This window comes from Chlorocebus sabaeus, chromosome X (assembly GCF_047675955.1).
Source record: "Chlorocebus sabaeus isolate Y175 chromosome X, mChlSab1.0.hap1, whole genome shotgun sequence".
Taxonomy (NCBI): Eukaryota; Metazoa; Chordata; class Mammalia; order Primates; family Cercopithecidae; genus Chlorocebus; species Chlorocebus sabaeus.
Window position 1 is genome coordinate 125,297,959 of NC_132933.1, and position 144,179 is coordinate 125,442,137.

General features: G+C 35.9%; 1 protein-coding gene and 3 pseudogenes across 1 annotated transcript; 2 read left to right on the forward strand and 2 right to left on the reverse strand.

The window, feature by feature from the left end:
* Window positions 1-13,381: 13,381 nt before the first annotated feature.
* LOC103232901 (radixin pseudogene) lies at window positions 13,382-14,392 on the reverse strand (annotated as a pseudogene).
* A 312-nt stretch (window positions 14,393-14,704) lies between these two features.
* On the reverse strand, window positions 14,705-69,325 carry LOC103232900 (radixin pseudogene; annotated as a pseudogene).
* Window positions 69,326-69,366: 41 nt separating this feature from the next.
* Window positions 69,367-72,475, forward strand: PPP4R3C (protein phosphatase 4 regulatory subunit 3C). The gene has a single exon (XM_073013260.1). It carries the CDS (start codon window positions 69,412-69,414, stop codon window positions 71,881-71,883), a length of 2,472 nt encoding a protein of 823 aa, XP_072869361.1. The 5' UTR covers window positions 69,367-69,411; the 3' UTR covers window positions 71,884-72,475.
* A 29,322-nt stretch (window positions 72,476-101,797) lies between these two features.
* LOC119619982 (protein tyrosine phosphatase type IVA 1 pseudogene) lies at window positions 101,798-102,345 on the forward strand (annotated as a pseudogene).
* The last annotated feature ends 41,834 nt before the right edge of the window (window positions 102,346-144,179 follow it).

Here is a 144,179-nt window from a genome sequence, read left to right on the forward strand (position 1 = left end):
TGTTTTGACTTTTACAGGTTGTTGCTCTTACTGTAAATTCATTTTTTATATGTTCAGTAAAAACACAATTTTTAAAATATGCCAACTATACAAACTATCACATTGATTCCATTTACAGAACACCTCTACCTGTCAATAAAAATGTTTACAGTTAGCAAATAGCAATTAACAAAAAACCTCTTATTTTGGGAGAGGGTACAAGAAATAATTGTAATTTTGATATGTATTTGTCAAATGAGAAAGGCAATAAACTGTTTTGGTTTTTATTCCCAAGTACTTATGTGGAAAGAAAAGGCATGAGGGTTCCCTCAAAGTGATAGATGCAGGTGGCAGATAAGGTGGAGGGTCCCCAGAGAATCTCTGACCTGCCTGTGCACTAGGAGAATGGGGCGGAGCCATGGGAAGTTCATGCCTTGTGCACGGGGCTTGAGCTGGGCCTCTTCGACTCATGTGTGGTGGCCTGGAATTCAGTCTGTGAGACAGGAGCCCACTGGCAGAATCCCCTCTCACCTTGCTGAGGGTTTTTTTTCCCCCCTATTTTTCCTTTCCGCCCAATCAGTTCTGCTCTACTCACCGTTCAATGTGTCCACACACCTAGTCTTGCCTGGTTGTGTGACAAGAACCCACTTTTAGCTGAACTAAGGAGTAAAGTTCTGCAACAAAAGTTTTATTTTCATTTCAAAATATAGCAACTAAAAATAAGGTGGTCTATACTATATCCTCCTTAGAGATGATTCTGTAAGTGGTGGAAATTTTTATATTCTATTATTTCCATAAAGAACCAAGAAGTATTAAGAAACTATATTTTAACTCTTAGTTTCAAACAGTAACTAACCATTCCAAAAGAGGAACACTAGAAACCTAGTTCACCTTATAAACAATCCTGACCAAGGGCCAAGCTTGAAGTACATTGGTCAAAGTAGAGCATTTAAAAACATAGCTAATTAATTTATTAGCTCATTTATTTATTAATTAGTTGGGTTTGGTTCCTCAGTAGAAGTAAATAGAATGTTAAACAAATAAGAATTTAAAAGGTGATAAGTACATTTTTATAGAAGGTAATATTCTATCTGGGATGTCATATTTATGAAGGTAGTATTTTTATAGTATAACACCAATGACAAAGATGACTTTTAGTAAGAATGTTTAAATGATGATGATATTGGAGATCAGTAATTATATATGTCCTTCAGAACAGAATGTAAATTTTTCCCAGTAACAAATTGCATTGACAAAATTCTACAATTCAAAATACTACATCTTATTTGTTCTTTATATTAATGAGTAATACATAACTATGTTTTTATTTCATTATTTCAATATATATTTGTGGACTCCTACTACGCCTCACTCAGGTATGGTAAATATTGGAAACTTAAAGATCAATAAGTCTCTTTTACTTGCATGAACTCAGTAAAGAAAGATAAATAAATATCTGAAATTTGGTGTTATTTGCTTTATAGTAAACATACGCACCAGGTCTGATGGTGTCTCAGTAGAACATAGAACAGTATAGCACTCTGGAACCATGAAGTTATTCAGGATGACTCCAGAAGAATATGAGGAAGGGGAGGGGTGAGAGTAGGACAAAAAAGCAAAAGGTACCCCTAGGTAGGCAGAGGCCAGGCTGTAAACAGCTGTGAAGCCTTGCCAAGGTGTTAGAGGTTTTCCTATAGCCAGTAGTGGGCTACTGAAGAATCTTCCTCAGGGAAATGGTATGACATGATCAGAACTGCTTTTTAAAGCCATCACTCTGGTGACAGTGGCAGTAAATGGTAGCAGTACATGTCATAATTATGATGGCAACGTGATAAGAGATGATTTAATTTTTCTTTCTTACCCTAGAGTTCTCAGATTTTTGACACTGAATCTGTTACTTGGTAATATAAATAGATGTGTTCTTTAAGTGAAAAAGATGACTTACATCTAATTGTCTACTTTTTCCAATAGAAAGCAAGCATAATCAAGACTGAGTATAAATACATATAATTATGATTTGTCAATTAAAAATATTAACAAAAAAAGACTGAGCTACATACATCTTTTTCACTGCTCTAGTCCCAGTGCCAAATATATAGGAAATAAATATTTGTTGAAGGAATGAATGTTAGTTTAAAGACTAGAGAGATTAAAGCATTTTCTGCATAGAATTTGGTGACTACAACTTAGGATGCTACTGTGTTTTTTACTGCAGTGACTGATGCAATCAATAAGTACAGGAACACAAAAGAAGCAATTGGGTTTCAAAAGAAAAATAACATATACAGCTTTGCACATTTTCAGTATACATTCTCTATGGAAAATTGAGATGAAAGCATCCAGTAAGAAACTGGTTAAAAGAGTAGGGAACACAGGGAAAAATCTGGGCTTGAAATATAAACTTGGGAATCCTTAACTCCCAAAGTGGTAGTGTAAGCCACAGAACTAGACGTTATTAGTTAGGGAATGTATAGACCAAAAAGACCAGAAACCCTAGGGAAAATCAGTGTCTCCAAAATCGCCTGAAGAAGTGCTTCTAATATCACAGAATTCAGTATCGTCAAATTCAAGAAATATGGTTTTTCAAGAGAAGAATTGGTGAACAATGTCAAATGTGAAAGAGAAACCAAGTAAAATAAAGGCAGAAGATAAAACTTTGAACTTGGAATTATTTTGTCATATAATTCAGGCTTAGAGCAAAAAGAATGTTAAGTGTTACCCAAACCACCTTTACCTGGATTTCCCAAATGTTAAATTTGGTGAATAAAAACTACTTTGTTATTCTCTACTTATTTGTATGTAAGTATGCATGCACGTATATATGTATCTATCCACATATTTTTGAACTATCTGGGGCATTTGAAAATAAGTTGCAGTTATGATACTTCTAAATACTTACAATGTGCTTTCATAAAAACAAGAACATTCTCTTACATAAACATAACACAGTTATCAAAGTCAAGATATTGACATCAATGCAAAAACACTCTTTTTGTTGCTGTTGTTGTTGAGACAGGGTCTCTCTGTCACCCAGACTGAAGCACAGTGGTGTGATCACGGCTCACTGCAACCTCCACCTCCAGGGTTCAAGGGATTCTCCTGCCCCAGCCTCCCCAGGAGCTGGGACTACAGGCCTGTGCCACCACGCCTGGCTAATTTTTGTGGGTATTTTTGTAAAGAAGGGTTTTCGCCATGTTGCCCAGGGTGGTATTAAACTTCTGAGCTCAAGTAATCCACCTGCCTCGGTATCCCACAGTGCTCGGGTTACAGGCCTGAGCCACTACGTGCTGGGATTACAGGCCTGAGCCACCACGCCCAGCCTGTAAACACTCTATATTCAAATTTTGCCAATTATTCCTTAACATTCATTACAGAAAATAAAATTCGGTCCAGTATGCAATTCAGAATTACAATTTGAACTTAATTGTTCTGTCTCACGCATTTCCTTTAATCTGGAAGAGTTTCTCAAGCTTTAAGTATGTTGATATTTTTGAAGAGTATAAACTATTTTATACCATGTCAATCAGTTCAGGTTTTTTGTCTTGTTTAGATTGACCTTGCGCATTTTTGTCAAGAATACACCAGATATGATGTATCACTTTCAGTGTATCATAGCATAAAGTACATAATGCATATTTAACTCACTAATGACAAAGTTAACATTAATTATTTGGTGAAAGTGATATGTGCCCGGTTTCTTTATTATAAGGTGGATATTTTGTAACTAATAATTATCTTAATACTATGTAAATACATTTCCCCATTTTTACTAATCTAATTTTTTTTTAATTTTAAAAATGTTTTCACTAATTTTTTTGTAGAGATGGGGAATCTCTACAAATGGGGAATCCCATGCTGGAGTGCAGTAACACGATCATACATAGCTCACTGCAGCCTTGAACTCCTGGGCTCAAGTGATCCTCTTTCCTCAGGCTCCCGAGTAGCTGAGACTCCAAGCATACGCCACCAGGCTTGACTTACTTTCTTTCTCTTTCTTTCTTTCTCTTTTTTTCCTTCTTTCTTTCTCTTTTTTTCTTTCTTTCTTTCTTTCTTTTCTTTTTCTTTCTTTCTTTTCTTTCTTTTTCTTTCTTTCTCTTTCTTTCGTTCTTTCTTTCTTTCTTTCTCTTTCTTTGTTTCTTTCTTTCTGTCTTTCTTTCCTTCTTTCTTTCCTTCCCTCCCTCCCTCCCTCCCTCCCTTCCTTCCTTCCTTCCTTTCCTCTTTCTTTCTTTCTTTCTTTCTTTCTTTCTTTCTTTCTTTCTTTCTTTCTTTCTTTCTTTTCCTTTCTTTCACTTTCTTTGAAACAGAATTTCACTCTGTTACTGAGGCTGGAGGGCAGTAGTTCAATCTTGGCTCACAGCAACCTCTGCATCCCAGGTTCAAGTGATTCTCATGCCTCAGCCTCCCAAGTACCTGGGATTACAGGCATGCACCACAACACCTAGCTATTTTTTTTTGTACTTTTAGTAGAGATGAGGTTTTGCCATGCTGCCCAGGCTATTCTTGAACACCTGACCTCAAGTGATCCTCCTGCCTCAGCCACCCAAAGTGCTGGTGTGAGCCACCAAACCTGGGTCCTGGCTTTGCTAATTAAAAAGAAATTTATTATTCACAAATAAATAAATAAATAAATATGGGTCTCACTATGTTGCCTAGGCTGGTCTGGAACTCCCGGGCTCAAGCAATCCTCCTGCCCGAGTCTCCCAGTAGCTGGGATTACTAGTGCAAGCCACTGCACCTGGCTCCTTCATTGATTTTGGTATCTGTTGATAATTCCTAACAGAAACAAGTACTGTTGAGATAGCTGCCAAAAAGTGATTTTCTACTTCCATCATCTCTTATATTTATAACAATGAGCTTTCCTTTCTCCGTCATTTACTTGTTTACTCTTCCATTAATAGGATTCATAGATTATTTTTCTCTATGGTTTTTAATTCACTGCTATCACCATTTATTTGGATTCTCAAATTGTCTCAGATTTGGCCAGTGGAAGCCCTTTCAGATTGGTGCCTGTGTCCTTTCGAAATGTGCCTTTCAATTCTCTGAGCGTTTATTTACTTTACGGCACAGTGGGATGTTCCAGGCTCATCTTACACTTTCCCAGTTCCAGCGCTGCAAACTGCCATTTATCTAAGGAGCTCTTATTCCTTTTAGAAAATAATAGTATTTAGAAACCAAGATATGACTGTAGGTGCACTCATTGCTACTACCCTGGGTGTGCTTATTGTCTCACTAGAGCAGTCATTGCTCTGGACTCAGTGGAAATTATTAGATATATATATATCCTATATATATATATCCTATATATATATAGGATGCATATATATATATCACTCTATCTGTATTAAAATCACATATTTATAATTTAACTTTCAGTTCTTGGATCACGTTAGTAATATAACATCTCATGATAATGTTAGAGCTGAGCTATGTTCAAGGCTTTTTAGCTAGTGACTCATCCTTTGTGATTAGAATTCTTTTCCATACATGGTGCCTAGAGACGTCTAGGTACACAATGCCCGTTGTCTATCCCTAGCATATATCCCTGAATGCATGAACTATAACTTGAAAATAAGCCTCCCATTATGGCTTGTATACTTTTTATGGCCTTAAGGACCAGAGGCTTTTCTCAAACACATAGATGGAAAACAGATGTAGCCCCTCAAATACTGGATTATTTATCCTTGTCTTTTGTTTATATCCCTTTGATTAAGGCATTGTTACTGCGGGTATAATGTTCTCTATTTCTCAGACAGCTTTTGGCACCAGGAAATCAAGGAAATACATTTATTTGCAGATTATTTTGCATAAACTATTCAAATTTTCTAGTGCTTTTATATTTCCGATTTTTATTGTTGGTGCATTAAAGGAACATTTTCTGAATGGCTGTATTTTAATGGGATTAATTCAACACATGTGTTCTGATATGGTTTGGCTTTGTGTCTGCACCCAAATCTCACCTTGAATTGTAAGAATCCCCACGTGTCATAGGATCACTGGGGTGAGATTTTCCCATGCTGTTCTCATGATAGTGAATAAGTCTCACGAGATCTGATAGTTTTATAAAGGGGAGTTCCCCTGCACATGCCCGCTTGCCTGCTGCCGTGTAAGACATGACCTTGCTCCGCATTTGCCTTCCAAATGATTGTGAGGCCTCCCCAGCTATGTGGAACTGTGAGCCAATTAAACCTTTTTCCTTTATAAATTACCCAGTCTTGGGTATGTCTTTATTAGCAGTGTGAGAACAGACTAATACATGCTCATTCTTACACACTTTCACAATCAGCCACAACATGTCAGGTTATGCTACCATAACAAAAACCCCACAAATCCTTGTGATTTAGCATAAGAAATTTTAGTTCTTGCTATGATACATGGCCAATACTGGTCATCAGGGGAGAAATGGGAAGTCTGCATTCACTAAGCAAACCAGACTTCAAGACTCTCCCTCTCATCCTAAGCTTTCATGATCACCCCTGCAGGAAGGAGAAAATGTCTAGAATGATAGACTATTTCTTGTCTTCTGCCCAGGGGTAGCATATATCACTTTCACCTACTTTTCATTTGCAAAGCAAATAATATGACCATACCTCAATTCAATGAGTGAGTGTAATTCTACAATGTACCTGTAAGGCAGAAAGCAGGAAACATTTGGTGAACTGCTCAGGTGACTACCACAATCCACGTTCTGGACAAAACATCAACTTGTCTCCATCCTGTAGGCAAAGTGGATTTACTCTTTCCTTGAGGAACAACACAAGAGTTTGTTCAAGTCCAGTAAAACTTAAATACAATTACCTCTGGCTGAAGATCAGTAATCTCCACTACACCAGATGATGTGCAGTAGCCCACATCAAATCCTGATTGCTCCTCTTGATTTGAAAACTTATGACCAAAAGTAGGATTATCTGCTCTACACTCAACCAATATATACTGTGGAACTGGAACAGGGACAAGATATATACAATAAGTTCTCTTGTATAGAAAACAGAAGAATGGAGGGGGGCGAGGGGGTATACAGCAATCATTTATTCATTTTAGTTCTATGATCTTCCTGGGAAGATCTTGCAAGGAACTTCCGTACATTGGGTAGATAATGTTTTTTTGTAGAACTCCAATTCTGCTCCTTAGGATATTGTCCTTCCCAGCAATTGGTTCTTCCCCTGAAAGGCCCTTCCGTTTCTGTTATTCACTTTGTTCACACCTACATTGGCCATCTGAGAATATATTCTTTGTCCAGTTATTTTCAAACTGCTTTCTTTTCATATAAAATGGGAGAACCAAATGTGATTTTGTCTGTTAGTCTCTTTTATTCCAAGCTCTTTCTAAAAACAATCAGCAAGCTTCTATTTAATTTCACTAAGTTGTCTGTGCCAATGGTCACACCCATTTTTTTGCTTAACAAAATTCTTCCATTTGTTATTGTTCCTTGATTTTTAGACCCTGTCCCTATACCTGTGAACTTAATTCTGTGTACCATGAGACTACAATATTATTTTCTTTTTCCCAAGATATTTTGTTTAGCTGAAGGGAGTTTCTTTGTATCACAATCTTTATTGTGAGGTTCAGATACTTACTTTGAGATAATTTGAACAATTCGTATGTTTCAACAATTTGTGTGATTACCAATTCTTGATTTAATCCTTCATGCAACTCACCTCTGAGTTTTAATCAGCCCTTTGTTGCTCAAAGTATTGCTTACAAATATCTATTACTATTTGGTTTTGAGAATCACTTGACTTTTCAACCCTACATGTACTTAAATTTAAGGATTTTCTATAGACTTTTCATTCTTGCTTGCAAATCATCTGATTATTTTGTGTGCTTACCAATTTCTTGTAACAGCTTGTAAACATAAACAACAGCAACCAACACTCATTACTAACATTTTATTCTTTCTTTTCTTTCCTTGGGGCTGTAAGTTCATTATGTACCCGATCTAATTTTTATGTTATTGTGGTTGAGAGTTTTGCCAAATATTACACTGGTGCATATTATCAATCAGCTTCCTTTTGTCTCTCAGTAATAATTTCTTAGCCCTTCACTGTCTTGTATGTAGGCTATTTTAGGGATTTTGCTATAGGAGAGCTATACTCTTTGGAGAAGTTCAGTGCCGTCCAGGATGGGCAAGATTATATTGCAGTAACAACAATCCTTGCTACTGGAAGAAAATAAAGTTTAGTTCTTACATATGATATATGTCAAATGCAAATTGACAGGGGATCTTGGCTTATTGTAACTAAACAGGGACCTGAGATGACAGAGGCACCATCTACTTTTATGATCACTTTAGCAAGGGAAAGATAATGTGGCCTACAATTCCCTAGCCCTTCAAGCTTTCACACTGAAGTGTCACATGGCACTGTTATATTTCATTGACCAAAACAAGTCATGTAATCATAGGGCAGGAAAGTGAGCCTACTATAGGGCTGGAAATTAGGTAACAGGATACAATTGCACTAGCGATTACAAAAGCACTAGTTGTTACAGCACTTTCTTCTAGTAGTGAATTCACTTTTAAAAGTCAAATTCTTGCATATACATTGACGCAATCATGCATAGTACTATACCTAATCGAATGACACTCAGTTTATTTAAAGGTGATGAGAGGTTAAATGGAGTCACTAGGTTGATCAAAATAAAGCATTGCAGTTCAAAAACTGGAAAAACAAAGAGTGTTGTTAAAAGATCCAAGTGTCATTTCCTGAGAAATAAAGAATAATAGTTGTTTATTACCGGGGTGCTAACTTATTATTGCTAAGATATAAGATATTTTTCACTTCAGTTTTATATTCAATTTCATTTGCATTAAAGTTATAAACATTAAACTTGTACATATACGTAAACATATATGTATATATACACACATAACCACACACATACATGTATATATACACATACATATATATGTAAAACAGAATTTTATGAGAATCCTTGAGAGGAAGAATGTTGTTGAAATTAATGTTTTTAGAAATCAAAATACTATGATGTTTGATACTATCACAAAGAAAGTAAAAATAATTTGAGAAAAGTACATCCTGGTATACACAAGAGCATAGTAGAAAAAGAATACACTAAGGTGAATAATAAAGATGAGCAATGGTCTCAATGATTTATCAACCAACACATTGTTTCTTGTAGTAGATTACATTTCCATTCTTCATTTTTTAATCAGAAGGAACAAGTGACTCCTTTGAACCACAAACGTTTAATAATTCCAAGCACTAGACTTGGCACAGTGGCTTATGCCTGTAATCCCAGCACTTTGGGAGGCCAAGATGCGCAGATCCCCTGAGGTCAGGAGTTTGAGACCAGCCCGGCCAACATGGTGAAAACCCATCTGTACTAAAAATACAAAAATTAGCCAGGTATGGTGGCGGGCACCTGTAGTCTCAGCTACTTGGGAGACTGAGACAAAAGAATCACTTGAACCCAGGAGGCAGAGGTTGCGGTGAGCTGAGATCGTACCACTGCACTCAAGCCTGGGTGACATGAGCGAAAAATAAAAAAAACAAAACTCCAACCACTGTAACATTTAACCATCAAATGTTAAATACATGTATTATGGGAAATTATATTGCTTTAGTTATTGTAGGCTCTAGATTCTAAGGACTACGTTTGTCATAGAAAATTAATCTTTTTCAATATTCTTTAAACAAAATCATTAGCCTTTGGATAATTAACCCACTACTACACACACACACACACACACACACACACATACACACACTCAGTAGACAGAAAGCCAGCTAGATAGCTAGATGATTGACAGATAGAGATATATTACATATTTATATATTGTATGTATATTAATTTGTAAATATAATTTAGATCATCTTAAAGGCTGTCTTGCCCAGCAACATTTACTAAGATTTAAAAGCAGAGGATCTGGAAACAAGTTGCCTAAGTTGAATTCTGATGCCATTAAGTCTTAGCTGTGTTGTTATCCTTCTTGTGGTTCAATTTCCTTATCTGTATACTTTGTATCATAACATCCTTCATTTCACTTTTGTAAGGAGCAATTAGAAAAATAACAATTTCACAGGAAGCATTCAATATCTGTTAGCTAATATCATTATTATTTATGAAAAAGCTACAGGCAGTTTATGTCTACTTTTCTCTGAAATCTTCTTAAAATAAAGGATGTCTTTAGCATACTCAATGAAAATACACTGAAAATTCTTGTTCTTCTATGCTGTTCACTTGTTAAGGTCGATGAGTACATGAACGGGCTAGTAAGTGCAAACATCAGTCATGAGTATGCTGCTTATTTCATCATTGTTCATGAGTACAGGTTAAGCATATCTACTTGCTTCATGTCAATACTCAATGGATTCTACTAAAAGAGGAAATAAAATGAAAAAATGCTACAAACTACTACATTTGCTACAGACTGCTACAGACTGCTACATTTGGGCATTGAGAAGAAGTGAATTCTGTCATGTATTACAACATGGATGACATGTTTTGAGGACATTACGCTAAGTGAAATAAACCAGTCACAGAAGCACAAATGATGTATGATTTGTCAAATTCATAGAAACAGAGTAGAATAATGGTTTCCAGGGTCCAGTGATGGAGGAAATGCAGAATTGCTTTTTGATGGCTATTAAACTTCAGTTTATTTAAAATGAAGAAGTTCTAGAATTTTGCTGCACGTTTGCATATAGTTAATAGTATACTTAGAAATTGTTAAGAGAGTAAATCTAATGTTATGTGGTTTTCTTTCCACAATAAAAAAATTATAACAATAACCGAAAGAGCAATAACGTATGACAAAACGAAATGAGAGGAAAAACAAAACACACGCACATACATACACATACATGTACACACACAAAAATACACAATGGGGGCCGGGCCTGGTGGCTCACGCCTGTAATCTTAGCACTTTGGGAGGCCGAGGCAGGTGGGTCACCTGAGGTCAGGAGTTCGAGACCAGCCTGACCAACATGGAGAAAACTCGTCTCTACTAAAACTACAAAATTCACTGGGTGTGGTGGTGGCACACACCTTTTATCTCAGTTACTCAGGAGGCTGAGGCAGGAGAATCGCTTGAACCTGGGAGGCGGAGGTTGTGGTGAGCCAAGATTGTGCCACTGCACTCCAGCCTAGGCAACAAGAGTGAAACTCTGACTCAAAAAAAAAAAAAAAAAAAAAAAAATACATACTGAGTTCCAAACACTAATGCTTCTGAAATATTTATTAGGTGAAGAGAAGCATTATTTGGCAAATTTGCATAAAATATTTCCCAAACATATGTCCCCCTTTCAGCAAAACATGTCTTTACAAAGAGATTTCCTGAAATCTATTATCTTGCATGTATCAGTAGCAACATTAATCCACTTAATTTACAAAAAAGGCAAATATTATGTTTAGTATATACATATATACTTTTTTCATTCTAATAAATATAGACCCATTTTGTAATTCTAAAGTTTTACTCTTGTTAGAGGTTTTTGTGAAAAATAGGAAAAGTATGTGTAGCTATGAATGTCAAAAATAAGACATTTGTTTTTCATTTCCTACAACTGCGAGATGATGAAAAATGAATTTATATATAAATATATTCATGGTGTATACTATATTTATAAAACTCCACAAAACATCAGTCTTTAACTAAATAGTGAAACCATGTATTCCAATATTTCACAGCATTCGCCATAGTTTTCTGTGCAACTGTCGAAGTGTTCCTTCTTTTATCTTCTGTTAAAATGCTTTATGGAGATTAAAGCTTAACTTCAGAACTTCAGAGTAAGCAGCAGAGAATGAAATAGCTTGGAAGAGACAGAGATGTGCAAAATCATAAGCTGTTTCTAAAGATGTATGGCAAAGCACAGGATTGAAAATTGAAGTTGAATGTGGCAACTTAACAGACACAGAAGAGTTTTTCTTTATACAGTACATCCAAATTTCTTTTAGAAGATGTTTTTTGAAAGAATTCTGGTGACGGAAAAATTATTTGAAACTTGGAAATAAGGCAAAAATATGGGCAGCAAGTCCACTCGATGTCACATGGTGATAATGGCCATCTGAAGATTATGTAAAGAAATGTATTTAATTTGTATTAAATCTTAATGAATTTATATGTATATATAAGAACAAATGAGTTGAATAAAGTTTACAATTATTGTTTTTATAATTTCATAATTTCATAAAACACTTGAATGTACCTTTTGGAAACTTATACTTACACTGCCAACTGTTACGGGATATTGTGAAAATATTCATATGGAAATAAACTGTTTTCTCCTGACAAATCCAGTATATTCTTAGGCACATGTCTTTTAGGTACATGTCTGCCTGAAAGTTCTCATACTTTGAGAATAAAATCTGATTGGATTAAATTCACATTCTCTGGGAAGGAAATGGCCTACAATTCTTGACACCTTTATTTCTGAATTTAGATGGATAACAATAGAGACATATTATTCAGCTATTGACACAATTTCTTAACATCTAACTTTATCAGGGCAAAAGGTATTTCTTTATTATTTAACAGATAGGATACTATTATATACAGCCTATCATACACTTGCAAGGTCAGAAATGGGCCTTTGTATTTTATTAATGTTTTGGACATTTTTTTATTTGAAGATAGGAGAAATTATTCATTCCGTCAACTTAAAAGGCATAACACAGCAGTATTGATTGAAAATAGAAGACATTTGACGAAAGATAAGAGTTAAAACAATTCATACCTTAATTTAGGCATTTATTAAACTTTCAAAATGCACTAATATTATTTGACAGAAATCATTTAGTTCTGCACTTGCCATTGATTACATTAAGGTTATAAAACTTCAAAATGCACTAATATTATTTGACAGAAATCATTTAGTTCTGCACTTGGCATTGATTACATTAATGTTCTCTACAGCTTTTTAAATCTCTCAATATAATTCTAAATATAAACCTGCTAAATAATGAATATTGGGGTTTAATATTCATGACGTTAATCTCCTCCAAAAATTAAACCTTGAAATCAAGTTGTCTCCTTTCAAAAGCATTGTTAGGAAGTTAAAAATTTGACTAAATAAAATAAATTGATTTTTTAAGACAAAATAATGGTCAATTTGATTGAAGTTTTACACTGAAACATTTGTTTTGTTGTACTGATAGAATTTTCCAAGTGAATATAACACATAAAATAGAGAAATAGTAACTAAATGGGAAGAATGGTATATTTTTAAAAATCAAATTTTATATAAACATTGGAATTTTATCTTTCATCTAATTTATCAGTATTTTAATGCACCTTACATTTGGCAATTTGGTTTTACCAATTTAATATTTCAAAAAATGTATATAATTAAAACACCATAAGAAAAAATTTGTTCACACAGCCTTTTTCATTATTTTTTTGAAATTTATAGATGACATGTTCATATTTATCTTTAAAAAATCAGATTAAAAACCTCAAATTGGTTTCATCTATGACTGGAACTAATGCTGAACTTAATGCCTGAAGTTGCTTCTTAACACATGCATTTCTCTATGTTTCTGTTACACGTTCTTCCTCGCTTCTATGGTTCATTACCCCTTCATTTGATAATTCAGCACTAGCCTCAGCATTATTCTCATCATGTTCATCATGTTCGTTTTCTGTTGGAGGAATGACTGGTGGTGGAGGTGGAGAGGGGGTAGACATCACAGTTTTTAACTCTTCTTTGGTCTTTTCCAAGTCTTCCTGGGTTGCAAAAGCTTTGTGTTGCCACTCAGTAGCTTCCTCTTCCTTTTTCTTCTTGGCTTCTTCTAGAAGTGCAATCTTGGCAGTGAATTCAGCAAGTGCTGCTAGCTGCTCCTGATTCTTCATCTGGTCGGCAGCTTGTTTTGCTATGGCAGACTTCGCCTCTTCAGCAGCTCAATGCTCCTTTTCAAGCCGCTCTGCTTCTTATTTTGCTCGTTTTCATTTTTGATCCAGTTCTAGAGCTTTTTGAGTCTGTTCTTCTAGTTCTTTCTGGGCTTTAATTGTCAGTTCTTCAATTTATTTTAGACGTTCCATTAGCTCTTCCTTTTCACGTTCTATTCTTTCCTTTTCCTTTTCTGCTATTTCTCTTTTCTTCTTTTCATTCTCTAATTGTGCCCTTTCCAACTGCTTCTGATGTTTCTCCTCCCTAGCCTGAGCCTTCATCTGTTGTACTTTAATAGTATCAGGCTTCCTTCTTTGCATGTATAGTTCATAGTTTCCCATATATAAGGCCAAAATCCCCTTATTGATTCTCAGACGAGGTGCATAAAAAACAAAATCAGGTGCCTTTTTGTCTATTGGCTTTATAACAAACTTTTTGTCATTAAATGAAATATTTCTGATTTCACTCCAGGGAAAATCAATTTTAGGTGTTAACTTGTCATCATGCTCATAAACATTCAGACTCAAAGCATCAACATCTAGCCACAATTCAGTTCCCTTTTTATTTTTATTCTGATATTTTTTATTTTATTATTTTTCTTTTTTTTTTTTTTTTTTTTTTTGAGATGGAGTCTTGCTCTATCACCCAGGCTGAAATGCAGTGGTGTGATCTCGGCTCACTGCAACCTCCACCTCGCGGGTTCAAGTGATTTTCCTGCCTCAGCCTCCTGAGTAGCCGGGATTACAGGCGCAAGCCACCAAGCCTGGCTAATCTTTTGTATTTCTAGTAGAGACGGGGTATCCCTCATGTTGGTCAGGCTGGTCTCGAACTCCTGACCTCATGATCCGCCCGCCTCAGCCTCCCAAAGTGCTGGATTAAAGACATGAGCCACCACGCCCGGCCCCCTTTTTATTTTTTATTTCAAAATAGTTGACACCATATATTTCTAGATCTTGTGCAATCTTCAGCTATTCCATCAAAGAATCCTCCCTTAGCATTACTCTATGTTCTTCATGCCCGTTCTGTATTCTTTCTTCCCACTGTTCTTTTGTTAGTTTGTGTTGTTCCAATACATGCTGAGGTAGGAGTCTATCATTAGCCAGGTAGCCTGGCTTATGAATCTCTTTATTATAATCTCCACACTTGGCTTGGATTGCACAGGAAGCCAAAATAACTGCTGCTTCTGGCAGGCAATACATTTCATCCTTTAAGATGGCTTCTTAAACTTGCAGGAAGAGTCTCTGGATTATTTCTTGAATTAATTCCTCAGAAACATCTTCAGGAAAAATTTAGCTCTAAACTTGAACTGTAAAGGATTCTCTTTTTTAACGTCTTGCTGTGTCACCTTTTTATTTAGTTTAAGCCATATAGGATAACCTTTGCTGTCTACATACAGCAGCCCAAAAAACCAGACCTCACGCTAACCAACTGTTTTCACCACCTGGTCAAAAAGTTGTTTGCCAGTTGTATTGGGCACATAGTGATGTTCTTCATGCTGAGAATGTTAAAGCAGTTCGCGGTAAGTACAAGAGTCTGCAACAGATTCGACAAGGCAATACAAAGCAGCGTATCGATGAGTTTGAAGCAATATGAGAGCTGTTATTTTGCATATATGTTCTGCATAAGCTGAACCACCAACAGAGAAAAGCAGGCCTTTGCGGATATGATGGAATGCATCCCACTTTGTCAAAGCACTTATATCAGTTTGACTGTGCTAGCTAAAAGACAAATTTAAGGGGAGCTCTTCAGCATTAAGGCAGTATGATATCATGCTTGGTTTTCTTTTACTTTTGGTCCAGGGAATGGAGAATGGTATTTCATTGCCTCCTTTCACATTCTTTCTTTTTCTTTTTTTTTTCTGTTGAAGATTAACACTAATTAGCATGTCTGACAAATGCATATGTGTGGTTTCAGTTCTATGTACATTTTAAAGGATAATGGTGAACATTTTAATGGGTTTCCCTTGCCTCTTCCATATTTAACCTGTATATATTTCCACATTCTGTCTCACTCACATTTTCTCAGTGTGCCCTTCTCATATCTGCCATGCCCATAGCCATAATTCCACCATCATACAGATCAGGCAGTGTTTAAAATGATGGTAGGTAGCAGAGTGGACAGTCTTGGATCATTATGCAGAATAAGCCTATGAATGATGAAAGAGATTAGAATATTTAATATATGTGCAGCTGGTGGTTAGTTTTTTAAATTCAAATTTAATTACCTAATTGGATATTTGATATTTGGTTATCTAATCACAGTCATCTTTAACAGCTACAATGATTGGTGTATTATCTCCTGTAATCCTCTGATGGCTTTTTTTGCCTACCGTTTCACAGAGGTTTGGACAGCAGTAGTAGTTCCCTAGGACAGTTTATTGATGAAACAGTCTCTGTAAGAGTTTTAAAGTTTTGTTCTTTTTAGACTGATTTAGAAAAACAGATGATTAATAAAAGAAAATACACATTTGTTGGTAACTGATTTTAATTATTTTTTAAAACCTGGACCTTTCTAGAAGGGCAGCATATAAAAATGTCAGTCCTGAGGAGGGGACAACAATACTACCTCACTACTACACCCACGATGACTGGTTGTTCAAACACAATGGAGTGTGTAAGCTATATGTTTTATAATTCATAATGATAATCTCAATCACCGAGAAATACTTTTGAAATTTCATTTTTCCTCAGAATATCTTAAGAGTGCTAAATTTTTAGCTGCCTTTTTATTGAGCCAAACTGTGGGAATCTGATTTGCGTTAAAATTGTAAGCTCCTCACTGGTATACTGTCATCCTGGAGGGGTGCTGTATGGCTGAGGAAGAGTGAGAGAGAGAATAAGAGAGAGAGAGTGTGTGTTTATGTGTGTGTGTGTGTGTGTGTGTGACAGAGAGAGAGAGAGATGCTAATCTTGTAGCATATGAAGAATGTCTGTACCTTGATATGATAGTTACATAATCAATTTAGTATATTTGGTTTCTAGATCACTGTGCTTATTTTTTTCAATATCTAATTAAAATACTTAAATTTGGTTTGTTAATTCTATTTTAGAAATTATAATTTTAGTTTATATTAATTTCAATTATATCTTACTGAAGAAATCTTTCCAGTTAGGAGGCTCTAATATTCACATGTTCTAATACTTTGTTTATTGTAAAACAGCTAAATTTGGAGACACGTAAAGCCTTGTTTACTCTATGTGGTTCAGCTACTTTCCATTTGGTATTACACACTCAAATTTACATTTATCTATTAAAATTGCCATTTTATTAAACATTTTCATGCACAGTAGATTCAAGTTGTGTCTGAAAATAACGCTTGTGCTTTTTTGATTTTGCTGACTTTGAAACGATTAATTTGGGCAGACATTATGAAAAAGAAAGGTTGCATTTAATATATTTTTTTAATTTTGTAGAACAAAACATAGCTGGTGAACCTTAAAGTGACTGTTGTACCACGGTTGTGCACATGCTTCAGAATCCTATGGAAGAGAATGTTTCGCAGTACATCAAAGGAATGGATGGTGGACCCTACTATTCGTGTTTTGAAACATAAATGTTCACTTTAAAGAAATTGCCATAATAGATAAAAACCTGAACTTTCATTGGATTTCCTCATTTAGAATTATGTGCACTACCATGGCTACATCAGTTTGATACAGTATTGAAACATTATCAGATATATTTTGCTGTTTATGATCTATTTGTAGATTAGGATTAAAATGAATTTAATCCATTTTTTAAAGCTGTGTGAATTTTTCTAAACAAGAACCATTTGCAATATGGATTTTCTTTCGTTTGTTTGTTTGTTTGAGACGGAGTTTCGCTTTTGTTGCCCAGGCTGGAGTGCAATGGCACGATCTCAGCTCGCTGCAACCTCTGCTTCCCGTGTTCAGGCGATTCTCCTGCCTCAGCCTCCCAAGTAGCTGGGATTACAGGCATGTGCCACCACCCCCGGCTAATTGCAATATGGATTTTCAAAGAGATTAAACCAATTATAACTTATTATTAACAGTCTCGAGCACATGTTCATATAGTCAATGTAAAAATGCACTAATGAGTATTTGGTAAATCCCAGTAGGCTTTTACCATTAGCATAATTTTGTGTTGTACAATTAAGTTACAATTACATCTCTAATTTTGGATAATATTCATTGGTTAACAATAAAGTGACAAAAGCTTATGCCAAAAAAAGCCTCAAAATAATTGAACATATTTATGGTGTACAGTATGATGCTTCAATGTGTGTATATAACAATCAAATCAGGGAAATTACAATATCCATGACTTCAAACATATTTTTTTTGTGGTGACAACATTCAGTCTTCTATCTATCTTGAAATATATGCTGTATTATTATTTGCTGTAGTCACCCTACTGTGTAATAGAACACCAGAATATTCTTCCTGTCTAACTGTAACATTGTATCCATTGACCAACCTCTTCCATTCCCCCTCTCCTTTCTACCCTCCTCAGCCTCTAGTAACCACTATTTCACTCTCTAAATCTATAAAATCAGCCTTTTTATATTCCACATATGAGTGAGATCATGTGGTATTTGTCTTTTTATATCTGGCTTATTTCACTTCATATAATGTCCTCCAATGTTCATTCGTGTTGCCACAAATGACAGGCATTCATTCTGTTTTATGACTGAGTAGTATTCCATTGTGTGTGTGTGTGTGTATGTATGTATGTATGTGTATATATGCACAAATCAGGGAAATTACCATACATATGTATATGTACATATACAGATTTTCTTTATCCACTTATCTATAGATGGGCATTTGTATATTGGCTATTGTGAATAGTGCTGCAACAAGCATGGGAATGAAAATATCTCTTCGACATACTGATTTCATTCCCTTTGGATATATACCCAGTAGTGGGATTCCTGGATCATATGGTAATTCTATTTTCAGTTCTTTGAGGAACTTCCATCACCAATGGTGTTTCAGAGTTCTCGTTTCTCAATGGCCTCACCAGCATTTGTTATTTTTTTGTGTTTTACATAATAATCATTTTGACTGGGGTAAAGTAATATATCAATGTGGTTTTGATTTGCATTTTCCTTATGTTTAATGACGTTGAGAATTTTTTCATGTTATCTGTTGGAAATTTAAATGTGTTATTTTGAAAAATGTCTATGCAGGGCTTTTTTTTTTTTTTTTGACTTAGTCTCGCTCTATCGCCAGGCTGGAGTACAGTGGCATGATCTCAGCTCACTGCAACCTCCACGTCCCAGGTTCAAGAGATTCTCCTGCCTCAGCCTCCCCAGTAGCTGGAACTACAGGCGCATGCCACCACGCCCAGCTAACTTTTGTATTTTTAGTAGAGATGGAGTTTGACCATGTGTCTAGGATGGTCTTGATCTCTTGACCTCATGATCCACCCGCCTCGGCCTCCCAAAGTGCTGGGATTACAGAGGTAAGCCACTGCGCCCACCCGACTCATTTTTTAATCAGGTTATTTAGTTTTATACTATTGAGTTGTTTGTGTTCCTTATATATTCTAGATATTAACCAGATACATAGCTTACAAATACTTTCTCCCATTCTGTAGGTTGCCTCTTCACTCTATTGATAGTTTCCATTGCTCTGAAGACGCTTTTCAGTTTGATGTAATCCCATTTGTCTATTTTTGCATTAGGCATCTGTGCTTTTGAGGTCTTATACAAAATATCCTTGCCCAGCCCAATTTCATGAAGAGTTTCCTCTATGTTTTCTTTTAGTAGTTTCACAGTTTTGGTTTTACATTTAAGTAGTTAATCCAATTTGAGTTGATTTTTGTGTATGGTGAGAGATAGGGATCTAGTTTCATTCTTCTGCATGTGGGTATACAGTTGTCCCAGAACCATTTATTGAAGAGACTGTCTTTTCCTCCATGTCTATTATTGGCATTTTTGTCAAAAACAAGTTGGTTGTAAATGCATGAATTTATTTCCAGGCTGTCCTCTCTGTTTTATTGGTCTGTGTGCCTGTTTTTATGCCAGTACTGATCTGTTTTGTTTACTGTAGCTTTGTATATTTTGAAGTCAGGTAGTGTGGTGTCTCCAGCTTTGCTTTTTTTTTGCTCAAAATTGCTTTGGATGTCTGAAGTCTTTTTTTTTTTTTTTTTTTTTCTTTTTCTTTTTTTTTTTTTTTTGAGAGGGAGTCTCCCGCTGTCGCCCAGACTGGAGTGCAGTGGCCGGATCTCAGCTCACTGCAAGCTCCGCCTCCCGGGTTTGCGCCATTCTCCCGCCTCAGCCTCCCGAGTAGCTGGGACTACAGGTGCCCGCCACCTCGCCCGGCTAGTTTTTTGTATTTTTTAGTAGAGACGGGGTTTCACTGTGTTAGCCAGGATGGTCTCGATCTCCTGACCTCGTGATCCGCCCGTCTCGGCCTCCCAAAGTGCTGGGATTACAGGCTTGAGCCACCGCGCCCGGCCTCTGAGGTCTTTTATATTTGTACATGAATTTTAAGATTGTTTTTTTCTGTTGCTGTGAAGAATGACTTTTTTTTTTAAGAGCCTCACTCTGTTGCCCAGGCTGGAGTGCAGTGGCATTATCTTGGCTCACTGCAACTTCCGCCTCCCAGGTTCAAGCGATTCTCCTGCCTCAGTCTCCCTATTAGCTGGAATCACAGGTGCCCACTACCACACCCAGCTAATTTTTGTAGTTTTAGTAGAGACAGGGTTTCACCATGTTGGCCAGGCTGTCCTCGAACTCCTGACCTCAGGTGATCCACCTGCCTCGGCCCCAAAGTGCTGGGATTACAGGCATGAGCTGTCACTGGTATCCTGATAATGATTATATTGAATCTGTAGATTGCTTTGGGTAATGTGAACATGTTAATAATATTAATTCTTCCAATCCATGAACAGGGGATATCTTTTTATTTATTTGTGTTCTCATCATTTCCTTTATTTTCTGAGACAGTATCTCACTCTGTCACCTAGGGTATAGTGCAGTGGCATGATCACAGCTCATTGCAGCCTCAACTTCCAGGGCTGAATCAATCCTCTCACCTCAGCCTCTTGAGTAGTTGGAACTATGGGCATGCACCACTATGTTCAGCTAAGTTTTTTTTTATTTTTTATGTTTTTGTGGAATCAGAGTCTCACTATGTTGCCCAGGATGGTCTCAAACTCCTCGACTCAAGCAATCCTCCACCTCAGCCTCACAAAGAGTTAGGATTCGATTTCTTTCATCAATGTTTTATAGATTTCATCATAAATATCTTTCAGCTCCTTGGTTAAGCTTATTTCTAGAGGTATTTTTTTGTTTGTTTGTTTTCTTTCTCTTTTTTTTTTTTTTTTTGTAGCTACTGTAAATGGAATTTCTTTCCTGATTTATTTCTCAGATAGTTCACTACTGGCATAGAGAAAAGCTACCAATTTGTAACCACTCTTATCTTCACTTCACAGTTGGCAAATAGTTTTTACATTCATTGTCTCCATCTTTATCTACTTAAGTTGCCTATGAGATAGTTTGGACAGGTAAAATTATCGCCACTTTTACATTTTGGATAAATAATCTCAGGCACAAAATATATAAATGACTTTCCTTAAGATTGCTATGTAATCAAGTGGTGGAGTCAGAACTTACTCTCCAGTTCAGATCTTGAATAGAAGGCCCTGGAACACACAGTTTATGTTTAGAAATAGTTTGTTATCATAACACAATACCTTCTTTAAAGCACTGGTAATTTAACTTTCTTCTAATTTATTAGAGCTTGTAGTTTTTCTATTTTATTCAATTTACTAAAATATTTCATAAGTGATAACTAAGATTTTATATGGAGTCAAACTGTTCTGTTCTTCTAATGCTTGGAAAAATGAAATATGACCAGCTGTTTGAATGTACACATGAAAAATTTCAATGTGTGTATAAGGGAAAATTCTGGTGATTCCAAGGATGAGATAATTAAATCAATTTACCTTTGCAAAGGGAAACTGCTCTGGGAATTATTTAAGGTGGTTAAATTGCATAGCTTTCCCTCCACAAGCTGTCAACACTAAAGAGATTAAGACTTCATTTGCAAGCTTTATTTTTAATGTAAAATGACAGTAATTGACATTTTAAAACTGTATGGTACAGTACTCTACATGACACAAGCAGAATCTTGTACAGCTTTGGAGCTTAGCTCTTGTACATATTTGCTCCACTTGTCTAGTACAAGATCTGGGGTGTTTTTAGTAGTTGAATCTTTTAAATATTATCTTCCCTATTAGAATGCAAAAACACTGCTTGTGATGATACTAAGGAAAATCAACTTAAGGACACAGAGTACACATTACTTTTGACTCCTGATCCTCCTTTAAAACTGAAAGAGCTTGTACTCTCAAAGTATAATATTCTATGAACCACTTGCCCATTTGCATAATTTGCTTTTCAGTGCAAAGTATTAGGCCCTGACCCAGATTACTTCAAAGTGAATTGTCAGCAAGCCAATAAAATATTGAGCAGATGGATGTCATTTTTCAAAATTAGGCTTTCTTTGACAATAATCATTCTTGATGTTCTATGATAATAAGAATCAGTAGGAAGAATTCATCAAGCATTTCCTTATGTAGACAGGTATATAGCTTACATAGAAACCAAAAGATGACTGACAAAAAGCAGAAAACTCTTCCTAATTTCAAAAAAGAAATGTGGGTACATATATATATATAAAAGTAATACAACTCCTTGAAGTCCAAAAAGACAATATATTTCTCTTTGCTAAGCATATTACAGAATCCTTCCTTTTTACTCTATATGTGAGTCTCGGAAGTTTTCATGTCCATTCCCAGTTTCTATGCATTGTAGTTTTGAAGGCATAAAAAGATAATCGTATTTTATAAAGAGCAATCTGCCTCTTCAATTAATGTCCCATTCTAAATTTGAAATTTACATCCTACACACCACTCTGGTTACAAAATAATTAATTTGATTCAGATGTTTAATTAAGCATGACAAGGAGGCTTTAGTTTTAAGTTAAGAGAGAAAAAAAAATGAAAGAGTTGCCTTGGAAAAGCCTAGAGCATATTTTGCAGAGCATCTTGGAACAAACAGTTTTAACTGAAAGACTTAGCCTATTCCTTTGATGACTTCATTAACAAGTCAAAATATTCAGACCCATGAGGCCTATGACAGAGAATACTCTAGTAGCTAGATGTAGGACACATAGAATTTGGGCTTTTTGATCAAATTGTAATAAATATATTTAATTAAGCAGGCTTTGCCTGGGGAATTAAAAGAAAGAAAAGAAAAGTGCCTCTTATTTAGTTTTTGAACCAATGTTTCCTCATTCTATGTTAACTGAAAGGATCTTTTATTTATAGATATTATTATGACCTCCATAATACATCCATTATACACATATTCACTTTCTTTTTGCTCTATTTTACTGTACAAACTCTTTTTGTTGATGTTCGAAACTGTAATTAAATTAGCCAAGTCTTCATGTTTTCCCCTTTACTAACACTTACATTTTGTTGTAAGCAAAAGAACAAAAGAGTAAATCTTATCATGGTGATTTATTTGATTCTCAATTTTAGTGACATTTACATCTGTACCCACATAGAATGGGAAGAAATCAGTGAACATTCACAGAAATGGCATAAATGCAAACTTGAATTTTTAAAAATGCAATATTCATTAGACAATCTGCAATTGTTTTTTGTATTTTTTAAATTTTCATTTACAACAATACTTCCTGTAGAATTATAGTCACTATTAATAAGTCACAAAATGTCAAATTGGCTGATGAATGTTCTCATATCTCAGATTTACAGCAGTAGCTATGCTCAAAGTTGAAAGATGTTTTTAAACAGGCAGCAGTTTTATACAAATCTTTACAAATAACTCGTGGATACAAAGTCAGGTGATGAACTTCATTTAATAATATTCAACTGAGGGAAAGGAGGGAAATCCATGGTAGTCACAGATGTACATGGCATGATGTTGAAATCTCAGATCCAGGAAAGATGTTTCAAATCCCAGAGTTTCTGATTTTCTCATATGCTCTATTTCTCCTCTCCAGCCCTCCTAAAAGCCAGTGAAAACCCACCACTGTTACTAGTGGCAGAATGTATCTATCACCTAATATCTGATAGAAAAAAACCACTTGAACTATTGTTCTATTGACACGGTATTCCTGGTGTAACAGTAGGTTGTGTGACCATTCTCTATCTATCTTCAAAAATGTCTGAGGATTTGAATCTAGTCCAATCTTACTTGCAACATTAATTCAAGGAATCATGGGTGTATGTTGGATTCTATTAAGTCCTTCTGAGTACTGGGAACTATGGACTAAGCACCTATATTTCATTGTCAAAGTGGTTTATCAAGTGATGAGTAATTAGTATTGATGAGATGCAACTGCACCAGAAAATAGATACCAATTTTGTACTCTGAAGGAGCTATGTGACTAGCAAGGTATGAAAGTTGAGGAGACTTCAGAGCACTCAGTTTCTGGAACAGAAGTGGTCTGTGCCAATCCAATCTCATCTAGTAAGATCACACATGTTCTAAGGATGGAGTGACCGGGGCATGGGAATTTGTGCTTATGAATCATAAAACGATGATTATGTTGTTGCTGTGCATGCTGTGTTGCTGCCTGCCCTGTATTCCTTCTTCAAATTAATAAACTTGATGTTGGGTGAAGTCTAACATGTCTCATGAGTTTGTCAAGCCGAACTTAGAGCATTCTTTCTGGTTTATCAGAGTGGACACTGTATACATCTATTTCATTGAGCTTCTACTTCATATTAAAAGTGTATCTTTGGCTTTCCCATTTGATTTTAGTTTTTCCTGCTTCTCATGCTATTCTTTTGGTTTCAATTCAAAAGCCCCTGCTCCTTCTCCCATCCCTTAAACTTGTAAATTTGGCACTGAAGTGAATGGACCAAATTGTTAGACTTACACAGATCTGGATGTACATCCTAGCTTTGCAACTCAAGGGCAGTTTTAGGTAGTGAAAATTAGTTAACCTTTGGAGATTCAATTTCTTATTGGTGTACTAGGTCCTATATATCTCATAATTTTATTTAAATTGTATAACACCTATAAAGTTATTTTAAATGGATAAATGGCTTAATGAATGAGAACAAACCAGTAAATATACTTACATGAACTTATATGTTGCAAAAATTAAGAATAAGTGCCATCTATCTTTGTGTCTTATAATACCTGAGATGGAGGAGCCCTGTATCAATTAAGGACATATACTGTGCCATATATTTACATAGATTATATTATACAAACTGTCAGTATAAACACTATATTCATTTTATATAGGAAAATTAGAAGCTTTGAATTTTTTAATAATCTGAACTTTATTAAATATGATTGCTAGGATTTGAGGACAATTTATCAATTTTATCAAGAGCATTGTGTCAATATAATCATATTTAATTTTCAAAACAACCCTGTAATTACTGTTATTATTCCATTTCACAGATGAAAGAAGTGGATATTTAGAAGAATTATTAGCATGTAATGGAGCAAGTATTAAAATCCAAGTGTGTATGACTCTAAAGTCTATAATCTTTCAATTAATAATGCTGCTATGAATGAATTCAGTGACTAGAACATAATATGGAAATGATATATATTTGATGAATGACTACATAACACTTTTATAGTTTGCTCTTTAGGAGTAATATGATTTTATTCTCATTCTCTAGTGAGAGTGCCACTTCAATCAACCTGTGGATGATACAAAAACATCTGGCAGATATTCCAATCACTTTATATTAACATTATTTGTTGTAGAGAGTTTTCAGCACCTAGAACCCCTAAAATAAAATTCAGAATGTCCTGTGTTTGTCTAAGACCAGGTATAACAAAGGAAAAATATTCTGATTTTACACGTAAGATTTTTAAGTGCTTCTTTTAGATAGAGATGAAACTGTTATTTTAGTGAATTATATTTTAAAACACTGCTACAACATTGATTATAATACCTTGAAAGGTACAAAAATTCAAATATTTCAGGTAAAATAGGATAGCAGACAATTACATTACAGAAAAGTGTGGGAGAACAGAAAGCAGAATTTCTTTGATTGACGTAGAAAACTTTGAATGATGTAACAAAGACAAAGATAGATGTTTAAAAAAGATTGTATAAGACAAAGGGGAAAAAATGCTATTTGTCATAGGATGAATTGTGTCCCCCAAAAGATATATGAAGTCCTAACCCTAAGCACCTTGGAATGTGACATTACTTGGAAATAGAGTTTTTGCAGATGTAATCAAGTTAAGATAAGGTAATTAAGGTGAGCCTTAATCCAATATAACAAGTGTACTTACAAGAAAAGGGAGAATCGCTTGAACCTGGGAGGCGGAGGTTGCAGTGAGCCGAGATCGCGTCACTGCACTCCAGCCTGGTGATAGAGCGAGACTCCTTCTCAAGAAAAAAAAAGAAAAAGAAAAGAAAAAGGAAAGGGAAATGTGAACACACACATGCACAGAAGAATGCCAACTGAAGACAGATACATGAGAGATGACAGCCATGTGAAGATGGAGGTGGAGATTGGAGTTATGCTGCTACAGTGAAGAAACGCCTAGGGCTACCAGAAGTTGAAAGAGGAAAGGAAGAATTCTGACCCAGAGGCTTCAAATGGAGTGTGGCCTTGCTAATATCTGATTTCAAACTTCTGGCCTCCAGAATTTTAAGACAATAAATTTATCCTGCTTTAAGTCACCAAGTTTGTGAGACTTTCTTACAGCCACCCTAAAAACTAACACAATATTTTTAAAATCTTCATTGTAAAGAAAAATATCTCTACACTTATCTGTTCATGGACCAGAGTGTACAGAGTTATTTTGGAGTGGAGAGTTGTGAAACTCTCAATTTTCACTCTGTAAATATCTTAACATGGGTATGTTCTCATTCTTGACAAAAATTTGAAGTGAGAATGAAATTTTTTTCACTGATTTATAAATGTGTGATAACATGATTTTTCTTTGTCTTCAATGATAAATATTTTTTTCTTATTGCTCTGTTTATTCGAATATTGATCTACTAAGAGCAAAGAAAGGTTATGCTAATCTATATATTCCTCTGAATTACCAAGGTTATTTCAGGCCTTAGCCTCAGTTATTTGATGATTCTTTTAAACTCACATTTCATTTTGATGTGTGGTCCCGACCACAGAATATGACCAGAACACAGCGGTTTAAATAGCATGAATAACTTATTTGTATAAGTTACTTATTGTTGTGTAACAAATTACCCCAAACTTTAATGGCTTAAACCAACATGCATTGTCTCACAATTACTGTGAGTCAAGAATCCAAACATGACTTAACTGAATCCTCTGGCTTTAGGCTGCTCTCGAAGCTGTGGTCATCTACAGACTCAACTGGGGAGGATCTGCTTCTTACTATATGTGTGTGTGGTTGTGGCAGGATTCAATTCTTTGTGGGCTCTGAGATTGAAATTCCTCATGAACTGTTGGCCCAAGTTTTTCCTTGTTTCCTTCACATGTGGACCTGTCTTTACAGCATCTCACAACATGGCCACTTGCTTTATCATCAAAAGGGCAAGAGAGAATAACAGCAAAAAATAGAGTTCCAGCAAGGTGGAAGGAACAGTCTTTTGTAACCTAATCAGACCAGTGACAACTCTTCACTTTTGTCATATTCTATTCATTAGAAGAAAGTCACTAGGTCCAACCCATATTCAAGGAAAGGAGATTACACAGGGATATGCGTACCAGGAAACAAGGATCACTGGGAGCCAAACCTACCATACTCTTGTGTGATCAAATGATAAATATGCCTAATAGGATTAAATGATACCTATGTATTGAAATAAAAAATAATAAATAGCTCTTTATAAACTGAAATCAATAAGTAGGTATAATTTTCTTACGGAATACTTTTTAATAAGTAATACAGGAATTACATAAATTGCAACGAAAAAGTGAAAGAGACTGAATAAGAATTGCAGGTTGGAATTTTGGCAAATCACATATCAATGCCAAGCATTTAGCCAAGAGTTTTATATATTCTGTATTGCATGAGAGCAAAAGTTTTTAAGTCATACATCTATGAGTTCATATTCAGGGTCAACCACCACTTACTAGTTGCTTTTTCATCTATAAAGTGAGGGTCCTAATTCCTGCACATCAGATATTTAAATCTGACCTCACATATAAGGTACTTAACCTGCTTAAATAATTTCATTTTTAAGATGATTATTTGCTCTATAATAAAAGACTTGGGAGAATGGAGTTCTCCCAAAAACTTGGGAAAAAAGACTTGGGAGAATGGAGTTATTTAAACAGAAGAGGTGTTTTCATATCAGTGAAAATAACTATTAATGTCAAGAGTAACACTGAGCAGAGGTAGAAGCCTCATTTATGTCAAACAAAGACGCTAAAAATCATTATACAGGTAAAAGTTCTGCCAGAAACTGAAACAAATGGAGCTCAAGGTAAGGACAGGAAACAAGTTTGGGGAGGTGACAGTTCATTCAGGTGTAAAGAGATAGAATCGTGAAATGTTGTAGTGATCCTGACAATGATGTCCTTCTACCTAGGGATTGGTTTTACTGATATTCAAATACAAGACAGTTTTTGGCTCATTTCATCCTAAATATTCACCTTGAAATCAGGTAGATTGTTTGCCTCCACGAGTCAGTCCAATTTTTCATTCCTTCCGTATCCACTCCATGAGTGGTTTCTTTCAGTGGTAAGAAGTGGAACATTGGGGATGCGACACAAATTTGGAGTGATGAGATAGTGCCAGAAAAGGACTTCTATCCATTTCCCTTCAAATGTTTCCCTTATTTGGTTTTTCATGGACTCACTGGCCCATGGACATAAGACTCTTTGAAAGAACAATAAGTACACATGTCCTACTATTTGCCAGGCATACTCATGAATAACAGGTGTACCATATTACTTATGACTTTATGAGTCAGTGAGTATATCATTTGTATAGAAGCGAAATCTGAATATGAGAGGAGTTAGGAGACATACCTAAAATCACATAACTTGTCATTAACAAATATTAGGACTAAAAATAGGTTTTCTTGCTCCAAGGAATATGAGTTTCCACTACAATCCTTGTACTTATAAAATGCTAGAATTAGGGTCAGATTTGATTGATTTAAGAGATAACCAAATCATTTAGGTTAAAACAATTTTATTCAGTTAGCGTTAATTTGCATTTGATTTATATGTGTTTCCATGTTGCAATTTTTTTCCACCCAACACAATATAATTAATATTGCACACTAATTTTTGCAACTTGCATGGTGAAGCCAGAAAATTCAAACTTATAAGCACCATCAATCACTAGGTTGTTGTTTCCTTATGCACAACACAATAAGGAAGAGAATGCCATCATATTTTTTTTGTTTCTGAATACGTTAAAACTCTAAAAAAAATAAATTATATTTTCTCTTTTTTGTATGTCTAGTGTGTTCTTTTAGTAAAACCACAAATGAGGAGTCTATACATGTATTTAATCTTATAAAATGGCAAGGTAGATAACCCACAAGCACATAGCTACTGGAGCTAAATAGATAAACTAAAGAGAACTAGAATAGCTAAAACAAGTTTGAGAAACGAAGTAGCTTAGAGGACTCATACTACCTGATTTTAAGACTTGCTATATAAATATAGTATGATACTGAGAGAGATAGACACATAGATCAATGGAACAAAACAGAGAACAAAAAAGTAGACCCACACCAATATGTCCGATTGATTTTTTTTTTTTTTTGCAAAAGTGAAAATACAATTCAATGGAGGAAGGATAATCTTTTCAATAAATCGTGTATGACAGCCCTAGGCAGAAAAAGAACCTCAACCTAAACCTCAGACCTTATACAAAAATTAATTCAAAATGCACCACAGATGTAAATGCACCCAATGTAAAACTAAAAAACATTTAGAAGAGAATATCAGAAAAAAGTTTTATGACCTAGGGTTAGGCAAAGAGTACTTAGACATGACACTAAAAGCACAATCAATAAAAGGAAAAAAAATGGATAAATTGAACATCACCAAATTAAATTTGTTGGCCCTGCAAATATCCTGTCAGTAAGTTTAAAAGAGAAGCCTCAGACAGGGAAAAAAATTGGAAAATCATATTTCTGACTAGGACTATTTAAAAAATATATAAGGAACTCTCTGAACTCAACAGTAAGAAAATGAAAAATCTAACAAGAAAATAAGCAAAGGCTTGAACAGACACTCCACCAAAGAAAATGTTAGACATGGACTTGACTGACTAATGAAACAGAAGATGAGGATTTCTAGAAAATATCTGTTTTCCTGAAATGGGCACCACCCTCTTCTTTCTCCTCTTTCTTCATATTCCTAATCAGAAAATGTATGCAGTGTTTAGAAGTACAGTATCCACCCTGAAATCAGAAAGACAAAACTCACTTGATTAGGATGGTGGACCAAGAAGACAAAAGAAAACTGATACTTTGATGATACCGAGTTATTGTTTCCCCTATACTTCCGTGTTATTTATCCTATATTTAGCGTTAAATTTCCTCTATTTCCCCTGAATATCTTTCCCAAAATTGTAGAAAATAAATACATCGGCAATGTGAGTTTTCTGTATTGTTTGAGAACATTCAATTCTGCTCTAGGGGACAAGAAAACAAATGGAATAGATGAAACTTATATGAATTTTTAAGCATAGATTTTAAGTTAAGCAAGTAGCTTATGAAATTAGGTGAAGATCATAGGATTTGTTAAGAATCAATAAATAAGTGTCTTACAAGCCATAGGCAAATTGCATAAGATGTGTTCATTTTACATATTAACTTAGTAACTGGTTGAAGAGTTTAACCCCTGGTTAAGAACACATCTGTAATTTTTCAGGTCTAACCATAGGTAATTATAAAGGCTTTACCTTAAAGGCCTTGCTGGGGAAAGCCCCTCTCCCAACACGAGACTTGCTGCACAGTCAATATCTCTTTTTTTTGGGACAGAGTTTCACTCTGTCACCTAGACTGGAGTGCAGTGGCACGATCTCGGCTCACTGCAAACTCTGCCTCCCAAGTTCAAGCAATTCTCCTGCCCCAGCGTCCCAAGTAACTGGGATTACAGGTGCCTGCCACCATGTCAGGCTAATTTTTGTATTTTTAGTAGAGAAGAGGTTTCACCTTGTTGGCCAGGCTGGTCTCAAACTCTCGACCTCAAGTGATTCACCCATCTTAGCCTCCCAAAGTGCTGGGATTACAGGTGTGAGCCACCATGCCCAGCCATATTGCCATTTTTGAAGGTAGTTGCAGTCAAGATGTAGGCCCTTCTGCAGGTCATGCTCTTTCACATATTTATATTCCTTGCCCCAGTGCCTTCATTCAGAGGTCTCCTTATCTAAGGCCTTGGGCAAAGACCTTCTTTAGACACCTCTGCCAAGGCCTCCTTATGGGAGTATGGAAGGGAAATCCTGAAGACACAATTCTCCACTATGATTCAGTACTCAGAACTTCCCACTCAGCCCTTCCCCGCTTGCTTCCTCTCAACCCCACATCAGGGTCCACAAAACTGGAGCCTTTTGTCCCAGGTTTCCTCAACAGTGAGATGATGCCCACATTTACTCCTGTTCACCTGACCTTTGATTGGTGTGCCAATCACAGAGAGTTGGTAATTTCTCCAGGTTTAGTCTCTTGCTTATACCATCACAGGAAGCGATTAAAGAGCTTAACTCTCATTTTGGGCTTATTTCTCTAATCAGCTACTTGGACACCTAATCAGACACCTCAATGGTCAGCACTCTCTTTCTCCTAACACTGGTAAAACATATACACATGGAATATATAACGGAAACAAGAAAGTTACTTATAGATAGAAAGGGATGGAAAGGCAAAGTCATAATAATGTCAAATTTGAGCTTATGTATGTGTCATCCCTAATCAGTCACCCAATATGCCCCCATTCTGACTCCACATGACATCTCCTTAAGCAACACACACACACACACACACACACACACACACACACACACAGCAGAGGAGGGGAAGAGAAGAGGTGGAGGAGGAGGGGGAGGTAGGACAAGGAGGAGTGGAGGGCAGGAAGAGAGAGAGAAAGAGAGAGAGAGAGAATGCCTCTTTATAAGGCTAATTGGTGAGCTCTAGCTGATGGCCAGGTATATGTATCTGTCCTTACACAGCTTCTATAGAGCAAGCATGTATCTGTCACAGGAAATTTCTTTTGACTTATTTACTCAAAACTCAATGATTGTCCTCATAGCCAACTTTCAGAGGAAGGGAGATGCAGTAGAGATAGAGAAAGGCATATGAACATTGCACAAACCATGATTCAGGCAGCTTCTGAAGGTGGAAAGAAGTCCTTCCTCTCCCATTTCCTATCAAAAGTATGTTAAACAAACTCCCTTCTCTCAATGTTAACTCTATGATGTAAGTGGATTTACTAAAATGTGATTCAGGTACCATAATTTGGTCTGTTAATCTTTTGCTTCTATGGGACATCTGGTAAAGTTAGCCTGGTATGTATGTGGATGCAACTATTGCACCAGGGCTATTTCCCAGGTAATAACAGTTAATACAAGAAAGTTTCCTTTGAGACTGACCTTGTTTTTATATGTAGAATATTAGCTGCCATTCATTAAATTTTTTTCTGCAGTTACGGTTTTAATAAACTTTTTAGCCCAAAAGTAAATTAGAAGACTGTGTTTCTCTCCTAATTCCCAGGCCACTACATTGAATTTTGCTCTTTTCTTGAAATGTTCAGGTTTAAGATAATCATGGTCACAAAAATTGATATATCTACTACTTGGAATTTATGTCAAAGCCCTGTGTGACATGCTACATGGCCGATCTGTGAAAATTCCAACACTGTATAAAAAGTTACTTCTTTTTCTAAATACTATTTCCCCCCCCTTTCCTTTATTTCTCTCATTAAATGAAACAATAATTTCAATGCTCTCTATCTTTCCTATTTTTACCAGTTGGTATATTGATTTGTAAATATTGATGTTTCCCTTGATTGTTTAATTTTAAATTTCTTGCTGTATTTGTAATAGATTATAGAGGCACAAGTCTTTTATTTTTTGGTGGATTACACTATTTTAATTAAAATTTATATTATGAGACAATTGTAGATTCACAAGTAGCTGTAAGAGAGAGACATCCTATGTTACCTTTATCTATTTTCCTCCAATATTAACATCTTGCAAAGCTACACATTAGAAGAACACATAGAGGAAAAGCCCATGAAACTGGATTTGGCAAAGATTTCCTGTATATGATATCAAAAGCACAGGCAACAAAAGTAAAAATACATAAATTGGACAACACTAAACTAAAAAATTTATCCACACCAAAGGAAACAATCAACAAAATGAAAAGGCCATCCACAGAATGTGAGAAAACATTTGCAAAGCATATATCCAATAAGGGATTGATATGGTTTGGGCCAGGGCCCTGCCCCCCTGCCCACCACCAAATCTCATGTTGAATTGTAATCCTCAGTGTTGGGGGCGGGACCTGATTGGACATGATTGGATCATGGGGGAGGATGTGGTGTCTCCCCTGCTAACTCATGATAGAGTTGTCTGGAGAGGTGGTTGCTTAAAAGTGTGCAGCACGTCCTCCTTCGCTCTCTCTCTTCCTCCTGCTCTGCCATGTGAAGAAGGTGCTTGCTTCCCCTATGCCCCACTGCCATGATTGTAAGTTTCCTGAGGCCTCCCCAACCATGCTTTCTGTACAGCCTGCGGAAATGTGAGTCAATGAAACCTCTTTTCTTCATAAATTACCCAGTCTCTAGTTATTTATAGCAGTATGAGAACAGACTAATTCAGGGGTTAATATCCAAAATATACAAGGAACTTATACAACTTGATAGCCAAAAATAAATGACCTGACTTTAGAAGGGCAAAAGACCTGAGTAGGCATCTTTCCAAAGAAGACATACAAATGGCCAACAGGTATATGAAAAGGTGTTCAACTTCACTAATCACCAAGGAAATGCAAATCATAACCACAATGAGATATTATCTCATGAGGATGGCTGTTATCAAAAGTCAAAAGATAACACGTGTTAGTGAAGATGTGAAGAAAAGGGAACCCTCATACACTGTTGGTGGGAATGTAAATTAATGCAGCCGCTATGGAGAACAGTATAAACATTCCTCAAAAAATCAGAAATAGAACTACCATACGATCCAGCAATCCCACTCCGGAATATATCTCTAAAAGAAATAAAGTCATTATTTTGAAGAGATTTCTGCACTCCTATGTTCACTGCAGCATTATTCACAATAACCAAGATATGGAATTAACCTAAAAGCCTGTTGATGGATGAATGGAAAAAGAAAAGATACACACACACACACACATACATAGTGTACACACATACACTGGAATATTATTCAGCCTAAAGAGAATGAAATCCTGCTAGTTATGACAGCATAGATCAACCTAGGACATTATACTAAGTGAAATAAGTCAGACGCAGAAAGACAAATACTACATGATCTCATTTATATATGGAATCTAATAAAGTCATACTCAGATGCAGAGTAGCAGGGTGGTTACCAGGAGTAGAGGATAAGGGAAATGAGTAGATGTTGGTCAAAAGGTACAGACTTGAAGATATGAAATGAACAAGTTCTGGAGACCCAATGTATAGCATGCTGGCTATAGTTAATAATAATGTGCTGTATATTTGAAATATGCTAGGAGAGTAGATCTCAACAAAAGAGTAGCTACATGTGTTGTTGATGGCTATGTTAATTAGCCTGATAGTTGCAGTAATTTTACAATATATATGTACAGCAAAATATCATGTTGTACACTTTGAATATGTATTATTTCTTTGTCAATTTTACCTCAGCAAAGCTGAAAAAAGCACAATGAGATATCACGTCATACCTGCCAGAATAGCCATTATCCAAACGAACAAACGAATAGAAAATAGTAATTGTTGGTGAGGATGTGGAGAAATTGGAAGCCTCATGCACTGTTGATAGAATTTTAAAATGGCACAGACACTATGGAAAACGTTCTGGTGGTTCCTCAAAAAAATTAAAAATAGACCTACTACACGATCAAGTAATTCTTCTTGTAGGTATACACCCCAAATAATTGAGCAAGGCCTTGAAAAGATATTTGCACACTTAATATTTATAGCAGCACTATTTAAAATAGCCAAAAGGTGGAAGCAACCAGTGTTCACTGAGAAATGAATAAACAAAATGTGATATGTATATATATATGCACACGCACAATGGAATATTATTTAGCTTTAAGAAGGAAATAAATTCTGACATATGCTGCAATGTGGATGAACCTTGAGGACATTGTACTGACTGAAATAAGCCGGTCACAAAAAGCCAAATTCTGTATGATTTCACTTACGTGGTATACCTAATCAAATCCATAGAAACAGAAAGTAGAGGCTGAGCTCGGGGGCTCACGCCTGTAATCCCAGCACTTTGGGAGGCCAAGGCGGGCGGATCACAAGGTCAGGAGTTTGAGGCCAGCCTGGCCAGTACGGTGAAACTCCGTCTCTAATAAAAATACAAAAATTATCTGGGCGCTGTGGTGCGCGCCTGTAGTCCCAGGTACTTGGGAGGCTGAGGCAGAAGAATCGCTTGAACCCAGGAGGCGGAGGTTGCAGTGAGCCGAGATCGCCCCACTGCACTCCAGCCTGGGCGACAGAGTGAGACTTCATCTCAAAAAAAAAAAAAAGAAAGAAAGAAAGAAAGAAAGAAAGAAAGAAAGAAAGAAAGAAAGAAAGAAAGAATAATGGTGTTATGGTGTTTGCCAAGGGCAAGAAGAATGGGGAAATGTGGAAATGGGGAGTTTTCTAATGGTACAGAGTGTTAAATTTGCAAGATGAAAAAGTTCTGGAGATTGTTTGCTCAATGATGTGAATATATTTAACACTACTCAACTAACACACTTAGGAATGATTAAGAAGGTACAGTTTATTTTATGTGTTTTTCATCATTAAAAAAACCCTATAGTACAATACCACAACCAGGATCTTAGGAAACCAACATTGTTATAATCCACAGTTTTACTTACACTTCGGTAGGGGCGAGTGTATTTAATTCTATATAATTCTTTCACGCGAAAGTTCATGCATCTACTAAGAATCAAGATACAGAACAAAATAATCATCATAGATATCCCCTATTTTGCCTTTTCATAAGCACACCCACCTCCCTCCCAAAGAAGCTTCTTTCAGTTCCACCACCTTATCACACTCCCATGGAAATCACTAATTTATACTTTACTCCTGAAACTTTGTCTTTTCAAAAGGTTAAAAATGGAAACTTACAGAAAATAACGTTTTGACATTGGCTTTTTTCAGGCAACAAAATTCTTTAGATACGTATCCAAGTTGTATGCATCAATAGATTGTTCCTTTTCATAAATGGTAACTTTCAAGCCTTTCCAGTGAGAACGAAAAAAGTTGCAGTGACTTTAACAGGAAGTTTTTCAGTTTCTTAAGATGTTAGTCATTGACTTAGCATAGCATTCAGCAATTACAAAACTAGATTTCTACAGAAGAAATGTGAAAAATACATCCATCTAAGACTTGTAAGTTAAGGAGTGTAGGATCATTATACATAATAAGTAAAAAGTGGCATGATGGGGGTGTCTTTCAAATTCTGAATGGTTAATCAAAAGGTGGTTTGTAGACAGAAAGGGATATTGAGAAGAAACAACGTTTTGATACATGCTGCATGGCTGATGATCCTCAAACACATACAAGTGAAAGAAGCCAGACAAAAAGGACCACACATGACATGAATTCCTTGTATAAGAATTTTCAAGAGAAGGCACATCAACAGAGATAGAAAGCAGATTAGTGATTGCCCAGAGTTAGAGGTAAGAAGAAAATGTGGCAGTGAACAGGAACAAAATTTCTCACGCAACGACATAATTTCTAAAAGTTAGATTCTGCTGAGGATTTCACAGCTTGGTGTATTTACCAAAAAATCATGAAATTGTACATTCAACATGAGTAAACATAATGCAAATCATCTCAATAAAGTTTTTTTAAGACATCAATTGCATTTCTATATAATAACAATGTATAATCTGAAACTGAAATTGAAAAAAAATTACCATTGTCAATAGCATGTGAAAGAATAATTGATTTAAAATTAATATGAAATGAGGAAGACTTGTACACTGAAAACTACAAAATATTACTGAGGGTAACAAAAGATGATATAAGCAAATGGAGTATCATTCCAGATTCATGTATTCATGACATGGCATACATATCAATGCTCTCAACTAGATGTACAAATTCAAGGTCATCATTTTCAGAAAAGCAATCATACAAATGACCAAGACACAGGAAAATATGCACAGGAAATACAAATTTAAAAGACAATGTTAACCACTTTCACACAGAAAAAATGAAATAATAAAAACCACAGGAAATAAGTGTGGTCAAAGACATGGAGTGAATATCATCCTCACAAAGTTGTGATAGGGAAGAAAATTATAGAAGCAATTTGACAATTTCTAATAATGCTTAAAAAGTAGTCTTATAGGAAGCAGCAAGAGCACAACTAATAATACATACAAAAGAAATGAAAACAATTCACATGATAACATGTACACAAAGATCACAGCAGCATTATTCATAATGTCTAAAAAGAGAAACCACTGCAGGTCCTTCAACTGGGTATCAGACAAAAAAATAAAATGTGTATTTATAAAGTGCAATACAATACCATGGAATACAAATTCATGTTAATGGATTAGAAAATTCAATATCGTGAAGATGCCAACAGATTTAGTATATCTACAGACTCAAAAAAATTGCTATTAAAATCTCAGCCTCACTTTTTCAGAGAAATGGAAAAGCTAATATTAAAATTCATATGTAAATGCAAAGGTCCTAGGAGAGCCAAAACAATCTTGATTTAAAAAATAACTAAGTGAGAGGATGAAAAATTCACAATTTCAAAACTTAGTACAAAGGGACAGTAATCTATAGGGCATAGTATTGACATTAGGATGGAAATGTCAACCAATGCAACAGAATACAGAGTTCATAAATACATCTATTTATTATTGATCAGTTGAATTTTGACAAAGACTCCAAGACAATTTAATATAGAATGTTAATCTCTTCCACAAATTATACTGGGACACTTGGATATCCACACGCAAAGAATGAATATAGAACTTTAGTTTAACCATGATACAACGATACATAAAAAACAAAAAATACACATAAAGGTATATGCCAAAACTCTAAAACCATAAGAATAAAATAGAGTAGTAAATTTCTGAGCCCCTGAAACATGCAATGATTTCTTACAAAACACTAAAACAACTCATGCAAAAAAAGGATCAGAATTCCAAAATTAAAATATTTTGACCTTCTAATGGCCACATGGATAAAGAGCAATAAAAATTAATGTAAATAAAACTATGTTTGCAAATTATATGTGAGGTAAACAATTTATGAATATAAAGAACCATTTCAATGCAAAGAGAACAGAACTAAAACTGTATGCAAAGGATTTGAATAGACATTTCACTTAAGAATATACTAGTTGTGAGCAAGCCCAAGAAAAAATGACCAATAGCATATACTTTTAAGAAAATGCAATGACAAATGCCAAGTCATAACCACAAAAGCACAATTATTTTAAAAGCACACATGCACATACTCTTAGAGCACAGAAAATAACAAGTGTTTTCAAAGATGTGGAGAAACTAGAACTCTCATATCTTTCCGGTGGAAGTGAAAAACGTGTAGCCACTTTGGAAAACAGTCTGCCAGTTTCTTAAGATATTAAACTATTAAACATCAACTGTCCATAGGATTGAACAATTGAAAAAGTCTTTTTTTTTTTTTTTTTTTTTTGAGATAGAGTCTTGCTCTGTCGCTCAGGCTAGAGTGCAGTGGCATAATCTCGGTTCACTGCAACCTCCGCCTCCCGGGTTCAAGCAATTCTCTTGCCTCAGCCACCTGAGTAGCTGGGATTATAGGTGTACGCCACCATGCCTGGTTAATTTTTGTGTTTGTAGTAGAGATGGGGTTTCACCATGTTGGTCAGGCTGGTCTCGAACTCCTGACCTCATGATCCGGTCACCTCGACCTCCCAAAGTGCTAAGATTACAGGCATGAGTCACTGCGCTCAGCCACAAAAGTCATTTTCTATATAAGAGAAGTAAAGCAAAATTCCACCCAAAGACTTGTAAGTGAAGGTTTATAGAAGCATTATATATAATAACCAAAAAGTGGAAAAATTTGGGATGTCCTTCAACTGGTGAATGGATAATCAAAGGTGGTACATAAAAAGAAATAGGATTCTACATTAGAAAGGAACAAAATTATGAGACATCTTACGTGCTAATCATCCTAAAAAAATCCTACAAATGAAAGAAGCCAGAAACAAAAGCCCACGAACTGCAGAAAAATCAAACTAATATAAACAGAAAATAGATTAGAGGTCACGTTGCCAGGGGCTAAGGGTGGGAAGCATGAGGATGACTACTACCAGATTGTAGGGTTTTCTTTCCTTTTCTTTTCTTTCTTTCTTTCTTTTTTTCCTTTTTTTTTTTTTTTTTTTTTGTTGTTGTTGTTGTTGTTATGATTTTGAGACGGAGTCTCAGTCTCCCAGGCTGGAATGCAGTGGTGCGATCTCAGCTCACTGCAACATCTGCCTCCCAGGTTCAAGCGATTCTCCTGCCTCAGCCTCCTGAGTAGCTGGGACTGCAGGCGAGCACCACCACACCTGGCTAATTTTTGAATTTTGGTAGAGACAGGTTTTGCCATATTGGCCAGGCTGGTCTTGAACTCCTAACCTCAGGGGATCCACCTGCATCAGCCTCCCAAAGTGCTGGGATTACAGGCATGAGTCATTGCACCTGGCCTAGAGTGTAGGGTTTTCTATGCAGTAACAATTCTAGAAATTACCTGTTGGTGAGGTTTCACAACTAAGCATATTCATTTAAAACTGTTGAATTGTACATTTAAAATGGGCAAACTTTATGTTATGTAAATTATCCCATAAAGATCGTGTGAAAACATCAATCTCGTTTTTACATAATGGCAAAATATAATGTGAAACTGAAATCGAGACAGCATTGCCATGTAAAATAGCATACATTGGAAGAGAATAATTTGTTATAAAATTCAGAGGAAAAGAGTAAGATTTGCATACTGAAAACTACAAAGTATTACTGACATAATAAAAGATGATTTAAGTAAATAGAGTTGCAATCCGTGTTCATGGATATGAAAGGTCAATATGGTTTCAATATCAATAGATTCCAAATAGATCTATGGATTCAATTTCATTGTTCTCAAAATGTCACAGACAGTGTGGCAATTCCTAAAGGATCTAGAAACAGAAATATCATTTGACCCAGCAATCCAATTACTGAGTATATACCTAAAGGATTATAAATCATTCTACTATAAAGTCACATGCACACGTATGTTTATTGCAGCACTATTTACAGTAGCAAAGACTTGGAACCAACCCAAATGCCCGTCAATGATAGACTGGATAAAGAAAATGTGGCACATATACACTATGGAATACTAGGCAGCCATAAAAATGGATGAGTTCATGTCCTTTGCAGGGACATGGACGAAGCTGGAAACCATAATTCTCAGCAAACTAACACAGGAACAGAAAACCAAACACCGCATGTTCTCACTCAGAAGCGGGAGTTGAACAATCAGAACACATGGACACAGGGAGGGGAACATCACACAGTGGGGTGGGGTGCAAGGGGAAGGAGAGCATTAGGACAAATACTTAATACATGCGGGGCTCAAAACCTAGACGATGGGTTGATAGGTGCAGCAAACCACCATGGCACGTGTATACCTATGTAACAAACCTGCATGTTCTGCACATGTATCCCAGAACTTAAAGTTAAAAAAAGAGTTTTTGCAGAAATGGATAAACTAAATTTCATATGGAAATGCAGAGGAGGCAAAATAAATAGAACAACTTGAAAAAGAAGAATGCTGATAAAGCTAACACTTCCAGATTTCAAAATATACTACAAAGCTACAGTCAATTTAAGAACATGTACTGGCATTAAACACTGGCCAATATTAGGAATGAGCAGTAGTAAGTTACAGACCAGGAATACTATTTGTAAATCATATATCAGATAGTAGGACGTGTATCCTGAATATATAAAGAACCCTTTCAATATAAGATGTACACGAATAACTGAAATTCAGTGTGAGCAAAATAGATGAATAGGCATTTTACCCAAAGAAATTTAACAAATTTCCAGGCGGGCCATGAAAAGATGTTGAAAATCATTACTTCTTAAGTCAATGCAATGTTAAATGTTATTTTACTTTTTAACTTAGTTTAATTATTTTTAGACAGGGTCTTGCTGTGTCACCCAGGCTGGAGTACAGTGGTATGATCACAGCTCACTGCAGCCTTGACCTCCCATGCTCAAGAGATCCTCCCACCTAAGTCTTTCTGAGTACATGGGACTACAGGCATATGCTACCACACTTGGATAATTTTTTTATGTTTTTTTTTTTTTGTGTGTAGACAGGGTTTCACTGTTTCCCAGGCTGGTCTCTAACTCCTGGGCTTAAGAGATTCTCCCACCTCAGCTTTCCAAAGTGCTGAGATTACAGGCGTGAGACACTGCACCTGGCCTAAATGTTATTTTAGACTAACAAAAAAGTTAATAATAAAAAATACAGAAAACAACAAATGTTTTCCCAGGATGTGGAGAAACTGGAACTCTCATACTCACCTGGTGGAAATGAAAAGTTATAGCCATTGTGGTAAATAGATGGTCATTTTCTTAACAAATAAAACATGGAGCCGGGCACGGTGGCTCACGCCTGTAATCCCAGCACTTTGGGAGGCTGAGGCGGGTGGATCACCTGGGGTCGGGAGTTTGAGACCAGCCTGACCAACATGGAGAAACCCTGTCTCTACTAAAAATAGAAAAAATTAGCTGGGCTTGGTGGCGCATGCCTGTAATCCCAGCTACTTGGGAGACTGAGGCAGAAGAATTGCTTGAACCTGGGAGGTGGAGGTTGCAGTGAGCCGAGATCACACCATTGCACTCCAGCCTGGGCGACAAGAGCGAAATTCCATCTCAAAAAAAAAGAAAACAAAACAAAACAAAAAACATGGATCTAGCAAAGGATTCAGCAATTGCAAAATTAGGTTTCTACAGAAGAAAAGTGAAACTTAGGTCCACCCAAACATAGTAGTAGGTGATGGTTTATAGAAGAATTACATGTAATAGTCAAAAGTTGTAAACAACTGGAATGCCCTAAACCAGTGAATAGACACACAAAAGTTGGTGTGCCTATACAATGAAGTGTGCATCCACATTAAGGAGAAACAACGTTGTGATAAAGGCTACAGGGATGATGATCTTCAAAACCATCATGATAAGTGAAGGAAGCATGAAACAAATGATCATACATTGTATGGTTCTGTTTAGAAGAACTGTCCAAAAAGACAAAGCAATTGAGAGAGAAAATGGATTTGTGGTTTGCTGGGCTGTAGGTGAGAACAGAGTGCCTGGAAACAGGCCCAAGGTTTCCCTTTGTTATAGCGGTATTTTTGAAAATCAGATTTCGGCAGTGGTTGCACAACTCCGAATACTACGGAAATATGTTGAATTTTTCACTTAATATGGATGCTTTTTTGCTATGTAAATTGTATTTCAATAAGTTGAAATTTTAATTCCATTTCTCTATAACATTATCATTGTTAATGACATGAAAAAGAAGAGAAGTATTTGGTAGAAAGTTGGTATCAGTAAAGCAAGATTTGCACAATGAAAGGTAAAAAAAAAAAAACACTGAAAGTAACTAGAGATAATCTAAGTGCATGGAATAACATTCCATGTTCATGGATTTGAAGAGTGTTTTGTTAGAAGTCAATACTCCTCAAAGAGATTTGCAGTTTCAAAATCATCATTCTCAAAATGCCTGCCACAGTTTTTTACAGAAATAGACAAGCTAAACATTGGACGGAAATGCAGAGTAGGTAAAATGGCTATGATAATTTTAAAAGGAAAAACAATGTTAGAAGAACATTCCAGATTTCAAAACATACTACAAGACTATACTCATTTACAGAGCATGGTACTGGCACTAATTTAGACACATAGATCAAGAGAACAGAATTAAGACTGCTGAACTAAAAGCCATGTTACCAAAGAAATTCAATGAGGAATTGGTAGTCTTTTACAAACCAAAAGAATGCCCCACTTGAATATCCACATGCAGAAAGATAAATATGGACAATTCACACTGACAAAATATTAACTCAAAATAGATCATAAACATAAATGGAAGAAAAGATCTGTACAATATTCAAGAAAATCACCGAGTAAATGATTTAGAATAAAACAAAAATGTACAAATCAAAAGTTAAAAGCAAAATATTTTTAATAACACAAAGTACAAACCAAAAGTTAAAACATACTTCAGCAAAATTAAAAACTTTTGAACTACAACAGTTTACATGAAGGAAGTTCAAAGATAAGAAATTCAGGGGAAAAAATATCTGCAAAGCACATAACAGGTAATGAAAGTGAGTCCAGGCTATATGAAGATTATTTTCATAGCTCATGAAGGTAACTTTTATATAGTCTGGATGTATTTACTGCCTGTGTTCACTTCTAAGTGAGATAAACAATGAATACACATGACCATACAGAGAGGAACAGTAGACATTGGAGACTTCAAATGGTGGGAGGGTGGAAGTTGCTTGAGGGATGAAACACCAACTATTGTATGAAATGTCTAGTATTTGTGTGATGGATACACTAAAAACTAAAAGCCTGGCCAGGCACAGTTGTTCAAGCCTGTAATCCCAGCACTTTGGGAAGTCAAGGTGGGCAGATCACAAGGTCAGGAGTTCAAGACCAGCCTGGCCAATATGGTGAAACCATCTCTCTACTAAAAATACAAAAGTTAGCCAGCCGTGGTGGTGGACGCCTGTAGTCCCAGCTACTCGGGAGGCTGAGGCAGGAGAATCACTTGAACCCAAGAGGCGGAGGTTGCAGTGAGCCGAGATCATGCCACTGCACTCTTGCCTGGGCGACAGAGCAAGACTCCATCTCAAAAACAAAAACAAAACAAAACAAAAAACAAACCTAAAACCCCAGGTTTCACCACTATGCAATATATCCATGTAATACAACTACACTTGTACCCCTACATCATTGAAGTATTTTTTTTAAAAAAGCCAAATTATGGTCAGAAACACCCCACCTCAACAAAACTCAATACTTTCAACTGAATAAGTGCAACACAACCACATTTTATAAATTGGCAAAATTTGAAGAGACATTTCATAAAAGCACAAAGATAAATGACAAAGAAGCACATGAAATGTCCAGTCATTAATTAATATCAAATGCAAAACAAGGCCAGGAGCAGTGGCCTCCCATCAGTTTGGTAGGCCAAGGTGGGAGGACTGCTTGAGCCCAGGAGTTTGAGACCAGCCTGGGCAACATAGTGTGACCCCTCTCTCTATAAAAAATTTAAAAATTAGCTGGGTGTGGTGGTGCACACCTATAGTCCTAGCTACTCAGGAGGCTGAGGTGGGTGGATGGCTTGAGATCAGGGATTGAGGGACAGTGAGCTATGATTGTGCCGCTGCAATCCAGCCTGAGGAACAGAGGGAGACCCTGTCTCAAAAAAATAATAATAGCAATGCAAAATAAAATGAAAGGAATATAACATTTTTGCTCTGAAGAGCTGCTATAATGAAAAACACAAGTTTTTTATTGTCCATATAAGTGTGGACAAAATGTAGAGTCACAGTAGCCCTTCCACACTGGTGAGGGGAAAGTAAAACTTTACAGCTACTTCAGAAAATAGTTTGGCAATTTCAAATGATTTCAGACAAGACACAGGAAAAGCAGGATTAGTAAACTACACAAAAGACATGCAAACTTCACACAAATAACATGGACATAAAGGTCATGGGAGCATTATTCATAGCATCAAATAAATGAAAAGAAACAAATGCCATTCAATTGGAAATTATATATATATTTTTAAAAGTACATCAATACAGTGGAATATAATTCTGTGGAATGCAAATTCATGTTCATGAATTAAAAATTTTAATATTGTTAAAATGTCAATAGAATTGAGTAGCTCTACAGATTCAAAACCATCACTATTAAAACCCTACTTGAGGTCAGGCGCTGTGGCCCACTCCTGTAATCCCAGCACCTTGGGAGGCTGAGCGGGGGTGGATCACGAGGTCAGGAGATTGAGACCATCCTGGGTAACATGGTAAAACCCCGTCTCTACTAAAAATACAAAAAGAAATTAGCTGGGCGTGGTGGTGGGCGCCTGTAGTCCCAGCTACTCAGGTGGCTGAAGCAGGAGAATGGCGTGAACCCGGGAGACAGAGGTTGCAGTGAGCCAAGATCGTGCCACTGCACTCTAGCCTGGGCGACAGAGCGAGACTCCATCTCAAAAAAAAAAAAAAAGTACAAAAAATTAGCCGATGTGGTGGCGTGTGCCTGTGATCCCAGCCACGTGGGAGGCTAAGGTGGGAGGATCACTTGAGGCTGGGAGGTGGAGGTTGCAGTGAGCTGAGATTGCATCTCAGAACAAACAAACAAACAAAAACCTATTTGAATTTTTTTGCAGAAATTGACAATATAATGTTAAAATTAATATGGCAATGTAATGGTCCCAGAAGTGCCTCAAGAATCTTCAAAAAGGGTGGGACACAGTGGCTCATGCCACTAAAACTAAAAACCTGGGCTTTACATTTTTAGTGTATCCATCACACAAATCTCAACACTTTGGGAGGCCAAGGTGGGAGGATTTCTTGGAGACCAGCCTGGGCAACATAGCCAGACCTTGTCTCTACTTAAAAAAAAATAATAATAATAATTAGTGGCGCATGGTGGCACATGCCTGTAGTCTCAGCTCCTGAGGAGGTAGGCAAGAGGATAGCTTGAGCCTGGGAGATGGCGGCTGCAGTGAGCTGTGATCATGCCACTGCACTCCTCCAGCCTGGGCGAAAGACTGAGACCCTGTATTCCAAAAAAAAAAAAAAAAAAAACTTGAAAAACACCAAGTAGGAGGACAAATATGTGTGTACATCTTTATTCCCCTGACATTGCAAAGATTGCTTAAACACAATATGAAAGCACACTAAAAAAAAAAAAAAAAAGAGGAAGAGGTAATTTTGGCTTCACCAAACTTTTTTAAAAAGCCTTTGTGTTTTAAAACCATACATCAAGAAAGTGCAACGGTAATTTACAATACAGATACAACATTTACAAATCATATGTCAAATAAATGGCTTGTCTCCAGAACATGAAAATAACTCTTTTGCCTCAGGAAGAGCACAGATAACTCAGTTAAATATTGGCAAAATAATTTAGTAGACATTTTGCTCAAGAAGATATACAAATGGGAAATAAGAATATGAAGGAATTTTCAACACCATTTTTTAGGAGGGGTAATGCAAGGTAAAATGCCATGGAGATACCAGATAATACACACTAGAATGGCAATAAAGCATTAAAAATAGCCAGTATTGTTGATGATATAGAGAAACTGGAACCCTCAAACATTACTAATGTAAATATGTTACAACTACTTTGGAAAATTGTTTCCCTGATTCATAAAATATTAAACAAATATTTAGGACAGGATTTCAAGATTGAAAAACTTAAATTTCTATCCAAGTTAAAGACTTCTACCTGAAGTTTTATAGCAGCTTTATTCATAATAACCAAGTCCAGAAAAGGCAAATCACTAGAGTTGGAAAGTAGCATGAAACTACCAGAAAAACATTGAGAGAAGTGACTGAAGTCACTCAAAAATAAAAATTACATGAAATGCCTGGAGAAGGAAAATATACTGGTTGACTAAGGCTGTGAGTGTGAAGAAGTGACTGGAAACAGGTTCAAGTTTCTCTTTGCTGTGATAGTATTGTTAAAAATTAGATTTTTTGAGATGATTTAAAACTTCGTGTATTTATTAAAATTTTACACTTAAAAACATATCAATAAAGTTGCTAAAAATCAATTCCATCTCTCTACATCAAAAATGTAAAATCATGGCCGGGTGCAGTGGCTCACGCCTGTAATCCTAGCATTTTGGGAGGCCAAGGTGGGCGGATCACTTTAGGTCAGGAGTTCAAGACCAGCCTGGCCAACACGGCACCTACCTGTAATCCCGGCTACTCGGGAGGCTGAGGCAGGAGAATCGCTTGAACCCGGGAGGCAGAGGTTGCAGTGAGCTGAGATCACGCCACTGCACTCCAGCCTGGGTGACAGATTTTTGCTAAAGAATTTCTACCACTAAAAAAAAAAATTCTACTCAATTGAATGAAGATAATGGAGTGTTTATCCTACTGTCAACACATTCATTTTAATAGAATGAATTATTTTTAAAAACCTTGTAATGTTTCCTAATTGGCCACATATCCCATAGTGACTTCAAATATTAAAATATGAGATAATGCTTAATACATGTAGTTCTGATTAGCAATAACAATTAATTTAGGATTTTTTTTGTCATATAATTACGATTTAACATTGCCTAAAATTATTCATGTAGAAAGATTAAACTAAATTAAGGATGACCAGAAGATTAATCTTTAAAATGGTTTATTGATTCAATCTATTTTATCAACTTGTTCATTTGTATTTTTAATCATACTATAGAATAATGAAACATTTTGAAGTATTTCTACTTTATTATTTGGATGCCAGATGATGATAGAACCACTAAAGGTATATGTAATACAGAAGGATACTTAACTTCAACCCTAATTAATTTTTAAATCAACTATCTAAGAATGAAAGGACTTAGCTGAAGGAACCTCTCCCATAGCTTCCTTTTTCAGTGGTTGTGTTTTCTTCACCATCCCTTCTTCATTGCAGCTCACCAGTACCCAAGGGCCATAATATAACTTTTACTGAAATATGTAGAACTTTTGTTTACAACAACATGCATGTAAACAATTGAATGCATTCAAATATTAGCAGGAGAGTTTTATTCAGCAAAGCTTTTTTATGTAGTTTTACTTTTCCAGTTCTAATCCCAAGACTGAGAATACCTAACTCTATGTCATCTCATGAAAATCAAACACACAATATACTATATAATCAAAGCCTTGGTAATTAAGGAAATTATATGTGATCATTTCCATTGCAGGTTCTACACAATAATTTCAATTATTTTCCCATTATGAAAATCCTAAGTGTTCATGACTTAAAACCCTTCAAATATAAACTGCCTTTTTAGTCAAATTAGGTTATATCTCCATTTCAGTTCTCTTTGTAAAGACATGACTCAAACTCCTACTGATGTCCTTATTACAGTTGGATTCTTTTTCAATGGTTTTACATTGATACCTTTCTAATCATTTTGCCTTTGTTTATACTTTCTCTCCTGCCGCCTTGTATGAGTTTCCTCTCTTCTTTCTCCTTCAATACATAGTTCACTACAGGTTAAGATTTTTTAGAATTGCTTTTATATATAACGCACACACTGTATGTCTGTGTGTCTAATATAAAAATATTTCTTGCACAAAAGGGAATTATCTAAAACATACCCATAATTTGAAAATAATGTTTTATGAAAATAAAGTATAACTTACACAGTATTCTCAGCATATAGGTACTCATTGTTTCCAAATAAGACTGATTTGATTCTAGTTATTAATATCTATAAAGAATACAGGAGATATTTTATTTAGCAATTTGGAAATATTAGTCATTGACCATCAACTTAGGGATGGGGAATTCCTAATGTCAGGGGTCAAATTTTCTAATCTTTTCAAGTTAATACTATAAAGATTTTACAACTTTTATTTTATTATTATTATATAATCAGCTTTCTCAGGTTGAAAGATTTTACAACTTTTAAATATAAAAGGATTTGTGAATCACTGGAGAAGGATTTGAATTTAATCTGAAAGCCACTATGAGAACAAAAATAATTTTTAAATGTTTGAATTTTACTGAATACTATTTCAGGCATTGTCAAGAGATGTGTATACACTATACAAATGCCTTCTTATATCTATCAGCATTTTTGCTTTTTTTGCTGTAACTGATAGACAAATAATGTTTAATAATCCTCCAACTCTATTTGAAATCGCTAATGCTTGCTGATCTGCAATGCTAAGATACTCAAATCCTTTAATACCATTATCAAAAAACAATCTTTAAAAGAATGCACCTAGATGCCAACAATATGCCTATGCCCTTGAAATAACATCTAGAAATGCCAAACATCAGAAAGGTCTGCTTGAATTTTCCTATACATTCATTTAAAGTCTAACACATTCTCAGTAATTTTTCCTATTCTGAAGTATTCAACAACAGAGCTTCTAAATCCATGAAGGCCACAGATCCTTTCCTTCACAACCGCTATGCATTTTCCTACTTGACTTAGGTCTATCCATTTGAAGCAGAAATACACTGTTTCGTGGAGGTTGTCTAAAGAGATGACATCTCAAAACTTAAAAGTGGTGTATAAGGGGGAAGGAAGTAAGGAAACTTTTATTGTTTGTAGCTAGCCACAACTTCCACTTAAACACCCAAACCATCACTGTGCACAATAACATTCCCTGTCAAGCTTTAAACCTAAGTAAACAAAGCCCAACTGGACAAAAGTAAAGTGGAAAGAAAACTATTCAAATATTGATAAAGATTAATTTTTCAACTAAATTTCATAATTTGATGTATTATAATTTAACACCAAAGTACCTCTTAAACAGTTTTGTTAAAATTTTTGCTATCTAAGCCATTCAGGTAATCTTTTGTTCCCCATCACGAATTACAGAGCCTTTTCCAAAAATGTAAACAACTTTTATTAATTTACTACTTGAAAAATTACCTTTTCATTAAATTGTGAACATTCCAGGCCCATGTACATGTTTTTCTTTGTAAGAGGACATATTATCTTGTCTTATGCATAGAGATGGTTGGGCAGTTTACTCTCTTCTGTTTGAGGTTGAAGTTGAACACTACCACCTTTTATTGATATGATTTTGCATTTGCCATCCGTAAATGTTTACTAAATTTGATATGTTAAAGTGTTATAAAATGTTTAGGGTAAAACAAGTAAAGATGTTCAGGTCAATGCAATGTTGTTTTAAATGCGCCCTACAAAAGCAATTGCTAGCTTATAGATGACAACTACTTGTGGTTTTATGTTACCACTGAATTAATGAAAACACATATATAATGAAAATACACAAAAAAAACACACAAGCAAACACAAAACAATACAATTTTGAATTACTCCTTCAAGAATAGGGGACTTGCTTGTAACATAAATGAGAAGCTATTGTAAATATGGAGTAGTAATCTCAAAATAACAGATTATCTTATCTTGACAGATACTGTTTTTGACATAAAGAAAAGAGAAAAGAGTTTAGAATGTTAATGAGGTGAAAATGACATGCGAATTTATCTAATAACTTGCAGTCAAGGGAGGTTATCCTCTACATTTTCGAGTTCTTTCTAACGTTCCAAAAAAAACCAAAATAAGATTATTCTAAAATAACTTTTAGTATTTTTTGTAAAGGAGCCTTCTCAAAGTACCAAATATAACATATTCAAAAGTCAGATTTTCCTTTTTGGTATTGTGGAAGTTGCTGAATATCTCTAGTGACTCAATTCAGATGGATGTCCACATTTTCATTCCCTATACTTTGACAATATTACAATGTCATGATTTAAAGGTGAGTTTTGAAGGAAGAATAAGGATAAGAGGAAATTATGTCAAGAACTTTAAATGAGCTCTGTCTTAAATGAGCTTTAATTAGCTCATTTCCATGGAATCTAATGGAGGTTATATTTTCTGAGCACTTAAGTTTGGAATTAGCATTTGACTCATTGAATTACCTCTAAAATGTAAAAAACATTTGATGTTCTTTTCTCTGTCTTACCAAAATTTTAATATAGGATCACATTTACCACCACAACCTAAAAGATTTGTTAGATTTGTTACATTTCTAAATTCAATTTGCAATATGATTAAAACTTTTAGTCTAGGAGGGGAAAAATTTGGTATCATTTAGAAAGGCATAACTCGATTTAAATTTCCTAAACATTATTAAGCATCTAGTAAATGTGAAGGAATGTGGGAAATAAAATCACTAAGGTGAATAATAGAAACTCATAGAAAATTAAGTTTTCAAAACTAAGTTATTTTAAAGATTTTAGAATGGAAATGCTTACCTTACATTCATCTAAACAAGATCACAAATGACACATCTATAATATGTCCAAATCAACTCTTTGCTAGTTGATCACCCAACTGAGCAAAAGTAAAATAAATCCATTTCAGGTTATTATGAATTATAAATCAAATCCAGTTATCCTAACACACAGACTTTCCCATTATTTTTCTGAAGACATTCAAATTCAATAGATCCAAAATGAACTTTTTATCCTTTTCCCAAATTCATTCTTTCTCTAGTTTTTCTAACTCAGTGAATGAATAATAATTCACCTTTTGACAAAAACCAATCATTTATGTCACCTTCCTTTACCTGACCTATCCCTTATCCAAAGCATCACTAAGTCATTTGAATAGCTTTACAGTTTTACCCAGCATTGCCTAAACTAGCATCACTTTTTTATTACAATAGCCTTTTGGCTATTATACCAGCGTCTACTTATACTTCTTCCTAGCTCATTCTCCACATGTTATAAATGTTTAAATACAAATTTTAAAGTACATATTTAAAAATACACACAGTTGAACATTGCTCAAAATCCATGAAAGGCTTCCCGTTGCTCGTATGATAAAGATGAAAATTCTTTTATTTAATTAATTAATTTATTTATTTATTTTGAGGCAGAATCTTGCCCTGTTGCCCAGGCTGGAGTGCAGTGGTGTGATCTCAGCTCACTGCAACCTCCGTCCCCTAGGTTCAAGCGACCCTCCTGCCTCAGCCTCCTGAGTAGCTGGGATTACAGGTGTCTGCCACCACACCTAGCTAATTTTTGTATTTTTAGTAGAGACGGGGTTTTGCCATGTTAGCCAGGCTGGTCTCGAACTCCTGACCTCAGGTGATCCACCCGCCTTGGCCTCCTAAAGTGCTGGGATTAGAGGTGTGAGCCACAGAACCTGACCAATACCAAAATTCTTAAAATGGACTAAAGCCCTGTAAAATGTGGCATGTTTTATACTTCTTCTCAAGCCATTCTCTAAATTGCTCTCCAAACTTTAACAACACCGACCTTGAAGTTTTGGAAAATCACAATCACATAGTCTTCCTGAAAGGTTCTCTTGTTTATCCAACCACATTTTGGCTTAGTTAATACATATTCATATTTCAGACTTCAGCTCAAATCTAACATCTTCAAGAAAAGCCTTCCTGACACATCCCTTCCCTAACCAGTTTGAGTGGCCTGGTGTATCAGTTAGGGTCCAGTAGGTCAATAGAAGGAATGTAATACAGAAGGCAAGTTATGAAGTTGTTAGATGAGCTGAAAGAATAAATAGAAGATGAAACACTCATGAATTTGCACCTGCAGGAATTTGCCACCATGACTAGACCTAGAATAAAGTCTAGGGAAGTAACAGTGTTACCAGATGTCAGGAATTGAGGCCACCAAAGGGATATCTGAACCAAAAAGGTAGTAGCTATCCAGTCGACGCTAAAGCCAAGGAGGAGACAGAGCTACCACCAACAGACCCACCTGAAGCAGAGAGAAAATTATCCTGACCTGTCTCTGCCTCAGACTCTCCAATTTTCTGTCCATGCATTCCATTAGGCAAGCTCATAAAGTAGCCAGATAGCAAAGGAGCACACCTGATGCTGTTTGCAGCATCCACCTTTGTCATGTAAACCAGAACAAGGAAGGAGAGAATGGATTTGAGAGCAAACAAGCAAATAACTGGACACACCCACTTACATGCTTCCAAGCATTCTCCAATTTTCTCAGAACTCTTCATGATTAATATCCATTTTCTTACTAAAGTATAAGCTTCTTAGGTGAAGAATCATAAATGTCTTTTTAGTGTTGTACCTCTAATATCTTGCATGGTCCTCTGTAAATGTGTTGAAAAAATATATTTAAAAATCATTTAACCAATCAACTAACTGTTGTTTCAGTCAAAACAATGGTTTAGCCACTAAAACACAGTTAATGTGGTGGTGTGTTCCAGGAACTCTTAACATATTTGGAGACCATGAGCTTTGTTTAGTGTCACATGAAAAGTCATGAACTCTTTCACCAGAAAAATGCACATAAACACAAAACATTTTACATTGATTTTTTTTGGCTCATAGGCCATCCAGAGATTCCTTGTACTTCTAATCTAGAAACAATGTGACCCTCTCTAGGTGGGTGTGGAATTGTTTGGGTGTATTTTTGTTTTCACAAGGTCTGAGACCCACTGCTGTCATTTAGTGAAAGGGGACTGGATAATATAAACTTCTTGCAGAGAAATGTTATCCCATCCAAAATGCTAACCGTGAATCCAGAAACCTCAGATTAAAATTATGCTGCAGAGAAAAATTATTTGTCCATCAAATTCAAAATTATGTTTCCTCTTTGGCGACAAAGAAATTCACCATGAATACCACTTCCTTTTAAATTGGCTACTGGAATTACATACAAATTCCATATTTATAAATGTTTAATTTATGTAACAAATTTCACTGAGCTTTGATAAATTTACACATAATGGAAATGTAAACACAGAAAATGCATATAGTAGTGAAGATTTGTTTAGGACTTTATTAGTTACCTATTTCTCCATAGCAAATTACCCCAAATCTAAGTGCCTTAAAACAATACACAATTAATTGCTCAAAGTACCTGTGGATCAGGAATCCTGGTGCAGCTTACTTCTATCCGCTGGCTCATGGACCACTAGGCTAAAACAAAGGTGTCAGTGAGAAATGTGACTTCATGTGAAAACCCTACTAGAGGAAGATCTGCCACCATGCTTACTTATTGGACTCAGGATGCAGTTCCTCAGGAGAACTGTTTGACTGAGGGCCTGTTTCTTGTTGGCTGTTGGCCAGAGGCTACCTTCAATTTCTGGCTACACAGACCTCTATATAGCATCTTGATTCATCAGAACAAGCAGGAGAGAAAAGCCAGAGAGTGCCAGAAAGAGAGAGTGAAGCAGAGAAACAGAGAGAGACAGAGAGAGAGAAAGACAAAAGTCACAATCTTTTACAGCTTCACCTTGAAAGTGACATCCCCTCACTTTTGTCATATTCTATTCTTTAATCACTAGGTTAAGCCCATATGCAAATAAAGAGGATTATACAAAGACATAAATACCAGGAGAAAGGATCACTGGGAGTCATCATAGAAGGCTCTTATCACAGTGATGAGACCACAATAGCAAAAGGAAATAACTTATTGAAAAAAATGTAAAAGTTGCCTAATTTTAGTTATCTTTTAGATGCTAAACAATCAATGCTTTTATTCCTAATTTTTTAAAAATTGAATTTCCTCTTCATCAGAAAACAAAAAATGTAAAGTATCACATAGGATTTCTTCCCATTTTGGCTCTAGTAATTCCTAAGTTCTCTGTATCTTGGCATTCTTATACATATGTAACAAACCTGCATGTTATGCACATGTACCCTAGAACTTAAAGTATAATAATAATAATTTTAAAAAAGAGGGAATTATGTTTAACATTTTATGATAAAATAAACTTGAATGAGTTATTACAGAATAGTTTGTCTATTTTACCCTTGGGAGTGATAATACAATTTTACTTTTGAGAAGACCTTTACAACTCATTAGCTTATGAATTATGTATCTTTCACACAAAGAAAGCAAATGTAATCCAAACTCTTTATGGGTGAGACATTCTTTATTTCTCTTAAATCTAACTAGAGATGCCTTCAGATATTTCATTATCCTTAAAGAATTAAATAGCTCTAGTGAAAGCCAACTTTCTCTTCTTAGCAGGAAAATTAAAAAGCACCTTTTATGCATAAAACTACTCTGCAGCTTGTATATGCTTTAAAAACAAGAGGGTTACATTTACATTTTTTAAATTATCTTTAATCATTTGCATCCTACATAATTAGAACTGCTACTGTTCAAAGTAGAGGTGAGTGTTAATACTTTACTTTAGTATGCAATTTCTGCCTTACCTGGAGGTATAGAGTTAACAACATTTTAAGCTCTGCATAAAACTGGGAGAGAAACTGCTTTCTTGGATATCAAGCCTAAAAATATCCATCCCCAAAATAAGAGAATGACATAGCAGAATTGGACACATGAGACTAACGATTCATTGAGAATCATAGTTGGGAGTGAACTCAATTAAATCAATGGGGTCATGGCAACCAGACCACATATCCCTACTTGATGAGCTAACAATCCATATTCTAGGCATTTTCATTCTAAAAAGAACTGAAAGATATAGTATAGAAGGCTTACTTGAAGTTTAAGATGTAGAACAATTTTGAGGCTTGTTAGTTGTCTTTGAATGACTGTCCCCTCTCATTTCGCATTACTCACAAAAAGCCCATAGAGTTTCCTCCTCCTTCCCTATACACTGTATCACCCCCTAAAATACAGTAGATGCAGAATTTGATGGAAAAATGGGTTTGGAGAAGTTCTAGAGTAAGGGTTTAAAAGAACATTGGGTGAGCAGTAGAGGACTGGGCAAATGCCTGCACAGAAAGAAGTCAAAATAAAGTCTAAGTAAGGCAGCTAAAGAGAAACACAGAAACACTGAAAATAAGTCTTTTTTTTTTTAATCAATTTTGCCTAGAATCATTCTTGTTCAGAACAAAGAAATCAAATTCCAGACCTGTCCAAGTCAGTCACCATGCTATTTTAATTCTACTTAATGAAAGCAGGAAGTGGTGTAGTATACACCTATTCCTTTTGGGAAAAGAAAGGCAGGAGATCTGGGGAAACAAGTCCAGCTTTTGTTCATCATTATTTCTAAGAATTGAAAGGTAATGAGAGAACACAAAATCTATCATCCTTCTTTCAATGAGTTACCTACTTTCAACTTGTCCTAGGAAGTAATACTGTATGCAGTAGAAAAAAGAGGAGTGCAACACTTCTCAATTTGGCCATCCACAACTTATAAAACACAGTTTTCATCTGTTTATATATTGGTAAAGATTTTCCAGAATTAAACAGAGACAAATCTAAAAAGAAAGAAAAACAATGCTGCAAGAGAAAAAGTAGCAGAGAAGGTAAAATTAATGTAACTTGCCAATTTTGCAGTGATTCTTTCTTATTGGGCATTGATAACTCTCTTCTTAGCCTTGAGAGTTACCTTAAGCTTTTCCGGTGAAACAGCTCCATGGCATGAAAATATTCAGTCCATCATTTCTAAAGTCCTTCCAAATGCTCTCAGCAGATCATCATTAGGTCACATTCACATAAATGGAGTGAAAAGATTAAATAACCATTGTAACTTACCACACCTCTATTATTATGATATTCTGTATATGTACCTCAATCTCAATTCATCCAAACTAAATTAGTCTTTCCCCCTAAATATGCCCTTCTTTCTAATTGAAAGACATCAGCATGTACCAAGTTGGTAATTTTCTTGTATTGTGTGTCTACTTGCCCTGCTCACCTTCTTTCTAATCAATCAGGAAGTTCTGTTAGTTAAAACCTTTAAATATTTCTTGAATTTATCAACTTCTCCTTATCATCACTGCTAACATTGCAGCTCAGATCACAACCATTTCTCACTAAGATTTCTATAACTTTTTTATTAAGACCGCAACTTGTTTTCCTTCTCCATTCACTACAGAGTGCCCATAGGATACTGCCACATTCATTTTCTCAAGTAGTCTCGGTTACATAATTTTCATGATCTAATACCTGTTTTTCTTTCCTCTCTAGTTGCAATCCCTTCTCCTCTTGTCCCTTTTATACCCGCCTCCCCATCCCATACACATCTGTAATACTAATTATTGTACTTCAAGTCACAACTTAATCATTATCTTCTCTGGGAAGACTTCCCTGATACGTTTAGGTTGTCCCATGTGCCCCTATAATGCACTTAATTGTCTCCCTTCCCAGGCATAAGATTTGAGAGGGACAGAGGGTGGGCATTCATCTTTGCGTTCACCACTGAGTCACCAGCAAATTTACTGCCTCATAGGAAGCAGTCAACAAATACTCACTGGATCTTTGAAATAACTTCATTTAACTTTCATAAATATCAGTTCCAGTTTTAAATGTCTAATCATCAACAATGTGTTGGTTTGCATATAAACACTACTGCAATTAATTTCATTAGTTGGGCATGAAATCCATTTTCTGATATTTTCAGCACTTGTATTGCAAAATTTAGATGCAAAAATATTTTAAATTTTATTTTCCAAGTATAGTATTAAAAAAGAAGTCTTATTATTATTCCAGCCACAGCACAAAGGAAACTGAGGTAAAAGAGGATTTAGATGACCTGTTCAAGTGACACACTAATAATCCAAAACAAATCCAGGACTAAACCTCTGAGTATTACAAGCCCAATATGATTGATTAGCTGCTGATCTGTGCTCTTCAACCTTCATGGGGGAAGAATGTACTTTGCAAAATTGTTAGACCCTTGAAAATGAATGTGACATTTGTTTATAAGAGACATGTAAATATATTCAAATATAAATTGGTTCTAGTCTGGAAACAACTAGCAAAATCGTAAACTTTTGAAAAGTGAATTAGTAACTAAAAAAATTATATGTGATTTGGGAAACTTAACTTTAGTGATCAAAATGTCCTTGCAGGAAATTTCCCAACTCAAAGTAGAGTACTTACCTCTAAGGGAAGTGAGTGACATAATCCTAGTGTCCTCAGCAATTTAAAGTCATTTTGTTTAAGTAGTAACTCATGAAAAAAATCGACTCTGGCCCCAAGCTGTAAGTGAAATCAAGTGACTTGACCTATTTTCAAAATAAAACCAATTAAAATCAGAGACACTGAAAAGTGGCAAGATCACCTGGAGTGCCATGGTTTCTTGAGGAGGACTCCTATTACATAGCACTCACTGTCTTGCTCTAAAAGGAACCTTAGAGCAGCCCCTCTTCCAAAGCCTCCAAGGCCCAGAGCGATTCATAGAGTCCCTTTTTGAGGTTCTCCTTTACTGCCTTCACTTCATATAGTGCCTGGGCCAGACAAGTAGGTAGGAGTCATTGGTGTCTTTTGTGTCACTCCCTCAGAACTCTAAATAGTGCATAAACACATCCCAGACTTGATAAATGTGCATTTAATATCTAACCATTGAACCAATAAGAACAAAAAGCCTATAATTTCTTGGACCCATTTTCCTTTAAAAGGAGTATAATACATTAAAGAACATTTTTGTTGCTATTCAGGTGTAAGATTTTAACATGAACCAACATGTTTAAATAATAACTTCACCAGTAACCATTGTGTTTTATACCTATTACCTCTTCTAATCCCATAACAACCAAATGAAGTAGGTAACAGTTCCACTTTAAAGATGTAGAAATTGAGGCAAAGACATAGTAAGAATATTGTTCATGTCACATTACTAGTGCCTGATACAGTCTGAGTTTCAACTCAAGGTATCTATTTTTGTGTTTGGGCTCCTAACCATCAAGCTTGCATCCTCTCACAGACACAGATAAGGACAGAAATGTGGATCTGGTTATGTATGCATATGTGGGTGGGATAAAAATATGGATGCAAGTGTAGATATAGATGAATATAGCTATATGCCACTATATCTATATTTATCTTTTGAATATAAAATAAATAGTAAATATATATCATTGCACTTTTTTCAATGTGCTTTTTAATTTTCATTTCCTTGTAAGCTTTCTTCTTTTGGTCCCTTGTTTCACTAACTAGGTTTCTTCCTTTCTTTCTTTGAACTATTTTCTGCCTGGGGATAATTGCTTCTTGTACAATGAGCAACTGACACTTCCCTGAAATAACTGAAAATACCCGAGGGACACATTTATAGTCAGAGGACTTAGGTGTTAAAATACCCTCGGGACTCCAATTGAGCCTGAACATTAGAGCCCTTAGGGAATGGATATGCCTTATCATTTTTCTTTGCTTCCTTTTGCTACTTATTCTAAATAAATGACAAAGATTCCCATAAGTATATGCCCAGAGCAACCTCAAGAATATTGCAAAAAACGGATATTCTTCCTCTCCTATTTCCATTGTTGAATTAAAGTGAAAAGCAGGCTAATATTGCTGAAGGCAACAGAAGTACACATGGCATTGAGATTGGATAATTAGATATGTATAATTTTAGAATAATGGGGATTTCTGTAAAGATATTTAGAATTACTGTATATTAGAATGATATTTCTCTTTTAGATGTGCAACTATAGTTAGTTGTTGTGAAGATAAAAAAATGCAACCCCAAAAAGGTAGATTAATAGTCAGTTACCAAATAAATTATAAATGCCATGGTAAGGTCAGATATGCTTGGCCTGGAAAGACGAGCACTTAACTTCAGATGAAAGAAAGCAATTTAGCATGTACGTGAGCTCTCATTTTCTGACCCTGCCATTGAAAAGAGAATAGGAAGAAAGTAAAACAGGAAAGTTTATTTAAGAGAAAAGGCAAAAAAAAAAAAAAAAAAAAAAAAAAGGAATCTCACTGATGTAAGTTGAAGGATATAAGAAAATGCCGTCTGTGGAAGTTGTTACATCTTCATACCGGAGGTCTTTAAAATTAAAGCAAAAAGAATAACTGTTCAGGATAATAAAACCAGTTTAGGCAATCCAGTTATAGCTGTGGACGGCATTTGCTTATATGTGTGAGAGCAAGAACAAAGTTATCAATTAGATAATATCAAATGAAAAATTTTAGAAATGGTTTTCCATATACAAAATTTTTAGAAATGGTTCTTCCTATGCATTAGAAGTGATATCGTGTAAGTAAATAGACTGACATGCTCCATAACGTAATTATCACAAAGAATAACCCTATTAATAAATACAAGAAACAAATTGCTATGAAAACTATGTCTACAAAGACTTCTTATGAGTTCAGAGTGGGAAAAAAATATAGAAAGAAAAAAAATACGTTTGGAAAGAAAAAGTGTTGCAAAAAGCGAAAGGGTCAAGATAGTACTTAAGGTAAATTAAAGTAGCACACAGCTGTGAAACTAATGCTTCAAATAAAGCTTATCACAGTCAGAGGCATGAGAAAAAACGGAGAATAAAATTTAAAGTCAGTTCGCCTCTATTTAAAGCAAACATAATAACTAAAATGCCCATTAATGATAGACTGGATAAAGAAAATGTGGTATATATACATCATGGAATACTATACAGTCATAAAAAGGAACTAGATCATGTCATTTTCAGGGACATAGATGAAGCTAGAAGCCATTATCCTCAGCAAACTAACGCAGAAACAGAAAACCAAACACCGCATGTTCTCACTCATAAATGGGAGCTGAACAATGAGAAAATATGGACACAGGGAGGGGAACATCACACACTGGGGCCTGTCAGCTGGGGAAAGAGGAGTGAGAGCATCAGGACAAATAGCTAATGCATATGCGGTTTAATACCTAGGTGACGGGTTGATAGGTGCAGCAAACCACCATGGCACACATTTACCTATGTAACAAACCTGCAAGTTCTGCACATGTATCCCGGAACTTCAAGTAAAATTTTTTAAAAAAGAATAGTTATACTTTGAGGGTAAATATTTTAAGGAAGAGAGATCATGAAGTAGAAGCACTTTATATTTAATTGTCCTCTATGTGTACTATTAAGAAGAAAAAGATGGGTATGGGGGATAGGAAGAGATATATGGAGACATATATTGCCTGTCCAAATGCTTAAGATTCTAACTTGATGATTTTATAATGTAGACATATAATGTGGCTTCAGTACCTATTTAAAGAGAAGGGAAAGAGAATGATGATATGTCTTGTAGCAAGGAGCTTACATACACAGGTTCTTGAGTCTGACTGCCAGGGTTCAAATCTAAGCTCAGAATATTTACTCGCTGTGGAAATTCAGATAAGTTTGTTAACCTCCTCATCCTCATCCAGAAATAAGTTTAAGAAAGAACCTGAAAAAAAACAGGTTAATGAAATCAGATACCAAACTGATAGATTTTAATAATATGAGGAGGAATCGAATTCTTTTTATCATGAAATATTTCCACTATAACAGAAAGAGTGATTTTTACACATTCTTTGATGCATTCATTCATAATAGTCACTGAACGCCTATTGTCTTCTAGATAATGCAATACAGAAAAAAGTAAGATGGGCCAAGACCTATCTTTGGCTTTTTTGGGCTGGGGGAGTGAGATGAGAGCAGAATAAGACAATAAAAGTAACTAAATGATGTGACAATTCTAGATTGAGAAAGTTCTGTTGAGAAACTGAAATAGGGTAATGCTAGAGTATGAAGAGAAGGGTTTGCTGCCTCAGATTTTGTGGGCAAATACTTTTTTGAGGGACTGATTTTTTAAATGCAATGTGAACGATGAGGAAGGAGATATGAAAATATAAGGGCGTGGAGTTCTGGTCAGCAACCCTTAGAAGAGAAAAAGATATGCAAGAAGGACAGTGAGCTGGAACAAGGTGCAGGGAGAAAGGTAGGAGATGGGGTGAGACGGTGGGGCCTGGTAGAATGCTAAATAATGTAGATTTATAGAAAGGAGTATGCAAGATCTGGGTGCTGTGAGAACGGACTGCAGGAAAACAAAAGGGAATTGCTAAAACACAAATTCACTTCTTAATTATTTTTCTGGAGAGGGCCTGATGATAAATGTCAAGTATTGTATTACTGTAAATATGAAGAAATCCTGATTAACAGAAATCTTGAGCCACAAAAATTCAAATAAGCTGGTTTTACTATATCAGACATGAAAAGAAGACCATACAATTTGTCTTTTGAGAACTAGTTTTTGCATTTTAAAAACTTAGTAGATGATAAGAACTGAAAATTATTACTAGTAGTCATTCTCAACCAACTGTGATTTTGCCTCCTTTACCCAGGGCATATTTGGCCCTGACTGAAGATATTTTTGATTGCCACAAGCAGGGAATGTGGTGTTAATGACATCGAATGGGTAAACCACAACTAACCTGCTCTACCTACTCTCAGTAATCAACCAACCAATCAAACAACAAGCCCACAAATACAGGCATTTTTAAGGCATAAAATCTTCATCAAAATTCACTTTATAAGGTCACATTTTATGATAAATATAGTGCTTAAGAGCCATCTAAAACATAGGGAACCAATGCAATTATTGTACTTAAAAGGTCATGCAATATATATGAGTACTAAGAATTTTTATCTTGGTTTTACATGATACTGTATGTATTACCTATATGGCCCTGAAAGAGCCAATCAATCAAGAGGAATCCTGAGTGACTAACTAGTCCTAAATCTAAAATAGAGCCAAGTGGCCATTTGCTCACTATAGACCCCACACATACTCTGAATTCCCAGAAAACCCACATGTCTGTTTAACTTTGGGACTTTCATAGCTGACTGTTTATGTTCACATGGCCTGAACCTACCAATAGTATATGGCCTGCATCAATGGATCAAACTCAGCAAGTATTGACCAATTAGAGTTCAGCAGGGATCAATTAATCAGAATTAAGCAAGTTGGAATCCTTCATTTGCATAAAGGTCCTGAATAGGAACCTGGGTGCGAACTTTCTCTATGAAAGCCAAATTCTCCCTTTATTTTCTACAATGCAATTTCATTTTACATTGAAGGCTGTATCTCCCTGGTTTGCAAGTTGTTCTTTGGATAAACTCTCTTTCCTCTAAATTCTCTTCTAGAGAACATTTGTTCTCACCTACATATTTGATAAACCCCTTATATTAGAAGTTTTTAAAATTATAATTTTAATTAACTGTAAACAAATGTTTGATTTTTTTCTGAATGATTTTAATGTGTAATTCAAAAATACATTCTTACACTATGTCAGCCCTCCTGCTTAAAAAAGTGATAGCAGATCAGGCCAGGCACGGTGGCTCACGCCTGTAATCCCAACACTTTGGGAGGCCAAGGCGGGCGGATTACCTAAGGTGAGGAGTTCGAGACCAGCCTGGCCAACATGGAGAAACCCAGTCTCTACTAAAAATAAAAAATTAGCCAAGCAGGGAGGCACATGTCTATAATCCCAACTACTTGGGAGGCTGAGGCAGGAGAATCACTTGAACTTGGGAGGCAGAGGTTGCAGTAAGCCGAGCCATTGCACTCCAGCCTGGGCAACAAGAGTGAAAACTCCATCTCAGAAAAAAAAAAAAAAAGGGAAAGTGATAGCAGACCAGCAAGCGGTAACAAAACACAAAAGGTTGTTTTTCAGGAAGAATGAACAAGATCTTCACACAAGTAGTAACATGTCCAATATCAAGACTAGCCAAAGTGTTTAGATTTCCCCTATTTATCATGAAATTTGTTTCTGTTTCTGACTCAATTCAATTTTCTCATCATATATCAAATATATTCAAGACACCCCTTTAAATTTTAATTGAATTAAGGCAAAAATGTTAAGATGAAATAGACTGCTCCTTATAAAATGAAAATATATATTGTATGACATAAATAGACCTTATACTATACTGAAGAAATGAAGATGATTCTATCTCTAGGCAAAAATTGAGAACTTTTAACTCCAAATTATGCTCATTACTAGTACTTATACAACATGGCTATAGGGTAATTAGTAAGCAGAGAGCTAATGTCATTCTTGATGATCAAGACAGGAAGAGGAAGTAGCATAGTCTATTCAAATAGAGAAGAAAAGATCTATGAATTACAGAATTTAAAACAAAACTGGAAATGAGTCTGGAAGTAACTATTTGAACAGAAGAAAAAAGAGAGAACATGGCACTGAAAGTCAGCGCCTAAAATTTACATGAGGTTAAAAGAATATGTTACCCTTTTTCTTTCCTCTCCTTAGTTCATGAGGTGTGAGCAGATTTTGGAGCTTCCAAGGAAGCCATGCGCACAACTAGCACTGAGAATGTACTAGTGCTAACAGAAACTGCCTATGGATCCAAGAAAATACTTGCATGTTTCTTACCTCTGAGACACTGGGAAGACAATAGCCAGTACTGCTGCAGTGCACACATAACAGGATGATGTTTTCACCTGAGAATGAAAGAAGATTTTAAGGGTCCACACATTCTAATACTCTCTATATAGAGTAATCATACATCTCTCTTTGCCCAGGGAAGTTCTTGGTTGTACTTGTCCAAGCTTATGAAAAAATACAACATTGTTCCCAATTCTTCATTCTTCCCTCTACCCACACCCTTTCTTATATAAGTTTCCTATAATCTCCCTGTCTAGGTGGAGTGTACTTTTCCATCTCTTGATTCTGGTCTTGTCCATGAACTTGATTTGGTCAAACAGAAGTTTGAAATGGGTTGAACATTTTAATACTAGAAAATAACGGTTCTTTCAACACTTGAGAGTGGATGGAAATGCTGCAGTTTCTACCTGAGATTTCTCTCAGGGTTGGGGAAGGAATATTTGACAGAACATAGAGGAAAACATCCAGCTTATTTAATACACTAGCTTTCACGCAACTGAAAGTCTAAAAATGTAAAGTATTGTTTCCTTGGTTACCATCAACAGAAAGAAAATTATCGAAAAAGATGAAATTTAGGTATCAGAAGAAATGATATATGTATTTTGTAAATTAAAAATATCTCCCGATAAGACTATCTAGCTATTCCATAAGAGGACTGAACATAAAGTTCAAATTCACTGTTTCATCCCCAGTACCTGGTATAGGGCCTAATCATAGGGGTTTCTCAATGACTGTTCGTGGAATAAATAAACGGATTATTGGAAATCATCCTATAAAGAATGTTTATTTATTCATGCATTTATACTGCAAATAATTACTGAGAAACTATGTGTACCATGCCTATGGTAGATGCTAGGGACAGAGCAGTGTGCAAAATAAGGAAATCACAGCCTTCATGCAGTTGATAGTCTGGTTTCAGAAAACAAAATAAATGAAATTCAAAATGATCACATGATGCTAAGTACCATGGAGAAAATATACATCGAAGAAAAGTGATGGGTGAGTTGGAATGGGAAGCCCCTGCAATTTTAAAGAGGTGGTTAGGGAAGGTGTCACTAGAAAAACAAGAACATTTGAATAATTATTTAAGAAAATGAGGATGTTAGTCACATAGACATTGAGAAATAGAGTGTTCCAGGTAGAAAGAAGGACAGACACAAAGGTCCTGAGGCAAGTGTGCCCAATGTACTTCAGACACAGCAAGGTAGATAGTGTTGCTGGGGCAGAATAAAGAAGAAAGAGACTACTAGGTGAAGAGCTCAAGTAGATCAAAGGGGCCAGATCTTATTGGGATGGATAGACTATACTTAGAATGTTGGCTTTTGTTCTAAGGTAAAAACATTAATTTTTAGCAAAGAAGTGGGAGAATGTGACTTATGTTTTAAAATAATCATTTCTGGCTATTGTGTTGAAAATATACTAGTGTAGGGAAAAGGTGGAAGCTAAGAGAAGAGACTACTAAAAATTTGCAAACTAGAGATGATGATGGCTTTGTCACTGGTAGTAATAATCATAACAAATGTGATGAGAAGTGGCAGCATTCTGAACACTTCTTGAAAGTCAGACAGACAGTATATATTAGAAGACTGAATGTGGGGAGTAAGAAAAAGGGAAAAGTCAAGAATGACTCCATATTTTTCACCTGAGCCACAGAAAAGATGGAGTTGACACTGCTTGCCTTGTGTTTCAGATATTCCCATAAGATATTCCATAAAAGGCAACATCCCACAGAATAAGTTAGCTAGAAAACTTGCAGCAAACAGATAGGTGTGTTTCACACTAATTATTTTGAAGTTGAAAATTTTAGATGGGATGCATTTGAATAACCATATTTTAATGCCATTCCATAAAACCAAAAATCACTTTGTTTTTCCCACTATGAAATGCTCTGTCCTCTTACAGATAGAATATTTAGACATCAAAATGTTTCATATATAATCATGTGTCGCTTAATGACAGGGATATGTTCTTAGAAATGCATCTTTAGGCAATTTTGTCATTGTGTGAATGCCATAGAGTATACTTACACAAACCCAAATGGTATAGCCTACTACACACCTAGGCTATACGGTATAGCTTTTTCTCCTAGACTACACATCTGCACACCGTGTCACTGTACTGAATACTATAGGCGGTTACAACATAATGGTAAAATTTATGTATCTAAACATATCTAAACATAGATAAGGTAATGCATTGGGCTGCAATGTTATGACAGCTAGGTGACAGGAATTTTTAAGTTTCACTATAATCTTATGGGACCAATGTCATATATGCGGTCCATTGTTGACCTAAATGTCTTTATGTGGCAAGTGACTGTATAAACATTTTGTGTGAGTTTACTGTACCTAAAATTCAGAAATGTGTGACTCATTCCTTTTTTGTTTTCTAAAGAACTCTGGAAATATAAAAATTAAACCCATTGCTTCTCAGCCTTTTGGCTAAGATCAAGTTTAAAAATTAAAACTCAGTGGTCTTAAGATGTGGATGAATTACAAGATCCTCGGGTAAAAGTATTTATTTTTAGAACAGAGTCATGAAGAACTAAATCTTACTACCCTATGGTCATAGGGAGGAAATGTGAGAGGGGCAAGCATGCAAAACAAAAGAGGAATTCTTAATCTTAAGACTCAGTCTACACATTTTTATTTTGAACAGGCCTCAAATATTTTTCTTCACATAATAAATGAAGAAACACCAAATAACAGTCATAGTTGGAATAAAAACTACATTGTTGTAAACATCTGCTATAAAAATTTATATACTGTCTGAGAGAGAACACTGCATATTGGGAAGGGCAAAGTGCAGAATTGGAACCATAAAAGGACTGGTTTCAAGTTCTGGCATCATCACTTACGACAGGGGTTTAAACCAAATGTTTGACTCAGTTTTGGAGTTTCAAGTTTTTTCCTCTCTAATAAGGTAGTAATAATATTTTTCTTAGGTCAATTTTTATGAGGACTAAATGAAAAATAAATAATGTATATTTAAAGGATTTACACAGCTCCTAGAATATTTTATTCTTATTACTTTGCTCCCTGTAAAACAACTATAAAAATAAAAAAAAAAGTTAACTGATGAAGAAAACAGGACATTGCTCTACTTATCAAACCAAATAAAGACAGGAACTGAAAGAAACTACTGCAGAAATAGCACTAAGAAATGTGAATATAAGACTTTCAGATCGTAGAGACTTTAGTTAACCTGATTAAGATAAAGGAACCTTAGTTGGCCTAAGGGAAACTCCCAGTGATGAAATTGTGAGGACACAGAGATTTGTGCTGAATGTCTCTCAGAGAATGGAACTTGAAGGCATATTCAAGGGATTGACAGTATTACAATTGATTCTGACAGAGACTTCAATATAAACACAGCAGAGAAAAAAAAATTAGACCATTAGCATACATGTCGTATTATTGTTGTGTATTTGCACATTCTGTCGTGTTGAAAGAAGATTGTTTAGTACATATATCATTCTCACATGTCATTTATTAATTTTATGTTTAAATATTATTTATAATTTGTAAATGCTTCTAAACCAGCAGTCTCCTGGCATTCATTTAAATTTTCCTATGAAATAATTGTCATTTTGCATTCAATTACCCAAGAGCCTCAGCTGTACTGTCATAAGTAATATTCTTGAATTATAATCTACTATAGGCCGTATTACAAAAGAGGTGTGTGGAAATTTTTCTTTTCTACTTGAGAATTGTCACACATCTCCAGTGCTATGTAAAATGAAGTGATTGCTACAAATAGGACTCTTCAAGTCCAAATGTGCTTGATGTGCCCCAATTCTTAGCTTTCCCTTGCAATAACAGGGTTAATGTTTTGGAAAAATATGTTTTAAAAGAAAACTGCAAAACTTGCTGCTACATCAAAAATCAACTTGGCTACTATTAAAATTATATTTAACAGAGTTGCCATATCCAAGCTTCTATTTTTCAGTTGGCTATATACACAGATGTGGATCTAAAGGAGGAAGTGCGTGACTTCCATCTTGTCTTGATAATTTTATGTTGATTACAAATTATATAGATGGAAGAAATGTGAAATAAAGTGTAATGAAGGCCAAGAAAAGAAGGGGATAGCATAGTTCAATGACTGAGAAAACCAATTTTGGAAGCAGAAAGACATGTTGAACACAGAGTTCCTCAACTTATTAGTGTGTGACCTTTGGCAATTTATTTAACTTCTCTAAGTTTATTTCCTGATCCTAAAAAGATTACTAATACTCCTATACCATTGGATCATTACGTAAACTAAATAAGAAAGTAGCTCTAACGTTTTTGTCAGTGTCTTGAACATAATAAGCATTCAAGTATTATTAGTTGCTGTGGTTATTATTATCATTATTAAGAAAAGAAATAAAATAATTGATCTGTGATGGCCAATACTCACTGTTGGCTAATTTCAACTCACAGTTTTCCTCTGGCCCAGTCCTTACCTACGGATGAGGAGTGTCCTTATGGAGTGGGAAAAGTTGGGGAAATGTTTTCCCCATTGTGCTAGAAGATAGAGCTTTAGGATGAGCTAAACAGACCAGAGGAGTTAACCAACTCCTTCTTAAAACAATCCTCCCCAAAGGATGTATAAGTGAATAATACAGATTCATGCCAAGCCTTATTGGGAAGACTGAATACCATTTCTCTGATTTTTGCTAATGGTCTATAGGTCACTTGCTCCTGCTTCTTTTTTGGACCAGCCTTTTCTTGACACAGAATGTGAAATGTGAAATTTGTCAGGACACAGGTGATTAAAGTTTCTTTTATCAAAATTCCTAAGGCTCCATTCCCAAATACCTGATGAGTGAAAATGTTTCAGAGAAACAAAACCCTTTATAGAAAAATCATATTCTAATTTCTAAGCTTCCATTTGTGAACTTGGTGGCAGCTCCTTTAAACAAGTATAATAATGATTACATAGGCACATTCTTTTGGGGAAGAATTCTGGGGAAATCACAAGATTCCTGCCAGAATGACGCTTTTCTTGACAATGGAGAACAGTCCAAGAGATTCGCTTTTTTTTTTTTTTTTTTTTTTTTTTTTAAGACTAAATCTTACTCTTGTCGCCCAGGCTGGAGTGTAATGGTGTGATCTCGGCTCATTGCATCCTCTGCCTCCCGGGTTCAAACCATTCTCCTGCCTCAGCCTCTCGAGCGGCTGGGATTACGGGCACCCGCCACCACGCCCAGCTAATTTTTTTATTTTTGGTAGAGACAGGGTATTACCATTTTATCCAGGCTGGTCTCGAACTCCTGACCTCATGGGATCCGCCCGTCTCGGCCTCCCAAAGTGCTGTGCTGGGATTACAGGTGTGAGCGAACCGCGCCCGGCCAGAGACTCGCTTTTTAAGAGACGGTAGGGGATGCGGGATTGGGGGGCAATGGAGAGAAGATTCAGGGTGCTTGAGGTGGGGGAAAGTGGAAAGTGAGAGGTAACAGGGCCTCCAGAGGGAACAGGAAGGAACCCTGCCGCCCTCCGACCTCTCCAAAGCCTTGGCTCCGCCCCTCTAGCCGCTACTGATTCGCAGTCTTCTATCAGTGGTGCCATCTCGGCCACCATCGTTGTCAAAACAACAGCCGCTTCTATGCTGTACCGGAAGCAGTGCCTGGGAAACCAGACCTCACGGGGCGAGGCCAGAGGACGCCATGGCAGACCTGAAGTACAGTGTAAAAGTCTATGTCCTGAACGAAGACGAGGAATGGAACAATCTAGGCACCGGTCAGGTCTCATCCACCTACGACGAGCAGTTCCAGGGCATGTCTCTGCTTGTTCGGTCAGATTCAGATGGGTCAGTCATCCTGCGGTCACAAATACCTCCAGACAGGCCCTATCGGAAACATGAAGAGACACTAATTGTTTGGTATGAAGCTGAGAACCATGGTTTGGTGCTGAATTTCCAGGACCCAGCCGGCTGCCAGGATATTTGGAAAGAAATTTGTCAAGTTCAAGGTAAGGATCCGTCTGTCCAAATCACACAGAACATTTCAGATGAACCAGAAGACGACTTTGATGAAATGTCAGTAATTGGTAATACGGTTGTGCTGCCTGACTGTGAACTCAATACACTTGATCAAATTGCTAACATAGTTAACTCAGTTCTCGCCTCACCTATCCGTAGGGAAAGACTGGCTCTGATCTTGAAAAATGAGGCTTACATTCAAAAACTACTGCAACTGTTCCACACTTGTGAAAACCTAGAGAACACTGAAGGTTTATACCGTTTGCATGAAATTATTAAGGGAATTTTATCCCTCAACAAGTCATGTCTGTTTGAGATAATGTTTTCTGACGAGTGTATCATGGATGTGGTGGGATGCCTTGAGTATGATCCTGCTTTGGATCAGCCAAAAAGGCATAGGGACTTCTTGACCAACGATGCAAAGTTCAAGGAAGTTATACCAATAACTAACTCTAAACTTAGGCAAAAAATACATCAGACATACAGAGTACAGTACATTCATGACATTCTTTTGCCTGTGCCTTCTATATTTGAAGACAATTTTCTTTCTACACTTACAACGTTTATTTTATCCAACAAGGCTGAGATAGTAAGCATGCTGCAGAAAGATCACAAATTTTTGTATGAAGTTTTTGCACAGTTAAAGGATGAAACTACACATGATGATAGACGGTGTGAATTGCTATTTTTTTTCAAGGAATTATGTTCATTTTCTCAGGCATTACAGCCTCAAAGCAAAGATGCACTATTAGAAACATTGACACAGTTGGGAATTCTTCCTGTTCTTAAAATCATAATGATCAGGGATGATTTGCAAGTGAGGTCAGCTGCTGCAGTTGTATGTGCTTATCTAGTGGAGTGCAGTCCATCCAGGATCCGAGAATTTATAATTTCAGAATCCCAGGTGTGCAAAGATAGTGACCTTTTCATTAATGTAATAATTAAACAAATGATCTGTGATACTGATCCTGAGTTAGGAGGTGCCGTTCATTTGATCGTAGTTCTCCATACTCTACTTGATCCACGCAACATGCTGACAACACCTGAGAAAAGTGAAAGAAGTGAATTTCTACATTTCTTCTACAAACATTGCATGCATAAATTTACAGCACCACTTTTGGCTGCCACCTCAGAACACAACTGTGAGGAGGATGATATAGTTGGGTATGACAAAAACAAAAATTGCCCCAATAATAATCAAACAGCACAACTGCTTGCTTTGATTTTAGAGCTACTTACATTTTGTATACAACATCATACATACTACATAAGAAACTATATCTTGAACAAAGACTTGCTAAGAAAGGCCTTGATATTGACGAATTCAAAGCATACTCACCTGATTTTGTGTGCTCTTCGCTTTATGAGAAGGATGATCAGCCTTAATGATGAAATTTATAATAATTACATCATCAAGGGAAATCATTTTGAGCCAGTTGTAAATGCTCTTCTAGATAATGGAACTCGGTACAATATGTTGAATTCAGCTATTCTTGAGCTATTTGAATACATAAGAGTGGAAAATATCAAGTCTCTTGTTTCACATATAGTTGAAAAGTTTTATAACACACTTGAATCGATTGAATATGTTCAGACATTCAAAGGATTGAAGATTAAATATGAAAAAGAGAGAGACAGACAAAGTCAAATACAGAAGAATTTACATTCTGTACCGCAAAATATAGTAGTTTGCAGAGGTACCATAGAAGAAATGGAGCTGAAAGAAGAAATATGTTTTATGGAAGATGCAGAAGAAGCAATTATGCCACCACTGGAAGATGATGATGAATTTATGGAGACTAAAAGAACCCAAGAAGGAGAAGCAGTTATGCCACCACTGGAAGATGACGATGAATTTATGGAGACTAAAAGAACCCAAGAAGGAGAAGCAGTTATGCTACCACTGGAAGATGACGATGAATTTATGGAGACTAAAAGAACCCAAGAACATGAAGACAAGGTAGACTCTCCCAAAAGAACATCTTCTGGTGATTTCAAATTCTCTTCATCTTATTCTGCTTGTGCTGCTATTGGAACAGGTAGCCCAAGTGGTAGCAGTGTGGTTCGTTTAGTGGATCATCCAGATGATGAAGAAGAAAAACAAGAAGATAAAGAAGATGAAACATCCCCCAAGAAGAAACCTCGTCTTAGCTCCTAAAATCTGTATGGAGCATCCTCAACATGTGGCTCAACAAAAATTCTATAAACATCAATGAGCTAAAAAGACTGATTCCACAAGCTTTTTCATGTGAACTTATAATGATAAATCACAGATATGCTGAGTTAAGAGGGTTTAATTCTGTAAAAGCAAAATTTCTCATAATCTTAAAAAAAAAAGTAATCAGAACCTGGGTGATAAGCTTTTTAGCAAGAAAGTCTTAATTTGTGGCATGATTTGGGGGAGGAAACCATCTTTGGGGAGGAAAGTCTTAGTTTGGAATGGGGAAGAACCAGGTTGATAATAATAATGTAGTTTTGTTCTAGAGGTATATATTAGAAACAATAACAGTTCAGTTGAAAAGCCTACAACATTACTTGTATAATGCTTCTAGTCATGGTATTCTTTCCTTCAGTCACCTTGTTAACACAAAAGTTTAGTTTATATGAAAGACAAAGTTAACTATAAAATAAAGTTAGTCTCTTCAGACATTTCTGTAAAGATATAACAGAATTTCAGCATATAAGTAATTGGAAGGAAGTAGCTTTCAGAGTGTACTTTCATTCATTAAAAAAGCAAGCTGGATTTACAATGTGCAGTTATTTGTTTTTATTAAAACGATAGAAATGTATTCTCTCACTGTTCTGGAGGCTGCAAGTCCAAAATCAAGGTGTCAGCAAGGCTATGACCCCTCTGAGACACTGGATAGCATCCTTCCTTACCTTTTCCTAGCTTCCTTCCACGGGTGGCCATGGATTCTTGGAGTTCATTGGCTTGTAGCTGTATTAGTCCAAACTTTGCCTCTGTGATCACATGGCATTCTTCTTGTGTCTATGCGGTTGTTTATATAACTTTTTTTTTTTTTTTTTGAGTTGGAGTCTCACTGTGTCATCGAGGCTAGAGTGCAGTGGTGCAATCTCAGCTCACTGCAACCTCTACCTTCCGGATTCAAGTGATCCTCCTGCCTCAGACTCCCACATAGCTGGAACCACAGGCATGCACCACCATGCCAAGCTAATTTTTGTATTTTTTTGTGGAGACGGGGTTTCGCCATGTTGGCCAGGCTGGTTTCAAACTCCTGACCTCAAGTGATCCGCCCGCCTCAGCCTCCCAAAGTGCTGGGAATTCAGGCATGAACCACCGTGCCCAGCCTAATATAACTATTTTAGATAAGAGATGGCAAGCATCAGTCCAGTAGTATTTGCAAAATTTTCTCTAGGATCTTGGGAGTGAGTAGAACAGAGTGCTTTCTACTTCCTAGAATGTGACTGGTAACTTTGAAGTCATTTCCTGATTCCTTAATGAAGTTTATCCTTCCCAAAGCAGCAAGTAAGTTTTAAATAGTAATTTATAGAGACTAACATACACAAACAATCGTGCTGAATGAAGCAGTATTTAATATCTAGAAACCATTTTGGACCATGAAAAAGTTATCTAAGTGTTAAAATCACCACACAGTACATAAAGTTTTTTCTATAAACAGGGGTGTAACACGAAAGGTGCTTTACTAAAGAGTGTATGCAAATATATTTTTAAAAATAAGTTGTAGTAAAGAATTAATAGATTTTATTTTTAGAGGAGCAATTTAACTGCGTCTCTTTTTCCTAGAATCACTTAAACTGAAAAACAGTTTCTCCCATTTTGAAGATTTAGAATTAATATTAATTTGGGCTATTGTTTGAATGAGATGAGCTGTCTGTTTAGATAGAAAATGTAGTTTTCTTTAAAACAGACATTTATTTTGTATTTTAAAATACCACTGTACTTGTTTTTTTACCATTTGGTGATATTTATACTGAAATATAAAATTCAGGAATTAAGTATGACCCTGTAATTTCAAGAATAAAAGAGACCATATTAAGTTTACTGTTGTTCCAAGAGGAGACACAGCTTATGCAAAACTAAAAGATTCTTCTGTTAAAGCTACAAAGGGAGTATATTCCTAAAATGACAAACAATGATTGCATCAGATATAAAGTCTACTGAAGTCCATGACCTCTGGAGATATACATTGCAGAGGTCATGATACAGTGGGGAAACTGCATTTTCACACTTCTCAAGCCATTTTAGTTAATTTAAATATTGTAATAGGATTATTCATGTTGCAATTATATGTCAGAAAATGTAGTGTGTTAGAAGAGCATTTCATGTTTTCTATCTGGCTAGACTTTCAAGGGGATGGTTATCCACAGTACACACATGGACAGAGTTTTGTTTTGAGAAAATATATACTTAACTCTTTATTATGGTGGAAGTAGCACTGGTTCCTTAATAAAGCAGCTAAGTACAACTAGACAGAGAAGAAAATTTCTGTGTTTTTTGTTTGTTTGTCTTTGAGACAGAGTCTTGCTCTGTTGCCCAGGCTAGAGTGCAGTGGTGTGATCATAGCTCACTGCAACCTCAAACTCCTGGGCTCAAGTGATTCTCTCGCCTCAGCCTCCTGAGTACCTGGGACTATAGGCATGTGCCACTGTGCCTAGGTAATTAAAAATTTTTTTTTGTAGAGATAGGGTCTTAATATGTTGCCCAGCTGGTCCTGAAATTCCTGGCCTTGAGTGATCCTCCCACTTCAGAAAAATTTCTGTTTTGATATTATTTCTGTATATTTCTCTCTTATCAGCTAGTTTTAATCTGCCATTTAAAAAATCGACACTGTAGGGGAAAAAAAGAGAATATTTGCATTTTTTGCTGTCTTTTTCCCAGTGAGTTTATAAGGAAAGATGAAGGAGGATATAAATATAATGGGATGTAAAAATAAATAAAATATTTTTGAAAAAAGAAGAAGAAAAGAAAGAAAAGGACAGGCATTCCATGGAGCTGTGTAACCTCTATGAGCCCTTGTCTAGTCTTAGCTACTTAATGTTAGGGAAACCAGCGTAACAAGCAAAATGGTGCATAAGCAAATTGGCCATTAGATGGCATAACCTACTATTAAGAGAACATTTAAGAGGGCAACAAAATGCAGAAGAGCAATCCTTACTGTCTATACAGTGAATGAAAAATTAACCAAAATGTTCAGTCTCTCTAGCCATGGTGAGTGAGAAGATACCATGTCAAGAAAGTTTAATTTCATCTTTAAGTTTTCTAGAAGTAACTTCAAAAGTAACTTTAAGTATGTTATTGATGATACAAAAAGAAGAAACATTTTGAAATGGTCCTGTATTTACCATAAAATCCAGGTGAGCATTTTTGAAGAGGTGCCCCGGACTCATCAAGGTTTTAGCTTTGAACACATGACTTCCGGTAACTTTAATGGCTTAGTGACTTTCTAAACAACAAAAAGGGAGAGGGCAATATAAAAGATAAAGCAAAAGCCTCATATTCAGACAGCCCTTGATGATAATGCAGGCCCTGATGCTTACCAGTTCTGTGACCTTAGACAATTTACTTATTTTGTCCTCTAGCTACAATTTCTCCATCGTGTTTTAAAGATTAGAAACTATATGTAAATTACCTGGAACATGTTTAGCACTCAAGAAATAGCTTTTAAATATCATTAGCAGCCGCAGCAGTAGTATAATTATTTCTAAGAAGATGAGAGATAAAGCCAGCTATAACCACTTATATCACAAGTTGTGCTCACAAATTAATAATCTTATATTCTGGATCAAATTGACAGAAACATAACAAATTAAAAATTAAAGACTCAGTCCTGATTGGAGGATAAGTCTATGTGTATGTATTGTGCCCTGCTGAGACACAACTAAAATAAAAACATAAATGTAGAAAGAAAAATAAACTCTCATATAGCAATGAAGACACTTGGGTAGAGTGATGTCTGGCATGTTAACCAAGGAATGGGTGCTAGATGACAGGAGTGAAGAGTGAAATTGAAATTAGAGGAGTAGGAGCAGAAGTAGGGAGGGAATTGAAGATTTGTAAAAGTGACAAGAGTCACCTAGCCTTGTTCCCTCCATGCTTCACCCCAGCAAGCAGAGTAGTCAACTAAAATGTATACCTGGATAACAGACCAAATGTCCTTTCCCTAAAGCAAATGTAATTACAAAGCTGAGGGCCCTGATATGGATGTTGTTGCCTCAGAGTTAAGCCCTTTTCTTTAAGGTGTTGGAAGGTCAAAAGCGCTGAACGTTTACCACCTTTAAAGAACAAGTCACAGTGTTTTGAGGAAAGAGCCACAATGCCTGGCTCTTACCCAAGAAGTACAGTCTGAGAGTATAAATGATGCCCTTGAAAAGAAAGTTTTTACAATTGGTAGGGTGGCCCCGTCCAAATGGTACCTACATCAGTTAGGAAAGCAAGGTGAGAATGCTAGCAGCTAAACCTTAAGGTTCCCAGTTCAGTTCAAATAATTGAGACTAGTCCTTGTTTGGGAGATTTGTTAAAGTGCAGTCAACTCAATATGCTTGTTTGTCCATGCTCAGCTTGGGGGCATGACATTAGTGTGTTCCAAGGAATGACTGAGACTGAAGGTGAGGTTGACATCAAGAGGTACACGTGCATATGTGTGTGTGCAGGAGCTGGCATCATCTCCTGTTGTTTCTGATAGACCTCTCTATAAGGTAAAGGGGAAAGGTAGTTAGATTGACCTGGTTGCAAGTGGCCAGCCCAGCAGTCAGTTAAATTGAAGGTCCTTGCAACTGTTTGGGAAAGCTGCACCAGAATGTTTTCCTTGGGGAGGAAGGCTCCTGAGGCCGTCCTGATAAACAAAGATCATTAATGCCCTCCCTTCTCCTGTACAACCCCAAGCATTAGGTTATTGCTCTTCCTTTATCTCCACAATACCTGATTCTCCCATTCTGCTAACTGTAACTTTGATCTTTTTTTCAGTCATATCCTTCACTCACCCAAACCTTTCATCTAGAAGGATCAGTTGTAAGAGGGACAAGCATGTTTTTATAAAAGGTAACTAGAATTAAGTTTGAATCACATAGGTCCCATTTTTGCTAGGTTGCTCCCCACAGGTATACAAATAAGGTTGGCCTGGGAAAAGAAATGTGCTCATGTCCAGGAATGGTCAGGACAGAATTCCAAATTTTCAAAATAAGTCTATATAATTTCTCACCCCTTCAATACTAAACTGTAGCCAGTAGATGGCTAAAAGAAGGTGATCTCTTTCTGGGGACAGCCACATTCAATGAGCAAGTTGTCTTACTCTGACCTAAGGTTTCTTAAATTTACCAGTATTGATATTTTGTCCCAGATAATTAGTTGTGGGGACTGTCCTATGCATCGTAGGATATTTAGCAGCATCTATGACCTCTACTCACTAGATGCTTGTAGCACAGGCTCAGTAGTGACAACCAAAAATGTATCTAGAAGATGTTAAATATTTATTGAGAGGGCAAAAATCACCCTCGATTGTGAACCACTGATTAAAAACGTGTGGAACTCTATTTAAGGACTTCTCTTACTATGTGGGTGTTGGGTCCAATTCCACTAGCCTGAGTCAACTTATCTCTTTTCCCTCTACTTGCAAGGGCCAAGTATGCACAAAGGCCAGGTTCATACTGCACTTTTATTAAAAGAAAATGGACCTTGCTTAGGAGTATAGAGATACTGATCCTGCCTTTCATTAAAAGAGTGACTGAGACATATTTGACACCTGTGATGATCAGCTTTCTTATTTGTAAAGTATGGCAAATAACACTGTTATGGCTAAATTGGGTTCTGATAAAATTCATTTGTTGAAGACTTAATTACCCTTATACCTCAGAATGTGACTGTTTATGGAGATAGAGCATTTAAAGAGGTAATTGAGGTAAGATGAGGTCGTATGTGTGGGCCCTAGTCCAATACAACTAATACACTTAGGAGAACAGGAAATTACACGTGGAAGAGAAGACACGTGGAAGGGAAGGGACGTATGAAGACACAGGGAGGAGGTGGCCGTCAACAAGCCAAGGAGAGAGGCCTCAGAAGAAAGCAACTCTGATGACACCTTGATCTTGGACTTCTATCCTTTAGAATGGTGAGAAAATAAATTTCTGCTGTTTAAGCTACCAGTGTGTGAAAATTTGTTATGGCAGCCCTAGCGAACTAATAAAAACACCTGGTAGGAAGAAGTTAAGAGTATATATCCTATGAATACCATAGAATAATTATGATAAAGTGTTCACAAGTGAGATATGACAATAGCCATGATTTATTGAGCATGCATTGTGTGCCAAGCACATTGTCCTAGGTGATTTTCCTACATTATTACTAATTTCACAATAAACTTGCAAGGTAGATATTGTGGCCATGATAATGTGCCTTTTAGAGAGGAAGTATAATTGACTAAGGACCCCAAGCACTGTGCTCTGAAATTGCCCTATTTCCTCCCAAATCATGCTTCCTAGAGGCTACTCCCATCCAGTGATTAGCTTGGCAGGAGTACTACCGCAGGCACATTCCTGGGAGTTGAAGGGTTTCTCTGACTGGAGATTTTAGATTGAGTTCTTTCTGAAGTCCTTCCTGAACTCCTTTTAGATTACACAGTGATCTAAGGTGTTTCCATCACAGCTTCATTCCTTCCTCTTCACTTGGAGTCAGAATGCATCCTGACCTGATGACTCTTTCAGCCTCCTCTACCTCACTCCCGGTTGCCTCTCACTGATATCTTCCCTGACAAAGTCCTTGTATGCTAAATCCTCACGTGATGATTGTTTCCCAGAAAACCTTGACTGACACAGTATATAATATGACAAACAGAGGCACGAAGAAGTGTGTGCCGAGAAATACAGAACTATTACTAGTGGGACTATTCAGATATAAGTTTGTCTGACTCCATAGACTGAGTTCTTTCCCCAGCATATATTGTGTCTCAGAATCTATAGTGAAAGTACATTAAATGTTTAAAGCATTATATGCACCTACCATATGTATTCATTAATAAGGTAGCAATATGAAATCAATATAAGATCTACGAACAGTCTAAGCCCATAAATGGTAAGTGTCCCTCTTTCTGCTTTACCTATGCTTCCAAAGGTCATGTTAAGCTAACACTGCTTGAATTCCCCTTCACAAAAACAGTACTCTGCAAACTATTTTCAGTACACTACTAAGAGGTAGCTGATGAAATTTTAAGCCTCTGAAGCCAAATAGGTAAAATGGCTAACTTTCATTACATCCCAAACATTGTGCTAAGTACCTTATATGTATGGTGGGATACTTCAGTACTAACAATGGAAGTACATATCACCATTTCTCCTTATATATCCCTCATGCTAGAGTTTAGTTGCTAATTTGAAAAAAATGCTGGAAATAGGGGTTTACTTAATTTACTGAGACTAAGTTTCAGCCCCATTGAAGAATGGTGGTATGAAATAGAAATTATGTCAAATTTTATAAACTTAAAATTAAATATCTTGCATGACTGAGTATCCTAGCCCCTAGGCATGCATCAATGCACGTTTCTAACTTTCTATTGAATTGACTGTTTGCTTTCCTTTTCTCTTTATTGCTTTGGAAGTTATTCTTCCTATTCTAATCTAGTAGTTAGTTACCTTTAAATTGTAACATGTACACTTCATCTTACACAGACTAAATTTAATTAATAAGCCTATCCTCTTGGATAATAAAAACATCTTTTATATTCATCATTCCTCTACAGTATTGCATATGATTGCTGTTTTAATATATCTGACATGTTTAGTTGTTGTATTAGTCCATTCTCATGCTGCTATAAAGAACTGCCCAAGACTGGGTAAATTATAAAGGAAAGAGGTTTAATTGATTCACAGTTCTGCAGGGCAGAAGAAGCCTCAGGAAACTTACAATCATGGTAGAAGGGGAAGCAAACACATCCTTCTTCACATGGTGGCAGGAAGGAGAAGTGCTGAGCAAAGGGGGAAAAGCCCCTTATAAAACCATTAGATCTTGTGAGAACTTACTATCATGAAAACAGCGTGGGAGTAATTGCCCCCAAGATTTAATTACCTCCCGCTGGGTTTCTCCCATGACATATGGGAATTATGGGAACTACAATTCAAGATTAGATTTGGGTGGGGAAAGAGCCAAACCATATCTGCTTTTAAAACAAAAACAAAAACAAAACAAAACAAAGAAACAAAAACAGAGTCTCACTCTGTCGCCCAGGCTGGAGTGCAGTGGTGTGATCTCGGCTCACTGCAACCTCCACCTCCTGGGTTCAAGCAATTCTCCTGCCTCAGCCTCCAGAGTAGCTGGGATTACAGGTGTGTGCCACCACGCCTGGCTAATTTTTGTACTTTTAGTAGAGACGGGGTTTCACCATGTTGGCCAGGCTGGTCTCAAGCTCCTGACCTCGAGTGATCCACCCTCCTTGGCCTCCCAAAGTGCTGGGATTATGGGCGTGAGCCACTGTGCCTGGCCCATATCAGCTGTTTTCAATGGAAGGGTTTTAGTCTCCAAACTGTTGGAATCAGAAACAAACCAAATTTGAGATACATTATTTCCTGCCCTACTGCAATGACTAAATTGAGCAATTATGTGGGTACTATTTAGAGAAAACTGCAGAAAACTACTTCTGTTGGACAGTTACTAAGGCAACTGTCTAGAAAAGAAAGACATATGAATGGGCTGAGGAGCCTGTTAAGCTATTCAATAATATTGAAATGTTTCTGCCATACACATTTTCAAAGATACTCTACAAAATCCAAAGACTGTTTTGATCTATCACATTTGACAGTGGAGAACATACAGTATTTTGATGTATTTCCAAAGATTGTGAAATATAAAGAATCGCAGATTTATTTCATTCCTAAAATAAAATATCCTGTGAAAAGCGATTCATATTTTTTTCTCAGTTTTGAGGATTACTCTTTAAAAGTAATTAAATTTTGTATAATTTCTATGAATACTAAATATTATGATGTTTAAATCTATAATAGATTACATATTATGTGAGAAATCACACTATGATAGAGTTTAGAAAATACATCAGCTTCCTTTTGATAAATACATTTTTAATTGGCTTTATATAGCTTCACTAATATTTTATACATGGGGAAAAGTGTATGAGACATGGATTTAGAATGGCTTTGTGTCATTATTGAAGGATTTTCTACCTATTAGATTTTTAGATCATTCATATAACCTGTTTGAGTCTCAGTGTACTTATCTATAAGACAATGCTAATGCTTCAAATAAGAATATAGGCAAAATTACAGAATGTCAAAATAACAGTGGGAGGTTGATTAATATTATCGACTTAGTTAATCTGACATTGTAACAGTTTCTTTTTTATACTTAATGACTAGTGCAGTTTCATTTTTATTTCTCACATAAAATATTATATTAGGCTATACAGAGATATAACCCCATATTGGTACTCTGAAATTAGATTGTAAACAATGATTTATAGTGACTTCTATTTTTATTATTGCAAAGTATTCAACTCAGTTGTAAAAGAATTGGCACATTTATCTTTGCTTTTTTTCTTCCAGTCTCTCTTTGGAAATTATGTGATGATATTTAAGATATAAGTATAACCTTCTTGTAAAATACCTGCTGGTCAGGCGCGGCGGCTCACGCCTGTAATCCCAGCACTTTGGGAGGCCAAGGTGGGTGGATTGCGTGAGGTCAGGAGTTCGAGACCAGCCTGGCCAACATAGTGAAACCCCTTCTCTACTAAAACTAAGAAAAATTATCTGGGCATGGTGGCAGGCACCTAAAATCCCAGCTACTAGGGAGGCTGAGGCAGGAGAATCGCTTGAACCCGGGAGATGGAGGTTGCAGTGAGTGGAGATTGTGCCATTGCAGTCCAGCCTGGGCGACAAGAGTGAAACTCCATCTCAAAAATAAATAAATAATAATAAATGAAAAATAAAATACCTACTAATAAGATTAAAGTCTCCATTTAGCATTCCTGAAATCTAAGAACTATCATCCCTACATTTTGCTCAGCATCTATCCTTATCAGTTTGATGTACTTGACTTTGGTGTTCCATGGATTTATATAAATGTACCCATAGCAAATTCATAATATGGCCATATTAGTAGATATTCACTTTTTGTCTTATCCATTCTCCCTCATCTTCCTTGAGAAGTATTCTAAATTTCTAATAGGAAATTCAATTCCCAATTCTTAGCAAAGCAGTTTGCCTCTGTGACAGGCTGAAAAATATATTCCCTAAAAAAAATATATATATATACATATATATGTATATATATGTCCTAATCCCTGGAGCCTGTGAATGTTTCTTGAAATGTCAAAGTCTTCGAAGGCGTGATTAAATTAAGAATCTTGAGAAGAGATTATTATCCTGGATTAAGTGAATGGGGCCTTTATGAAATCACATGTATCCTTATAAGATGAAGTCAGAGGTAGATTTGATACACACTCAAGCGAGAAGATAATGTGAAGATGGAGCAAACAGAGATTTGAAATTCTAACCTTGAAGATTGAAATGTTGCGGCCACAGCCAAGGACTGCCAGCAGCCACAAAAAGCTGAAAGAGGCAAGAAACAGATTGTTCCCTGGGACCTCTGGAGGGAGTGTGGGCCTGTCTACATCTTGATTTCCACCCAGTGATACTGACTATTGGACTTTTGGTCTCCAGAAATGCAAAAAGAATTTTTTGCTATTGTTTTATACCACCCAGTTTGTGGTGATTTGTAACAGCATCCACAGAAAACTAATACATGATGTAACAATTAAAAATACAAATTAAGCTGGGCATGGTGGCTCATGCCTATAATCCCAGCACTTTGGGAGTCTGAGGCAGGCGGGTCATAAGGTCAGGAGTTCGAGACCAGCCTGACCAACATGGTGAAATCCCGTCTCTAATAAAAATATAAAAATTAGCTGGGCATGGTGGTGTGCACTTATAATCCCAGCTACTCAGGAGGCTGAGGCAGGAGGACTGCTTGAACCCAGGAAGCGAAGCTTTCAGTGAGCCGAGATCACGCCACTGCACTCCAGCCTGGGTGACAGAGTGAGACTGTTTCAAAAAAAAAAAAAAATTAAAGTAATGAGATGTTATTCTGCACTTATGGGTAAAGATTTAAAATCTTGATGAAATATGGTGGTGGAATAAAAGTTGGGTACATTTATACTATTCTACTGCAATTTCTAAGTATGCATAGAAATAAACAGTTAACCTTTGATTCATACATTATCTTCTTGGAATTTTTCCTACTAACATATTAAAAAATTTTGAAGAGACAAATGTACCTTGATATTTATTGCAGTGTTGTTTAGAGTAGCAAAATCTGGAAGCAACTCAAGTGTCCATTGGCTAGTAACTAGAATTACACATTACAGCATAGTACATAAATATGTAACATCATTTTCCCTCAGTTTCAGCTAAGGTTCCACTGTTGGAAAACAAAATATAGCCATATTTGCTAAAGTGAGGCACCAGTTCATTTATGCATATCATATAAACAAGTTATATGGCAGTGTGTGGTGGCTCACACCTGTAGTCACAGAACTTTGGGAGGTTGAGGCAGGAGGATCACTTGCAACCAGGAGTTCAAGATCAGCCTGAGCAACATCGGGTGACCCTGCCTCTACAGAAAGGTAAAAAGGGGAAAACAAAACATAATAACGTCAGAGGCATTTGACCCAGAATGACTCCATCTTGAATAGGGGCTGGGTAAAATAAGACTGAGGCTCACTGGGCTGCATTCCCAGGAGGTTAGGCATTCTTAGTCCCAGGATGAGATACAAGGTCAGCACAAGATACAAGTCAAAAAGACCTTGCTGATAGATAAAGTGGGATGTGGAAAAGAAGCCGGCCAAAACCCAAAAAAAAAACAAGATGGCAACAAAAATGACCTCTGGTGGTCCTCAGTGCTCATTGCATGCAAATTATAATGCATGCTAAAAGACACTCCCACCAGACCACCAGAGCCATGAAATTTTACAAATGCCATGGCAACGTCAGGAAGTTACGCTACATGGTCTAAAAAGGGGAGGAACTCTCAGTTCTGGTAATTGCCCAACCTTTTCCTGGAAAACTCATGAATAGTCCACCCCTTATTTAGCATATAATCAAGAAATACTATAAGTATACTCAGTGAAGCAGCGCATGCTGCTTCTCTGCCTATGGAGTAACCATTCTTTATTCCTTTACCTTCCTAATAAACTTGCTTTCACTTTACTGTATGGACTCACCCCAAATTCTTTCTTGCATGAGGTTCAACAACCCTCTCTTGAGGTGTGAATCGGGACCTCCTTCTAGTAACAGTAATATTTGCTAAAGCAACAGTCCATTTCTGCACATCATATGAGCGAGTTATATGGCCAGGCACAGTGGCTCACTTCTATAATCCCAACCCTATGGAAGGCTGAAGTAGAAGGATCAGTTGAGGCCAAGAGTTCAAGACCACCCTGGGAAATATACCAAGACCCTGTCTGTACAAAAAAATATATTAAATTAGCTGGACACAGTGGCAAGCACCTGTAGTCCTAGCTACTCCAGAGGCTGAGGTGAGCCATGATTGTGCCACTGCACTCCAGTCTGGGTGACACAGCAAGACACTGTATCTGAAAAAAAAAAAGTTATGAAGAAAATTTATGTGAACCTGAGCCTACACCTGAGACTATCAATGAGATTTAAATTGAAGTTAGGTGGCCAGGTGCTGTGGCTCACACCTGTAATCCCCGCATTTTTGGAGGCTGAGGCCAGTGGATCACTTGAGGTCAGGAGTTTGACATCAGGCTGGCCAATATGGTGAAATCTCGTCACTACTAAAAATACAAAAATTAGCCGGGCATGGTGACATGCTCCTGTAATCCCAGCTACTCAGGAGGCTGAGGCAGGAGAATCATTAACCTGGAAGATAGAGGTTGCAGTGAGCTGAAATTGCGCCACTGCACTTTAGCCTGGGAGGCAGAGCATGACTTTGTCTCAAAAAAAAAAAAAATTAGGCAAAGGAAGAATTTATTTGCAGATGTTTTCAGTAGTACTCTGGTACCTTCCTCTTATCTCATGGTTACACATACCTCTTGAAAGGGGGTAGGGACAATGGTGCTTTTCATTGCTAGTCTAGTGAGAGGTGCTTTGAGAAAACTAGTTGGAGATTTTGAAATGTGTTCCTTGGAGTTTGGGGGACAGAGTGTTCTAGTGTTTGACTCTGTAGGTGACAAGGGAAAACTTGCCCTTCACCGTCTGAGGTTTCCTCAGACAAAAGGCAGGTTGATAAGAAACATGGCAAACAAACTTATTAATGTGCACAGGGGAGAATCACAGAGTAATTATCTCAACCCTCAATGAGATACAGAAGCTTATATAGTCTTTTTTTCAGAGGGAAGGGGGAAGACGGGGAATATAGGTGTTTTTGAGGGCTAATAAATGATTCCGAGGGAGAATGAATAGAGCAGGAAACAGAGATTAACTTGAAAATGAATCTCTTTGGAAATTGAATGAACATGAGAGACAGACATTATCTTGTGAAAGGGTCCATTCAGGTGTGGTTACAGTCTTTCTTCAGTTTTCTTTTCTGCAATAGATAATTAACAGGCAGGGAAATTAAAAACAAATGTGCTTCTTGGTGCATCCATAAGATCTTTATACAGATAGGAGAAAAATCTCTTCTAGTGTTTGTTGATCACTAAGGGTCTTTAATTAAAAAAATACTCATTGTATCAAGAAACTGTATTTTGGGGTGAAATATTTTGGTTTCTTTCAACTCTTACCTGAGACTTTTTAAAAGGCTATGGAATTATCCAGAGAGAAGCAGGATCATATTACAAACAAACTGCACTTCCACCTACAGAATGGTATGTTGATATTGATGGAGGCAGGAGATAGCCAAATGCCTAGGCAGAGAGGGAAAGATCCCTGGAGAACCTCTAGCCTGCCCAGGTGATTGTGTACAGGCTGCTTGTCAAAACATGCCCATAGTGAAAAATTCTGTCCTTTAACACTTGTGCGGTAAGGAAAATAAATCAATGTGGAGAGGCTCAGAGTAAGGGCCCACATGTGCACTGGGAGAATGGGGTGGAACCACCAGAAATTTGCACCTTATGTAGGGGAGGAGCCTGGCCTCTTCATCTCGTGTGTGGTGGCCTGGTATTCAATCTGTGAGATGGCAGCTGGTTGGCAGGACCCCTCTCTTTGCTGAGAGCTCCCCTTTTGCTTAATAAATTCCATCCTCCTCACCCTTCAATGTGTCCATGTGCCTAATTTTTCCTGGTTGTGAGATAAGAACCCAGATTTAGCTGAACTAAGGAGCAAAAAATCTTGCATCATTTTTGTGACCTATATGGGGACATGAGGAAGGGTAAGATGCAAACCAAAATCTCTTTCACTTTCATTTCTGGGCCTTCTCATCCTTAGACTTTTTCTGAAGGCAGTGGAAACTGCCCCTTACACCCTGTCACTCTCGGGGGTCAGGAATGTTCTTCTCAGTCCAATCCAGTGTTTTCTATGGCATTTTATTTCTTTTTTCGGGGCTGTAATGGCACCCATCTTTTCTTTTACAACATTGGGGACATTCCATCACCACCCCAACAGCTGTAGGCATGTGCTACGTGGGATGGGTGGGCGAGTAGTGGCTCCCCTCTCCTCTTCCCTCCCCGCTGGGGCACATGACTGTGTCAGCTGCATGTACGTGCAGCCTACAATGGCCACGCATGGCGGGACTGAGCCACAGCTGCTGCCCGGGCCCCAGGGCAGTCTTGGGGACCAGAGGCCTCATGCGGCTGGCTAGCCAACGTTTCCTGCTCACCATCCCCTCAGGCGCCCATGGAATATTTCCTCCCCTGGTTGAGACAGGAAGGAGGAAGCAGGAATTAAAAGTTTCTCTCCCTTTTGGAAAAATCCATTGGCATAAGAATAAGGCTCTTCCCCCAGGCATCTTCTCTGCCTCTGCCCTAAACCTAGCTGTTTTTTGTTTGTTTGTTTGTTTGTTTGTTTGTTTTTTGAGACGGAGTTTTCGCTTTTGTTGCCCAGGTTGGAGTGCAATGGCGCGATCTCGACTCACTGCAACCTCCACCTCCTGGGTTCAAGTGATTCTCCTGCCTCGGCCTCCTGAGTAGCTGGGATTACAGGCTCATGTCACCACACCCGGCTTCTTTTTTGTATTTTTAGTAGAGATGAGGTTTCACCATGTTGGTCAAGTTGGTCTCGAACTCCCGACCAGGTGATCCGCCCATCTTGGCCTCCCAAAGTGCTGGGATTACAGGCGTGAGCCACCGCGCCTGGCCAGGAGTTAACTTTTATGCAAGAGGTTTTGGGTGTGTGTGTGTGTGTGTGTGTGTGTGTGTGTGTGTGTGTTTCCTTTTTGAAGGTGTCTTGTTAGGCCAGTACCCCAGTTCAGAGGACACCCTTTTTCCCTCCCTTGTTTGAGAAGGACGCAATTCCGCAACTTCACCTTAGCATTTGGCTTATGATAAGGAGGCTACAGCCAGTCTGGTGAGGAGCATCTGGGACTCCATGCACCTCCCTGAGGTAGTTCTTTTATCCCAAACTCAATTCCAAGGCTTCAGGTTGAAGCCTTAGGATAGAAAACTGGATCTGAGGAATCCAGAGGCAGATGACAACGGAAATTAAAAGACAAGGCGAGGGTGAGCATGACTAATTCCTGCCAATTAAGCAAATACTTCTGTTTTATGCATAGAGGTGATGCTAGTATCCATGGCATAAATGAGGTCTAGGGAACTCAAAGGCTACTGGGAGCAGGAGGAAAGGCAGCTTGTGGGTAAGAGTGGAGAATCTCACCCCCTATTCCCCCTGTTAACATGGATGAATGCCACACTGGCACTCATGGGCAGCACCCTGTCAAGGTTCCCGGGACTTGGGGATAAAAGGATGGAAGAAGGAAAGAGCACGTTTTTTCTTTCTGTCGCTCACGTACCCCAGGCATTCACTAGGAAGAGGAAGGAACCAGGGACCTTGCTCCCCTCTTTCCAGAAGTAGTCATTCATCTTCAGTCTGTATCCCCTTCTAATGCATCCTGAACCCCTGTGACTCCTTTGAAAAACATACTTTCTTTTTTTCCTTTTTTCTCCTCTGTCCTCTCTTCACAGATGGGGAATTGTGTCTCTGTGCTACAGGACATTCCCCTTGGATGTCTCCTCCAAACCAGGAAAAGTTAATTTCCCAAACCTTAAACTGATTGACTTAGAATTGAACTCAGGGGAAGGGAACCCAGAAGCCTGACATGCTGGCAAAACGGTAAAAGTTTTTTTTACCCGTCGGATTTTGGCCTCTCTCTCTCTGTACAAACTGGTTAAATGAATGATGAGGATTACTGTTTATATTCTCTGTAAAGTTTTGACTAATGAGATAGAATTTATAAAGTTGACCTTAGGCTGTAGCCAATTCGATGTGCTATGCATGTCTGTCTTACGGTTCTGTCAGAAAGATGGGTACCTTGGAATGCGATACGGGCCAGGGACCTCATAAGCCCACTGATGAAGTCAGCCCTGCGAGTTGGCAAGTAATAAACTTTGCTGCCGGCCACCATCTTGTTTTATGTCCTTGGAAGTGTGTCCTGCAACCACGTGGCAGAACTTGATTTTAGTTTCTGCCATTTGACAATGGTGGCCGGGGTTCAATCCCGGCATGGAAATGAGTACTTTTGAGTTGATATCTGTGTGACTTTTGCTATTTGCTGATTCTCTTCCCCTCCATGAACAACTTCTAACTTCTTTTCTTAAACTTTCCTTTCTCTGAGTTACCTTTAAAGGTTCTAGATTTTGCAAAAACTGCTTACCACCTCTTTGAAAATACCTTGTACATTTGTGGTTAAGTCATAACCATAACTGAGGCCTATTGGTTTCACCTGTGAGGTTACTTTTGGTATAAAGTTCCAACTCCAGAAAAATTGGCTCCTTGGCATGGCTAAAGTCATGTAATAAGAGATTTAAAAGGATTTTCTTAAAGAGCCCTCAGATTGGCCAGGCATGGTGGCTCACGCCTGTAACCCTAGCACCTTGGGAGGCCGAGGCGGGTGAATCACCTGAAGTCAGGTGAAAAATTCCGTCCCTTAACACATGCACAGTAAGGGAAATAAATCAATGTAGAGTGACTCAGATTAAGGGCCCGCATGCGCACTGGGGGAATGGGGGTGAAGTCACTAGGAATTTGCGCCTTATGCAGGGGAGGAACCTGGCGTTTTCAGTTCATGTGCGGTGGCCTGTATTCAACTTGTGAGATGGGAGCTGGTGGGCGGGACCCCTCTCTTTGGTGAGAGCTCCACTTTCACTTAATAAATTCCGTCCTCCTCACCCTTCAATGTGTCCATGTGCCTCATTTTTCCTGGTTGTGACAAGAATCCAGATTTAGCTGAACTAAAGAGCAAAAAATCCTGCATCATTATGGTTAAAGAGCAAAAAATCCTGCATCATTATGGTATCAGAGAGATAGAAAATAGCTTGAAGCCATCTTAACAGGGACTTGGCCCAAAATAGCTACCTGAAAGAGAGATGGAGCTCCAGTCCGGAAAGTCTGTTGGGTAACTTAATGAAAGGAATGAGGCACATCCCCCATATATCTCCCAACTTCCTGAGCCCAGCACAAACACATTCCTCTATATTTCTTTCAAACTTCAGAAAAACATCACCTGGGAGATCTCCGATAAGGAATGCTAAATGTATAATGTTAACCAATTGTAATGCTGTAACCGAGAGAATTACCTTGTTCCCTGTAACTTTACATATCCTGTTTACATCGGGCTATAAAAAGCAAGCACTCGCATTGTTCGAGGCCCTCTTGTATGCTGTGGAATGGAGGGACCAAGTTCGAACTTGTAGTAAAGATCCTTGCCGCTTGGCTTTGACTCTGGACTCTGGTGGTCTTCTTTGAGGAACAAACGGTCTGGGTATAACATTAACACCAAGGAACATAGGAGCCATTACACACATCATGTGAATGAATTTCTCAGAAATCCTTAAAATCAACCACTGAGAAAACAAGCTATCTTTGAACAACTGCCAAACCCAGAGATTGCTGGTTAAGTAAGTCTGTACTCTCAACCTCTCCTCCTGAAATTGTCAGAAACTATTATTAGTTAAAAGAAGTGTGTGTGGGAGACAGACAGAGAGAGAAGAGGGAGACATGGAGTGGGCTGCGGGGGTGGGGAGGCTCTGGTTCTCTCTTCAGGTTTCCCACCTTAAAAAGAATCAAGCTGGATTACAAGAGCACTTTGGAGATTCATCTCTGGGAGTTCATTGCTCTGAACAATTTATTATTCAAATTAGATAGGTATATTGTCTAAGAAAATTATTACTATTACCATCTGAAAATAACTAGAAAAAGTTATAAATATTATCCAAGTGAAAAAGAGCAAGGAACCCTCAACAATAGCCAAAGAAGTTAGAGTCACAAGATGTTTGGTTCCCTGTGTAAACTTTAGATAACATCTTAACATATGTCCCTGAGTTGTTTTTCAGAAACTCAGACCTCAACCAAAGGGATTCACCAGCATGCAGACCTCAAATAAGGAGGAACTGAGGACTGAACTCTGACCTCCATTCTTTCTTCTGAATTTCTTCCTGAGGAACCTGGAGGAAGTTACACCCATGAGCCAGCATGCATTCTTTTCTGTTGTCCCCAAATATTGACCTGAAAGCCTCCATGTCAAGATATCCAGACTTTTCAGGCCAAACCAATGTATAACCTCCATGTATTGATTTACGATTTTGCCTGTAACTCCTGCTTTTCTGAAGCTTTCCCCTGCCTTTAAAAAACCTTGCTCGCAAGTCATCGAGGAGGTCAGATTTTAATTGTGGGCTTCCCTATTCTCCTTGCTTGTTGCCTTGTAAATAATTGCCCTCCTTTCTCCCACTGAAAACTTCAGTGTAGATGCTTGACCTTGCTGCCCCAGGCAAGCAAACCCCAGTTTGTCTTGGTAACACAAGACAGAGAAGAGAATTCATGAAGTAGGTATGAAGGCACCTTGGTAATGCTTGTACCATATTAACTTGTACCCTGAGCCTATTCAACAAGACTGTTAAACAAATTACAGAATAAAGTTGATATAAACACGTAGACCCAGGAAAATATCTCAAAGATATATTTTTAAGTAACAAAAATATAAAATAGATGCAGAAGAATGTGAATAGTAATATCTCATATATGTATTTTTATAGAAAGTCCTTATTTTTTCTCTAAAAGAAGATAGAAAGGGTTGCAATGAGGATAATGACAAAGAAGAAGATAGAAAGGGGAAAACTTTTCTACCCTTGGCGCCTACAAAGTTGGACTTTGCACTGTGTTTACACAACACAGGGTTTACTGCTTCTGCTTTAAGGACCAGGCCAATAAAAATAAAATTCGATCAAGCCCTCCATAGATTGAATATTAGGCACCATTCCCTCTAATCTTATTCAGTGATTCTTTCCCAGCCTTGGGTAATGTGTTCTTACATGAATCTGCTGATCAGTAATTAGCAGAATACTTGAGGGAGACCCTCTGCAGATCTCCAAGGTTCCTTCTCTGTGCAGCTCTCTTGTCTCTGATATGCTTTTAGAAGAACAATAACCATGTTGGTCTTTCTGGATTGTCATCTCCATTCCAGAGAGCCTCCAGAGCCATGCCATGCCTGGTTTCTCCCTCCGCAGGGTATGCTGTGGCCAGGAAAGTCTCTCCAGGGGATAAACTCTGGAAATCCTAGATTTCCCATTGTTTGTTTCCAGTCTCTCAGGAATCACTGTTCTTTGTTTCCTGATGTCTGTGTCTTCCAACTATTGTCTGTTTTTGGTTGTTTCACATGAGAGGATGAATCCAGTCCCTGTTATTCCACTTAAGTGACTCTGAAGTTTTAAAAATAAAACTACCAGGCACATATATTCAATAAAAGTCCAAACAAAATGCAAAAAAAAAAGTCGAATCAAACACATGTGTCTTCCTTCTCATCCAGGAGGCTTTTGAAATGACAAAAACAAACAAAAAAACAAAACAAAACAAAACCCTACATATCCAAAAGACTGACTCTCTTGTCTTCACCTAGTAGATGCTTTCTTAGATCTCAGCTAACTCTTTCAAGATTTATTTCCCTTATTTCTCACTTTCAAGACACTGTATACCCACACTTCATACCATATGCCTAGGGCACAACTTTATTTTTATTTAAGTGACTGTTTGATTTATATCAATTTTACTTCGTAAACTGTAAGTGCTATGAGGATAGATGCCTAGGCTTTTAAAAAATTATTATTATTTGCTTCCCACTCCCTTACCAGTACCTTTCGTTACAGTGTTAGAGAATAAGGAACTGTGACTCCTAGGTATTTGAATTTCAGTAAGATGGAAAATAGATACGGCAACATTGATGGAGAAATTTGAACAGAGGAAAGATTGTCTCAGGAAAAACCATCAAACCTATTTGCTAACCTCTTCCCTATAAGAATTTTTTCAGCATAATGCAAAATCATTGTGAGGAATATAATTTCTGATATGCTGTAAAACTTATTATTTAAGATTAAACCATAGCATCACTTTTTCAGTAATGGCAAATAAAACTTGAATATCACAATGAGTTTATACTCATCATCATTCATTGAAACAGTATAAAAACAAGATCTTTACATTAAGATATTCTACATTTTTCTGTTTACTTCTTGAATATTGTCCTAATCTATTTTATATTTGAACATATTTTGTTGATTTCTGCTAACATTAAATTACCAAAACCTTAGAAATAAGACAAATTGATCATTGCATGTTTTCCTTTTTCTTTTCTTTTTTTTTTTTTTTTTTTTGAAACAGAGTCTCGCTCTGTCACCCAGGCTGGAGTACAGTGGCCGGATCTCAGCTCACTGCAAGCTCTGTCTCCCAGGTTTATGCCATTCTCCTGCCTCAGCCTCCCGAGTAGCTGGGACTACAGGCGCCCGCCACCTCGCCCGGCTAGTTTTTTTGTATTTTTAGTAGAGACGGGGTTTCACCGTGTTAGCCAGGATGGTCTCGATCTCCTGACCTCGTGATCCGCCCGTCTCGGCCTCCCAAAGTGCTGGGATTACAGGCTTGAGCCACCGCGCCCGTCCTATGTTTTCCTTTTCCATACTGAAATAATGTCTAAAAGATTCACCTTGGATTATTTCTTTCTTTAGGAAATTGGACTTTGTTTGTTTTACTACTTATTATTTATTAGGGCCTTGGCTCTGTGAAGTGGCATGTTAACTTTTAAATAGTATTCGTGGAGACACGTGATTTCTTTCAGGAAGAAAAAATAACCCTAAAAGATATTTTTGTTTTGTTTTGTTTTTTTCCAGCAAGACATTAAACAGCTTTCCCTCAAACTAGAAAATGTATTTCATCATGACTTCCTTAAACTGACAACGTAGCAACAATTTGAATTTTCCTTTGAACCAGCTTTACCACCTGTGGTTTTCCTCATTATTTCCCACATTATTGTGTTAAATAAATATTTGACATGCGTTCACTTTATAACTTTAATTTTTGAAAGTTATTCTTGCATAACACCCTATCCTATGTATGAAAAACAAAATGCTGGATGTATATGGACTAAAATTTGAACATACATTTTTTGCCTGTGGCCACAAAGATTTAAGGGGTAAAAATTTGTTCTGTGGATTTATTTTTGTTACAATGATGGTTAATACAGAACTGATCAAAACAATATTGTACATTATAAGTTTTTATAATTGTTAAAAAGTAAAGTTTTCTGAAAATTTTACTTTCTAAGGAAATAAAATGTGATAAAATTGCCCTTGTTATTATCCGACAGCTAACACATTACTTTTTGTTAATGGGTGTTAGAAAATATTAAACATTTTACAACATGAAATAAGAATTGATTGTAAAGGAGATAAATATTTCATAATATGAGTCAATGAAATAGGTTTTAACTACATTATTGAAAGCTTATACTAAATCTGAAAGAAATCACATAAAACTTTTATTCTTAAATTTTATCCAGTATGTCCTCGAAGTTTTCCACTTGAAGCCTTCCAGTTCCATATGAAAGTGTAGCTATTAGGATCATTAACCAATATTGCTGTGGAAGGTGATTTTTCTTGTGGTTAATGACTCACTCTTAGGGATGAATATTGAGAAAAGCTGAAAAGAGTTGTTCATGTTTACATATGTGGAAAAATGGCATTTTAGACATTCATGATTTCTTACTCAATCTTTCTTCTCTCATAGGACTCTCACTCAAAAGAGATGTGTTAATTAACAACAGTCAGATGAAGAAGAGAAAGTCATTAAATAAAAATTATCATTACTTGTAGCATCTTATTTTTCCACATATCTGAAATCAGAATGTTACCAAAACACCAGGGGTTGGGTCTAGGTCCTGTTGCTCAGAGTCTGAGGTAACCTCAGATCTCTGTAATGAAAATGGATACTTGTTTATGATATACATACTAGGTATTGCAATTTTACTAATGACAAACTATTACATAAATAGATTTCCAGTGTCTAAAGGACAGGAAGTTGGTCAAATACTAAGATTTAGACTTAATCTATAGCCAACTTTCAAATGGTAATGTAAATTTTATAGAAAATATGCAGAGTCTTTGTGAATAGACTAGTATGAGTCTATTCAGAGTCTTTATGAATAGACTAGTTTATTCATATGATATTATAGTTTATTCATAAACTATAATCTCTTCTGAAGCATATATAGGAGACTTGCATAAATGGAAACTATTTTCTTATATGGGAAGATTCAATATTGATTATCAATTTCTCCTATATTAATCTATTAATTCATTATAATTTATAACAGGTTTACTTTTATTAATTAAAAATAATTGAAAAATGTTATGGAAAAATTAAGATAGAAGAATTTCCAGAGGAAAAATTACAAAATAGAAATGAAGAGATAATTTCTCCCCAGATATTAAACTACTAGTAACAGTTACAAAGGAATATGCTATTGTCTCAAGAATAGACAGGAATAGATTGGAATATATTAATATATGACAATTTAGTTTTTATAGCAATTTTTATAGCAATATAGAAAACGTGGATTTCTGTCATTGTCTCTCAAATATGATAAAGTATGAATCAGTATTCACTTGCTTACAGAAGTGTGAGAAACATTGTATTAAGAACTAAATGCTACAATTTTAGATTTCCTGGGTGATGTGTGACCTCATAGAGAAAGGTAAACAAGAGCCCGGAAATCAATAGATAGCATTTGACTCTAACATGGTCAATCTCAGACTGTTTAATAAATGGTGATAGGAAAATCTGTTTGGTATATAGAGAAAAATAAAACCAGATCCCTGCTTTATCAAAAGTGAAATGTTGATTTCCAGATGGTTTAGAATGCTACCTATGAAAGACAAGAATAAGATAAGTAGAAAACAATTTAAAAGAATATATGTGTTACCTAAGGTTGGGAGAAAACTTCTTAAATAACGCTCAAAAGCATCAGTCAAGAGGACCAGAAAGGGACTGCTTTGATTGCATCATAATAAGGTGTTTTTTTTTTCCTGATAACGCACACCCAAAATAAATCTGACAGATAAAAGATGAGGAAAAGATATTTGCAACACCTAAAACTAATAAAAATATAAACAGAGAATATAAATAGTTTAGCAAAGAGGATACCCAAGAGGTAGATAAATATATGAAGAGATCATCAAATTCATTGGTAATTTTAAAATGCAGTGAAAATAACAAGTATATAGTACTTTACATTGGGAAGTATGAAGAAGTAGCAAATTGCAAGAATTGGTGCAGATGTGAGAAATAGGAGCCCTTGTGTCCTACTACTGGGTATATTGACTATTGCAAATCTGGATATAAATCTGTCAATACTCAATCAATTTAAGGTTGAATGTATTCTATGATGTAGCAATACTACCGGGCACATACCTGGAAAAAATCCAAATGCCCACCAACAGGTGAATGGATAAATAAATTGTGATATATCCACAAAATGTAAAGATATTATGTTACATGCTGTATTCGGTTCTTAGGGCTGCTGTAACAACAAACTCCCACAAACTGGATGACTTAAAGAACAGAAACTTACTGTCTCAGAGTTCTGGAGTCTAGAAGTCTGAAATCAAGGTGTTAATAGGGTCATGCTCCCCCAGAAACCTGCAGGGGAGAATCCTTTCTCAGCTCAGCTTTTTCCTGTGTGTGTTTTCACATAGTCTTCTCTCTGTGCATGTCTGTGTCTGTGTCTAAATTGTCCCTTTTTATAAGGACACCAGTCATATGGGATTAAGTCCCACTTTGCAGCTGCAGCACTTCAATCTCAGCCTCTGTCATCACATGGTATCTTTCTCTCCTGTGTGTCTTTGTGTCACTTTCCCTTTTTTTATAAGGATTCTAGTCATCATGTATTAAGGTTCAAGTCCCCTCTAGTATGACTTCATCTTAAATAATTACATCTGTGTATTAGTTTGTTCTCACATTGCTATAAAGAAATAGCCGAGACTGGGACATTTATAAAGAAAAGAGGTTTGATTGGCTTACAGTTCCACTGGCTGTACAGGAAGCATGCTGCTGGCATCTGCTCAGCTTCTGGGGAGACCTCAGGAAAACTTACAATCATGGCAGAAGGCAAAGGGGGAGCAGCACTTCATATGGCTGGAGGAGGAGCAAGAGAGAAGAGGGAGGTGCTGTACACTTTTAAACAATCGAATTTCATGAGAACTCACTGACTTTACAGTACCCATGGGGGGATGATGCTAAACCATTCATGAGAACTACCACCCTATGATTGAATCACCTCCCACCAGGCCCCACCTCCAACACTGGGAATTACAATTCAGCATGAGATTTGATGGGGACACAAATCCAATCCATATGAATCTGCAGCAACCCTATTACAAATAAGGTCACATTCTGAGGTATGGGGATGAGGATTTCAATGTATCTTTCTGGAGGATAAAATTCAGCTCATAGTACATACTAAAACCTAAATGAATCTCAAAAGAATCAGTCTAAGTGAAATCCGACAACAAAGGGTATATACTATATAATTCTACTTATATAAAATTACAGAAAATTCAAATTAATATTTAATGGTGTAAAGCAATTTAATGGTTGCTTAGAAATGGGGTGGCTTTAAGAATTCAAAGGAGGGATTATAAAGGGCCATGATAAAACTTTTGGGGATGGTTATATGTAATTACCTTGATGGTTTCACGAGTGGGTATATATTTTAAAATTTATTAAATTGTACCAATTAAATCTATGCAAATTATTTAATGACAATTATACCTCATTATTGTTGTTAAAAATAAGTGCAAGTTTTTAATGATCCTAAAAAGTATGAAGTATTATGCATTTCAAGATTCTAAGTTTTATGTAAGCTTTGAAACTGTCATATAAAGGGAAAAGGCACGATGATGTATTAACTCACTATTTACATATGCGTGTGTGTTTTTTTTTTCACCCAGATAGACAAACTTGCTGGAGGGATAATATGTATTATTTTATCAATAATTCTAAGTATCATGTAATTTTTAAATTAATATTGTAATGGTTTAAAATATAAATGCTTGGACCAAAGATATCCCTAACATATGTTCCCAGAAAAGTTTTAAACCAACTCTACCCTCATTAAATTCAAATGAATGCCAGGCACTTTAATTGATTTTGCCTTTCAAAGAAGAAAGAAGATTTTACTGTGTGAATATTAATGGTGGTCCTGGTTTAGAAATTAATTATTTTTGCACTTCTCGTTTTGTGTATGCATATTCCATCACAGTATTAGTGCAACATCAGGTAACAGGCTATCTATTGTGCAAACCTTTTAACCATAATGGCGGCAAAGGGATCCATTTATATTACAAAGCAAGAGAATGTTAACTTCTGTTGTTTTAACACAGGGCATTATTTGGCAGTAAGTTTGCTCTTGACATTTCTTTTTATCCACCCACAAGGACTCAAGAGAAACGGAGAAAAGGAGGTTCTCCAAATCCATCCCCATCCTCTTCTGTTTTCTCCCTATTCTCTTCTGATTATTTTGCTCTTTCCTTAATTTTTTTTTCTTCTCCCGTTATATTGAGACTCCATTCTCATTTAAAAGCAATATTTCTCCTGATATGGTAAAATTACAAGAAAATGATGCATCACAAAACTTTACGTTTTTAATTTTTTTGTTTGTTCTTTTTAAAAAAATTATTAGTTTCTCTTTTTGTAGAGAATTTTTATTATTTTTTAAAGTTTTTTTGTTCTTTCAAAGACTATACGGCAAAGTAGAATCAAATCATTAAACTGACAGCTTTAAAAAAACACCTATCATTGACTCCTTTTCCATGATCCAGATAAAACTGTTTACTCTTATTTCAGCTTTCAGAGTTCATGTTCATACATGACATTTCTTACAGATGAACTCTATAAATGGTAAGTTTGTGTTTATAATAATATTGCATTTATAATAATGGGAATAAAATGTGTAATTTTAGAACACATTTAATAACATGTTTTACAAAAAAAAAATCCTTAATCACAAGCTAAGTTAGAGCTTAATATTTCATGTGAAAAATTATGCTTTTTGATGTCAAAAACATCTAGCAATTTATAAAATATTCTAGTTATGTAGAAAAAGAAGAAAGCTGTTCATTTAAGTTGATATTTTTCTGAACAACTTTTTATTTGGTAAGATGATACAGCCTTTGTTCCTCATGAATCAAGACTAAAATATCAAAATAACTCAACATTTCAACAATAAAATATCTACTGAGCTTAAAGTTATCTTTGCCAAGTACAATATATCTTACAACATCTCTCATATTTAAAATGTCTTATATAAAGAATCCAATTTTCATTCTTTAGGAATCCCTTGAATAGTTGTTAGGTTTTTTAAAGAGTAATTGATTTTTTTTAAAAAGTTAACATTAAGTAGTTTAGTTGATGAATCTTTACAGATAGCATGTTATATTTTATTTTAGAAGCTTTTAGCTTTCTTTTATTTTCCTGGAGCATCAAGGAGTAGTTATTGAGCTAGTTATTTTTCCACTTGCTCCATAGCTATATTTCAATCCAACTTGCATGATGCTTCATTCTTTACCAATTTTTGCTTCCTTTTAAATTGATGCTTTATGGCCAGCTTCATTAGTGGGCACTTCCCCTGATGAAAACATACATAGTAAATTGTTATCGCAGAGACTTATATCGTGATTAAAATGGTGAAAGATCAATGTATGCATATTTAAATGTCACCTCTGAAAAACCTTATTCTAGTATCCCTCTTCATAGGCTAGTCAGAATTATTTATTCCCTCCACTGAGCCCAAGTTTGTTCTTACTATGCGTATAATGTCTTTGATTTTTTAAAAATTACTTTTATATATGCATGCTTCTCCTGTAGATAAGAAGCTTCTTACAGACTAGGTCTAGATTTTACTAATATTTATATGCCTGAAAGATAGGAGATCATTAATAAATATGCGTTGAGTTGATACAAAAATACCCCCTTGGTCTCCATACATACCTATCCATTAATGACACTGTTTGACTATTATAAATATAATATTTTAATGCATATATTTTTTCTCCTTTCGTGGAGTTTCAGTCAGGAGTTGGGAAGGTACATGTCCTGTGTCTGACAGTGAACATGTTTTCACAAAATATATTAATAAAACAGAATTTTGCAAGGTAAATAGTTTTTCTAGATTTATATTCAAAACACATGAAGTCCAGACATCATGGCTCACATCTGTAATCCCTGCACTTGGAATCCCAGCACTTTGTGACGCCAAGGTGGGAGGATCACTTGAGCCCAGGAGTTTGAGATCAACCTGGGCAAGACCCTGGGTCTACAAAAATTAAAAGCAAAATTAGCTGTGTTTGGTGGCATATACCAGCTACACAGAAGGCTGAGGCAGGAGGATTGCTTGAGCCCAGGAGGTTGAGGCTGCAGTGAGCTGTGATCATGTCACTGCACTCCAGCCTGGGTGACAGTATGAGACCCTGTCTCAAAAAATAAAATATAATACATGGAATAGGAAATTTATTTACAGAGAAAATATAAGTAAATATGACAAATAGCTTCATAAGTAGTCTACTTTTAATTATTACTAACTTGGATATATCATTTCAGAGAAGAAAACATATAGTATATGTCTTTGCAGATGCAAAGCTCATTCGTGATACGTGTAATCTTTTTCTTTTTTGTTTTTTTGAGACAGGATCTCACTCTGTTGCCTAGGCTGGAGTGCAGTGGAGAAATCATGGCACACTGCAGCCTAGACCTCCCAGGCCCAAGCGATCCTCCTGCCTAAGCCTTCTGAGTAGTTGTGACTACAGGTGCATGTTACCATGCCCAGCTATTTTTTTTTTTTTTTTTTTGAGACAGGTTTTCACCATATTGCCCAAGCTGGTCTCAAACTCCTGCTCCTGAACTCAAACAATCCGCCCACCTCAACCTCCCAAAGTGCTGTTTTGGGATTATCCGGATGAGCCACCTTACCCAGTCTTCATGATACATGTAATCTAATGAAAGTAGTGTTTGTGTTTTCATGTGTGTGTGCATATAGTTTTATTTACGAATACAAATCATGGAATTTGCAATTTTCCAGTAACAATGAATTACAGAAATTGATAATGCTATGTTATGGCAGTTATAGTGTAATTTTGAATTACACTCCCTGTTGCTTCATCATGTGCTTGAATAAAGAATATGACTATAGTCATATAGATATACATTATTTTCTTATCCACTCCCAGAAGATAAGTATAATGTTATCATTTTACACATATATAACATTATATACTCCTTTTCTATAATCTCTTTTACCACACAAACTTCCTTATCCCATGTTGTTTAAAATGGTGAAGAGTCATTTGAACTTTTGGATTTTTAGGAAAATACAGTGGTCATTTCATTCTCTTGTCCTAACCTCACTGCAGGATACAGGGAGTCAAAGCTCTTCTTATGTCCTCTCCACAGTTCCTTTCCCAGACACACCCTGACTTCCTTCTCACCCGGAATAGAAATAAAGACTTTCAGAATTTATTGGGATTGCTGTTTAGAGCTCCTGTAGACTGGTGGACTTGTTTTCATTCTTCTCTTTTTTTCTTTCATTTTAGTACTTTTTATTTTTAAATCTTAAAAACCACATTACGCTTGTATGTAGGGAAAGCGATTTGAAATGCCTGGGGAGGCTGGATATAAAACACATCAGAGGGGTGTTGGTGGTGGTGTTAAAGAGCGGTCTTTCTATGTCCCCAGGCTGATCTTGAACGCCCGGGCTCAAGCGATCCTCCAGCCTCACAAGTTGCTGGGACTACAGACACACCACCGCACCCACCTAAAACAATTCAATTTTGTAGCAAATGAAGGAAATGACTAAATGATTTCTAAGTCAGCCTGGAGCAGAGTACCCACCTAAGAGGTGTGCCAAAGGAAAAATCCATATCACAACCAATTATTCTGTTGTCAAATGATGATTAAATTATAATGTTAATTCAGGGGAACCTGTAATATCACTTTTTGTTTGTTGTTTGTAGGAAGGGAACTGCCATTTAATGATCGATAAAACATGATCTGTGCATTAGAAGTATTGTGTGGCACTAATGTGTGGACTAATTTATGAAACATTTCCAGAAAATGAATAGCTTTGGCACGTGGGTGGCCACTGGCCCTTTGTGACATACCTGGCCACTGCATTACCCCCACCCCATCCCTTTTAGTCCACTTGGCCAGGATCCCCATGATTGGTGGCCAAGTTTATCCTTTGCCCTTTGCTCTAAGAACTAAAGGGTAGGCTTGTGACATATGCTGCTTAAGGTGACTTTGGGGCTCAGGTAGTAATGGACCTGCTTGGTGACACGCTTTGCCCTATGCAGACCACTGAACTCTAGAAATTCCTTAATATTTGAGAACTTCCTGTAAGAATGAATAGCCTGGACACTGAGTAGCTGAATTGAATGTCAAAACATTTTATAAGCATTCTGACTGGGATAAGGGTAAAACTGAGTTCATTTATTGTCCATTGATTCAGTGTCACTGTATCGTAATATTGATGTTTTTGATTGGAGGCTCCTTTTATTTCCTACTACTACTAGCTTCATATTCAACTCACTGAAAATTTTAACTGGAGTATTTTGAAGTAGATTTATGTTCCTTTATATCCTTTCTGTCTTATTTTTTAAAATTACATCACCATGGCTGGAATGAACCTCCCTGCTTCTGTGGACATTGGATATAAAAATGTGAGATTTCTTATTATACATAACCCAACAAATACCTACTTTAATAGATTCTTACAGGAACTTAAGCAGAATGGAGTTACCACCATAGTAAGAGTATAAGAAGTGACTTACAACATTGCTCTTTTGGAGAAGGAAGGCATCCAGATTCCGGACTGGTCTTTTGATGATGGTACAGCACCATCCGGTCAGATAATTGATAACTGGTTAAAACTTATGAAAAATAAATTTCGTGAAGATCCTGGTTGTTGTATTGCAATTCACTGTGTTGTAGGTTTTGGGCGAGCTCCAGTTGCTAGTTGCCCTAGCTTTAATTGAAGGTGGAATGAAATATGAACATGTAGTACAGTTCATCAGATAAAAGTGACATGGAGCTTTTAACATTAAACAACTTTTGTATTTGGAGAAATATTGTCTTAAAATATGCTTACACCTTAGAAATCCCAGAAATAACTGTTTCCTTCAGTAAAGTGTCATTGGGCTTCCTAATGCTATGGCCTTGAGAGTGAAACTTGAGATTGAACCTTATTCATTTTATACATTAGCTAATATGGAGGCTTGGTGAATACTAAGTCTAATGAAGCTTATATAAGAACCTTGAAAAGCAGTTTTAGCAGCTCCCAAGCCTGTCAGATTTGGAACCTCTGTATTTGATGTTATTTTGACAATAAAAGTTTCTAGCTCTTCAATATTTAAAAGGTGTTTTTCATTTGTATCAATTGTATCTTATCAAGATATAAAACATTTAGAGAAGTGAGGTGCCAAAATACCCAGAAGAATACTCATGTACTTTTACTCTCATAGAGACCTTAGGTGATTTACTCCTTCAGTCATTTAAACATTGAAGGGAGGACCTATATGGCCTCCTGCTCACTTTGTGTTTATATTTTGCACGTTCAAATTGATATATAGAAGGGTTTGTACAACCATTGATTTTTTTTTTTTTTTTTTTTTTTTTTGAGACGGAGTCTTGCTCTGTCGCCCGCGCTGGAGTGCAGTGGCCGCATCTCAGCTCACTGCAAGCTCCGCCTCCCGGGTTTACGCCATTCTCCTGCCTCAGCCTCCCGAGTAGCTGGGACTACAGGCGCCGCCACCTCGCCCGGCTAGTTTTTTGTATTTTTTTAGTAGAGACGGAGTTTCACCGTGTTAGCCAGGATGGTCTCGATCTCCTGACCTTGTGATCCGCCCGTCTCGGCCTCCCAAAGTGCTAGGATTACAGGCTTGAGCCACCGCGCCCGGCCACAACCATTGATTTTGATGCATTTCTAGAATGTCTTAGGTGATTAATTTGTTCCTATAAATTTCATTTTTGTTCTGTTATAAAAATTTCCATTCTGAAAAAAATCACATTATCTCTGGTTGATAGTTCAATCTGCATTGCACAGATGCACCTGTCTTTAAAGTCTCTAGACAAAACAGACTTACATTTAATTTGAAGTTTGCATTTGGGGTGCAACTTACAGAGAGGGGCTGAGAAAATAATAGGAGGGTACTACTAAATATTTCTAGTAAAATATTTTCTTTGTCATATATAGCAACTATTTTAGTACATGTTTTAAATTTAGTAACTATTTTTAAAATGTGAAATACTTCGTTATTGTAGCTACAAATCTTATAGTTAAGTATTCTGGAAATCCTGTAATGTTTTATTCTATACCTATTAGAAGTTATTTACCAAGTATTACTTGTATTGGAACTGAATTAACTTGTATTCATTTATTTAATATAATAAGGAGAAGAGTAATAAATTAATATCACATAGTATTTGTTTCAAATAAATATCAATATTCATAATAATTCTCTTTAAAGTGATATCTCATCATGTTGCTACCAATATTAGTAGGACAGTCAATGAGATATTCTACAATGAATATTTTTGTAAAAAAAAGGAAGTCTCACTTTACTAGTTGAAATATTATTTGTATATTGAATATTTTCTAAACCCTAAGCCAAGAGAAAAACCCCAGAACCTCAAGGGAGGGTACAATCATGTACTGACCTTCACACAGTAACAGTCTTATAAAGCATTAATACAACTTAGTGAAACTGCAACTACAGCAATAAGTGTAAACAACCTCAGGAGCACAAAAGTGGAACTTAGCCATCACTCCTTATGGTAAAAAGAGTAATCAGACAGTATTTACAGAAAAGGACAATACCAAGAAAGGATAGCATAGTATGTAAAAATATCGATCCTATTGTTCATTTTCCTTTGATAGAAATATTATTCTACCCTCTTAGCAGGGTATCGCAGTCATTGAAGTATATTTTCCTGCTTTATGAATTTGTCCTTGGCCATGTATTTTGCTTTAGCCAATGGAATATTAGTTGACATGATGTAAGCAAATCTTTGAAATGTTCTAACAAAGTTTGGCTTGTCTTTCTTGACACTTCTGCCATCTGCATGAGAAAAAATACCCTAGGTATCTGCTGTCCCTCTAGCTGGAGTTGCAGAATCAGACATGGGAAGCCTAATTAAACTTGGCCTATTACCTAGAACCAACTCCAACTGAGCTACAAGCTACTAGCTAAGCCAATCCTAGATGAGTCAAAGCCTACATCACTGAGAAATTGAAACTTTTTGCTAGGAAGCACAATTGCAGCAATAGCTAAGTAGTACAGTTAGCCTTTCAACAACTTGAATAAGATTGTGAAATGCAGAAATAATAATTTATGAACATTTTGAAAATCCCAGATTAGATTAATTTATTGTACTTTTTTATTCCTAAAATTTAAAGTATGAAAGGACTTAGTGTACTTTAATACAAAGTTGGCATATATTTGAACATATTTGAAATTGCTTCCTAAAGGTAGAAGGTCATGTCTCGGTTTTCATTGTATGTCAACACTTCACACAGTGCCTGATATAAAGTAATGACTCGAACTTCATTGAAATAAACTAATCTGGACACTCTAAAACAATAATCTATAATTGAGCTTTAATTTAAATTGATAATTGAACTTAATCCAGTATAAAATCTCTGAACCGAGATTTAATTTTTTTTGGTCCATGCTATGGTAAGCAGGATTTTGTTTAGTTTTGTTTTAATGTCAGGACCAAAATGCTTGCCAAACTATAGTGTCTGAACTGAAGTTTTGTTAATATTACTCAAAATCAGAACACACTATGATAAATTAATCTACCCACATATAGTTTAAAAGAACTAAACATAGGATTTCCTGGTGCGTTTTTCTTCAATCTTTTTTCTTCCTTTTCAACCAGAATGTAAAGTGACATGGTTTCCACCTAATATAGGTTCCATATTTAATGACAAACTAAAAGCTGCTCATATGTTTTTCTTCTTGAAGGCAAGTAAGCAATGTATAGCAACGTAAAAGTAAAAATTACTCCCAATTGATTCTAATGGTGGCAAAGTATGAAAATATACATAAATGCTATATTTTTCACCCAAATTAATATCAAGACTACAAATTGATACCAATGCAATAAACAACTGGACAAAATGCAAATTGTAAGAGTTTATTGTATATACCTTCTTGCTGTGATAGACTTAGCTGTCTTATTGCAAATTTTTCATAATCTATTTTAACAATAAAAATTATGAATAATTCATTGAAAATAATGCCTAGATTTCAAATTTACTTCTGCTTGAAACATCCATATACTATAATTGGACATTTGATACACCTTAAGACTTTAAAAATTCAATTATTTTCTCCTTTCCTTATCTATCTTGGATTCCTGTAGACACTAAATTTGTTTGGTCTTTTTCTGATATGCTAAACTGATGTTTCCTTCTGAATACAAATATTCAAGTTTCCAGAATTAAATACCAACTTGTATCAGCTGTGCTATTCTTCCAAAATGTTTAATTGAAAGATTATGTTGAAATTCAAATTTCAAGGGCAGGTATGAACTCTTTCTGAATTTAATGAAAAGGTATACAAGTAAACCAAAATCACTGATGCGTTACATCATCCAGAAATATATATGGAAGTATCTAAAAAAACATATTTTTAATATATTTGGCTTGGTGTTCATGTTTGTGTGTATTTGTGAGTTTGAGTTGGAGCTTGTGTTACATAGGAAGTTAAAAACAGTAATTTCAACTACATTTTATCAAAGTATCTTCTCTTTTTGTAGATCTATCAAAGTTGCAGTAAATTTGCTCCAATCAGAGGCTATTTTATAAGATACGATGATGTAACGATGGTTCAATTGTTGAAGCTATGATGATCAATCTGCTATTTGGAGAAATACAAGTATGTATTAAGCTTTGAAAAACTTTATGGTTCTCCACTTTTATCCATGATTTCTAACTTTCCAAATACAATATCAAAGGTACAGAATATACACTTATTTAGATTTGTAACAAAAACCTTTTAATAACTGTTTTTTTCTAACAACACTTGTACCCATGTAACTACAGAAGTATATCACATAAGCATTACTATTAAAAATACAAAAAAATAGCTGGGCATGGTGGTGCGTGCCTACGGTCCCAGGTACTGGGGAGGCTGAGGTGGGAGAATAACCTGAGCCCAGGCAGTGGAGATTGCAGTGAGTCAGTGAGTCGAGATTGTACCACTACACTTTAGCCTGGGTGACCGGGCAAAACCATCTCAAAAAAAAAAAAAGAAGAAGAAGGAAAAAGAGGAAAAAGAGGAAGAAGGAGGAGAAGGAAAGGAGGAGGAGGAGGAGGAGTGGGGGGGGAGGAAGAAGAAGAAGAAGAAGAAGAAGAAGAAGAAGAAGAAGAAGAAGAAGAAGAAGAAGAAGAAGAAGAAGAAGAAGAAGAGTAGTGAGGAATTCTGGAGTTATATATTCTTTTTCTGATATTTTATTATTTCAGAACAATAATTGTGTTGAATTAAACTTAAGTTTAATATCTTCAAAGTTGGTTTTGAAAATTTGTAAACCCTTCTGATTGAGTCATTAGCTGTTATTTTATCCTGATATAACTCCATTATGTTCAAGATTATTTACAAGTATAAGTAACTTTGGGACAGATAACTTTCCCTTCCTCTCTCTCTCTCTCTCTCTCTCTCACACACACACACTTTCACACACAAACACACACACACACGCACACACACAAATGACTTCCTTAAAATATTTTTGTCAATTCATAACACGTCATAATGATCAATTGTTAGATGGCTTTATTGCAGTACTTTACATGTATATAATATGCTGTAGCACAAAGGCGGTTTCAATGTTATGTCTTTTCTGTTTTTCAACTATACAATTCCCTATTTATAATACATGAGTTGCAGAGCTAGCATCACTTTGAGGAACATAAACTTTCCTACTACTTCTTTGGCAAGTTTAAATGCTATGATCAAAGCCAGCAACTATTCTTCTTTATTAAAATGTATAAAGGCCCTATCTGTTTCCATGTAGGTGCTTGCTAAATTAATCTTGGTTTTATTGAGTGCCAAAATATGAATATGTTAGTGTCTCTCCATATTGGCATGTTATACAGGGACTAGGTATAGTTCTTCCGGAGGAAAAGTGAAATGTAGTTTTGGTAGAACTATCAATTTAGGAAATTAAGTCAGATATAAAACTAAAGTAAGTTTGTGTTTGGTGCAGTTTGCTTTATTGGAAACATGGATGCAATGATCAATTGAGCGAAAGTAATGGTTGTACCCTGCAATATCACTTGCCTATTACCGCAACTACCAAATACCTTAACAGAAGGACAAAATATAAGCAACATCACTGTGAAGCTCTTTAATGCTTTGTGGTGTGAGTTTTGCATAAATTAGGACGAATCTATTTATAAAGGATAGGTCAGTCTGCCTCCATATCTACACTGAATTCTATATTTGTCTTGTGGATTAAGTATCAAAAAGCACTTGCTAATCAAAGTGTAAATTAACATAAGTCCCTGAGAAGCCATCATATTACATACGAATAGTTGAATTGATGTGCACTCCCCTCTTCAGGGCTTCAACTTTTTTCAATTTTTAATTTTTAATTTTTTGAGGTACATAGTGGATATATGTATTTACAGGGCATATGAGATGTTTTGATATGGGTATGCAATGTGTAACAATTACATCATGTAAAATAAGTGTCCATCCCCTCAAGTATTTATCCTTTATGTTACAGACAATCCAAATATATTATTTTAGTTATTTTAAAATATATGATTAAATTATTATTGACTGTAGTCACCCTGTTGTGCTACCAAATACTAGACCTTATTTATTCTTTCTACATTTTTGTATCCATTAACCATCCCCATCTCCCCTCAACCCCCTTCAATACCTTTCCCAGCCTCTAATAACCATCCTTCTACTCTCTACATCCCTGAGTTCAATTGTTTTGATTTACAGATCCCACAAATAAGTGTGAACATGTAAAGTTTGTCTTTCCATGGCTGGTTTATTTCACTTAATATAATGACCTCCAGTTCCATCCATGTTGTTGCAAATGACAAGATCTCATTCTCTTTTTTTGGCTGAATAATGCTTCATTGTGTGTGTGTGTGTGTGTGTGTATACACACACATATACATATACACACATTTTCTTTATCCATTCATTTGTTGATGGACATTTAGGTTACCTCCAAAACTTGGCTATTGTGAATAGTGCTGCAGCAAACATGGGGGTGCAGATATCTCTTCAATTTACTGATGTCGTTTCTTTGAGTATACCCCCAGCAGTAGGATTGCTGGATCTTATGGTAGCTCTATTTTTAGTTTGTTGAGGAACCTCCGATCTGTTCTCCATAGTGATTGTATTAATTTGCATTCCCACCAACAATGTACCACTGTTCCCTTTTCTCCACATCCTCGCCAGCATTTGTTATTGCTTGTCTTTTGGTGATAAGCTGTTTTAATTGGGGCAAAATGGTATCTCATTGTAGTTTTCGGTGTGCATTTCTCTGATGATCAGTGATGTTGAGCACCTTTTCATATGCCTGTTTGCCATTTGTGTGTCTTCTTTTGAGAAATGTCTGTTCAAATCTTTTGCCCATTTTTTTGATTGGGTTATTAGATTTTTTCCTAAAGAGTTGTTTGGGCTACTTATATATGCTAGCTATTAATCCGTTTTCAGATGGGTAGTTCCCAAATATGATCTTCCATTCCCATGTTTTTTGGTTTGAAGTTGCCATGAAGCTTGCAAATACTACTTTATAATCCATTATTTCAAGCTGATGACAACACTGTCTGCATAAACAACAACAAACTTTAAAAAAAAAAAAACACCCAAACCTCTGCACCTTAATTTTGTTCCACTACTTTTTAAATTTTTGCTACTTCTATTTGTATCTTTTTTTGTTTTTTGTTTTGTTTTGTTTTGTTTTTGAGACAGGGTCTCACTGTCACCCAGGCTAGAATGCAGTGGTGCAGTCTCGGCTGACTGCAACCTCCAACTCCAGGGTTCAAGCGATTCTCCTACCTCAGCCTCTGGAGTAGCTAGGACTATAGGCACATGCCACCAAGCCCAGCTAATTTTTGTATTTTTTGGTAGAGACGTGGTTTCACCATGTTGGCCAGGCTAGTCTCAAACTCCTGACATCAGGTGACCAGCCCGCCTTAGCCTCCCAAAGTCCTGCGATTACAGATGTGAGCTGCTGCGCCCGGCCACTTCTATTGATATCTTACTGTACTATCTTGGTCTTGAAAAGTCAGAGTTATTATTTTTTAATGGTTCATTTAGCCTTTCTACTTAGGATAAGCATAGTTTACACAGAACAGTTACAATGTTAAAACATTCTGTGTTTTCCCGTGTACTTCCTATTACCAGTGAGTTTTGTACCTTCACAGATAATTTTTTATTGCTTTTTAATGTCCTTTTCTTTCTGATTGAAAAACCCCCATTATCATTTCTTGTAGGACAGGTCTGATGCTCATGAAATCCCTCAGCTTTTGTTTGCCTGGGAAAGCACTTACTTCTCCTTCATGTTTGAAGGATATTTTTTGCCAGATACACTATTTTGGAATAAAAGTTGTTTTCCTTCGGCCTTTTAAATATATCATGCCACTCTCTCCTGGCCTGTAAGGTTTCCACTGAAAACTCTGCTACCAGACGTATTGGAGCTCCACTACCACTGTATATTATTTGTTTATTTTGTCTTACTACTTTTGAGATCCTTTCCTTGTCCTTGACCTTTAGGAGTTTGATTATTAAATGCTTTAAGGTAGTCTTTTTTGGTTAAATTTGCTTGGTGTTCTATAAGCTTCTTGTACTTGCATACTGATATCTTTCTCTAAGTTTGGGAAGTTCTCTGTTATTATCCCTTTGAATCATTTTTCTACCCCCTATCTCTTTATCTACCTCTTCTTTAAGGCCAATAACCCTTAGATTTGCCTGTTTGAGACTATTTTCTAGATCTTGTAGGCATGTTTCATTCTTTCTTAGTCTTATTTCGTCTTCTCTGTGTGTTTTCAAATAACCTCTTTTCAAGCGCACCAATTCTTTCTTCTGCTTGATCAATTTTGTTATTAAAGGACTCCGATGCATTCTTCAGTATGCCAATTTTCAGCCCCAGAATTTCTGCTTGATTTTTAAAAATTATTTCAGTTAGTTTATTAAATTCATCTGATAGAATTCTGAATTCCTTCTCTGTGTTATCTTGAACTTAATTGAATTTCCTTAACACAGCTACTTTGAATTCTCTTTATGAAAGGTCACATATCTCTGTTTCTCCAGGATTTGTCTCTGGTGTTTTATTTCATTCATTTGGTGAGGTCACTTTATCCTGGATGATCTTGATGCTTATAGACGTTTGTCTGCATCTGGACATTTAAGAGTTAGGTATTTATTGTAGTTTTTGCAGTCTGAGCTTGTCTGTACCCATTCTCCTTGGGAAGGCTTTCCAGATATTCAAAAGGTCTTGGGTGTTGTGATCTAAGCTCTATCTGCATTAGAGAGCACCTCAGCTCAGTAACGCTGTGGTTCTTGCAGATTCACAGGTACTGCCACAATGGTTTTGGGCAAAATCTGGGAGAATTCTCTGGATTACCAGGAAGACAGTCTTGTTCTCTTCCCTTACTTTCTCCCAAACACACAGAGTCTCTCTTTCTGTTCCGAGCCACCTGGAGCCAGGGGCGAAGTGACACAAGCAGCTTTGCAGCCACTTGACTTTGCTGGGTCAGACCTGAAGCCAGCATAGCACTGAGTGTAGCTCAAGTCCTGCTGTAACCACTCCCCGGTGTCACCTATGTTCACTCAAGGCCCTGGGTCTCTACAATCAGCAGGTGGAAAAGCCAGCCAGGCCTGTGTTTTTCCCTTCGGGCAGCAAGCTCTCCAGGCCCTGGGTAGGTTCAGAGGTACTGTCTGGGAACCAGGGACTAGAGTCAAAAATCCTAGAAAGTCTACTTGGTGTTTTTGTTGTACTGAGACTGAGCTGGCACTTAAACCATGAGATACAGACCTTTCCACTCTTCCCTCCCCTTTCCAAAAGCAGAGGAGTTTCACCCCTTGGCCACCGCTATCCCAGGCCCACAGGGAGTTTTGCCACACTACTACTGGCTGATGTTCCTTTAAGGCCCAAGGGCTCTTCAGTCAGCTTATGGTGAATGTTTCCTGACCTGGGACTCACCCTTCAGGGCAGTGGGTTCCTCTCTGGCCCAGGACAGGTCCAGAAATATCAAAAGAGTCAAGTCTTGGAATCAGGGACCCTAAGAGCCCACATGGTGCTCTACTTCCCTGTGTCTGTGTTGGTACCTGAAGCCATCAAGTCTCAGAGGCTCACTCAAGGCCTTTGATGTAGTACCTGGGTATCACTGCTAGTTATACAGGGCCCAAGAGCTCTTAAATTAGCAGGTGATGAATGCTGCCAGGACTGGGTCCTTTCCTTCATGGCAGTAGGCTCCCTTCTAGCCCAAGGTGTGTCTAGAAATGTCATCCAGGAGATAGGGCCTGGAAAGGTGACCTTGTAACTCTGACCAGTGCCCTACCCTACTGTAGCTGAGCTGGTATCCAAGGTGCAAAACAATGTCATTCCCAGTCTTCCCTCTCCTCTTCTCAAGTGGAAGGAAGGAATCTCTTTTGGAGCCATGAGCTGTGCAGCCTGAAGTTAGGGAAGAGGTGATGCCAGCACTCCCTTAGCCACTGCAGCTGGTGTCTCAGTAGGTTGCATTTCCCCCCCGTTCCTAGCAATCAACTACCTCTGGGCCCAGTTCAGCACTAGGATTTACCTAGGAGTTGCAGTCGTTGTGCCTAGACTGCCTTTCAAGTTTATTTAGAGTCACAGAGCACTTAACCTGTGGTGGGATGCTTATAGGAGCTCATGTTCTGGCTGCTGGGACTGGCAATTCCCCTCTGGTTAGGGCTGGTTTAAATACTTCCTCCCTGGGTGAGTATCAGCCGAGTTTGGTCCGGTTTTGCTTTCTGCTATAACAGAACAGCACTGAGTTCAATGCCTCACAACCGCTGTGCTGTCCCTCTCTCCAGTGCACAGAAACACTCTCCATGCCACGTTGCTGCTACTGGGGAATGGGGGAGGGGTGGTGTTGGTGATTCCAGACTGTTTTTCCTATCTCTTCAGTGCCTCTTTCAGTGATATGAAGTTAAAACCAGGTACCGTAAGTGCTCACCTGATTTTTGCTTCTCATGAAGTTACTTTTTTATATAGATAATTGTTAAATTGGTGTCCTTGCAGGGAGGGATGAACAATGGACCTTTCTATTCTGCCATCTTGATCTGCCGTCTCTTGGGGGGCGTGTCTCAGTTTCTTTAAGAATTGTTTTTTCTTATAGATTTATTGAGATGTAATTCACATGTTATACAACTCACCCATTCAATTAGTACAATTTAATGGTTTGCTGTACATTCATAGACTTGTACAACCATCACCACAATAAACTTTATAACATTTTAGGACATTTTTATCACCTCAAAAAGAAAGGTTTTTCTTTAGTGATCACCTCCTCCCCCGTTCTTATCGCTCCCAGTCCTAAACAACCAGTTTCTATCTATATATTTTTGCCTATCCTGGATTTTTAATATAAATGGAATGATATAATATGTGGATTTTTTTGTGACTGGCTTTTATCACTTAGCCTAATGTTTTCAAGGTTTATCTGTGTTGTAGCATGTGTCACTTTTATGGCCAAATATTATTCCACTATAGGAGCACTCCACATTTTGCCTATTCACAGTTGATGTACATTGGATTGTTTTAATCTTTTTGCTATTATGAACAAAAATTCTTGCACACATTTTTGTGAGAGCATACATTTCATTTCTTTTGGGTATAAACCTAGAAGTGAAATTGCTGGGTCAAATGTTTAACTTTTTCAGGAACTGCCAGACCATTTTCCAAAGCGGGTACACCATTTTGAATTACAAGCTGCAGTGAATGAAGATTTCAGTTTATCTACATCCTTCTAACCCTTGCTATTATGCGACATTTTTTGTTATAGCCATCCTACTAGATGTGAAGTGCTATCTCACTGGTGTTTTGGTATACATTCCCTAATGACTATTGATGCTAAGCGTCTTTTCATGCTATTATTGTTCATTTGTACATCTTTTGTGAAGAAATATCTATTCAAATCCTTTGCCCTTTTTGATTTGGGTAATTTGTCTTTTTTTACTATTGAGTCTTAAGAATTATTTTTATATATCTTAGGTACAAGTTAGTTATTAGATATATAATTTCCAAATATTTCCTCCTATTCTGTAGGTTGTCTTTTCAAAGCTCATAATATCCTTTGATGCACAAATATTTTGCTTTTGATGAAGTTTAATTTATCTCTTATTTTTGATGCTTCTGTTTTGGTATATCTAAGAATCAATTGCCTAATCCAAGGTTGCAAAGACTACTTGTGTTTTTTTCTTATGGGTTTTATAGTTTTAGCTTTTACATTTAGGTTCTTGAGTAATTTTAAATTAATTGTATCTGATATGAGGTGAGGGTCTAACGTCATTGTTTCGTATGTTGCTAGGTAGTTGTCCCAGAACCGTTTGTCAAAAAGTCTATTATTTCTCCATGTTGACATACCTGTTGGAAAATATTTGTCATTAACATTTTAATTTTGTTAACATGTAGCAGATTGACTATTGTTATTCTAAAACACATTAACAAATGAATATTACACAATTACTTGGTTTTAATTTTAAAATCAATAATAAAATATAGATATAATCTACATAAATAAAATACCTTGTAGGTACCCAGTAATTTTCGACTGTAAAAAAGTACTGAGAATAAAGTGGTTAAAAACTTCTAGTTTTGAAAAATGAGGTAGATTAAGAAAAAAAGAAAAAAAATTTAAAAATTTAAAAATTTGCTGGTTCAGGTTATGGCAAAGGCAACCGAGTTGGGGAACCAGTAGCTGTAACAGTGACTTTCAAATTATGGCAGAGGAAGTATGATTTGAGAACTGACCAATGTTAGGAGCTGAAGCTTCCCCATTGGAGAGAAAGCTTCTTAATTCTGCATGTCTGGACTTGTCAGGGTCTAAAGCCTCCTTGGTGGCCCATTTCTGCTTTGTGGCTTTGAATTTCAGCCCGTTTTGTATTTTTAGGCTTTGCCAATTATTCAATAATACATTGAATGCTGTGTGATTAATCTGTTTCCTCTTAAAATAGTTAGAGTAGATTCTATCATCTGGCAGAGAACTAGAAACAACATAAAAGCAACACCAAATTTCAAAAAGAACCATAGAGATTCTAAAATCAAACAAAACTGGAAGAACATTACAGAAACCAAAAAATAAAAATAAAGTACAGGAGAAGGCAAAATAAATAGGATACAGTAAGAAATTGTAACATTATTTTAATTGGAGTCCCAAAGGAGAAAAAAATAAATATTAGACCAAAAGAATTATTTGATTAGTCAACAGCAGACAACTTCAAAAAATCAATTTTTTATTTTTGAAAACAGATTGTTTTAAATATATAGAGTAAGGGTCTTGCTATGTTGACCAGGCTGGTCTTGAACTACTGGGCTCAAGCAATCCTGCTGCCTCAGCGTACCAAAGTGCTAGGATTACAGGTGTGAACCACTGAGATGGGTGTAAAAATCAATTTTAAAAATTGGTAAGGAATCCCTACAAAGTCCAAATAATATAGATACATAGAAAGGAACATCAATTAAACAGAAACTTACTTCAAAAATCAATTTTTTATTTTTAAAAATAGATTAATTTTTAAAAATATATAGAGTAGGGATCTTGCTATGTTGCCTTGGCTGGTCTTGAACTGCTGGGCTCAAGCAATCCTCCTGCCTTGGCCTACCAAAGTGCCAGGATTATAGGTGGGAGCCACTGAGCTGGACCTAAAAATCAGTCCTAAAAATTGACAAGGAATCCCTACAAAGTACAAAAAGTATAGATACATAGAAAGGAACATCAATTACACAGAAACTTATTTGAACGGAAACAATGGAAATTTGAACACAGTGGAACGATACAGTCAATGTCCCCCATGTTTTTTGACAACAATGTTAGTTAGATTTTATTTTTAAATTTTAGCCGTTAAAATAGGTGTTTAAAAGTATTCTCCATTATGATTTTAATTAGTATTTTCCCAAATAATAATGATGTTTAGAATCCTTATACATTCATTGGCTTTTTAGACTCTTGTGTGAGGTGCTTTTTTCACTCCTTGTCCGTCTTAAATATTAGGTTTTCTTTTATTTGTTTATTGAGGAAAAATTACAGAGTACACAGTCTTCCCAAGTACACAATGAAAATTTATAAAAGATGGCCTGCCATATGATCATGAAGCAAATCTCAGCAAATCTCAAGGAAATGAAAACACATACAGCTTCTTCTCTTTATCAGTACACAACTGCCTTTGAAGCCAATCTAAAAAGATAACTAAGCTCCTCATCGTGTTTGAAATAATAACAATTTAACATTGTTAAATGTTATGGAGAGAGGCATGGCACAGTGGCTCATGCCTGTAATCCCAGCACTTTCAGAGGCCAAGGCAGGCGGATCACCTGAGGTCAAGGGCTTGAGACAAGCCTGGCCAACATGACGAAACCTCATCTCTACTAAAAATACAAAAATTAGCTGGGCATGGTAGTGCATGCCTATAGTCCAAGCTACTCAGGAGACTGAGGCAGGAGAATCGCTTGAACCTGGGAGGCAGAGGGTGAGGTGAGCTGAGACTGCACCATTGCACTCCAGCTTGGGCGACAGAGCAAGACTCCATCCTAAAGTAAATAAATAAATAAATAAATAAATAAATAAATAAATAAAATTATCTGGAAGTCAAAAACAACATTATAAAGCACATTAGTAGTTCAATGATAATACATTATACTTATAATAAAGATGATTATAAAATTGTAATGAAAATAGAACATTACAAAACATACTAAACCCAAAACCCCAGAAGAAAGGAAATAATATGCAATAGGAGATACTCAATAAAACCAAAATTGGGTGATCATCTTAGAGAGCTACTCAGAAAAGTAAAGAAATAAGACAGAATACCTACAAGCCATACAGATAGGAATATCCTTTCAAATCCAGGAGACCTCAGGAAAGATAATGAGATGATACTATGAATAACTCTGTAATAATGAATTGGGAAATTTAGATGAACTTGGCGTATTCCAAAAAGATACCCAAACTGACTGAATAGTTCTCAATTAAATAAATTGAAACAATATATTTCCCCAAGAAAACCTCAAGTAGAATTGACTTCATAGGAGAATTATAACGAACATTTGAGAAAAATGTAAAACTAAGAGTTTACACAAACTCTACCAGGAAACAGAAATAGTTGGAACGAACTCCACTACTAGGAAAAATAATGCTTTTCTGTAAGCAAAGGACATTCTTTCTTATCACTGTCCCATCTCATATAATCAGGGCTGGGTTTACCTCCATTTTTCTTGAAGGATTGCTTTACTATCAGTCTATTCTACAAGCGTGGCTTTGAAAATATTCTTCATTACCTTGTAGCAGCCCAAGGAGAGATAAATAAGGAACATATCAGAGAAATAAGGGAATGTTACACTCTGTTTATGCTCTTCCTTAGCTCTTTTTCATTCCAGTCTGATTTTTTTTGTTAGCTGGATTTGCTATTGAGGGCATTTGTACCATAGCTTTAAAGACTGTACATACATTCTGGTAATGGCAAGACAATACATATACATTGAAATATAAACTGATTTATTTTACACTCCCTAGTAAAAGTCAGCCAACAAAATGTTGAGACCACCTATAATTTACATAACTCCTTAAGTCTGTTTTGCTTTGAATATTCTTACAGAAGAGCTAGAAAAAATAAAATAACTTAATAATTAAGAGGTTTATCACCAGGACTCCTATTGTAAGATCTAGTGGAAGTGTTTTGTCCTGTTTTTAAGCCATTGCAATTTAAGAAGTAAAATTTAATAATCAACGTAAAAATGATTTTCACAGTTATTTAAGGAAATAGTTGGAGCTAATAAGGGACTAACTTGAAAAAATAGCTTGCTGTTTGTCACAATAACCACTGATAAAGACAGTGAGCTCTTCAAATACCTGCTGTTATTAATTCCACAAGTTCTGACAATAAAATCTTTATACTGATGAATAGTCATTGTTAATGAAAATGAAGATTACATAGGAACTTCAACAAGGGAGCTATTCATATAATAGAAAAAAATGACTTCAGTGTAATCAATAAACATCGGGGTTTAGGTAGGAGTTGGGGAATAGAGGCTTGTTTATAACAGTTAGTTATTTCACTTCTCAGGTCCCAGATGATGTTCCAGAATTTTGTGTACTGTTACCCTCAAGATTAAAACAAAAACAAGATAATAAGGATTAGGAAACTCACTCTATATATGTCTATGAAAATAGTGTATAGAAATATATATTTTTAAAAATATACAGGATAAATTAATTTTGGAATATGGTTTGAGTTTGGATTCATTTCACAATTGGATGAATGGAATCTTTTTAAGAAGCCTGTATAGAGTTATTCTATGATGTGATGTATAAAATTAGGAAATATGATATTTCAGTTAATGTTGACAATAAAGAGTATAAAAGCAATTCTTTCTCTAAGGACTTGCATAAGTGATATTGAATCAGTCACAGATTCGATCATTTTGTGATTCAATAAACCAGCTTTTTTTTGGTTAGTGTATTAATATAGACATCTGTTCTTCATGATTAAGATTCCACTGTCATCTATTTTGAAATAATAGTTTATGCATATTGTATATCAGGAGGTCACAGGTTTTTGCTTTATTCTCAGTTTTATATTATTGTATTGATTCATATAAGCAAATTTTATAGACGGGGAAATCATATATGAAATAAAGCTATGCAGTGCCACTATTAATTGTGTGTTCCAAATTGCTCTGTATTTCACTTGTTTTTATTTGACTGTGTCATTGTATGGCTGACAACTTTATACTTTTTTTAATTGACACATAATTTTACATATAGGGCACAATGTGATGTTTTGATACATGTATACATCATGTGATGATCAAATCAGGGCAATTAGCATATGTATCATGCTGAATATTTATTATTTAATTGTGGTGGAAATATTTGATATCCTTTCTTGTAACTATTTGAGATATGTGCTTCCTTGTTTTTGAACGTTAGTTCAAACTGTAGTGAATATGCCTAAAGTGACAATGACTTGTTAAGAATCATAATATGCTTAATTTATAGTAAAGAATGCATTTTATTGCTAGAGTCCTTGATCACACAGAATTAATTGAAATTTCATATTTAGCAAGTGAATTTTAAGTTGAAATCCATGAATACTGCTACTAGGAAATTTCTGTAACGTAGTAGTTACTTAATAAATATTAAATGTGTGAATCAATTACACAAAGTAAAACATTATCAGTAATTATGTCAGTTGCAATTGATAAAAAATATATTTCATATGGTATAATAGTTAATTCATAGCTGTCAAATAGCCATCCATGAATATGTATAACTTAATATTTAAAATTGAAATTTTATAAATAATTAAGAGTTGGTGTCCTATTTTCGCATTAAAATATACTTCTTGGAAAAAATTACTAATCATTTAATACTTTCCCAAAGTAATTGGCTATCCAAGAGTTTTAAAATGTAAACTTCAACCACTTGACATTCAAGACCATACAGAAACCATGTCATAACTTCAGATTGAAAGGCTCATAAGGATTTTGAAGAAAGAAATATTAATATATCACTTAATGTATAATTTGCAGGAGGTATGATGTTGTAAAGGTAGAAGGTTGCTTGATTAAGCACTCATTCCATGTTAAAAAGGGAGTTATTCTATTCCATGCGGAATAGAGCTGGCAATGGGTCAGCTGCTGGCAACTCAAGTGAGACTTCAATCCTATTACAAGTTCACTTTTGGATGTCAGCTCTGAGATATATCCCAGAACACCATTCATAAACTGGAATAACTCCAAGTAAAAATAACCCATTATGTCACAGAGCCTGATCATGCAACTTGCTTAGGAATAAACCCTAAAATCTTTTTATGAGCTCAAATAAGGGTATCTTATACCATCCTACAGTATGAAAATTTCAATACTATTTTTTCCAGGAGGCATCTATACATTTCCCATTGCAAGAAACAGGCCTTGGTTAGTATCATGCTTAGATCTGTAATGATTCTTCCTTATAAAATGCAATTTTATACTGGCTCTTCCATTTTGATCCATACTGATCACTTATGAATGAAAATTTCTGGGGATTGAAATAAAATAATGGCTTTATCACTTCGCAAGTGAAATTATGGTCATAGCAGGAGGTGGGAGTTCTAAAGATAATAATTCATACACAAATATTTCTTGCATAACTACTGTGTTCAGGCATTCTTTAAATATTGATTTTAGTATTCTTTTAATTAAAAAAAATATGTCCTGGCACAGCGGCTCATCCCTGTAATCCCAACATTTTGGGAGGCTGAGGCAGGAGAATTGCTTGAGGCCAGGATTTTGAGATCAGCCTAGGCAACATAGGGAGACTTGATCAAAAAAATATTAAAAAATTAGCTTGTAGTTCCAATTCAGAGCCCAGGAGTTTGAGGTTGCAGTGAGCTATGATAGTGCCACTGCATTCTAGCCTGGGTGACAGAGTGAGACCCTGTCTTGTTGTCTCTGTCTGTATCTCTCGCTCTCTCTTTACATATATGTATATAGATAGATACAGATAGATGCACACACACACACATACACACACACATACACACACACACACATATCTATATACGTATTTGAAATTCATTATGTGCCAGGGATTATTGTAGGGGCAATGAGTAAGATAAACTCAAATGCTGCCTTAACAGAGAAAAAGTTAAGTGGCAGAAGGGAAACTATTTAAAAAAGCAACATTTGATAACTGTTGTGACAGAGAAATAGGGATATTCCAGGAGCACTTAACAAGAATACTCAGCTTGATCTGGAGGGGAAAGTGAAGGCTTTTCATAATAAAATGATACAGACACTAAACTTGAAAGATGTATAGGATAGTGTTCAAGGCAAATAAAACCACAATTTGAAGAATAAGAAGAAATACTGGGCATGGTAAATTCAAGTATTTATAAAATTTCTGACCATATATAAAGATGTGAGAACAAACTTTATGAAAAGTACATGAATATTACATTCTATGGATTTACTTTATTTATACACCATATGTATGAGGAACACTGCTTATCTGCTAGTTTGGGATTGGCATAGCTTAGTACGTGCTATTTGCTAATACAGGAAAAAATATGTTATTTCATTTGTACTACTAGATGAAGTAATGGTCAATTAAATAATTATATATATATGCATACACATATGTATATGTATATGTATTTATTTATCAAGTTAAAATATCAGTATTAAACAATTAGAATTTTTTGCCCCTTTGGCCATATTCTTCTTTAGTAAAATACATGATTTATTATTTTATAGTCAGATTATATAAAGTCTTGTAATAAAGGTTATAAATAATATTTGCAGTTATTTCCAGTCTCTTTTGCTCCTCAGAGATTATTAAGGAAACTTGGAAGATAGCTTAAAAGAAATCTAGAAGCATAGTTGTTCCCTACATTTATAAAATATGTGTGCATTTATTCATACTTATAATAAATACCCTAGCTAAGTCTCAAGTAATGTGGGATCAAATGGATTTAACTCCTACTTCCCTTCTTTTTTTCTTTTTCCAAGAGTATTTTCACTCCTTCATTAGATATGGTAACATTAAATTTAAAATAACAAAATGTAACCAATTATTTTTCAGATTATTGTAAATTAGGTAGATGCATCAAGGTAATAGTATAACATAGTATAGCTGAGCAAGATAGATGACATAGTGCATTTTATTAGCCAGTATACAAACAGGGTTTGCTGAATATTCTTTCCTATTGAAAGCTTAAAACTTTCTCAAAGAGAATAGATTTCCAATGCAACAGTGGCTTGTACACTGATAATTTATGCAAGATCTAAATTATGTAATGCTTTTATCTAGGCAATAATATATGCACCTTTTCTAAAGAAACCATTATATCATATGGTATTCACACTTTATATGACTTACAAATATAAGAAGAGAAGAGTATATACATCAGTCAAAATCTCTTCATCAGGGCACAATGATTTTAATAAAAGTTTGTTCTTTCAGTCTGTTGCTTACTTGTTTGTTTTTTGTAGCTAGAGTTGGTTCTCCTGACCACAGCTACACTTTACACATCATCTTCTTCCAACTTGAGGCTATGGCAAATTTTCTCGCATGGTAGAATCAAGGGTGGTCCTACTGTCTCAGCATGTAAAAATTAATGTGACATTTTTTTTTTTTACTGGGGTGGCATATATTTATTCAATAAATTTTCAATTCAAATATTTTCATTGTATTTTAACTTCAAATTGTTATTCTTGCTACAAATAGGATGAGACAAAGATTATTGTCTCTTAATTACTTGATCTATGCATAATACATCTTAATACTTGTAGAAGTGGTTTTAATCAGCTATTTGTAATTCCAAAGATTAAAGGAAAATTTGACCCATAATCAAAGAGTGTCTCTTTTTTCATTTAGATCTCTAAAGTCTTAAGTCTTTAAGTCTTAAGTACTGTCTATAAGTCAGTGAACTAAAGGGTCAAAATCTCGCTCTGCTGTCACCCGAGCTGGAGTGTAGTAGCATGATCTCAGCTCGCTGCAACCTCCGCCTTCCAGGTCCAAGCCTGCCTCAGCCTCCCTAGTAGCTGGGATTACAGCCACCCACCACCACACCTGGCTAATTTTTGCATTTTTAGTAGAGATGAGGTTTCACCATATTAGCCAGGCTGGTCTTGAACTCCTGACCTTGTGATCCGCTTGCCTCAGCCTCCCAAAGTGCTGGGATTACAAGCATCAGCCACCGCACCTGGCCAATGGTCAAAATCTTAAGACATGAAAGGGTTGCTTTATTTTCACCGACTGTGGAAAAGAAAGGCCCAGTTCCATTTCCACAGTCTCAGGCTTATGTCAAAGAATACATTTTTTAACATCTTATTTAATAATTTGGTCAAGAACAGTAGACAACAGACAATGAGATTTCATTAATTTGTTTTTATTTATTAATTTACTCAATGCATACTTATTATTTGGTTAGTATACCAAAAGTCTTTTTTTTTTTTTTTTTTTTTTTTTTTAGAACAGGAATAAAGTCTCTGTCCTCTATGAGCTCTGGGTATAGTATCATTGCAAACTGATTCTTAACAGAATCATTATTTTATCCACAGTGAAGCCTGCATTTATTTAGAGATCAACAAATTTTAGTCTAGTGTCTAGTTTGTTTTCTGTGGCCAATATTTGGATCACAGTTTGGACTTTATTATTCATTCCTTAAATTACTAAAATTTATCAGAGTCCTGTTGTGTGCTCTGTATTATTGGAATACAGAGAAGAAAAACTTGTCACTACCTTTCACAAATGTTTAGAAAGTACAAAAAATATTCAGAAATATCTATCTCCACACACATATGTACACATATTCATATGCACACATATATGTATATAGTAAATTCTCCTATGATAAACGTGTAATGGTAGGTTAGGAACCCACTGATTTGGCTGTTAAATCAGAAGTTTCAGGAAAAGTGCCAAGAAGAGAGAAAATTTTGGTTTTAAATCATAAAGTGTGTAGCAATTATCCAGCTGGAAATGTGGTTGAGGACATTCCGATTAAGGATAATTTTATGTAGAGACCTAAAAAATCAGAGAACTTTAACATCTTGTAGTATTGCTAGAAAGAAGAGTGCTTTGGCCACGTGGTGGAAGATAAGAGTGCAGATGTAAGGAAAGGCAGATCATGAGAAACTTTGTGTGACATACCACCAGATTTCCTTTGAAGAGTTTTAAGAGCGAAGGAGGGCCAGGCGCGGTGACTGTAATCTCAGCACCTTGCAAGGCCGAGGTAGGTGGATCACTTGAGACCAGGAGTTCGAGACCAGCCTGGACAACATAGCAAAAACCCGTCTCTACTAAAAATACAAAAAAAAAAAAAAAAAAAAAAAAAAAAAAAAGATTAACTGGGCGTGGTGGGTGCCTGTAGTCCCAGCTACTCGGGAGGCTGAGGCAGGTTAATCACATGAACTCAGGAGGCGGAGGTTGCAGTGAGCTGAGATTGTGCCACTGCACTGCAGCCTGGGGGATAGAGTGAGACTCTGTCTCAAAAAAAAAAAAAAAAAAGAGGAGGTGGGGAAATGCTTTTTATTGTTAAGTAGATGATGATTGGTAAGTGGTAATATTGATGACAGGGGACTGTTAGAAAAAGCATTATCATAATTTTGGAAAGTTATGAGGGCTTCAATAACTCAAAGGGGATACCAAGATGTGGATAGTTCTGAAAAGTGTCAAAGAGTATGATGTGATGGAATTTTGTAACTGTTGTCCTCAATTCCCCTGCCTGTATCTGCAACATCCCACTTTATACCTGCACCCAATAGCTAAACATGTCTGGTAGAAAGACCCAGGGATGACTAAACTCAAATTAAATATTTCAGAAAACCCTTATATGTACTCTAGGCTACTAAGCAATCCTACTTTATTTCTTAAATCAAGTCACTGATCTATTGTCCACGACTATGAGACAACAATTTCTTATTTAATGTAGCAGAGTGTACTGATGCCCTGCCACATATCCCATAGGCCCACCTGAGTTCACCAGTGGCAGTGGAAGACAGATTCTAGCATGCTGAAAGCATTCCCCTTCTAGTGCTAGTATATCACTTCTCTGTCTCAAGGCTTTCTCCAACACCATGGGGGCTTGCTCTGTCATAAGGAGGTACAAACTGGACACATGGGGAAGTTAATAAACTTCACTAGGAGCAAGGGATCCTGAATCAATGTGAGATGACAATTGGTAGATGAGCGCCTCAACATTTGGATCCTCTGGTGGGATGATTCTGAGGTGGGTTCCATATGGTCTCTCAGAGGTTCTGCAGTGTGGGTACTGGGCTCATTCCAGTAGCCCAAAGTTGTCACTTTCCATTAATGTACCCTTTATAGGTAGTAGTACGCTAATTTGAAGAGACTTGGAAGAAAAATACGTGCCGTAGGCCTACATGTGCAAAAGCCCAATCAAAATAGCCCTACTAATAGAATTCATACAAAAGAAATAAAGCAAAGTATATGTTTATTTTAAAAATATTTGAATTTACTGGTGAAATTACTGTAACCACTGACTGAATTCTATGAGATGGAAGGCATAGCAACATATTTGTCACTCTTTTCCCACTTCCTCCCTTGTACTTCTTGGGATCAACTCCCAAATACGCCATCTGCAACCAAGTCCTTTTTTTCAGAATCTTCTTTTAAGGAAATTAACAGAGCTGTATTGTCATTCTTCATGCCTCAAACATCCTCTTTCACCAAGAACTAACTGGTTATCTCATTCCAACTTCACAAAAAAAGTTATCAAAATAATACCTTCAGTACTATACATATACACCAACCTATATGCTTTTGAAGCCAAGTGCTCTGTTTTTTTTTTTTTTTTTTTTTTTTTCTATTATGCGGGATGAATTCTTCCCTCTAACACCAGCTCCTCCATTTAACCAGTCAAACTCATTCTCCATCATCTGCTTAAGGACTTTGCTTTTGCAATTATCTCCTACTTTTTCCATAAACTGATGATGGTATGATTTATTTGTAATTCTCCATATTACCATTCCAATTAAAACATTAGAGATACTTTTCATTTAGGGGGAGACAAACAAACCCTTCCTTGAGTTTGCATTGTTTTTAGTTAAGTGCTTCTATCTTCTCCTCCACTTAATAGAAAACTTCTCCAGAATGTTATCTGTGCTTTCTCTCTACGCTTCCTCACTTCCATGCACTCTAGAATACACTCCTATTAGACTTAGCTTCTCACTATGCAACTGAAATCACCTTTATTAAAGGTACCTAATGACTTATACATTACCAAAGTCAACAGAGAATTGTAAGTCTTCATCGCATTCAAACCTTCAGTAACATCTGACTTACTTAATCACTCTTTTTTCTTCTTCTTCATAGCACTAACTAGTGTTTAATATTTTATTGGTAAATATTGGTAAATATTTATTTGTTTTCTCTTCTTGCACTAGAAGGTAAGCTCCATGAGGTCAAAACTATGTGGTTTATAATTTTCCATTTCATCCCTAGTGCTTAGGACAGAGTCTGGAATCATTATTGAATAAATTGCTGAACAAATGAGTAAATCTATACAATGTGAATGGTGTAGAAAGCTGTAAGATTTCCAAATTTAGTTACTTCATGATATTGAAAAACCCACCTTGTCATCTTAGATTGTCATTAAAATCAGATGTAGGAAAATGATGCTTCCCTAATCCTTAACCAAACTAAAGTTCTTTAAATATTCAACAAAATATCAGATATTTTACAGAATCTAAAACTCAAAAAGGAAAAGTCATTTTTTAAAACTTTTAAATAATGTTTGATTTTCCTGATGCAGGAGACATTAATTTGAAAGCTAATGTGCATTCATAGCTAATTGAAAACTGATAAAGGGGAGCATAACATTAAGGACAATTTATCATCATCATCATTATCATCATCCTTTTTAGTTCAAGCTGGAAAGAGTAACTTGTATCACAGGCCAACATATGTAAAAGCCCAATTACAAAAAGCTGATTAATAGCATTTCTACAAGAGAAATAAAGCAAAACATATTTATTTTAGAAATGTATTTAAATTTACTTTCTGAACTACTTTAGCGACTGATTGATTTCTATAAGATTCAAGGAATAGTGGCATAGATGTATTTGCTAAGCTCCTAAAATAGCTACTCAACAAGTATGAATTTTTTTAAAGTTAGCGAAAAGGATAAACTGTTAACTTATATGGAATGTTCATAATTTGAAGTAAACAGGCATTTGGAAGTCCGCCAAAGTCCTTAGCTATAATTTGAAGAAAACCAAGAGGCAAGAAAGCAAATGCATCTCTTATCAAGTCTTGACAAAATTTGTCTCCTAATTTTCATTTTTCTCAATCAGCTGCTAACGGCATTCATTTTCATCTACTTGATTAGATGCTGTAGTGACTGATTACTGGATTTAATAGTTCTTTTTAATGAAACATTGTTATTTGCTTTACTATGATTACCTTAAAATACCATATTTCACCCATTATTTTTTCTTTCTTGGCCCAAATTGCTGGTTTCTTTATTTATTTCCAACTTCTCCATATATTCCAGCTCCAACCTCCAAACCCTTGATTTCTGCCGAACCATTCTGGTTGCCAGAACGATCTCATTCAGCATTCCCTTGCCACTCACTTAAGCTTACGTCAAGTCCAGCTTGGGCCATAAAACCTTCCATTAATTTCTAGGAAGTAATAACAAATACCTACCTTTCTTAAAGCAGTTCATAAGCCTCGCTACTCCTTATTATCTTTTGAATTTAAAAATGGTGAAAAGTTATGTTATTTCTTCTTCATACCAAGATTTTTCTATTAAAACAGTAATACTGACTCACAGCTTTTACAGTATTAGTGGGTTCTGTAGAGTTCTGTAATGTGAATAGGATTGGTATCATTTCCTTTTTCAGGAGAAGAAAATACAGGTCTTGAGAGTATAGAACAAAAGCCATTTATTTACTACTAATAAGTCCTTCCAGATAACTGTTTCTAAGTGGTGATTTTCTGTGAATCATTGAAATGATTATTTTGACACAAGAGGGCTTTCTATTATATGATATTACTGTTTTTAATTGTTATACATTGTTTCTTTTTTAAAAAAATCTCATCTAAATAGTGTTAAACATTTACATATTGATGGCATTTTCTTTCTAATTATAAAAATTATATCCTGAATAAATTTGAGTCTTATTGTGAGTTTGTTTTTTATTTTTTGTTTGTTTGTTTGTTTTTTGTTTTTTTAAGATGGAGCTTCGCTCTTGTTGCCCTGGCTGAAGTGCAATGGCACGATCTCGTCTCACCACAACCTCAACCTCCTAGGTTCAAGCAATTCTCCTACCTCAGCCTCTGGAGTAGCTGGGATTACAGGCATGCACTACCACGCCCGGCTAATTTTGTAATTTTAGTAGAGACGGACTAAAAACTGGTCTCAAACTCCTGAGCTCAGGTGATCTGCCCACCTCGGACTCCCAAAGTGCTGGGATTACAGGCGTGAGCCACCGCGCCCGGCCCTTATTGTGAATTTTATATTCCACGGCTTTGTGGTCTCCAGTGAAACTTCAAATATAATACCTACGCCTTCTTTCTGAATTGAACTCTGTGACTGATATTTGTACAGCAAATATCATTTTATACAACATGCGAAGGACAGTTAGCTGTAGAATGAAAAATTCTACATTGTCTTTAATATAATAGAAATACTTTTAAGTAATGACTTACAGGGATTAAGACTCATTTATAGATTGTTTTTCTTCCCACTGTCAAATTTGATTCTCATAGCAATGCTGCTTGGTGGGTATGAAGCTATCAACGTTTTAAACATGAAGGACTGAGGTTCTGAAAGGTTAGATAACTTGCCGAAGGTCACAGAGTAGGCATGGAAATATGAAAAATGAAAACCAAATTTCTCACCCATAGACCCAGTGTTCTTTCTGTCACATAAATAACCTTGACTTTTTGGAAGGGATTTTTATGTTAGCTAATTCCACATCTTTAGCTTTTTCAATGAGTAATGTAGACCCAGATGAGACAGATGTCTTGCCTTTTCTCTCTCCCAATCTCTCCATATATTAACATAAATCGTTTGAAAGCTTGTTTTTTTTTTGAATTCTGCGTGTTATTTCTTAATGTTTATCAGGTTTTTGTGTGAAATTTTATATATTGTATATTTTTCTTGTCTCAATAATCTTAAATCTTATTTCAATCCTTTCTCTTCCAGTTTCCCTTCTTCATCATCATTCTCCTCCTCCTTTTCTCTTCCTTCTCCTTCTTCCTCTTCCTCTATACATCATAATACTCTCTGTTATTGGAATCTGAGTTAATTTTTGGTTGCTACCTGAATCATAAACTGTGAATCTGTTACTCTTAGTAAATCTATTAATCTTGAATTGTTTTTAAAACTAGTTTTGATTTAGGAGAAAATATTGCTATGCCTAAAAAAGACACCTGTAATATTTTGCTTTAATAAATAAAAGTTTTCATCAAAGCATAGCAAGTAGACAAAAAAGTACATAAAATGGTTACAGTTGATTAATTTTCACAAAATAAAAACACACATGCGTCTAGCATGCAGAAGAAATTTAACATTATTAGAAATGATGGGATTTGAATTCCATCAGCTTGAATCAGTGACTGTAAAATATGTTGAATCTATAATCCATAAAAGTCTCATACCATTCCAGTTGTTTATGTATTCATTAATACCTCTCAACAATTTTCTATAGATTGCTGTGTACAGATCTTGCACATCTTTTATTAAACATATACTTTGAAATTTGATGTTCTTTGACGCCACTTTGAAGGGTATATTTTTTAGTGATGTAATTTTAAAAATTGCTTGTGATATCTAGAATTACACTTGATGTTTTTCTTGAGCTTATATCCAGTAGTCATCTTGCTAAATTTAGTAATTAATTCTAATATACTAGCTATAGATTTCTTTTGGATAGTATGAATAAAGAATCTTGCAATCTGTAAATAATAGCAGTGTCTTTGTTGTGTTCTTTTTCTTGCATTATTGCGCTGCCTAGGGCCTCCATAAAATGTTGAGCAAAACTGGTGATAGTAGAAATCTTTGTCTTGTTCCTGATCTCAAGGGGAGAAGTTTTCAATATTTCACCACTAGTTGTGATATTTACTTCAGTTTTCTGAGTTTTTAAAAAAATTATAAATGTGCAGTAAATTTTTTCCAGTGGCATTTCTGCATATTTTGGAATAATCATATGATATAATTCCTTTGTTCTGTTAACTTTATTTGATTTACAAATGATATAAAACATGAATTTATTCTTGGATGAAGCATAATTTGTTCATGTGTATTACAGTAAATGTATCTTGGATTCAGTTTGTTAGGCACACTTTTTTCTTCTTATTTTTCATTTGGTGATGAAAGACAAACCTTTGATTTTCTTTTCCTATACCATCTTGTCAGTTTAGTATAAAATTCGCATGGATCTCATTAAACATTTTTGGGGGAATATTTTTACCGTTTCTATTTTCTAGAGAATTTTGTGCAAGATTGGTGTTGTTTCTTTCTCAATTATATGAAAATGTTCACAACTTCGTGTACTAGGGTATAAAATTCATTTACAGGAAGGTTTCTCATTACAGACACAATTATTTAATAAATACATTGCTATCCAGATTTCCTAAGTTTTCCTGTTTTGTTGTATTTTCCTTTAAATTTTGTCGTTTTCTCTCATTTCAAATTTATTGGATACAATTGCTTGTAATTTTATGTCTATGTTTCTAGAATGTGTATTGAAGACCGTTTTACTCCTTGTATGAATACTGTGTGCCTCCTCTTTTTGTCTATATCAGTCTTGCTAAGTGTTTATCAATTTTACTAACAATTTTAAAAGAGGCAACTTTTGGTTTTGTTGATATTCTCTTTGTACTTTTTAAAGTATCATTAGATTTTGATTTTAATGATTTGTTAAATTTCTTCATTTTACATTACCATTTTTCCACATTCTTGTGATGAACAATCAGGGCCTACATTTTCCAGAATTTTCTCCTTTGCATTTAATGGGGTAACTTTTCTTTAGATGTGTGTTGAGGTGCATCTCGCACATTTGAAAACAGATTTAACAATGTATAATTGACATACAATAAACTGCTCAACTTTAAAATGTGCAATGTGATACAATTTGTCATATGCATATATTCATGAAATTATCAACACAATCCAATACAATGAAAGTAACTGTTACCTTCCAAATCTTTACTATGAAATTGTGTAATCACCCCTCCTGACTTTTTAAATTCAGTATTATTATTAATATACTTTGCTTTAAAGTTGATCATCCTGTCATTTTTTCGTGTTTTTCTTATCTCTTTTGTTTTTCCCTTTCTTCTTTTGCACCTACTTTTGTGTTTATTGAATGTTTCTTGTTTTTCCATTTAAATTCCTCTTTTGGATTTTTATCTGTGGCACTTTGAAAACACATCCACATATTCTTTGACACATCTTCCTTTAAAGGATTGCGTTTATGGCCCCTACCTGGATTTTGGACCAAGCTTAGTGATGCTTTTGTAACCAATACACTGCAACCGTTGCGATTCTACATAAATTCCCAGGCTGCAATTCCAACCAACTGACATTACTGTTCCCCACCAGCAGAGGGCGCCCACCTTGGCCCTGCATCACAGTGCTCTTCTGGCATTTCAGACGTTCTCGGTTTCCATCGCAAGCCACTTCCTTCTGCCTGTAGAACTTCCGGCAGCAACTGAAATTAACGGGTAGTCCAGTGCCAAATTGTCGCAGGTGGGCTTATGTGGACACGTCTTATTTTATTCCCAGTTTGGAAAGGAAAATGTTGCTACATTTAGAATTCTATTGACTTTGGTTTTTTTTATCTTTCAGCCTTGAAAATATTCCGCTTCGGTTTTTCGGGCACTCCACAGATTCTGTTGCGAAGGCAGCCATCTTTAGTTCACCTTTCCTAGAGAGGTAATGTATCTTTAATTCTTACGGAATTATGGAATTTTGAATTCATCTTACCTAGAGAGGTAATATATCTTTAATTCTTATGGAATTATGGAATTTTGATTTTGTACTCTACACTAATGTACTGTATATTTTATATAGATGCCTAATATATAGCTTACTAATAAAATACATTAAGGTTTCAATACCCATTTTCAATAGCAATTCGATCCAAATTTTTCTATATGGGTAAATAAAAAGGATAATTTATTTGATTGACAACAATAAAGCAAAGCAAAAGACAAAAAAGTACATATGAAAAATAACAAAAACCAAACTTTTTAATTTCTCATTAAAACATATTAAAATATCTGTATAGATTAACTATATACATATTAAAACAATTTAGCACAGTCACAAGCAAAGTATCTAAATTAATTGTTGTAATTGTTGATGTGATACTACTGTTGAACAGGATGAGAAATTGTATAATAACAAACTCTTGATAAAAAATCAAGAAATGACAGTTGTGTTACCTACTGCAAATATTTTATGTCTACTATAATTACAAAATAGACAATAACATTCTTGGGAAAACATGTTCTATTGGTGAAATGATTTACGTAGGATGCATATCAGAACTAATTCAGGAACAAAGAATATATAGGATGTAGGTGAAAGTAACAAGAGTTTATGCATATATATTTATATATACATGGTATGTAATAATTTTGGTATAAGTATGAAGTGGTATGCTTTTTAACAAATAGTGTTATTAAAATGCATATATGATAAACAATAATAACTATTTTTTGGCAATTATAATAATCTTTAATACTAAGCAGAAATTAAATAATAAAATGTCATTTTTATATCCAAGGATACCAGATTTTGAAGGGAGTATAAAATAGTGCTATTTTGGAAATTAATTTCTTTTTTAACAGTATTTTAATCTGTCTACTCTTTTCCACAGCAATTGCCCTTTTATGATTATATCTGACAGGACTTCTCAATGTGCATATAAGTATGGATACAAAAAGGCAGAACAGCTGTTTTTAATAGAGTAAACTGTGTTCATACAATAAATGCTATGCAGATTTTATACTCAGGTAGATATTTGATAATTACAGAAGATATCTCCAAGACATATTGCTGATAAAACAGCAAGCAAATTATAATTTGTTCATGTTTTCACAGGTACATAAATGTATTATTCATGTAAATATATATTGTTATGCATATTTGTTAAGTTACACACTTCACTGTTAATCTTGATTACCTCTGTGAAAAGATACATATCTGCTTTTTTTCAAAATTTTACACTGAGAGGACATCTTATTTGTAACTAATAAAGGAAAAAAAACCAGTCACATGACAGCGTATTATTACTAATGATTATTTTGGAGGACCTGTTTTTGTTTTTAATATATTATAGTACATGTAAGTAGTTATGCTTAAAGCCATAATTAAAACAAAGTTATAAAGGAGAGACGTAATGAAAAAAGTAAATAAAATTTTTGTGGAGAAATAATTTAATTTAGTTGTGAACCATTTAGAAGAAGCTGACCTCTAATTAGTGAAATCATTAAACTAAAGGCCATAATAAAAGTTGTAAAAAAAAGATCTTTTATTGTCCCACTAGGAGTAAATGTCCAGTGTAAGCTAGAGTTTGTTTAATATTCATGGGGCCCTGTTGCTATGATATCAGAAAAAATGACAACAATAAGGTTAAAATCTTCTCAATTTTGATCTGAACACTATATGGAAAAATACTTTAAAACTATAACCTTGTTATGTAGGGTTTTCATGGCATTTCTCATAAAGCGTTTAGTGAGAATTGCTATTCTCAGAAAAATGTGTTGAGCTTTAACTATATGGAATCCAGCAATCTTGCTAAATGCTGTTATTAATTCTAATGTATTACCTATAGACTGCTTTTAGATACTCTGGTACATAAACATAAAATCTATAAATAAGGATGGGTTTATTTCTTCCTTTCCAATCGTCATGCATTTTTTAACATTTCCCTGCGTTATTGACCTGGTTATGAACTCCATGAAAAGCTGGATAGAAATGGTAACAGTAGGCAGTCATGTCTCAACCCCGATCTCAGGATGAGGTTTTGATTATTACATCACTTAATGATGATATTTCCCATAGTTTTCTGAGTCATTTTTTAATAATCATAACTGGATGGTAAATTTGCCAAATGGTTTCTCTATATTTGTTGTTACAGTGACATGATTTTGGTCCTTTGTTTTGTTAAGGAGATTATATATCAGTACGTTAAAGCAATAGTAATTCAATATTGTGTCAAGCTCAGTTTGTTCATGGGGTATTATAATTGAAAGTGTTTTTGGATTCCATTTGTCAAACATAATGATTTTTTGTCTTATTTTGTCAGGATCCATATCAACCATTGACTGTCCTTTATTATAATATCTTCATCAGTTTAGTGTAACATTTATAGGGATTTCACTCAACATTTTGTGGAAAGTATTTATTATGTGAAAGAGGTTGTGCATAATTAGTATTATTTTTTTCTGAAATTTATGGAAAGGTTTACAAAACCGGGTGTTAAACTGTGGATTTTCATTATGAACTGACTTTAATACATATAGGATAAATGAGATTTTCCTTAATTTATTGCTTTTTAAACCTGTATTTTTCTGGAATTTTGTCTTTTTTATAACTTCAAATACTGTATAAGCATCTTGAATATCTGTAATGATGATTCACACTGTACATTCCTGGAGCTGATAATATGTGTCTTCCTTTTTATAACTTGATCAGTCTTCTCAAGATTTATAATTTTTTTAACCTTTACAAAAGAGAAAACTAAAAACAAAGCGACTTTTGAATTTGTTGATTTTTTTTCTTGAATTTTGTTAACTGATTCTAATTTTATTCTTTTATCTCAAGTATTCTTTTGGATTAAATCAAATATTTTGTTCCCAAATTTTGAAGTAGTCTACCAGATTTTAAATTACCAGGATTTCCCTTTTTGCTTTTAATACTAAAATGTTTAGACACATGTTGGTGCATTCCACACATTCTTAACAGTTTTAGCTATAGGTATGGTTTATTTTAGGCATAAGATAAACTACACAACTTTAAAATAATGTGTTTCAAGATACCCGTATATTTGTGAAACCATCGCCACAATTAAGATAGGGGACATATTCATCCACCATCCAGCTTTTATGTGCACCCTTAAGATTTCCCCGTTTCTGGTTCTTCCCAAGGCTCCCTCATTTTCCATGCTCTGAATATTTTTATACACATTTTTGTGCACATATCCATCTTCATTTTTATTGTATATGCATCAATGAATGGAATGGTTGAGTCACATGATATGAGTATCTTTCAGATATTTTAGAAAATATCAAAGTGTTTTGTAATGTTAATTGTACGATTTTACACCCTACCAGTAGTGTATGAGCTGCAAAGTTGCTTTACATCTTTGCCAGCAGTTGATAGGGTCAGTATTTTTTATTGTAACCTTCTCTTTAGTGTGTAATGGTATCTCAGTGCCACGTTAAATTGCATGGGTCAAGTCATTGTTCTTTCTGTCCCAGGCATTCCCAGTAAATGGAGAAAATGGTTCACTAGCCGGATGCTAATCCTTTTCTTCTCATTAATATATTGCATATATATTTTGAATTGCAAGTAGCTATATATATATGTTTGAGACAGGGTCTCCCTCTGTCACCCAGGCTGGAGTGCAGTGGTGCAATCATGGCTTACTGCAACCTCTGCCTCCTGGGCTCAAGAGAGCCTCCCACAGTCTGCAGAGTAGCTGGGATTACAGGCGCCTGCCACCATGTCCAGCTCATTTTTTTCTTTATATTTTTTGTAGAGACGAGGTTTTCTCATGTTGTCCAGGCTGGTCTTGAACTCCTGGGTTCAAGCCATCCACCAGCCTCAGCCTCTCAAAGTGTTGGGATTATAGGCTTCAGCCACCACTCCTGGCCACATGTAGCAATTTATATGTGAAATATGGGAGGTTGAGGCAGGTGGATCACTCGTGGCTAGTAATTGGGGACCCCGCCTGGCCAACATGGTGAAACCAAGTCTCCAGTAAAAATACAAATATATATATATATACATATATATATATATATCCGGGCGTGGTGGCATTCATCTGTACTCCCAGCTACTCAGGAGGTTGAGGCAGGACAGTCACTTGAACCTGGGAGGCAGAGGTTGCAGTGAGCTGAGATCGCGCCTCTGTACTCCAGCCTGGGCAACAGAGTGAGACCCTGTCTCAAATAAAAAGAAAAAAGGAAAGAAAGAAAAAGAGAGAGAGAAAGAGAGAAAGAAAGAAAGAAAGAGAAAGAAAGAAAGAAAAAGAAAGAAAGAGAAAAGAAAGAAAGGAAGGAAAGAGGGAAGGAAGGAAAGAAGGAAGGAAGGAAAGAAAGAGAAAGAAAGGGAAGGAAGGAAAGAGGGAAGGAAAGAAAGAGAAAGAAAGAAAGGAAAGAGAGAAAGAAAGAAGATTATAGTATTACAGTGATAATTGGAGGTTCTGGGTGGGGTTTTTTTTTTTTTTTTTTTTTTTTTTAGGCAAAGTACTCTGTCGCCCAGGCTGGAATGTAGCAACACAATTATAGCTCATTGCAGCCTCAAACTCCTGGGCTCATGTGATTTTGCCATTTCAGCCTCCCGTGCTGCTAGAATTACAGGCATGTGCCACCACGCCCAACTAATTTGTTAAAATTTTGTTGAGATGGGGTCTCCCTATATTGCCCAGGCTGGTCTTGAACTTCTGGTCTCAAGCAGTCCTCCCACCTCAGCCTCCCAAAGTGCTGGGGTTACAGGTGTGAACCACTGCACCTGGTTCTGGGTGATTTTATCTTCCTGCATGGAGCATTTTATTTTGCTTTTGGGAGGCAGTTAAGTATTTATTTAGTCTTTTGAAGCTGGGTCTCAGATTTGTGAGTAGTTTTCTATTACAGGGTCATATTGACAGTTTGAGTATAGCCTCTTAAGGATGTCAAATTCACTGCTGTTGTTTGCCACATCCTTTCTGCCAGGGTGGGCCATAGACCCAATTTGTGTCCCTTGGACTGATTATTCTGCTGGAAATCCTGATCAGCTGCTTGGCTTTTCAGCCACAACTTTGTTGTAAGTATTTTAGTTTCTCAGTCATCTTCTTCAAATCACCAAAAAGCTTGTGGAGAAAATGGTACCAAAGTTGGGTCTCACCACGTGGGCTTCTCTTCTGAGATTCAGTCTCAGCTTGTTTCTTTGGACTTGTGGTACCTACAATGTGTTTAATATCTTCCAGCTTTCCTAGTTTTTCTCAGTAGGATGGTTGAGCTAAACTGGCTGCATTACCATGGAAGCAGACATCCCTACATATACTGTTTTTTTTGGAATATGTTTTAATTTTAATTGTTTTTCATTATATAGCTAGTTGGTCCTTTTTGTTGTTGTTGTTGTTGTTTGAGATGGAGTCTTACTCTGTCACCCAGGCTGGAGTGCAGTGGCACAATCTCGGCTCATTGCAACCTCCGCCTCCCGGATTCAAGCAATTCTCCTACCTCAGCCTCCCAAGTAGCTGGGATTACAGGCACACGCCACCAGGACCAGCTAATTTTTTTTTTTTTTTTTTTTTTTTTTGTATTTTAGTAAAGATAGGGTTTCACTGTGTTCCCCAGGCTGGTCACAAACTCCTGAGCTCAGGCAATCTGCCTGCCTCAGCCTCCCAAAGTGCTGGGATTACAGGAGTGAGCCACTGTGCCCAGCCAATCCATTCTTTATGTCAATAAGACTAAAACATCTTTTAAGGCAGATAATCCTCCTGAAGAGTGTGTCTTTTCTCTCATAATATGATTAGTATACTACAATTTAGTTATTTTATTGGTTGTCTAAATGATCTTTGGTTTCTTACATGTGCTAGGTATGTAAATACAGGTACATTATTGAGGTACAGCCTAATGGAAAACAGACAAGTAAATATGGAGTATACTACAGAAGATACATTTTGTGGTAATTATATTTCAGTAATGGCTAGAATATTACCTACACCTATTTGTATTGTGTTTGCTGGTTACCCTAGGGATTGGCATGTGAATCTTTTACTTACCTTGGTCTACTTACAGTTAAGATAGTGCCAATTTATGTATATGAAGCTTCACAATAGGATGAATCTATTCTCCCTTGCTTTTTGCTCTTTTGTCTAATATTTTATTTAAATATTTTTTAAAAAACTCAAGTTGATTACATATAATTTACGTTTGCCCATTTTCTTCAATTACTTTTATACGTGTATTTGTAATCATGTATCAAATGCGTGTATTTATTTACAACTAAATCCAATGTATATACATTAATATGTTTGTATATTTATTTAGATATTTTTTAGTGATACAGTGCTAGGTATAATCTATTTGTTTTTTAATACATTCAGAGCATATATGTGCCGATTTGTTACATGGATATATTGCACAGTGGCGGGGTTTGTGCTTCTAGTGTGCCTGTCACTTGAATAGGGAACATTGTACCCAATAGACAGTTTTTCAATCCATACTCCCCCCTCCACCCTCCCCACTTTTGGAGTCCCCAGTGTCCTTATTTTCCCCTCTGCCTGTCTATGTGTACCCATTGGTTAGCTCCCATTTACAAGTGAGAAGACACTTGGGTTGATTCCATTACTTTGCTATTGTGAATAGTGCTGCAATAAACATATGCATGTACATGTCTTTCTGCTATAACAATTCCTTTTCCTTTGGGTATATAGTGAAGTTGCTGGATCACATGGTAGTTCTATTTTTGGTTCTTTGAGAGATCTCCGTAGTGTTTTCCATGGAGGTTGTACAAACTTACATTCCCACCAGCAGTGTATAAGCATTCCATTTTCTCTGCATCCTTGCCAACATCTATTGTGTTTTCACTTTTTAATAATAGCCATTCTGACTGCTGTGTGATGGTATTTCATTGTGGTTTTAATTTACATTTCTCTGATGATTAGGGATGTCGAGCATTTTTTACATGCTTTTTGGTTGCTTGTATGTCTTCTTTTGAGAAGTGTCTGCTCCTGTCATGTGTCCATTTTTTAATGGCCTTATTTGCTTTTTCTTTTCTTATTGAGTTGTTTGAGTGCCTTGTAGATTCTAGATATTAGTATTCTGTCAGATGCATACTTTACAAATATTTTCTCCCATTCCTTAGGTTGTCTGTTTATTCTGTTTATCATTTCTTTTGCTGTGGCAAAGCTTTTCAGTTTAATTAAGTCCCATTTTTCTATTTTTGTTTTTGTTGCATTTGCTTTTATTTTCCTAGCCATAAATTCTTTGCATAGGCCAATGTCCTGAAGAGTTTTTCCTAGGTGTTCTTCTAGGATTTTTATAGTTTCAAGTCTTAATTAAATATATTATTTATTCACAGTGCACAGAACTTAAACTTTCAGGTTTGATATATTTTGGAAATTATGTATTTTACATTTAAAATGCTATTTATGATTTTTACATCAAGGAATCAGCTTTTTAAAAAGAAATCACAGAAAAAAAGTAGTATTTTGTATTTATCTATATATTTTCCCTACCTGGTGCTCTTCTCTCCGTTCCATAGTTTTCTACTAAGGTGTTTTTTCCCTTCAAATTTTTTCCCCCTCCCGCAGCATGATGTATTATTGCTTGGACAGGGACGAATTGAAGGCTTTTTTTTTATGTGCCTCTGTCTTATTTCACTCTGAGCTGGGAAGAATAATTTTGGTAGATCAAGAATTCTTTTTTATTTCAGAATTAGAAAGTTACTTCTCCATCTTCTTCATTTATCCAAAGATTTTTTTGAAAAGGCAGCCATCATTTAAATCATCGTTCTTTATAGGTAATATACATTCTTTTTCAGAATTTTTGAGGGCATGTTATTATATACTTCACTAATATTCTTTATATTTGACAGATGTTCAATCTATGTGAGATGTAATAAATGTTATAATGTTTACTAATGTAATACTTGAAAAGTTTTATAGCTATTTTAATAATAATGGAGTTATACTATAATATAGCTATAAATTTTATCAATCAAAATTTTTCCATTTATATAAGAAAAAATAATTTATGGATTGACAGTAGCAACAAAGCAAAGCAAAACAAAAACAAAATAAGTCTCATGAAAAAAATGTTTGGCAAAAGCCAACATAACCAACTTTTATTTCTCATTAAAATATACACAAATATCTGCACTCATTATATATAAATTAAAATGTTATGCACTTTCCCATGCAAAATATCAAAACAGCGTTTTATTTCAGTAATTAATTTGATGCAAATTTTGACATATATGAGAAATTGTATGAGAACAGATAAAATTCTTGTTAAACAATAAATGAAGTAATACATTTTACTTAAAACAAAATATTTTATGTCTATAGTAGTTATAACATGCAATAACATTCAAGTTTGGTAGGTATGTTATATAATCTAAGATGATTTATATTAATATAATACATATTGGAATATTAATATTCTTAATAGGCTATATATGCATGTGTGTGTATATATATAACAAGAATAAAGGTATACAATAGGCTTCATGTATAATATTTTGGTATTTCAAATATTTATGAAATAATAGACTAACAAATGGGATAGTAAAATGCATCAAACAATTTTGGAAATAAGTGAAGACTGTCCAAATGAGAATAAGAAAAAGCTATTTATTCAGAGCTTGCTATAACAAGGGAGCCAGCCACTATCTCTTGTATTTGGTAGAGACTCAAAAGCTGGCAGGGAAGTTGAGAAGCTTCCCTTATGGGAATATTAAAGCTTATGGTGGAAAAAAGGGAAAGCTTCAGATATGTGCCAATCCAAAGTCGTTGACATGTGAAAGCTGGTGGTATGCTAACTAGAAGTGTGACCATACTAAATGACTGGTAGGGGAACATTTTGGGGTTCTTCTGATTGGTCCTAAGTTAGAAGCAGGGGCAAAAATTAGGGACGTCGACAGTTATTGACCAGGTCCTCACTGTTTGAGGCCTATTGCTGCAGACTTTGTATTTTGGCTTCACAGGCTGATTGATGCAGAGGCTGTGCAATCATAGATGTCTGATTCAGTTATATTAAATATGATTGATAATTAGTATGTTAAATACTAAATTATTGTTTTTATCTTGATACCAAATTTTTGAGGGAGGAAAAAAATGTACTAGGTTTTTGGAAAATAAATGGGCATTTTAAAGCAAATTTTAAAATTTCCCTGCCCTTAAAAACAGTAATTTTCTTTCTAGGACGATAGTCTACAAAGATACATAAAAATTTGGTTAAAAATGACAAGAGATTGATTTTTAAGTAAATTATATTGTGTTTATACTATGACTATTGTGTAGCTTTATACCCAATCAGGTAGTTCATTATGTACTTGCAGAAGATATGTCCAAGTTGTATTATTGATAAAAAAAGAAAGTAAAGTTTAATTTATTTCACATTCCTACGCATGTGTATAAATACATCAGGTGTGTTAATATTTATATGTATATCTGCTCATACACATACTTCATTGCCAATCATGAAGTGTGAAAGGCTAATATCTGCATTTTTGGAAATATTTTCCTTTCCAATCTTTATGCCTTGTTTTTTTCTTTTTTTCTTTTTCTTTTTTTTTTTTTTTTTTTTTGTCACTATTATCCTAGCTATAACCTCCAGAAAAGGTTGAATAGATCTGGTGATAGTAGGCATTCTTACCTCTTTTCTGATTTCAGGCGGAGGTTTTAGTAGTTCATTAATAGGTATGATACTTGCTGCAGTTTTGTGAGTTTTGGAAAGTCATAAATGAATAATAAATTCCATAAAAAGATTTCTCTTAATTGTGATAGTGACATGATTTTACTCCTTTGTCTGCCAAAATGACTTGATTTCATGATGATAAGACAACAAAAATTCTTTCTTGGATGAAACACATTTTGTTCACAGGGTATCGTGGTTGAAGTATCTTTGTTCTGTTTGTAAGACATAAGTTTTACATTTTATTTATTTATTCACTGTTTGCATTTTGTCATGAGGCATAAAAACCTTTTATATGGCTGGATGTGATGGCTCACATCTGTAATCCCAACACTAAAGAATTAGCTGGATGTCGTGTCATGTGCCTGTAGTCCCAGCTTATTGGGAGGCTGAGGTGAGAGGATCGCTTGAGCCCAGCAGTTCAAGGTCACAGTGAGCTATAACGGCTCCACTGCACTCCAGCCTGGGTGACAGAGACCCTGTCTCAAAAACAAAAAACAAAAAATCAAACAAAAACAACAACAAAATCTGTTGATATTCTTTATGTATAATGTTCTTGTCAGTTCAGTATAAACTTTATAGGGGCCTCATAATACATTTGGGAGTGTTTTGACAGTTATTTTCCTACGGAAGAGGTTGTGTAAGATTGGTAATATCTTTCTCAGTTACATGGAAAAGATCAGGAATTTAGGCACCAGGACCAATATAGATGCATTTTGTTTAATAAACAAAGAATTATGAAGATTTCTCAATTTATCTGTTTGTTAAGTGGTATTTTTTGTGTGATATAATAATTTATATTTTATTGTCATGAATTTGATTATAATGTGATATATGTATCTCCAGGATTCATGGCGAGGATCCTTTCATATTCCTGTTGGGGTGGTGGTGATGGTGGTGGTGGTATTCTTTGATTTTGATCACTCTTGACAGGATTTATCATCTTTTTCTTTAAAAAAAAACACCTTTTAGTATTGTCTACCACTTTATATTTAATATTTCTTTGGTTTGATTAAATAATAATAATTTTTATTTTTATTTGAAGTTTTGGTTTATATCCCTGCTTTACTTTCCAATTTTGTGAAGTGTGTTTCCAGATCTTAAATTGTCAAGATTTCCTCTTTTGCGTGAATGGCATGAATTTTATTTTATGCCCATGTTTTGATGCGTCCACACAATTTTTAGTAATTTCAGTGAAATATAATTGATTTAAAATAAACTGAACCACTTTAATGTCATGTTTTGCGATAGGTATATATTTATGAAACCATCACCACAATGAAGATAATGTTAATGTTCATCGCCCCTCGCCAAGTGTCTTGTTTGCCACTGTATCTCTCCTTTCTATTCCTGCCCAAGCTCTTCCACGATTCATATGCTCTGAACATTTTTGCACAAGCCTTTGTATCAATATATACGTTGTATTTTTTGTTGGTTTGTCTTTGTTTTCAATAAAAATCAAGGAAAGGAATGGCTGGAGCACTTGAGAGGTGTATATTTAATTTTTTAGGACGTGCTAAAGCATCTTGCAATGTGATTGTACTGTTTTCCATCCTATTAGCAGTATGAGTTACAGTTGCTCTACATCCTTGTTATGGTTAGTAATTTTAATTGTGGCCTTCTTTTTAGAGGAGAGGGGACAGGGTCTTGCTGTGTTGCCCAGGCTGGAGTGCAGTTGGGTGATCACAGCAGCTCACTGCAGCTTCGACCTCCCGGGCTCAAGCATTCCTCTCACCTCAGCCACCCCACCACCTCCCCAGTAGCTCGACTACAGGTGCATGCTACCACACTCAGCTATTTTTTTTTTTGGCGGAGATGGAGTCTTATCATGTTGCCCAGGCTGGTCTCAAATTTCTGGGCTCAAGCAATCCTCCCATCTAAGGTTACAGTCATGAACCATTGCCACTGCGCCAAGCCTGTAGGTTTATAATCAGTGTGCAGTCATATCTCACTGTCACTCTAAATTTCATGGGTTTAACCAAATCATAGATCTTTTTGTCCCAGAATCCCAGTAAATGGAGAAAATGGATCACAAGCCTGAAACTAACCTTTTCCCATTGTATTTTGCATGTATAGTTATTTTTTATTGCATGCTGGATTTTCTGTATGAAATAATATAGGAATAATTGGAGGCTCTGAATGGTTTCGTTTTCATCCTGAGAGCATATATAATATGTATATGGGTTTTAATATATAAAATATATATAATATACTTTTAATATAAATTAAAAATGTATGTATATGTAACATATATATGGATTTTTTTTTTTTGTTTTGAAAGGTGGGGTTAGGTAGTTCATCTTATCTCAATCAGTGTTTGAGTTCTTTTGAAGATAGACATCTTGTTTTGTGAAGAGATTTCTATTTCTAGTTTGTATCAATACTAAGGACATAGTTCATTAGTTCATTTGGGATTCCATGTCAACCTTTGGGTTGTTTTTCAGATCCTCTTTTCCATAGTGAGTCCTGAACCCAATCTGTTTCCTTTGCACTAGTGAGACTGCTGGAAGCCCTGGTCAGCTGCTTAACTTCTCAGCTCAAACTTACTACTTAACATCTTGGCTTTTCAATCACCTTCTTTAAATCAGTAAAAGCCTTGAGGGTGACCAGGTGTGGTGGCTCATGCCTGTAATCCCAGCACTTTGAGAGGCCAAGGTAGGAGGATTGCTTAAGCCCAGGAGTTCAAGACCAGCCTGGGCAACAAAGAGAGACCCCCATCTCTAAAAACATAAAAAAAAAAAAAATTATCTGGGCTTCATGGCATGTGCCTGTAGTCCCACCTACCTGGGAGGCAGAGGTGGGAGGATTCTTTGACCTCAGGAATTCGAGGGGCCACAGTGAGCTGCAATCTAGCTAGTGCACTGCAGCCTGGGCAACAGAGGGAAGGAAACCTTGTCCAGAAAAAAAAGCACAAAAGCTTTGAGAGAAAAGGAGTACCAAATTTGGGTCATCTGGGCTTCATTTGGGTCATTTGCTTCTTTTCTTTCCTTGGGTTTGTGGTGCTTTCAAACAAAATGTTTAGTGTCTTCCAGCTCTCCTCGTTTTCTTAGTTTTTCTCAGCACGAAGGTTGAAGGGAAATGACTGGTTTGTCGTTTACTGGAAGTAGACAATTCCACATATAGTATTTTTTGAAATATATTTTTGTTTTTAATTTTCTCCGTCTATAACCAATTAATTTAATATTTTTGTCAATAAAATAAAATAATTATGGAAATGATCTGTCCAAGCAGTGGGGCTTTTCTGTCATAATTTATTGTACCCTAATTAAATTTTTGTCATTGATAACCTATGTTTCCCTAGTTCCCAACATGTGCCAGGTGTGGATTACAGTATATGGTAGAAATAAGTTATTGAGGTATAGCCTAATGAAAAACAAGCAAGCAAATGTGGAATATGTTATTGACGATATGTTCTTTTGGTAATTTGTTACACAGCAATAGTAACCAGAATGTTTTTTATATCACTTCGTATTATGTTCAGTCATTGCTGAAGGGGCTCGCATATGAATCCTTTACTTATCTTGGTTGATTTCTAGTTAGGATCATATGACTTTGTGAAAATATAACTTCACAACAGTACAATTACATTTATTCGTCTTTTCCATTGTTCTCCTTTTGTCATACATTTCACGTAAATGTTTTATTAAAAACTGAATAATTATATTTTATACTTGCCTCAT

What these genes read in the sequence shown, in the direction of transcription:
- PPP4R3C (XM_073013260.1), top strand. Translation starts at nt 69,412, where the DNA reads ATGGCAGACCTGAAGTACAGTGTAAAAGTCTATGTCCTGAACGAAGAC.